This window comes from Cydia pomonella, chromosome 17 (assembly GCF_033807575.1).
Source record: "Cydia pomonella isolate Wapato2018A chromosome 17, ilCydPomo1, whole genome shotgun sequence".
Classification (NCBI taxonomy): domain Eukaryota; kingdom Metazoa; phylum Arthropoda; class Insecta; order Lepidoptera; family Tortricidae; genus Cydia; species Cydia pomonella.
Window position 1 is genome coordinate 20,661,398 of NC_084719.1, and position 116,545 is coordinate 20,777,942.

General features: G+C 37.9%; 4 protein-coding genes across 8 annotated transcripts; 2 read left to right on the forward strand and 2 right to left on the reverse strand.

The window, feature by feature from the left end:
- Positions 1-10,520: 10,520 nt before the first annotated feature.
- LOC133526803 (ribose-phosphate pyrophosphokinase 2) lies at positions 10,521-12,722 on the reverse strand. Its single transcript, XM_061863589.1, has one exon. The coding sequence runs from the start codon at positions 12,676-12,678 to the stop codon at positions 11,650-11,652; it is 1,029 nt and encodes a 342-aa protein (XP_061719573.1). The 5' UTR covers positions 12,679-12,722; the 3' UTR covers positions 10,521-11,649.
- Positions 12,723-13,298: 576 nt separating this feature from the next.
- LOC133526801 (histone H4 transcription factor-like) lies at positions 13,299-28,765 on the forward strand. 2 transcript variants are annotated; one of them, XM_061863587.1, is made up of 9 exons: positions 13,299-13,931; positions 15,037-15,181; positions 17,632-17,873; positions 20,106-20,229; positions 22,023-22,102; positions 23,304-23,521; positions 26,616-26,805; positions 27,074-27,114; positions 28,351-28,765. In XM_061863587.1, the coding sequence occupies exons 1-9, from the start codon at positions 13,680-13,682 to the stop codon at positions 28,676-28,678; spliced, it is 1,620 nt and encodes a 539-aa protein (XP_061719571.1). In that variant the 5' UTR covers positions 13,299-13,679; the 3' UTR covers positions 28,679-28,765. The 2 variants fall into 2 exon arrangements, with proteins under 2 accessions (XP_061719571.1, XP_061719570.1); XM_061863586.1 differs by lacking the exon at positions 27,074-27,114 and having other exon boundaries at positions 13,301-13,931; positions 26,616-26,846.
- Positions 28,766-32,301: 3,536 nt separating this feature from the next.
- LOC133526797 (spermine oxidase-like) lies at positions 32,302-99,551 on the reverse strand. Of its 4 annotated transcripts, XM_061863579.1 has the most exons (8): positions 83,928-83,942; positions 60,266-60,352; positions 40,854-41,024; positions 38,037-38,249; positions 37,142-37,349; positions 36,137-36,327; positions 35,044-35,415; positions 32,302-32,554 (listed from the first exon to the last, which is right to left on the reverse strand). In XM_061863579.1, exons 3-8 carry the CDS (start codon positions 41,015-41,017, stop codon positions 32,317-32,319), a joined length of 1,386 nt encoding a protein of 461 aa, XP_061719563.1. In that variant the 5' UTR covers positions 41,018-41,024; positions 60,266-60,352; positions 83,928-83,942; the 3' UTR covers positions 32,302-32,316. The 4 variants fall into 4 exon arrangements, 3 of the variants coding, with proteins under 3 accessions (XP_061719563.1, XP_061719561.1, XP_061719562.1); XM_061863577.1 differs by lacking the exons at positions 60,266-60,352; positions 83,928-83,942 and adding an exon at positions 43,315-43,377; XM_061863578.1 differs by lacking the exons at positions 60,266-60,352; positions 83,928-83,942 and adding an exon at positions 41,967-42,183.
- On the forward strand, positions 53,480-111,441 carry LOC133526802 (uncharacterized). Its single transcript, XM_061863588.1, has 5 exons — positions 53,480-54,136; positions 105,902-105,987; positions 107,787-107,932; positions 108,926-109,086; positions 109,674-111,441. The coding sequence occupies exons 1-5, from the start codon at positions 53,595-53,597 to the stop codon at positions 109,777-109,779; spliced, it is 1,041 nt and encodes a 346-aa protein (XP_061719572.1). The 5' UTR covers positions 53,480-53,594; the 3' UTR covers positions 109,780-111,441.
- The last annotated feature ends 5,104 nt before the right edge of the window (positions 111,442-116,545 follow it).

Here is a 116,545-nt window from a genome sequence, read left to right on the forward strand (position 1 = left end):
TAATATTCTCATGGCTGATTTTTATGTTTGTTTTAGAAAATATTGTAAAAAAATCAAGAGTGAGAATATAAGTTAAGTTGCAATATCTTTTAGACAAGTTTTAAATCGTCTGGTACACGGTGACACGTAATACATTTGATTATTGACGTAATTATTGATATTAGTGTCAAATTGTATGTTACTTTTTCTTTGTCTCTTGTCAATTTTCTTTTTCTCTTGTTATTTGTTTGTGTCACAAAGCATGTAAGTTGTGGTTGAATAAAGATATTATAAATCTATCTGGTAATAGTTACCGCCAGTGGAAATGGTCAGGCAATGTTGATTATAAATTTTAAGCAATATTTTCTAAAACATACATAAAAATCAGCCACGAAAATTTAAGAAAAGTTAGTAATATTTTTACCTACCTTTAGCACCTTGTACCGGACAAATGGCCATCGGGCCATTATAGCAAGTCTGCAGACATTACCCCCCTTATTCATAAACGTGTACTAAAGTTACGATGCCGCTAATCATCGTTTGTCCCTTTCCATCATACCAATACGTTGGAAAGGGACAAACAATGATTAGCGGCATCGTAACTTTAGTATACGTTTATGAATAAGGGGGTAAAAGTTTATACTAACACTATAAGTGAATTGTATATATAAATGACAATGTATGACTATTACTGAATAAATTATATAATATATATATACCTATTATCCCATACATTTTAGTCATGAGAAAATAAGTAAGGTCTGGCGGCTCTGGGATGTAGCTCTATATAACTGCCTTTCATATTAACTTGTAATATGATGTTTGACGATCCTTTTGTGAAATTCTTATTATTAAGTTTACCATATCTATAATAATTCAATGTTTTTTTTTAGAACAATAATAACTGCATCAATAAATTGCTCTGATATTTAGATTAAGATGATATTTGTAAAATTGGCGATTTAAAAGTGCTTGTTGCTAGGCCTATTTGAATAAAGAATATTTTGACTTTGACTTTGACTTGAATATAATACGAAAAAAATACCCATTGTTTTTTTACTCCAGTAATGATGTATGACTGCTTCTCATCATCATCCTCCTAGCGTATTTCCCGTACTGTGACGGGGTCCGCTTTCCTATACTTTTCTCCTTCCACTTCGCTCTATCCTGGACGTCGTTTTCCGCTAACCTACAGCCGTTTAATCTTTGGCGATGACACTGCGCCACCGCTGCCTTGGTTGGCCTCCTGTTTTTCCTGGTAAGGCAAAGCGAAGGGCTCTTGCCATCGATTTAATATACCATACCAGCAAGCTGAAGCTGCGGAGCCAAGTGTAGTAATCGTGCTTCGTCACGTGAGAGCGGAAGGGCTGCTCTTCCGCAGCGCCGGAGCTAACCAGTTTCAACAGATTTACCCTGCCGCTGTTGCGTCCCGGCCCCCTCACCCCTCATCATACAGTCCATATTGTAAATCGATGGCTCTAGCTGTTGCCTGCGTATTTAGGCGGCCTTCTTTTGACATGCCCAAACCACCTCAGCCGACTTTCTAGAGCTTATCGGCGATGTCTCTCACCTCGAGGCTACCACGATGTGTTCGTTTCGAACCCTATCAATCCTGGAGACGCTAACAACCTCAGCATCTTCATTTCTGCCACATGGACGGCTTCGACATGTCGCTGGGTCAATGGCCATATTTCGCTGCCATAAGTGAGGACCGGCCTTATGATGGTCTTGTACACGAGGCTTTTCATTTCTCAAGTTATCTAAACTATCATTCTAGAAATAGCGCCTCCCTACTTATAATTACAATATATGTAAGATATTTTGAACCTTAACACTATTATTATAAGGTTCTCTAAATTGGGAACTTTATTATATCCGCGTTGTTTATGTAAATTAGCTTGACGTATTGCAGTAGGGGGCTGGTCTGGTTTAAAGGTTATCTATGGACGTCAAGAACCTTGTTTCGCTTACTAAGTTAGTAACAATATTAACTTTTCCATAGTTCATATTAAAGGCCAGACCATACCGAATGCGTTTGCAGCACGTCTTTCTTTCTCTAATCTATTATGCAGGTACTAAAATAGGTACAATTGATACATTATATCAGTCGGTGTATGATATGAGATGAAACCATCTCCGTAGTCAATAATCAATAATATATACCATTCTGTCTGTAACAGCATATACCAAAGGATATACCTACTATATATCTCAATATAGGTTCCACTATATCGTCAAAACTACTGAATCGATTTTGATGTCTTACAAAGTAGGTACAGTCCAGTGTAAAAATATGGGTGTACACATCTTACTCAAAAATATGTCCCACAGCATCTTATTCCAGTGTAATAAGAGCGTAGTACCATATTTATGAGACGATTCTTTCGATACATATTTTTGCACTTGACAGTACCTTAATACGAAAGAAAACCATAAAAAAAAATTACTTTAAAAAAATAATGTGGAGGCCAATTTTCTATTCTACCCCCGTATCCATATCATATCTATTAGCTAGATTAAATTAAGTCATCTAAATCGTTTCATCATTGTTTTTGAGATGTTTATTTACTTAGTTTACATAATAAATACTTAAAAGTATACGTCAGAAATTGTTTTGTTTATTATTATTTACGCAAAAGCCAAGGCACGGTCGCGCGACAAACAATTTACATCATTTGACCCTCGCGGGCCAAGTTTTCATATTGATATCGTTTGAGCGATTGTCGAGGTCATGATGTAACACGTTGCTTTAATAGATCACTGACGGAGGAAAATTTGGGCATTCAAAATTCAAAAATTTATTCTGCAAGTAGGCCTCAAGGGCTTTTTTACAAGTCAATACAACATTTATAGTAACATCATATAGTGACATGAAAAAATACATAACAACATTTATAAATACAACAGCCAATACCTGGGTAAACATTACATTATAATAATCTTAAAATAAATAATTACTACAATACAATAGAGATGTATAAAACATGGTTAAAAACACATTAAATCTGGAGATGTAAAAGGTCCCCAATGTCAGAGTACTAATACTAATAAAATTTGGAGGTGTAAAGTCTCTCCAAGTGTCAAAATAAAATTTATACATTATAGGTATACTAGGTTACAAGACTTACAAGTCAATCAAAAAAAGTAAGGAATGTAATATTTAGTTAAGAGGGGGCGTAAGGCGTAAGCTAGACCAGGAAATTATTAGAAAGGAGTAAGGAGCAAAACGACCTAGGACCCACACGTGGAGAGGATTCGATGGAACCTGGAGACTCAACAGGAACCAGGAGATGGAAGATCTATTGTTCGAGCCGAACATCATTGGAGAAACGAAAGCCGCCAGACTCCGATGACTCGGGCACGTAGTCCGGATGGGTGAGGATCGTGCAGTCTGGAGGGCGTGCTCTGGAGTTCCAAATGGCCGAAGACCGTCCGCCCTAGGTACCGCTGGGGAGATGAAGTGCAAAAAGACCTTAGCGAACTCGGCGCCGTCGACTGGACAGAAACGGCTTTGGACAGAGAAGCATGGCGGTCTTTGGTGTCGGAGGCCAAGATCCACTTCAGGTCGCTGCGCCACAGCAGTAAGTAAGTAAGTAAGGAGCAAATGTATGGCACGCCGCGCGATACTTGAGACGGAAGATTTGGCGATTGCGTGGCTTTTAACGTTTTATCTCAATAAATCTGAAAGCATCTATAGTTCTGATTAAAATTTTCCTATTTTATACTTAAGTACTAAAATGATATCAGCCGAAAAACATCTATTGACTCTATTGTTGTAGGGTTAAGGAGGGAATAGTGGCTCGGTAGAAAATAGCCAAGTACAGTGACTCCGGCCGCGTACAGCGCCTCTCGTTCACAACGACCAGTCGTGCGACATTGTCGGCCGAACATTCATTGCAATTGACCATTAACTGTTACAAATTGAACCGTAACGGACGGTTCAATTTATAATAGTCAATTGCTTTAACGTTTCGGCCGACGGCCAACACTGTCGTGCGCTGCCCTCATCCAATACCAGCGAAATACCCCGAAAAACGAAAATTCGTTATCTGCCTCTAATCTCTAATCGTTCGAATATGCAAGAATGACAGGGAGACGCTTCGGCTGTGGAATGAGCTCCCTGCCGAGGGGTTGCACTATGGGGTTCATCAAAAAAGGAGTGTACAGGTTTTTAAAAAGGGTTGTCAACGCGTATGTAATATCTCTGGTGTTACAGGCGTCCATGGGCTACGGTGATTGCTTAACGAAATTTCGATTTTCGCGGTAGGCCTTCGCGTGCTGCTTTTAGGGAGCTTTCTTAGGTTTTTGCCGTCGCCAATGAAAACTTGTGTACAACTGTTGGAAAGTTAAATAAAAAATAAAATAAATAATCATTTATTCTGGTAAAAAAAACCCTGATTTTACAATTTTGTTTTCTTCTGCCAAACTGCAAGACAGTTTGTTGGCAGAGGGAACTCCCTTAAATACAGATGGGTTAGCTTATTGCCTAGTTAATTAATACGTAAGTACGGTACATCTTATAGCTTATTGTGGTGGTAATTTAATTTTGTTTAATAGAAACGTTTTCAATTTACATTTAAACATTCTAAATGATTTACATTCCCTTATATCATACGGTAAATAAAATTGGACTTTATTGCGCCGGAATACCGTAAGAATGAATGAAATTTCGAATGTCACTTACGGTTGCTATGTGGAAAGCGGGGATGAGGAGCTTCTTGGCAAGCTAGCTAGTAAGGTGCTCGCCCCTTCGAAACAACTCTAACAAGACTGGCGACAAAGAAAATATTTAATCATCGAGTTCGCTACGCAAATGTAGGTCATCAACTGTATCAATATTGCTATCACGATACATTTTCATCTATGATACCGTCTTAGTAACGTTATGTATTATTGCAGCTTCTTTTGATTCAATATCATTGAATAGACCAATAGTGGGACCGGATTTTTGCCCTATAAGTTTCGATAATTCTAAAGATAGAAAAGTGATGTTTATCTGGTATGGGACATATTTTTAAGCATATTTGTAATATATGAAGAAAATTTAGAACGAGCGTTAGATATAAATAAGGTATTTATGTATTTTTATTGATGAATTTTGAATATTGAATTAAAGTACAAAATTTAAGCATCGTCTTTTATAATATGTATGAGGCTTTATGCTATCAAATTTTTAGAAAAAAAATCAACGTGCTACTTTGTCAAACTCAAATTAGCTTATTATTTTGTCAATATTGAATTAAAGTTTGAAAAATCCACAATATCATATCTAAATTGTTAAGTTAATAGGCAAGGCAAAAAATTAGAAGAATAGGATATGTGCTTTACAATTAATATGCGTTTTTTGTCCTGTAAGATCTAATATTGAATTAAAGTCCGTAGAGATAAGTCTATTACTATAAAATAATATATGCAGCCATTTTATGGAAAGGTAGAAATATCTGTGTGTAGCTTGCATTGTAATAGTAAAATCAACTTAAAAAGGCGCGAAATTCATAACCACGCCGCGCTGGTCCGTCAACATGTCGGCTCGGCGCGCGGGAGCCTATCGTAGCCGACCTAGTGAGCGATAGATACCTCGCCCCGCCCGCGCCCCCCGCTCAGCTTCGCAAGCGCTGTTTGTCTTTTCTTTCAAATCATTCATTTGTTTGTTTATCGTGCACATAAATTAGATGCGGACATTACATGAATTTAATTATAGAATAAAAGTTATTATGACTTCAAAATGAGTGAAAAATGTTTGATATGTGTACTGTAATGTACTGACTTAGTAACAGAGAAAAAACGAGGAATTGAGCAGTTAATAACTGCGAGCAAATAATCTTTCTTGGTGATGGGAAAGTTAAATATTTCTACGGGAAGGAGGAACTAGGTTTCCATAAAAAGTGTAGATTATACATTGAGTCGAAGGCTATACCGGCGTACAAAAGACTAATGGAGGTGGCATCAGAGGGCTTACCGCGAACCACGTTCGACGTGTTGCCTCCCTGTCATACTTACGTACGAATTTACAAGTGCGACAGAGAGGTAACACGTCGAACGTGGTTCGCGATAGGCCCTCAAATGTACAGCCAAGTGACGATGATGAAAATTACATTTTCAAAACTTTTGTCTTTTGTTACCATTGTGTTAGCCGCCTGTACTTACTTTCAACATATATTAGTAGTTTATGTTACTGCTACATAATAAAATGCATTAAAATACACGAGTGTGGGCTTAGGAAACGAATGAAGTGAGTTTCTTAAAAAGATCACACGAGTGTTTTAATGCCTAATTATCTTATACCTTTAAACGAGCAATTCTTGTATATATATATTTCCGGGATCTCGGAAACGGCTCTAACGATTTTGCTGAAATTTGGTATATGGGGGTTTTTTGGGGGTAAACAATCGATCTAGATTAGTCTTATGTTTGGGAAAACGCGTGTTTTCGAGTTTTCATGCGTTTTTCTTTCGACGCAGAATATGATCGCTAATTTCGGGTTGCCGGCCACTGTCCGTCTGGTCCAGCGGGTTAAGACGCGGACTGCTAAACGTGTGTTACGGGCTCGAATCTCGCGTGGTGACTAACTTTTGTTTTTTTTTATATGTTCAATTTTATATATAATTTTTTAATTTTTATTGTTTTAGACATGTTTAATTTAGTAAAAGAATGTAGTTAAGATTATCACCTATACACCACCATATTACAATAAATAGTTAGTTATAACCGAGCAAAGCTCGGTCGCCCAGGTACTGTATAGTTATTGCAGGTAGTTCGCAATCACATTTTTAGCACAGGCATTATAAGAGAGGTATGGGCATTGTAAATGTCATCTGGCTCTGTGTGGTAGGGCACAGCACAGCGGATGTCATTCCAGATCTAGAGCAGAACCCAACTGGGGAAGTACCTCCACCTTACAGAAAATCGCAGCCAAATAACACTAGACCCTACTCATAGTGTTGTGTTCCTGCCGGTGAGTAAGGTTGCCAGAGCTCAACGAGGGTGGGAGGGTGTTAGGGTCGGCAACGCGCATGTAACTCCTCTGGAGTTGCAGGCGTACATAGGCTACGGATACTGCTTACCATCAGGCAGGCCGTATGCTTGTTTGCCACCGACGTAGTATAAAAATAAATAAAAAAAAAACACACAATTAAAATATTTCATACGACATGTGCTAATTATTTGTCTCAGTGTAAACAAAAATATATCATAATTATGATATCAATTTTCAAATTCAAAATGGCGGACATGTTTTATAACTTATTTTAAGAAATTATGAGTAGTTTAAGACTTTAAAAAGCAAGAAATTGTTTCTTGCTTCTGTTTGTATATGTATCATGTAGTATTTGATGTTTTCATTATTTTTGAAAGTCCTCAGGGTGCCGATTACGAAAATGACATCCATTATGGAACCCAAGAAGGCGGACATTCATTTTTCTTAAAAATCGGTATGGGTGTCATCTCCGAGGTTCTTCGAGGTTCCGATTACGAAAATGACGTCCATTTTGCAATCCAAGATGACGAACATTATTTTTTCTTAAAAATCGATATGGGTGTCATCTCCGAGGTTCCTCGGGGATCCGATTACGAAAATGACGTTCATTTTTAAATCCAAGATGGCGGAAATTATTTTTTCTTAAGTCGATATGGGTGTCATATCCGAGGTTCCTCGGGATTCCGATTACGAAAATGACGTCTATTTTGAAATCCAAGATGGCGGACATTAATTTTTCTTAAAAATCGATATGGGTGTCATCTCCGAGGTTCCTCGGGGTTCCGATTACGAAAATGACGTTCATTTTGAAATCCAAGATGGCGGACATTAATTTTTCTTAAAAATCGATATGGGTGTCATCTCCGAGGTTCCTCGGGGATCCGATTACGAAAATGACGTTCATTTTGAAATCCAAGATGGCGGAAATTATTTTTTCTTAAAAGTCGATATGGGTGTCATATCCGAGGTTCCTCAGGATTCCGATTACAAAAATGACGTCTATTTTGAAATCCAAGATGGCGGACATTAATTTTTCTTAAAAATGGATATGGGTGTCATCTCCGAGGTTCCTCGGGGTTCCAATTACAAAAATGACGTCAATTTTGGCGGTTCTTGTTGGTGCAGATTTCAAAAATAGAGACCATTTTAGAATTAAAGGTGGTTGATATCACGGCTACACACATCGACACCCATTTCAAAAAGTAGCGTCCGCCATATTTATTTTCAAAATAGATGCCATTTTTGAAATCCACACCCCTAAAAACCCAGAAAACAACACCCATGACGACTTTTTCAAAAAAGTGACGTCCGCCATCTTTATTTCCAAAATGGACGTTATTTGTAAAATTAGTACACATACATCATACAACATGAAAACTAAAAACATTTCCATCCTCTTTTGGGCAGTTGTGTAAGTCTGTGATAACCCTAGGTAGGTACGGAGACCTTGAGCGGTGTCGGCATTTACGCAAACATCAAAGGCGTCGGCCCACTGTTACTTTTTACACTGTGCTTTTAGTGTGTAAACGAAAACGTCACATGATATATCAAAAGAAAAGTTATTTTATCTTATACCTTTAAACGAGCAATTCTTGTATATATATATAATTATATTTCTGTGATCTCGGAAACGGCTCTAACGATTTCGCTGAAATTTGGTATATAGGGGTTTTGGGGGGTATACAATCTATCTAGATTAGTCTTATGTTTGGGAAAACGCGTGTTTTCGAGTTTTCATGCGTTTTTCTTTCGACGCAGAATATGGTCACTAATTTCGTGTTGCCGGCCACTGTCCGTCTGGTCCAGCGGGTTAAGACGCGGACTGCTAAACGAGTGTTACGGGTTCGAATCTCGCCCGGTGACTAACTTTTGTTTTTTTTATATGTTCAAGTTTATATATAATTTTTTAATTTTTATTGTTTTACACAAGTTTAATTTAGTAAAAAAAAAATGACCTATGTAATAAGAGAAATCGACAATAGATGGCGTTACTCTGTGACAAGTGCTGTAAGGTTAAAATCGATTGTAAATAATAATAATTGTCAGTTCACATTTTACTTTTTAAGTTTATATACATTATCACCACCATATTACAATAAATAGTTATAACCGAGCAAAGCTCGGTCGCCCAGGTACTATATTACTAACTGTACTAGGTTGCCTTTTTAACAAGTTGGTCCTGTCCATGGTTGCCTACATTTTATATAAAAATCGGTTAATCTAGGCGACCATTAACTGGACCAACTTTTTTAATACGGCAACTATCAAATAAGCTTTCATTTGATATATCATACGATGAAATAACAAACAAAAAAACTATCCGTACGCAATCTTACAAGGCAACCTACTTGAAATGTATCACTGTGAATTTTGTCTTACATTTATTTCTTATCAGAAATAAATAACATGAGGGTGCACATACCTTATAACGTATCTCTATATAACTATCGGTTATCAATATTAGCATTAGCGGTTAACAACAACATTCCCCTTAAAACAAATAACTATCGCGAGGAAAATACCAAGTCCAAACATCTGAAAAAAATCGGGAAAGAAAAGCTGCAACTGGCTTTTAAAATGGTACAAGGAAGGGTGGTCATCTGTATGAGAATGTGTTTTTTTTGTCTCTATTTGACCCAATGGTTGACTGGTAGAGAATGCCTTTTGGCATTAAGTCCGCCATTTGTGTTTTTTTTTGTTTGTGCAATAAAGTTTAAATAAATAAATAATATTCATGTAACGCGATAACGAATTCTACGTGAACGAAACCGCGGGCAATACCTATTATAGTAACAACAAAATAACAATTTTCTATTGCTATTAATTTAAAACACGCTTTAGGATTTTTTTTGATGGACCGTAGACGCAGTCAAGGGCACCCCGCTCCCCACTACCGTTGTTCGCTGCCTCCTGCCACAGCGCGCGGCGTGCGCAAACTTGCCGCGCGTTTGAAACGTAACGTATTTATATAAGCAAGGAATGCATACATATCAGTAATGAGTGTCGCCGTGATTTTATTTTTCTAAATTTTTGTTTAGTAACTGAGATCATTGTTGATGATCGATTATTATTAACTCTACAAACTTTAATTCAATATTAGCTATACTGCTTAACCTGAAATCAATATCTAGACAAGCACATTGTCTACATGTCTAACTTTTTACTAGAATACTAAGTTGATCGATAATATCGTAATTTTGCAATATCAGCAACTCTAATTCTATATTTACAAAATAACTCGTGTTTTTACGTTTACCAGAAAGCAGCTGTTCCAGATTTCTAAAAACTGAAAATTGTACATAAATTGAAGTGTTATTCGATATGCTAAAGTTTTCTGTAACTTTAATTCTATATTTACTTAGTTATTAGCAAAAATTAAAATCTTTAAATATAACCGAAAGCTCAACCTTAAAATTTCTAACTTTTTACCAAAGTATTATTTAACATACTCCCAATGACATATCAAAAAAGAAAAAACTTTAATATTATCGAAACCCATTTTTGTTCAACCGCTGGTCTAGAAGTTCTAATACCTAGTTCGAATGAATAAAAAAAAATTATGATGTCCAATGCTAGTTACGTATTTATTTATACTGGTTATGATACCATATTCGAAAGTTATAATTTTGTTACATCAATACTTAAACATTGTTTGATAAATCTTCTATCTCCATGACAATAAAACACAGACTTTGATAAAGTATTTTTATTTTATAATATCTTAAAATTACTTAGCGATTTGATGTTATATAGTTCAAATATACATTCATATCCTATAAATTTAGAAAATCTGTCATCACAATTTAATACCCACTACACATTTATTGCCATTTCAAAGCCGATAAAATTAGTTATGCCACTTTATGCTTCGGAACTCTAACAAATAACAAGAATATACATCCAATTTTAAAAATCCCTATGAAGGAAACTAAATCACAATTTTAAGGCCAATTCATATGAATCCATTTTGACTTTGAAATATATTAACAACTTTTTAGACAAAATATAAGATACCAAATGATAAAAGACTGAAAAATTATATGAAACAGCTTATCAAAATGTGTTAAAACTACACTATTATTAACTAAATTGTCTTTAAACATTAACTACCCAATATAAAAACAATGAATTATGTTATGTTGAATACTTTTATGAATGTAAATGCAGGTTTAGGCCTCTCATGTGCGGAAAGCTGAAACCTATGATGACTAAGCCAAATAGATGGTGTTTAAAGTATAATAAAAAAATATTACCATGTTTGATATTTAAGTTTAAGCAAAAATCACAAAGTTCTACTTTGCAGAACGTTTTTAAATGCATAACAAGTTTAATAAAAACACATTTTAAAAGAATATAAACAAATCACTGAGCTAGTTCACAATAAGCAGTATACCACAGTAACAAAACTGGAAGGACCTATTTAAACTTAGTCAGATTACAGCTAAACATTAAATGACCTCAAACATTGACCTTTGATCTCCACAGTTAGCAAGACAACTGCACATCTCCATATTAGAGAAACATTTACTTTGAAAACAAATCTTACATCAGCCGTATCCAAAACATGAACATGTGCCAACTGAGGCTATCAAAGGGTTAACTATCACGAGATAAACAATATGTATGTAAAGCATTACATATATTATTTCAAATCATATCGGAGGTCCTTAAAACTAAAACAAAAGCAAATTAACCTAATATGGAACATTTGAGAATAGGTATGACACTGATTCCCCATTGTGCGTACGCCGAACTGCCTCAGCCAGCATCATGGATACATCAATGCACTGGATCTTGGGACAGTCCTGCATATGCCGGTCCTGGGGGATGGTGTTTGTGACAACCACGGCTTCTAAACAGGCATTGTTGATCCTTGATATAGCAGGGCCTGAGAAGATACCATGTGTAAGTATGGCATAAACTTTGATTGCACCTGCTTCTATCAGCTTCTCAGCAGCATGGCAGACAGTTCCACAAGTGTCAGCCATGTCATCGACCAGGATGGCTGTACGGTCCTTAACATCACCAACAAGCACCATGGAAGCCACTTCATTAGCCTTCTTCCTCTCTTTATGGATCAAAGCGAACTCTACATTCAGGCGATCAGCAATCGAAGTGACCCTCTTGGCACCACCGGCATCAGGTGACACCACAATACTGGTCTTCCAGTCAGGAATGTTTTCTTTTATCCACTTCAACACAGCAGGCTCAGCGAAGAGGTTATCTACGGGTATGTCGAAGAATCCCTGAATTTGAGATGCGTGAAGATCCATGGTAATGATATGGTCGGCGCCGGACACGGACAGGATGTTGGCGACGAGCTTGGCCGTGATCGGCGCTCGGCTTTTGTCTTTCTTGTCCTGCCGCGCGTACGGGAAGCACGGGATAACTGCAGTTACGCGCGACGCCGAAGCTATTTTGCATGCATTGATCATAATTAAGAGTTCCATTAGATTGTCATTGATCTCTCCGCTGCCACTCTGCACGATATAAACATCTTCACCTCGCACTGACTCTCCGATCTCCACACATGTTTCCATGTTGCTAAATTTTTTGGTTACCACTTTTCCCAGGTCGATTCCTAGTCGATCGACGATCTTCTGCGCCAAATCCGGGTGGGAGCTCCCGCTGAACACTTTGATGTTCGGCATTCTTGTGGTTAATGGCAAAACAAGGTTGTCTAACTTGTTAACTAATTGTTCTGGCGATGCAGTTGATGGCATCAGCTCGGGACAGAAATGACCCGTCGACCGTCACCCGCGATATGCGTAATAACTATATATGACCGACTAATTAACGATAAGAGAAGTTTGTGGCAACGTGGGGACTTGCCACTTCGTCCCGTAAATACACCGCACCGCACGCACCCGCGCTAGCCAAGCTCGTTTCTTCACAAGTTTTTTTACTAACTTGACAGACAAAAAGTAGTGTGACCAGAAGTTTTTCCGGAAGTTAGTAATTTTTTAATAAATAGTGTTTTAAGTTACGTAATTTTTTGTATTATTTATTTTTTGTGCACTTTATTTATATATTGATATGTTTCCATGATGCAGCTATTGTCTAAAATTCTCTTGTAACCAATGGTTTCTTGCCTATCGGTTATAACATTGATTTAATGACAGAGCTTTGCACACGGAGCATATCTTTCTTTAGCGCATAAAACCACCGTCGCAGAATATACGTGCTAATGCTAATAAAGAAATGTGCGGGTTCACGCGAAAGCGCTGTGATGGTTTGTCATTGTCACAGTTTATTTTTTTTTATCCCCCACCGTAAATTTTGTATGGCTTATGGTCGGCAACAAATAACCCGACCTAATGACGTAGGTGGTTTTTGGTATTTTGTCTGGAATGGTAAAACGTGTTTTTAAATTGGGGCATTGCGTATGTTCTGTCCCTTACGGGCACATGCGTATAGCACATCTAGTTGATCCTACCATCTATGGTATTTAGGCGCTTGTAAGTGACAGTTGACAGTGACAGTGCAACTGTCAATATGACAGTAGCATAGCATAGTTATTTTATTTACTACGTTCCATGTTTACTTGAGAAAATCTAAAAGATTGTATTTATTGCGTTCTTCTTAGATAATTTCAGTATTTCCCATCACAGATGGAGTACATACTAGTATTCCCAGTTCCGAATACTGGAAAATAAATGAATAAAGCTAAACACGTTCTTTAAGCTTCATTTTTTATGAAGTATCTTATTTTAACAGTACAAAAATGAGCGGGCAGAGCGATCAAGCCAGTAAAGCTACAGACGACTCTATCACAGACGTGCGGTACAATTTCTGCAAGGACTGGCTCGAGAAGCAAAATAGTGGAGGCGCGAAAAAGTCACAACAAAATAAGAATGATATTCAGTTTATTATTCAGAACAATGCCGATAGGAAGAAGTTTCTGCTGTCCGCCGCTGAGGATGAGGCGACTGTGCCAAACGGCGTAGGGGAATCTTCAGTGGAACCAAAGGCTGTGGTATGACCATATTCTTCAGATTTCAAAATATATCTACAAATTTTGTCTCTACTTTTATACCTGCCCCCAGAGGCGGCGTTAGGCGTGGGCGACGTGGGCCACCGCCTACGGCCTCGCGGTCCGAGGGGCCTCGCGCCTCAAATAAGTACATAGATCTCGGACACAACATAAAAATGTTCATTATTTCTTGTGCCACCAGAGGGCCTCGCTAAGAGTACCTTGCCCACATAAAATTTTGGTCTTGCCCCGCCACTGCCTGCCCCAATGTGTGTGTCTCCTTTTTGGGAAATCATTAGGATTAAACCAGTAGTACCTAGGGTTTTTTTTTAATTTAGTATATTAACCAAGAATTCCCAGTACAAACTTTTGTGTTATTTTTGACAATCTATTCTGAACTTTAATTTTTTAACAAAAGGTTCCAAATTCAACAAAAAATTGCGTGTGCGTCTCAGGAGGTTAGGACAGTCTAGATTACTTTATCATCATTTATCTCAGGCTGATTTCTTTTCTTCATACAAAGGCTAAGTTTTTATCTACATTCAGACAGGACAAAAGAAGGTTAAAACTGGACTGGACCTTACTCTATTTTTCAGAGTAAAAATGCCAAAACCTTTTTGTTCATTGTCCTGATTACAACATGATGGTATTTATGGTGGTCACACACTAGCTGTTATAAAATGTTATATAACATATAAAAACCACTACCAATACTATCAAGTTGTCCCTATCATATGATGTTATATAATATTGTATAACAACCAGTATAGTGGTCCAGTACTGGTGCACATGACCTCCAATGAAATTCTAATCATTAATTCAATTCTATTTTCTAAGACCATTGATTCATATTTGACTACAAATGGTGTCACTCATATGGTGGGCGTACTCTGATAAAGTCTTATGCCTTGGAGTAGTATGCCCGACTCCTAGCTGATTATGTCATTTAAATTTCAAATTTGATTAATCGAAATAAAAGTCCACTGAAAAACAACATATGCCACTTGAAGATAAGCATACTAGCACAGTGTTGAATTAACCCCACACTATTGTGGACTTTATAAGTACTAAGTACGTTTAAAGCTTTAATTTTCTCATATTCTTTCAGAAATTACAAAAACTGAGAACCAAAGATGTGCGCATGGAATGTGGATGGTTGTCTTGCAACTATGTGACTGAAGACTACCGGGACTTCCAAGACCATTGCCGCAACCACATCTCAGACTTGCAAGTTACTGAGGAGGATGGTAAAAGTATGTTATTTTAAGGGTGAATATACAATTAGCTTATTTACTTACTTGGTTGGCGTGATGACCCAAAATGAGTCTTGGCCTCCGACACAAGAGTACGCCATTTTACTTGGTCCTGCGCGAATTCATGCTAGCTTTGAATGACGCCCACAGAGAACTTAGGATGACGGAATCCAGTTGGTCAACCCAAATATTATTATATAGCCCTTTGTTCTGAACATGATTGTTCTTTTTGATAGTCTTGAATTATCATATGAAGTCTCTTAGTTCAGTGTGCCTGTCGGCAAAGGTCTCCTACCCAAATATACTCTCTTTGCATTCTTCTCCCATCATTTCGAGGTAGCCAAGCCAGCAGAGATGATGTTTTTTTTTTTTTATACTACGTCGGTGGCAAACAAGCATACGGCCTGCCTGATGGTAAGCAGTATCCGTAGCCTATGTACGCCTGCAACTCCAGAGGAGTTACAAGCACGTTGCCGACCCTAACCCCCTCCCACCCTCGTTGAGCTCTGGCAACCTTACTCACCGGCAGGAACACAACACTATGAGTAGGGTCTAGTGTTATTTGGCTGCGATTTTCTGTAAGGTGGAGGTACTTCCCCAGTTGGGCTCTGCTCTAGATCTGGAATGACATCCGCTGTGCTGTGCCCTACCACACAGAGCGAGATGACATTCACAATGCCCATACCTCTCTTGTGGACGTAGTTTAAGGACATACCCGGGTCCAAGATGTGCTTTGGTCTCACCAATTATATTTGACTCGGCTATGAGTTATTCAATTTCGGCATTTTTCCGAATCCTCCAACTGCTATCGTCACTTTTAACGTGTCCCAGAATCTTTCTTAACACCTTACGCTCAGCTTAAGGGAACAAAATACAGTTAGGTGCAAAACAGGTCCAATAGTAGCATCTTAGTACACATACAAAGTGGTTGTTAGTTCAATGTTACAGTGGACTGTTAGTCTGTACTAATTACAAAACTATATTCCTATATACAGTTAATACCTCATTTTATAGATTGAGGAAACTAATTCATAATCATTAAAATAATTTTTGATCCTAAATTACTAAAGTACATCATTTATCAAACGGAATTTTCCGCAATTATCAAGGTGTATGTTTATTTTATTATTATTATTATTTTTTATTTATTACAGATAAATCACAATTACAGAATATTTGATCAAAAAGTATCGTTAAACCACAATGGTTTGTCTCGATACTCCAACATGCATGCACTTAAGCATGTACTTTTTATCTTTGATTGACATCAAACATCTCCATTTTCTACTAACATGCTACTTAGTATTGGCTATTTGACGGTTTTTTTTTGTAAATAATGTCAATCGATCTTGATTTTCCTGAGGATAGGACTCATGGCATTTAAGCAACACTAAGGTCAGAAATGAGAGTTAAAGTCTGACGCTCGCACTCGACGATTGAAACGCCTCTAACAAAATGATATTGTAATGTGACGTCACATTACATTAGTCTGTCCTAAATGTATGGAAGATCAAGAAAATTGCTATTTTGGCCCTTGAATATTGCGTTTACGTATATCATACAATTTATTTTTCATTAAAATGTAAGGAATCGAATGGTACCATTCTCTTTTCTCTGTTTGAAAGTTAAAAAAATATTTTTTTTGTGACTTTGGAGCCTTGTATTTTTTTATAATCTCAATGTTTTTTTAATTCTACTTTTTTTTATAATGGATGGCTCATTTTCTATTATTTAGCTAAATTTTGTTATAAATTCAACATGTGTCAAGTACAGTCAAGTGCAAAAATATGTATCGAAATAGCTGTCTCATAAATATGGTATATACTACGCTCTTATTACACTGGACTAAGATGCTATGGGACATATTTTTGAGTAAGATGTGTACATCCATATTTTACACTTGACTGTACCCAATTGGGTCAATTTTGCAAATCGGTATTTAACTCTAGTTCTTCTAATTGTGTCTCAGTGTTGTTTTATTTAATTCAATTTTCACGCAAGATGTCTAATTCTATCTTTACTCTGCTGCCGCATTCACGTTAAGAAACCGCACCGCTACCACATTATAATTTGAAATATGTTTTTAATTACCCTACATAAATTGAGAATTTCAGTGATTTGTAAATAATATAAGTTAGGAAGAAGAAAGACCTAAGAAACCTAAATAAGTCAGACCTACCCTGGACCTACCACTTACCAAAATTGACTTATATACTTCATTGGTCACAAATTGTTTTGCAACAAATTTATTCGATAAAAATTAAATAGTTAACACATTATTATTTATGAAAACGGGAGTTAAATTGACCGGGATATAAACCGTGATTACTTTTTACATTGTTTTTTGTTTTTATTATTGTTTGGATGGGTCAATTTAAGTCTAGTGAAACTACCGTGAATAATTTAAAACTGTTATGAAAACGGGGTTTCAATAACCCTTACTATTTCAGTAATCTACACCTGCCTATGGGACTCCTGCAAGCACAGCAACTCCGACTTCGACGAGCTGTGTCGCCACATGAACTACCACGCCTACCACGCCCGCCTGCTCGGCATCGGCTTCAACGCCCAAGCCACGCTGAAGCTGACTTGCTGCAAGAAGGATTCCAGCTTGAGAAATAAGCTGCCGTTGTTGAAGGAGGATTTTTGCTGTCTGTGGGTCGGGTGTGGGGACAAGTTTAAGGCTATGCAGGTGAGGTTTATGATAACATAATAATTCAGCCCATATACGTCTCACTGTTGGTAACAGCCCTCCTCTTAAGGCGTTATCACACCAATCGCTCGTTACTCAATCGATAGCATTGATCGATGGTAGAATGGAACTTCGGTCGATAGTTCCTGCCTAGACCAATCGATCGGTCCCGAATGACTCAAAATGTTCGCATGTTATGCCGAATATTACGCGTTACGGTCGAGAAAAGGACCAAATGATCGTTATGCTGCCAAAACCACTATTCAGGGCATCGCTAATTTTAACCCGGACCTCGGGATTAAAAGTCTGTCATCAGATCCACTCGGTTACCACATCTTTTACTTTTTAATTTCACAGTACCTGGGCGACCGAGCTTTGCTCGGTTATAACTATAAAAATTAAAAAATAAACTTGAACATATAAAAAAAAAAAAACAAAAGTTAGTCACCGGGCGAGATTCGAACCCGTAACACTCGTTTAGCAGTCCGCGTTATAACCCGCTGGACCAGACGGACAGTGGCCGGCAACACGAAATTAGCGACCATATTCTAGGTCGAAACAAAAACGCATGAAAACTCGAAAACACGCGTTTTCCCAAACATAAGACTAATCTAGATAGATTGTATACCCCCAAAAACCCCCGTATACCAAATTTCAGCGAAATCGTTAGAGCCGTTTCCGAGATCACAGAAATATATATATACAAGAATTGCTCGTTTAAAGGTATTTCACATATAAGGTTTAAAGTGCTGAAGACCTTCTATCAGTCATTTATTCAATATTGCATTCTCATGTACATAATAAGGGTTTACATTTCATATATTCAGTTCATGACACCCTGTAAGGGCACACAATAGTTGAGTTCTAGTCTATTGATGCTAGTCTACATATAATTAAGTTAACATAATAAAATTAACCTATTAGCGTATCGGCAGTTTTTTTTTTTCATAAATATTATAGTACATTATTACACAAATTGACTAAGTCCCACATTACTGTAGGACTTAGTCAATTTGTGCTTACGCTCTAGTAGGCTTGTGTTGAGGGTACTTAGATATATATAATATAATATATAATAGTACATTACGATACAAGTGCGAAAAATAGGAAATTCGAAACGAGTGGCGATAAATTAAAACACGACCGAAGGGAGTGTTTTAAATCGACACGAGTTGCGAATTACCTATTCGCACATGTGTCGTACAACGTTTTTATTTTCGGCCCTTTAAATGTTCGACATAGTAACGTAATATGCTAATTTTCGCACTAGTGCGGTAAAGTAGCACCATATGTACTGTAAATATTTATAAATACTTAAATACATAGAAAACACCCATGACTCAGTAACAAATATCTATGTTCATCACACGAATAAATGCCCTTACCAGGATTTGAACCCGGGACCACAGGCTTCATAGGCAGGGCCACTACCTACTAGGCCAGACCGGTAGTCATGTTTTTGACTATGTCTGAGCTGAGTATCCAACATAAACATTGATAGGCCGGTCTACCCCACATTGACGACCGCCTATGAAGCTGATGGTCCCGGGTTCAAATCCTGGTAAGAGCATATATTTGTGTGATGAACACGGATATTTGTTTCTGAGTCATGGGTGTTTATATGTATTTAAGTATTTATTATTATAATATATTATATATATCGTTGTCTAGGTACCTACAACACAAGCCTTATTGAGCTTACTGTGGGGCTTAGTCAATTTGTGTAATAATGTCCTATAATCTTATACCTTTAAACGAGCAATTCTTGTATATATATATATAGGCTCTAACGATTTCGCTGAAATTTGGTATATGGGGGTTTCTGGGGGTATACAATCGATCTAGATTAGTCTTATGTTTGGGAAAACGCGTATTTTTCGAGTTTTCATGCGTTTTTCTTTCGACGCAGAATATGGTTGCTAATTTCGTGTTGCCGGCCACTGTCCGTCTGGTCCAGCGGGTTAAGACGCGGACGGCTAGACACGAGTGATACGGGTTCGAATCTCGCCCGGTGACTAACTTTTGTTTTTTTTTATATGTTCAAGTTTATATATATATTTTTAATTTTTATTGTTTTAGACAAGTTTAATTTAGTAAAAAAATGTAGTTAAGATTATCACCTATACACCACCATATTACAATAAATAGTTATAACCGAGCAAAGCTCGGTCGCCCAGGTACTATTTATTAAAAAAAAAAGTCCTATAATTGATCCGACCCAAACTCCGTCAGGCGTTCCTCGACCACGTGTCGCTGCACGCGCACTACGCGGCCCGCCGCACGTGCTCGTGGGCGGGCTGCGGCGCCGGCTTCCCGCGCGCCGCGCTGCTCGCCACGCACGTCCGCTCCCATACAGGTGAAGCCTCACACTGATTTAAACTGAATCTTCTTCTTCCTCGCGTTGTCCCGGCATTTTGCCACGGCTCATGGGAGCCTGGGGTCCGCTTGACAACTAATCCCAAGATTTGGCGTAGGCACTAGTTTTTACGAAAGCGACTGCCATCTGACCTTCCAACCCGGAGGGTAAACTAGGCCTTGTTGGGATCAGTCCGGTTTCCTCACGATGTTTTCCTTCACCGAAAAGCGACTGGTAAATATCGAATGATATTTCGTACATAAGTTCCGAAAAACTCATTGGTACGAGCCGGGGTTTGAACCCGCGACCTCCGGATTGCAACTCGCACGCTCTTACCGCTAAAACTGAATATTACACTGAAATAAACTGAAATAAATGTCATATACTAAGAAAAAAGCGGCCAAGTGCGAGTCGGACTCGCTCATGAAGGGTTCCGTACCATTTATGACGTATTAACAAAAAGTGGCTGTGACATAATCGGACAGACAGACGGACATGACGAATCTATAAGGGTTCCGTTTTCTGCCATTTGGCTACGGAACCCTAAAAAGTGACCAAGGCCTCCAGTGCCCCAGGCTGGAATCGAACCGGCGTCCTCTGCTATCGCGAGAGGCACCTATATAGTATAGTAGGCATTTATATAGTAGTGTTTCTACTTGAAATAAAAAACAAATTAAAATATTTTCTAAAAATAATTTAATTTGTTCTAATACTTCTAATGAATATTACACATTTTAAAATGACAGAAACGTTTCTATAATTTAAAAATTTACCTTACGTACTTCCTCGCTCTATTTTCTTTGTATAACAATATTAATGATTTATATAAGAATTGAAGTCGCCAAACCTTTTATATCTCTGAAGAATTTTAGTATTTGTTTTTTGAATTTTTATAATAGTTTTTTTTTGTGTAATTCAACATTTAGAATAGTAGTTGTTTCTGTAATAACTCAGTGAAAGAACCGGACAAGTGCGAGTCGGACTCGCCCGCCGAGGGTTCCGTACTTTTTAGTATTTGTTGTTATAGTGGCAACAGAAATACATCATCTGTGAGAATTTCAACTGGCTAGCTATCACGGTTCATGAGATACAGCCTGGTGACAGACGGACGGACGGACAGACGGACGGACGGATGGACAGCGGAGTCTTAGTAATAGGGTCCCGTTTTACCTTTTGGGTACGGAACCCTAAAAACGGTTTTTTGGGTGCGACGCTGCCACTATGTGACATGGTTTAGGCGTTTCTACTGACAGTATTACTGACAGACGTTAAAGTTTTAAAGGAAACTCGCAAAATTTATCTGTTAATAAAAAAACTTTACTTATTCGTTCTTCCAATGTTATTAACAACTACCAGGCCTTATTAGGGCCTCCGCTAGCTGACGCGGACGCCCGCCACGTGCGCACGCTCGCGGGTCCCGGGGGCCTACCGCGAAAAATGAAATTCGCAAATTGCGGGGATCTTTCTCTTTTACTCTCACTAACACGTAATTAGAGTGACAGAGAAAAATGCCCGCAATTGACGAATTTCGATTTTCCCGGTAGCCGCCCTGCTCCCGCCAAATCCGTCGCACGTGCCCGCGCCAGTTAGCGCTGTTCATACAATTTCTTATTAGCCGGGGCGTCCGTACCGGATAATCCGCGTCAGTTAGCGGAGGCCCTTATGCTACCTTGGTACGCGATTTATCTTTTAATTGTAGTAAAAATGCGATTTAAAGTAAAGTAGGCCTTATTAGTAGGCCTTATTTAGGTATAATATAAAATGTATATAAATGAAACAATATCGTTACACAGGCGAGCGCCTGCTGGCCTGCTACCACTGCGGGCGGCACTTCGCGACCAACAGAAAGATCGTGGATCATCGCACGAGGCAGGTCGGTTATCGCTACAGATATCGTGTCATTCACCTTCTGTATTACACGTGCGCCCCAAATCTAATGCTAAAAACACGTATTATAGGTCCATCTTATAAAACCAAATGACTATTGATAAATCAAATCAAAGTGAGGATGAACTTTGTTTCTTTGGTGCACCTCAAGAAACAAAGTTCATCCTCACTTTCTCGACACGTGGCAAACCAAGAACAAGCGGGCATCTCGCTCGTTTTTGCCCAGAACGTGCAAGTTGTGGAATGAGCTACCTTCTGAGGTGTTTCCCTTGCGCTATGGCATGGGGTTCTTCAAGAAGCAGGTATTTAGGGTTCTCAAAGGTTGGCAACGCATAAGTGGCTCCTCCGATGTTGCTTATGTCCATGAGCGGCGATGACTGCTTCCCATCAGGCGGCTCGTCTGCTCGTTTGTGGCCTATTACATTAAAAAAAAAAACATTCCGATTTCCCGATATATTCCTATTAACAAAATAGCTTAATTTCAGCAGCCTCATTGTTGTGTTGTGTAAGTATTACATACATTACATTACATTACATTGTATTACATTACGTAGTAAAACTTCTGTAAGTTTGTCACATCGAGTGAAATTGATTGACTTGAATATTCTTGCCTAATAAAATACCTTATTGTGGTTTGTTTATATTTCATACACTATAGCATGTCACATCGCAGGCGCGCACGCCTACACCTATAGTTTTTTTGTTTGATGTTGATTTTTTTTTTCAAATACTCAATACATTTATTGCACATATAAATGTATTGAGTATTGAAAAAAAAAATTTTTTTTTTGACTAATAAGTGCAATTTATGGTAACTAAAAAAATACCATATGTTTGATTATTGATCTCACCTACGACTCCTATGATTCTGACTTTTAATAAAGCAAAAAAAAAATAACATGGTGTTTTTTGAAAGTCGAGAAATTCTGGTCGAGCATTCCCATGCCTCGAGAAATAAAAAAGGTCGAGAAACCAGAAACCCTAGCCCCTGCTCGAAGAAGAAAAGCAGAAGACGGGGTCTAATATACAGATTAACATAAATATAATAGTAGAGGTACTCTTAAACAATTCTCAGTGTAACAAACTCGAGAATTGGTTAACAATTTTTTTTTATAAAGGTACATTTGCACCGCAATTAACTCATTTTGTGGAGACAAAAAAACATATTTCTATATTGATTGCTTCAGAACGTCCACCCCTCAAGCGAGTACACGTGCAACGTGTGCAGCTTCTCGTACGCCTCGGAGTACCTGCTCCGGCAGCACGCCCGGCAGCACGTGTCGCAGCACGCCTGCACGCTGTGCGACATGTCGGCGCCGACGCTGGCCACGCTCGCGCAGCACGTGCGCTACCGCCACCTGCCCGGCCACTGCCGCGCGCACGCCTGCCCGCACTGCGCACACAAGTACGTAACCTGCCCGCACTGCGCACACAAGTACGTAACCTGCCCGCACTGCGCACACAAGTACGTAACCTGCCCGCACTGCGCACACAAGTACGTAACCTGCCCGCACTGCGCACACAAGTACGTAACCTGCCCGCACTGCGCACACAAGTACGTAACCTGCCCGCACTGCGCACACAAGTACGTAACCTGCCCGCACTGCGCACACAAGTACGTAACCTGCCCGCACTGCGCACACAAGTACGTATCCTTTTAGAAAAACTGTCCGCAGTAGGCTTTGACCCATCACTCCTTCAATTGTTTGCCAGCTACCTGAAGGATCGTAAACAATTCGTTCGGCTCGGTTGCTTTGACTCCGATCTGTACCCAACAAGATCTGGTGTTAGTCAGGGATCCTTGCTAGGGCCCTTTCTCTTCACTATCATGGTGAATGATCTTTCGACCTGTCTGGTTTCCGGTAAACTTCTATTATATGCCGATGACATAAAAGTCATGGTAGATATCAAAACCCCGTCAGATTGCCAGAACATGCAGCATAACCTGGATGCGATATATCGATGGAGCGTTAAAAACCGCCTTTCCCTTAATGTGGCCAAGTGCCATGTCATGAGTTTCACCCGGGCTAGGCTGGGCATACTCTCGAACTACCTCATCGATTGCAAGTCTATATCCCGCACTCATTCTATGAAGGACCTGGGGGTGCTCTTTGATCCTGGTCTTACATTTCATGACCATATACGCTCTCTGGTTGCAGAAGGGTTTAAACGCTTGGGGTTTGTTACACGTAACTGCAAGGACTTTAAGCATGTTGGTGTCTTCAAAGTTTTATACTCTGCTCTGGTACGATCCAAACTGGAAGCAAGCTCGTGCGTATGGAGCCCATACGAGACGACCTACATGCTTATGCTTGAGAAGGTTCAAAAATGTTTTCTGCGTACTCTCTTCAAGAAAATGTGCGGGTACTATCCGTTCATGTATCCGACGGCTTACTTGCAGGGTGCGCTAGGATACAATGCACTAGCGACGCGCAGACTGTTCGACCAGCTGGTAACAGTGCTTCGTATCCTGCGCGGTCGTCTGGACTGTCCTGAGTTAGTTGGCGAGGCATGTCGACTATTTGTCCCAGACGGGCGTGCGCGGTGTCGTGCTGACCGCCTGCGCCTCTTCGCGGTCCCTCCCGCCCGCACGGTCTCGCGGCGCAACTCGCCCGTTTGTCGAGCGTTGCACACGCTCAATAAGCTCGCTGCTGTGCAACACTCCTGCGATTTGTTTGCGGACGGCTGGACGGTTATTGAGAAAGATTGTTTAAAAATATGCGAGTCACTGACCTGATTTAATTATTTAAATGTTTAAATGTATTTTATGACATGACGTGTACCTTATTTTTATTAGTATTTTTTAACATATATAATTATAATGACCTTAGTTATAAGAAATGTAATGTCTTAGGCTAGCCCTGTATTCTTACATTTTGTGGTTACTTGAATAAATTGAAATTGAAAAAAATAAATTGTAACCTGCCCGCACTGCGCACACAAGTACGTAACCTGCCCGCACTGCGCACACAAGTACGTAACCTGCCCGCACTGCGCACACAAGTACGTAACCTGCCCGCACTGCGCACACAAGTACGTAACCTGCCCGCACTGCGCACACAAGTACGTAACCTGCTCGTACGCCACGCAGTATCTACTCCGGCAGCACGCCTGCCCGCACTGCGCACACAAGTACGTAAGCTGCTCGTACCCTATAAATTTTGATTCCCTTGAGAGTCTCAAAATATATGTTTTCGTAGTATAAACGTCCGTATCTTTTTTTTAACTTAGTAGTTTGATTTTTTTTAGAGCTTCAAGGAACTGTAGATCCAAGTACATCGTTTTAATTTTAACTCAATACCTCCACGCGTTCCCGAGATAAAGGGTCTTGACAGACAAACGGACGGACAAATAAAGCTAGCCACATCACGCGTTACTAGCATGTTTTTATATTACTTATCGCAAGTGATTAATTTCTCGAGAACTCTCGAGGCATTGAGTTCTTTTCCCGTCTCGACAGAGGACAAATTTCTCGAGATTTCTCGCCTCGAGAATTCTCGAGCAGAAACCCTACGGCACACACAAGTCATTCACACACACTGATGTCTACATGCACATCACCACCGAACAAATGTCTCGGATTTTTCGTAGACTTAACATGCCTTCTATAATTGTATTGTATTGCATTTATTTCAAGCAACATGGTTCATCATAGCTTTGAAACGTAAAAATTAAAATTAAAATATTAACTAATTTACAGGAAACATGTCAAATATAAAAGAATAAAAATAAATGATTAAGTACTATACAATTTTAAAATTAACTAAATTCAATATCCAATGTCATATTCAGGTAAAAAGTAAGTTCAATGTCCCTCATAAATGAATTAATATATTATACTTCGTCAAGTAAATCTTGTCAGTAGCAAAAGGCGGCAAATTTGAAAAATCGCGGGTTAGCAACACTGTTTTCGAATAATTCCGAAATCGCGTGTCATCTGTGTTTTATCTGTGGAATATGGATAGTGAATGACAGCCATCATGTTTGTTTACATTCTGAATCGTTGCTATTTCAAGAGAAATTTCTGCTGTCACCATTAAATACCAATATATTAAATAAGCTTGTGCATGAACTTAAGCAAAGTCAAGTTGCCTACAATATACAATCACGCTCGTTGATCGTAAATATTTGTAAAATTTGAGGTTATGAAAATTACACTTATTGGTTCGATATACATTGCTGCTTTTCTTAGCGCAATACTGCTTTTTTAGTGTTGCTCTACTTCACTTTGCTGTACATTGCTACTGACATACTTTGCTTGACAGACTATATTATTATTTAACCCATATATTATGATTAAATCTTTAATTAACTATATCCATTCTCCAAAGAACTTGCACTAACCGCTTTCTTCGGCTCCTTATATCTGTTTTTGAGTACCGCTTAGTAATGTGGGGCAACTCTGTTAGATCCAACTCTGTGTAGCGTGTAAATAATTATGATAATTCATAAATAGTTAAAAAACAACATCTAACATTTCATTATTAAATTTATTCCAGGGCAATAACAAAATCCGATCTCCGCAAACACATAGAAACACACACGAAGAAGAAACGCAAGAAAGAAGACAGCGACATTTCCGACGAGGAACGAGGAAAGAAGAAGAGAAAGAAATACGCGTGCCATATGTGCGAGAAGAACGGCAAGGTGTTCTCAAGAGGGAGTCGATTAACGGTTCATCTTGTGAAGGTGCATGGTGTGCAGTGGCCGTTCGGACACAGTAGGTTCAGGTAAGTGTCTGAGTGAGAGGAAAATAGCGTTTACCGCGTGTGCGAGAGGAAGGGAAGATATTGGATAGTGGTCCGTAATGTTGATGATGCATCTGATGAAGGCGCGCAATTCCCGTTCGGACATAGCAGGTTAAGGTGAGTGAGAGGGAATTACCGCGGGTCATATGTGCGATAAGGACGGCAAAGTATTCTCAAGAGGGAGTAGATTGACGACTCATCTTGTGAAGGTGCATGGTGTGCAGTGGCCGTTCGGACATAGCAGGTTCAGGTAAGTGTCTGAGTGAGAGGAAAATAGCTTTTACCGCATGTGCGAGAGGAAGGGAAAATATTGCGTGAAACTTGCGACGAATGATATGTCGCGAGTGTTTTCCCCTTTTATTTCAATTACTCTGAAAGTATAATTATGTTTAAAATTTTACTAATCCCTCGGCAATATTGATTTTAATATGGCCCTAGCTCTTCTTCTTCCTCCTGCCCTTATCCCACGTTATGTGGGGTCGGCACAACATGTTCTTCTCTTCCATTCTCCTCTATCTTTCGTCACCTCAGCACTCACTCCTTTCTTTCTCATATCCTCTTTCACACAATCCATCCATCGTTTTTTGGGTCTACCATCCGCTCTCCGTCCATCAACATTCATTCCTAACATTCTTTTTCCTATATGGCATTCATCCCTCCTCATTAAATGCCCATACCACGCTAACCTACCACTCCTTATCTTCTCTGCTACCGGTGCTACTTTCAAACTTCCCCTTATATACTCATTCTTAATTCGATCCTTTCTCGTCACTCCACACATCCATCTCAACATTCTCATTTCCGCTGCGTGCACTCTTCTTTCATCCGTCACTTTCGTCGCCCAGCATTCTGATCCATACATTACAACAGGTCTCACGATCGTCCTGTAGATTTTCCCCTTAAGTTTAAGGGGCATTCGTGGATCGCAAGTTGTTCGAGAGACCTGTCGCCATTTCATCCATCCCGCATTTATTCTATTTTTCACGTCACGGTCGATGTTGCCGTTACTTTGGATCAATGACCCAAGGTACCGGAATATGGCCCTAGCTATTTTATACTAACATTATACTGCTGTGGAATGCAAGGTAACGATACACAACTGAAAATAAATGAAAATGATATGTTTTCGTGTTTTTTTAAATATCGAGCTTTACTACTACTTTATGACGACCGGTCTGGCCTAGTGGCTAGTGACCCTGCCTACGAAGCTGATGGTCCCGGGTTCAAATCCTGGTAAGGGCATGTATTCGTGTGATGAGCATGGATATTTGTTCCTGAGTCATGGGTGTTTTCTATGTATTTAAGTATTTATAAATATTTATATATTATATATATCGTTGTCTAAGTACCCACAGCACAAGCCTTATTGAGCTTACTGTGGGACTTAGTCAATTTGTGTAATGATGTCCTATAATATTTATTTATATTTACTACTATTGAAATATGCCCTACCTAGCTTTTCTAAAACTGTATGTTTCCTTTACAGATACCAAATAAGCGAAGACGGCATGTACCGCCTAACAACGACCCGCTACGAGATCCTCGAGGTCTCCAGACAGATCGTGGACGGCTACAGCGGCCCCAAAGACTCCCTCTCGAACACCTTCGAATTCAATCTAGAACAAAAGGCTCAACCTACACTAACAACACCAACTTGCTACGAAATTACACTTAAGAATGATGATATGAAAAATGAAGTTAAAAGCGATGAGAATACGGTCGAAATTACAATGTGCGATGTCGATGAGGAGGGTAATATTATTTGCTCTGAGGTTATTAAGTCTGATGTGTTGTTGAGTGATATTAAAATATGATAATCTGATGCTGTGAAATCGATTGAGATCAATGCGAGGCCCCGACGATCAAGCTTGTCTATTAAGTGTTTGATCGTAAAATGTTTCCGCACCTCAATGAAGTGCCGGCACTTCATTGCGTTTAGTACGTCTCCGACTACTGGCGAGATGTCACGTAACGAAAATTTAAAATAAAATTAAAAATGCCTTTGTGTGTTATGAAAATATATTCTAATAATATCAAGAAACGAGAAAAGCAATATAATAACAATCCACTGCGAAAAAACACTTATTTAAAGCTTATTTAGATTATTTTGAAACGTCACTTTAAATACTCGCGGTGGTACGCCATCTTTGGCGCGTAGATTACATTTCGTAGATATAAAACGAGGTACTAATGATAACCTACTTTATTGTTTGCGGAATATACACCGTGTTTTTTTTTTTGATTTGCGTTAATTTCGAGGGTGCATTCCTGAGCTTAATAAATTAAGTAACTTTCTCAAAGACACCGATATTCTAATTAACTCCATTTCGGAGATAATCAATCATACAGTTTTATATTATAAGGCCCTTACGAGCGTGTACACTTGCCTTAGGGCCTGTTTACTTATTGATTAGTGTTTAGTGCGAGTACATACATTTGCTACTAAACGTACGTACTATCTCGGACGATCGATGTTAGAAATGACATTGATATATCACAGTTTTCAATTGTTTGGTTGAGTTAAATGTAATGCCCGTGTTACAACAACGCTATATGCAACATTTAGTTACTTTTTATAAATATAAAAATTGTAAACAAAAAAATGTTTTTTATTGAAAATTAACTATGCCATTAACAATATACATAATGGATACATACAGATGAATACTATAACTATGCCATTTAGTTTCCTTAAACGTACTTACCGAAACCCTGGAGTTAACGCAATTCAATAAAAACACGGTGTATACACAATAATCATATATTACTGTTTATCTCGTAATATTCGAGGAAACGGAAAAAAATTAACCACGTATTCATAAGCAGGAAATGGTTTTATACAAATTTAACTCAATTCCGTCAAAAAAAATATTTTTTTTTTTTTTACATTTTGTATGTATTTATACATAATAAGTATGTTCTTGTAAAATTTATAGATTAATATTAATTGGTACATTTTTTTTGTGTGTGTCTAGCTTTTCGGCGAAGGAAATCATCGAAAGGAAATTCAAAGGTGTATGTGAAGTCCCCAATCCGCATTGGGCTAGCGTGGGGACTATAGCCCGAGCCCTCTCGTGCATGAGAGGAGGCCTGTGCCCAGCAGTGGGACGTATATAGGCTGAATTATTATTATTATTATTTTTGTGTATGAAAAGTGTCCACCAAAAAACTTTAAATAGATGGCGCCACAATACATAGCGAACAATTTTTTTTACTTTGATAAAAAAAAAATCACCGACAGCGCACTTCACCCCGTCAATAACGTCTAAGTTCATGTCATGTCCTTGTGCTACCGTAGCACCTATGGAGTGTGGAATTAAGAGGAGTGACATCTCTTATTTATTTATTTATTATTTATTTATTTTTTTGTCATAGGACATTTTTTTTTCTTATGGTAGAACTGTTGCAAAAGTTTCCAGCTGTCGGCTATAAATAATAGTTCCAAATCTCTCCAGAGTAGCGCTAGATTGGCTAAGAACCTAGGCGCTATTGACGGAGTGGAGTGCGCTGTCTATGATTTGATTTTTTTGTTCAAGTATTCTAGGTATTGTAGCGCCATCTATTTATGGTTTTATGATGACACTTTGTGGTACATGGAGATTTATTTCCTCCACCTTCCGTAGTAGCACCACCGGAGAGAGATTATGTACAGCTGCCAGCCGGACATCTAGAGATTCTCCTTACCTCTACCCTACATAGTCTGCGCCCCACTTCTGTAAGGACCGAACATATTGAAAATGTTGTCTATTACTTGACTAATATCTTAATTGGTAAAGCGATTTCAAGGAATGCAAGGAAAGGAATTGATTATTTTTGCTGTTAGAAAATAAGATTTGTTATAATCAGAGATCGGACAAATTAGCGTCATTGTTCGCAATAATGTGGACATAACTCCAAAATTGATTAAAAAAATAATCTTTTTTTTTTTTCAATTCGAACTGTTTTATGTTTATTTCTGTACAATTAATGGATGTATTTATTAATCAAGTAACATAGTATATAAATAAAAAAACGAACAAAATAAATAAACTAATTATCAATATTAAAACTAAAATATAATAGAACTTAAAATAAACTTATAAATAAAAAATGCTCCCCAGGTCACCTTCATGCATTATGGTACCCAGAAGGCTGGCAGCGTTTATTTAATTTCTTACCTAAGATTTAATTTTGATTCTTTCTTTTCTAGTCAATAAATAATACAAAGATTTCTTATAATGTAGATTTATAAAAGAAAATAATCAGTAATTTTTCTATTTTTTCTGATAATTAAATGATTAATTTTTTAATCACTTTTGAGTCATATCCACATTATTGCGAGCAATGACGCTAATTTGTCCGATCTCTGGTTATAATCGAGATGAGCGAGTGATATTCGTTCTTAGGTATACTAGCTTGTAAGCAATGTGATATTTGTTTTAAATTGTATTTGGTACAGTGAAGGAATTTAATTTATATCACTTATCACTGTCTTAAGGTACGAAATGGCGCTGAAATTAACTTCTTTAACTGAACCTAGCAACATGTTTTTTCCTTATTTCTTTTCTATTCTTTGTCGATGTGGATTTGTTGATATAAAATTGTGGTCACAAAAAGCATGTGTACTTATATTATTTATATGACGTTGTGTATTTAATTTTGTATAAAGAGCGTTGATTTTTAGCTTCAAGAGGGAAGAATAGCTTTGGGATCCTAGCGAAATAACGGTAATCTTTCTATGAAATACCATTTGAATACTCGTTTGCTATGAACGATCACGTGGTTATTATCTTCTAAAGGATTGATGTTTTCAGGGTCACCAAAGTGGTAGATTCTCCAACGGAAGGTTACTGTATGGTTACCGCGGTTATATTAGTTAATTCGCGGTTATTTTCGTTCATGGTTAGTACATAGGTCACTAGATAAGTTTTGCAATAGACAAATATGAAGTAAACAGGTGGCCTATATCATATATTTTTTAAAACTACATTTCCATAGCGAATGATTGGCTGGAAAACATTTACTTTCTATTTAAATTTACTTATTTAAAAAATCTTAACTTTGTATGAAATTAAAATGTTGTATAAAATATATGCGTAAATCAACTTTAGCACACGCCGACGTTTTCAAAGTTTAAATATATTCTTAAATAAGTAAATTTAAAAATAAAGTAAATGTTTTTATAGAAATATAGTTTTTAAAAATATATATGACACCGCCCGTTGTCTGCCTCTAAATTTAATCAATGGTTTATTTTTCTTGTATATTTTTACTGAGGTGTGCCAATAAAGAGTATTCTATCTATCTATCTATATGTGATAGGCCACGTAATTGTTTCATATTTGTCTATTGCAAAACTTATCTAGTAACCTACGTATTACGCACGTAATGCGATGTGTCGATTTGCCAAAATTCAATTGTTAACATGAATATTTCTAAGTTTAAATAAAATAACAAATCATAGACAATATTTTTATTTCTTCAAACTCTGTATCAACCTGTCAGCCTCTCTGAACCCCGCCTCTATGGCGCCATGGACCGCGCTGTGTCTATGGTGCGACGTAGCTTCACCCGCGAAGCATACAATAGGGAAGTTGTTGCTGTGGTAAAGGGGTTCGCTCAACGTTATGGCGCTGCCGCCATTTTGTTCGTTGGCAACACTGCGGTAGGCGTACGCGCCTCTGGCGAGAGGATTTGAAGCCCATTGCGTCCTGAAATAAAAGAAGTGTTCTTAAAAACAGAGTACTTACCTGGGGACTAAGAAGTAAGAGGTAATTAAATAATAAAGAGGTAAAAAATTAAATATTTCTAATAAATAAATGCTATTGAGTTGGTGCATAAATCCTTGGACACTTTTATTTCATAATTTTTTTTCTAAGTTTCTATTCGGTTACACGCTAGAATAATCTATTATTCTACAGAATGTTCTAGGAGCTTTACGCCAAGGGGTATAAAAGGGCGCGCGCGTTCCGAGTTGTTCAGTTTAGTTCAAAATGGAACCGCGTCAAATACAAGCGATCATGCTTTACGAGCATAATCTAGGAACGAGTGCAAGGCAAACGGCCGAGAAAATTAACACTGCGTTCGGACAAGGCACTATTGCTCATTCCACAGTGAGTTATTGGTTTAAGTCTTTTGATAAGGGGGATACGAGTTGTGAAGACAAACCTCACTCCGGTCGGCCAGTTGTCTTCGACAAAGACCTTCTACGCTCACATTTGGAAAGAAATCCGGATGCGACTACCAGGGACTTGGAGAAGGAACTTGGGTACGACCATTCCACCATAATTCGGCACCTGCATGCAATGGGCTACCACAAAATAATGAGTCGGTGGACACCCCACGCTTTGACAGACAGCGAGCGCGCAGTACGCGTGACCATATGCGAAAGTCTCCTCCTGCAACCTCACAGACAAGACTTTCTCAGGTCCATTGTCACTGTCGACGAATCCTGGGGCCTGGGTTCACTACAACAACAAAACGCGGCAGGCCTATTGGGTTCTAAGCGGAGAATGGGCGCCAACGGAACCAAAGCCAGATCGTCATGGACGAAAGATAATGTTATCAGTTTTCTGGGACTGGCAGGGCATTCTCTATTGGGAACTGTTGGACGAGAAGCAGACTATCAACGCTACTATTTATGGAGAGCAACTGGAAAAGTTAGCCTCTGAAATAGCGACTAAGCGTCCAAAAAGGCTGTCTGTATCACTTCTTCAGGACAACGCTCGACCACATACTGCGAAGTCTGTCCGCCACATTCTGGAAAAGCTAAACTGGACAGTGGTACCTCACCCACCATACAGTCCTGATATTGCGCCGTCGGACTATTGTCTCTTTCGGGCTCTAAAGTTACATCTAAGAAAGAAGAAGTTTGAAAACTATGAACAACTCCAAGACGATATTGCCGAGTTTTTTGACCACCAGCCTCCTGTTTTTTGGGAACACGGCATAATGTCTGCCAGAGAGATGGTTACATGTTGTTGAACATGACGGTCATTATATTGTGGATTAATAAAAAATATTTTTAATAAATGTGTTTGAGTGTCCAAGATCTTATGCACCAACCCAATATTATTCCCTAAGTGAATACTTTGAAGAGGATAATAATGATTGATGGTAATACTAATGGTTTATGCAAGAACTCATGTATTTAATTGCAATGTTTAGATTATTGGTTTTGTCATTGTTTAAAATAGATTTAGTCCTCTTAAATTACTGTGCCCTTGCAGGGCGTCACATGTACTTCTACACCTTCTGTTCCATCTTATGTGATTTGTGATATGCAATAAAGATTTGACTTTGAATTAAAGTGATAGAGAAAAATGCCCGCGTTGACGAATTTGGGTTTTCGCGGTTATAGCCCTGGGCATTTTAATTTTAACTTGTACTTTAAAGCGAGACTTAAATCGTGTTTCAGTAACGTCTAACCATCGCGTTCCTGACAAAATGTATGGGATTTACTTTGATCGTTTGTTTTGTGACGATTTTTAACCAGCCGTTAATGGTACACACTATGAATGTAATGTACTGATAATATTTTAATCATTTTATACATTTAAATATTAAATACTAGTAGGATGATTTTTAATAATGCAATGCAATTAACATTTAATTTAAATAATGCTTGGTCTGAAAATGCGAAAGCTAATATGAGAGCTTTTAACTGAATAATATGGCATATACAAGGTGCCCGTGAGCATTGCGAGACATTTTAACTAAGCATTCCTGGTAATATTTAGAAACTAAAATGTCATATAAAAATTTCTGTCGGCGATTACACGGTGAATTGAAATGCCCGCCTATATACGCCCATTTACAGCGACTCATTGATTCAGTGACTGACTGTCAGGGAGTAGTGAACATTTTAAATTTCGTATTTATGCATCAGAATATGGTAAAATCAAAACTTTGAGTTTTCCAATGTTATGCGTGGTAGAGATATCTTGAAGAGCGATTTTCAACCACTAGGATAATCATACATAGTCATAGTAAACAGCTTTCACTTCTACTAAGTATTGAACTAAATACGTGATACACGAAATACGTGTAAAAGGGGTGTTCATGTTGATACATTTCGGCTCAAAATGCTCAAATTATGTACAATATTTTTTTTTGCTAATTTCGCGGTTGGTCAAAGTTTCGCGAAAAATAAATACTTACCTCATTCAAATAAGAGCATTTACTTACGTTTAAATCTTACCTTATAACATTCTTCACCGGTGTTACTTCAAACTGTCTCCTCACGATATCCAGCAACTTCTCTACTCCAACCTTCACCCTTTCCAAGCTGACCTTCTCCATTTCCTCCGCGCCCTCTCCATATATCCACGCCAGCAATACATTAGGCTGTTCCTCCACTGTTATGAGGCCAAAAATCTCCGTGATCCACTGGTCTTCTTTAGAGAATATCTTCTTATCTTCCTCTTGCCAGAGGAGAGTGAAATTGGCAGGTGATTTCGGCCACCAAGGCTTCTCGAACTCGATGTAGATTTTGCCGAGCGCGCAGAATTGTAGGTTGTTTATGGTGTTCACTTTTTCGGCCGGTAGCGCGGGGTTGAAGAGTTGAGAGTGCCTGAAAAACATACCTAAGTAGAGTGACGGCTATAGTTATTTGCTCCTTCGTAGTAAGACTTCTATTGCCTTGTTCCTTTCTGCTTCACTATGGAGGGGCCAACAGCTTAACAGCTATAGCAGTTATATAAAAATCATAGTAGTGTGTTCTGTTAAGTGAGCATACAATCCCATCCCATTGCCCCAATTTGGAGCTTTGACAGCGCTTTCACAGTTTTCTTACTGTATCACGACGACACACGACACGACACTGGACACGAGATTATCGTCACGACACATCTGGGGATCGAAATGTATGGGGTTGTATGCTGACGCTTTTATACTAAACACACAACATAAAAAAATGATGATAACGCTCTTCGCAGCGTACAGGCTTCCACTTCATGTGGACCAGAGAGCTGCCAGGGTTCCCTGGTTTGGCTACTGATCCACATGATGCTCTCCACCGCTTTATTATACATATACTTTTGCCTCTAAGGCGTTGAATAATGATGGTGGAAAGGAAATATTCGCCACAGATGGATATGTCTCAGTTGCTTAGTAGAAGGACGAGCTGGATGGCATTTCTTGAGGGTTGATTATAGCATTCACAGCTTCCAGGCCTTTATATAGATAGCGTCTAGTCTCTGTGGTACCTCGTAATCGCTAGTCGACCCTCGCCCGAAGCAGAGCAGTTTTCCTTGTCGTAAAAGTAAAGACTTTTAAAAATGTATTCTACATACCTTTCTTTCAGCACTCCAATGGAAATAGTGACGATAACACTCTTGGCAGCGTACAAGCTGCCATCTTTACACTTGACGTGCACCAGAGGGCTCCCAGAGTCCCCTTGATTGCTGCTCCACTTGATGCTCTCCACTTCTTTGTTCAGCAGGATGTTGACGGGAATTGCCTTAGATGGGTCTGGGTATTTGCTCTGTAAATATGAATAAGTTGTAGCAATTTTACGAGACAATTTTTTTTCTTGAGTTTCTTTCGATTTGACAAAATATTGTAGGAAAATGACACAAATTCCCTTCGCCTAATTTGCGCAAATACAGCTTTGAACATTGTAGTGGAAATTTTGACAATTGAAGTAGGCGCTGTACGGCCTGGAATACTATACGGTTGCAGTGGCCGTCTCAAGTCTCAACCGCTCTTGACACAGCGTTGCAACAGTCATCCGTCAGGGATGCAGTGGCCATCGATGATGGTGGTATAAAAACTAACCACAAAACGCCATGGCGTCGTGCAGCGCTATCGGCTTCTGTTATAATAACGATCACGGAGCAAAGCCTTGGACGGACATGGCGAAACTATAAGGGTTCCTAGTTGACTACAGAACCCTAATAACTGTGGGTACAATATTTTGCTACACTTTAGCCGAATAAATTTATATCGCTACCGAAAAATAATAGTACCGTTAGTTTTTCGGGTACCTTAACCGCTTTCATAAAGGTACCCTATCAGCTTAGCTGTCGCAACGCAACGAATCGGCGAGTGCGGCGGACGAGGGGCGAGGTCAACCCGCTTGAGAGACAATTTTTCGGTATTGAAAAATACCGGTACCGTTATTTTAAAACGGTAGTGATACCTTTATATTCGAGCCGCGCGGTATCGTAATTTTATACCGCCGCTACCATACCGTTATACCGTAACCGAAATCAGTCCCTGGTTGCAACAGATAGGTACCATCTATATATAATTTGTGATTTGTTGCCCTAGTACATTTTCTCCATGGAAATACTTACCAAAAGCACATCCAATATAGTAGCGTACCCCTTTCCCTTCCAATGGAGCATGAACTCCCCTTCAGAGTTCCAAAACTCCTCCAATCCCTTCAATGACTTCCCTTGCTTGGGGTCCTTCTGTCCTCCGAGGTGACTATTCCTTTCATACCACTCCAGGAACATGTTAGTCAGTTTGGGGTCCTTTTTTAGGGTTGTGTTTGATTTAGCACTGTTAAAGAAACATATAGTTATAAGCGTGTGAAAGATTATAGTAGAATTATCACAGATATATTGTAATTATTTGAGTACAGAGCCTGTAATGTCCATCTCTGTGATAAACTCAGTTCTGATGGTCATGAAAATCTGTCAGTTCTACCTGAAACATGTCATCAGATATCATTTAATAAGATCTAATCTTTTCATAGCTATGATTAGGTTCTAAAATAAGAAGCCACTGTGCGGAGTTGTCTGCAAAAAAAAATCATATTCGCTCCGGCATTTTCGTGGTAGACTGGTACCCCAGAGCAACGAGTTCGCCCGAAGCGGATAATTTTTCCATATTTTGTACAGTCAGCGTCAAATACTCTGTAGCAGTCAAAGTGGCCAAATAGTTCGGTACACCATACTAACTACACCATAAATATATGGTGTACCGAACTATTTGGCTACTTTGGTTGCTACAAAGTATTTGACGCTGACTGTACTATCAAGCTCAATGCCTGATTTAGCTTAGAGGTCTGGAGGCCTCGGGTAATAAAGGAGTGGAGGCCCCCTGGCCCCAAATTTATTCCATATAAAATGGTAAATTTACCAAATTCTCTATTGTGGGGGGCCCCTCTTTTGTGGAGGCCCGGGGCAGTAGCCCCGGTTGCTCTCCCCTAAATCCGGCCCTGATCAAGCTAAAAATTCAACTTACGCATTCCGCACACATTCAGAAATTCCCTTTTTGCTGTTTTTATCCGCCTTCGCCACTTCTTCGTTAAAAGCGTCGACAATATCCTCCGCCTTATCATTTGGCACCAGATCCCCGTTTGACAGTAGGAACCATTTGTTATCTGGCTCCGGCCTGCCCAGTAGACCTAATGGGTTGGCTAGTTCGAACACTAAGTTGTCTTTTTCACCGTGGCACCTGGAATAAAAATTATGGACGATCATTGGTGTTGTAGGATTTCATGTAACAATGTCTTAAGGATGTTTTCTTGGCAGAAAACATGGTAATAGTTATTTTTTTACAAGGTGGTAAAGTTGTTGTTTTACAGCTCGTGCTAATTATCAAAATTAGTCGAGTAAGCGAAATATTCCAAAATTAAACCACCATTGAGCGTAGCGAGTGGTTCGAGATGTGGAATATTGAGCGTTGCGAGGGTTTCAAGCCTCGTGGCTTAAACAAACTTTGCCTCCGAGTGAAACACAATTTTTTTGACTACACAAACGCGAGGAAAATACTAACTATGAAATATCAAAAAATCAAACCAAATCAAATCCAAATGAAGGTAATAAAAAAATCATTCAAAATCATCATGTACAGCCGAGGGGTTTGTGTAGTTCGTAGTTACTTTTTAAAAAAAATTCACTACACCAACTGGTAAGGGCCCTCTTGATTGTTCAAAAACTAATGAAAAAGTTGCATTTTATCCACATGTTTCTTTATGTTAGCTGGTACAGTCAGCTTCAATAGTAGCGGATGAAACAACGCGCCAAAAATATCTGACATCCCAGATAACTTTCCAAATATTGATAAATTTCTAAAAATCACATTCAAAAGTATATCTTTTACGGCCTTAGTTGTTCTATATTTAAGACATGACTTTTTGTTAAGCTGTTACAGAATGACATACTTATGAAGCGTTATTTGATCCGCTACTTTTGATGCTGACTGTACCAGCTAACATAAGGAAACAACTCAAAATTTGCTATCTGATTACTTTGCCCCCCATGTGGATAAAATGCAACTTTTTCATTAGTTTTTGAACAATCAAGAGGGCCCTTACCAGTTGGTGTGGTGAAAATTTTTTTAATCTACGAACTAAACAAACCCCTCGGCTATGAAAAGAACGCTCCGACCGTGCGTGCTCGATGCTGACCGCCATACATTGATGACAGAAATACGTTTCGTGGCGCTCAGGTCAAAGCCAATAGTACATAAATACAAATAAACGAATACGAATAAGAAGCGTCCCATATGATCATTTGGTATTGTGTGTAGAGCTGGCGTAATTACCGCAAGAAGAACGTCTCCAGACCAACATTTAGAGCACAAGACCTGAGCATGCAACGAAACACCACACGGCGCCTAGGTCTACCTTCCCCTCCGAACTGGACAGTTTTTAGGGTTCCGTAGCCAAATGGCATAAAACGGAACCCTTATAGTTTCGCCATGTCCGTCTGTCTGTCTGTCTGTCTGTCTGTCTGTCTGTCTGTCTGTCTGTCTGTCTGTCCGAGGCTTTGCTCCGTGGTCGTTAGTGCTAGAAAGCTGAAATTTGGCATGGATATATAAATCAATAAAGCCGACAAAGTCGTACAATAAAATCTAAAAATTTAATTTTTTTTAGGGTACCTCCCCTACACGTAAAGTGGGGGTGAATTTTTTTTTTCGCTTCAGCCCTAGAGTGTGGGGTATCGTTGGAAAGGTCTTTCAAAACTAATAGGGGTTTTCAAGAAACATTTTTTGATAAAGTGAATATATTCGGAGATAATCGCTCCGGAAGAAAAAAAAAATGTGTCCCCCCCCCTCTAACTTTTGAACCATAGGTCCAAAAAATATGAAAAAAATCGTGGAAGTAGAGCTTAAGAAAGACATTAAATGAAAACTATAGCGGACATGATCAGTTTAGCTGTTTTTGAGTTATCGCAAAAAGTTTTCCCTTCATAGTAAAAAGACTTACTTTAATTAGGTACTGATTATGCAAATTTGCCTATTTGTTTAACTCGGGTGAAAGGTACCGTTTCATCCCTTGGTTAACAATTTACTATACTTTAAGCTCCAGTTTAGCTTATTGTGAAGGAAGAGTAACTACGGAACCCTACACTGAGCGTGGCCCGACATGCTCTTGGCCGGTTATTTATCCTGCCCCCGATTTTATGAGCAGACAACACCTTCAGCCCGGCGTCATGGAGAAGCCGTAATATTAGCGACCACTTTTGTTCCTTCTATAACTACGTATGAGTGGTCTTTGTTTTGACACTTTACACCTCCAAATTTTATTAGTATTAGTACTCTGACATTGGGGACCTTTTACATCTCCAGATTTAATGTGTTTTTAACCATAGAGACTATACATCTCTATTGTATTGTAGTAATTATTTATTTTAAGATTATTATAATGTAATGTTTACCCAGGTATTGGCTGTTGTATTTATAAATGTTGTTATGTATTTTTCATGTCACTATATGATGTTACTATAAATGTTGTATTGACTTGTAAAAGAGCCCTTGAGGCCTACTTGCAGAATAAATTTTTGAATTTTGAATTTTGATTTTTTGACGCCATTGTTTGGGACTGCAACGGCTGATCTCTGAACTGCTAACACTACTCAGATTGCGACAGTATTGCAGAAGGTTCCTTTGTTGCACCAGGGGGCCTACCGCGAAAACCGAAATTCGCAAATTGCGGGGATCTTTCTCTTTTACTCTCACTAAGACGTAATTAGAGTGACAGAGAAAAATACCCGCAATTGGCGAACTTCGATTATCGCGGTTATAGCCCTGTAGCATTCCAAGTCGGACACTTACCAAGCAGCGCCTAGGTCCACTTTCCCCTCTCCGAACTGTACAGAGTTGATCCTGCCCCCGATCCGGTCAGCGGCTTCTAGCCCCAGAACTTTCAGCCCGGCATCGTGGAGACGCCGTACGGCGGCTATCCCTGACGCTCCGCAGCCTATCACTACTACGTCCATGAGTTGTCTGTAAAAACACGTTTTTTCAGAGATGCACCGGATAATCGGTTACTATCCAGTCTTTATTTTTTTATTCGGCCGGATACCGAATAGTCACATATTATCCGGCCGGATACCGGATAGTCACATACTATCCGGCCGGATACCGGATAGTCACCTACTGTCCGGACGGATACCGGACAGTAACTTGGTTTTGGGGTAAACAAATTAAATCCAATAACAGTCACGGTCATAATCACGCCAAGTCAATATGTAGACGTATAGTACTGCCGGCCGATTATTTGGCGGCCGGATACCGAATATTCGGCCGATGATCACGCCGAATATTCGATATCCGGCTACTCAACTATCCGTTGCATCTTTTTTTTTATGCTTAGCTCCGTTCGTAATGCGAGCGGCGGACTGGCATCCTGCGGTTGCGAGTTCTAGTCGGCTGGGAATTTTGTCTCTAGTGCATAGATGCTTTGCATAAGTATGTAATATTATTCCAGTGATTTTACCCTTTGTATGGTGGGACTTCAAATAATTTACTCGTAGGTATAATAGTTAAATTATCCAAGTGCATAATAATTATTATTCTGAGGAAATTGGTTTATCTATTTAATAACGATTGCACCTACAGTATCCGGTTGTACCTACAAAATGTATTTGATCCCCGCCGGCTTGCTTGATTTTGGAGCGATTATTTCACTAAATATTTCTAAATTACACACAATAGCAGAATTTATTTTCTCCGGGTTGCCTACAAGTCTGATTGCCTACAAGTTGCATACTGACTAAATTTGGAAAAAATCATTTAATAGGATCTTAACTAATTACGCCAATACCGCTTACTATATCAAGCAACTGATTGTTATAATATAAGATAAATATTTACCAACACTATTTAAACTATCTTATCGTATACCTACTTAGTACCTAAAAATAAAATATCTATGTATTTACTCACAGTTAACTAATGTAGTATAGCCAAGTATAACTAACAAAAAAACAGTAACCTAGAAAGTTTAAACACTGAATGAAAACAGTTGACGTACGGATACAAAAATACGACTTCATTTCCAAATAACAAAACCAACCTAAAAATATATCGCGAACATACGATTAGTAGATTTACGAGAACGAATTGGAACGCAAAGTCAAGGCTATACCACAGATAAGTGCTAATTAGCCACCTAAATATCTATACCAGAGACAAAAATACCTACGGGTATATTTTTTTTCATACTAATTAAACGGTATTCAATTTGGGTATCTCGGTTGTTTATGAATGAATGGATGAATGAATTATTGTTTATTTGCGGTATATGGGTTACAATAAGTTGTTACAATTTTAATTATCAAGTCCACTACTCTACTTAATTAAGCATACAAATATAAATCTAGATTATGTGGCTGAAAGTCACACAAAATAAAGATGGCTATTATGCCTATTAAAGGTATTTATATTTTTGCATTTAATTTAGCTAATCTGATGAATCATGAACATTATCCGCACCTAAATTTTCTTGAATATCAAAGAAATATTTTAATATCCTATATTGCACAACAAAGATAAACAAATTAAAAAACAGATTTACAATGTAAATAAAGGTAGCAACAGGTAGACTTATCGTTGTAAGCGATCTCTTCCAGACAACAGGAGAAAGCAGGATATAAAGAACAGTAAGTTTTTATAACAGGTAGTGCACGAATTAATCGGTAATAATGCAAATGCTATGTGATATTTTTATTTTTAGGTATACCGGTAACGGTCCCTGATTACTAGTGGCTCCGTGACCTAGCTAAAACCCCCGGGTCTGCCATTTTAGAAAAAAAAAATATTGAATTAAAAAAAATCGAACCTGCTCACAAAGTTTCACGAAAATCGAGTAATAAGAGCTGTGAGAAGAAATCATTTTTACTCAACATAAAGCGGAGACCGCGACCAGCTGCGCTAGGGTCAATAAGAAAAATATAAGTAAGGAATAATTATGCACCTACTAAACTCCCCTTTATTTCATTTTTTCTCTTACGTTAGGATTTTTACAATATGTATATAAAAGTAAAATATAAAAACACTTACAAAACAATACAAAAGATATAAACACATTATAAAAAACCTAACCTAGGGTGCCGCCAGCAGCGGGGCAAGGCCCAAGCTGCCGGTGGTCAGGGCCGCAGAGAGAGTAACCGCCGGACTATCCGCGTCGTGTCCAAGATCACCGCCTTCTGCATCTGACCCTTGATCCAACTCCTAGCGAGAGTCTCTCAAGGTGTTGGTCGAGACTACTAAACTTATTATTAAAAAAACTTACGACATAATTCTCGAACCGTGCACTTATAGCGACGACACAACACAACTGACTCAAGGTTTATCTCGATTGACCCGGGGTCAATACCTAAAGTGATCGAAAGTTATCACAATTGGAGAATAATGTGATATCGTGTAGATATGAATTCTTATGTAGTACGGTCACGTCTGAAAATATCGATAGGTACGAAAAACGTGCTGAAATATGTATACACGACTTTATTGCCCATATATTAAGGTAGTTTGGACCGGGTACGTCCTTAAATTACGTCCAAAAGAGAGGTATGGGCATTGTGAATAACATCTCGCTTTGTGTGGTAGGGCACAGCACAGTGGATGTCATTCCAGATCTAGAGCGGAGCCCAACTGGGGAAGTACCTCCACCTTACAGAAAACCGCAGCCAAATAACACTAGACCCTACTCATAGTATTGTGTTCCTGTCGGTGATTAAGGTTGCCAGAGCTCAACGAGGGGGAGGGGATTTGGGTCGGCAACGCGCATGTAACTCCTCTGGAGTTGCAGGTGTACATAGGCTACGGAGACTGCTTACCATCAGGCGGGCCGTATGCTAGTTTGCCACCGACGTGGTATAAAAAAAAAGTAGTGTATACATATTTTTGACACATTTTTCAGACGTGACTGTACGCTGTAGATTCATGCGTGTCAGCATATAGGTACATTTATTGAATACAACAAACAATAATTATCAATTTATTTAAAACTTAATCCTAGGTACACTCAAGGTATTAAATATATACACGTACAAAGTGTCAAAAATATGTATACACTACCTTAAAGTATAGGCAGTAAGGTCGTGTATACATATTTTTGGCACTTCGTCCGTGTCGATATTTAATACCTTGACTGTACCATATAGTAGCATATATACATACTATAATTTAACATCTTTCATGATAAAAATGGCCGTACACAGGCCGACCTAGCCCCAAACTAAGCAAAGATACTATACTATACGACGATATACATACGAGTACGTATATAGATAAATAGTTAAATACATACTCATATACATGAAAACACTCATGACTCAGGAACATTATATCTGTGTTCATCACAAAAATAAATGCCCTAGTCAAGTCAATATATTCTTTATTCAAATAGGCCTAGCAACAAGCACTTTTAAATCGTCAAATTTTACAAATATCATCTTATTAATCTAAATATCAGAGCAATTTATTGATGCAGTTATTATTGTTCTAAAAAAACATTGAATTATTATAGACATGGTAAACTTAATAATAAGAATTTCACAAAAGGATCTTCAAACACCAAATTTGTATAAAAATAGTAGTCTAGAAACTTTCTAGAATAAAATCTAAATGTCAAAAAATACGGTATATATACATTGAATTATCAATTTCATCGTTATTAACATAACAATAAATAATTCATTATTTACAATCACACTTAATCCCACGGTGTTTCATCATTCATGTAGTAAATAGGATTCGAATTTCGAACCCGGGACCATATCGGATTCATTGGGATCGTGCACGACGACAGCACCACACAGCGGTTGCAACTTGCAACTATAGGCCGTATTTTGTCACAACTATTAAGCGAGAAGTAAATCGTAATAATTTCAGTGAAAACTACTGAAAGGATTTTAATGCGGTTTATACCTATGAATATAGTGATTCTTGAGGAAGGTTAAAGCTTATAATTTGTTAAGGTTTTTGTGTAAACTGGTTGAAATATGACGATATCTGCTGATGAAATCAGAAAAATGGGGTATATGGTGGAATTGTCTCTCTTTTATTGGTCTACAAAAAAGTCCGCGATGGTGTACGAGTATAAACCTTTAATGAAAACTTACTATATCCATTCTTATCTTCTACAAAAAGATTTCATAATATTTGGTAGGTCAAACAAAAAACAAACACATACATACATACAGTAGGTATTAATAATGATCAAATTACTTAAATACGTTAATTACATTAAGCATTTCATACAGATTACAAAAACCTCCTGGTTTTATTAATTTTCTTGATCTATCAAGACCGGTGCGGGTCTGAACTCTGGTCTAGTTCCCAATATAGACCTCTACTTTTATCTCCCTCTCAGACATAACCACTTGTCTTCTATAAGAAAGACAAAAGTGGTCGCTGAAACCTTAAACTTGCCCTCAAAAGGTTATGTTACGCGATATTTAAAATAAAAGTAAGTATCCTCTACTAAGAACGTGCGGTTAACCTCTACTACGAAATGACTGCGAAAACTGCGGACTTGAGCTTTAAAATATTATAGTATTTATTTTTCATATACTTAGTTGTTAACTCCACACAAGTTATAATTATAACCTTAATAATAATAATTCAGCCTATATACGTCCCACTGCTGGGCACAGGCCTCCTCTCATGTGCAAGAGGGCTCGGGCTATAGTCCCCACGCTAGCCCAATGCGGATTGGGGACTTCACATACACCTTTGAATTTCTTCGCAGATGTGTGCAGGTTTCCTCACGATGTTTTCCTTCACCTTTCGAAAAGCTAGTGGTAAATATCAAATGACATTTCGTACATAAGTTCCGAAAAACTCATTGGTATGAGCCAGGATTTGAACCCACGACCTCCGGATTGAAAGTCGGACGTCATATCCACTCGGCTACCACCGCTTATATTTAACCTTAATTTTAATTTCAATCTTAAAACGCAAACAAACGCTATTGAGGTGACTATATCCAAGCTATGTGAAAAACACTCTTTCTTCTTCCTCGCGTTGTCCCGGCATTTTGCCACGGCTCATGGGAGCCTGGGGTCCGCTTGACAACAAATCCCAAGATTTGACGTAGGCACTAGTTTTTACGAAAGCGACTGCCATCTGATCTTCCAACACAGAGGGTAAACTAGACCTGTTTGGGATTAGTCCGGTTTCCTCACGATGTTTTCCTTCACCGAAAAGTGACTGGTGATGGCGCTTCCGCCGTTATTAACGGTGCTCCAATATAAATACAACGCTGCGCGACGCAGTGCGGCGTAAGCGCCATCGACAATAAGGGCCCTTTTCATAAATAATGCCACATTTAACATGGGTAGGCTATATTGGACGTATTATTTGTTGTGATACTGACTATAAGAAGCAAATCCTTTTGTATATATTATACACAATCATACTACAGGGTACTTAGCTTTCAGAAAACTTTCTTTCTTTTCACTGTTCTGCGTGATGATGAACCAAAAAAGCATCCCAAGTCTATACTTTGTGTAGCCGCCGACTAGATTCGCAACATTCTTGCGCACAACGGGCCGCCTGCGGGGTGACCACAAACAAGACCCATTAAAGAAAATTCCGGATATTACTGGATTTCAAACATATTCGTAATTTGAATACGGAAACTAACAATATATTTTTTATGCCACAGATCTTAAAATGATACGCTTCTATTCGAGGCCCCAACGAGCCGTAGCCATTTTGATGGTTGTCAATCTGTGTAACATGTGTGCGTATAAAAAAAATGTGTGTGTGTAGGTTTTTAGCACGTTTTTAGGGATGTGGACTTGTCGGTTTTAATTTTATCATGTTATATATCGATATTCTCTACACAGCGGGCGGAATAGCTATTAATTGAAACTTCGATATCTTCTCTAACAATCAACATAACAGAAATGCTAATGAATACTTTATAATATAGGTAATAAAATAACTCTATTATTGCGGAAAACATATTTTTGGTTTTGACCGGTGCACCATGGATTTCCGCCGTTGATTATTGTAATAACGAACTCACATAAACATAACTGGTTGATAAGGATATTTGAAGTTGTGTTATAATGGTTATCTGTTCATTATAGGTAGTTTAATTCCTTTCAAGTAAAATTAAAATCGTAAAATTTTAATTGTATGACTACGGGCGGTTAAACGCAGCTCGCCATCGTAACTCAGATCTTAGGGGGCGGGCAAGAGGACCGGGGGGGGGGGGAATATAGTTGTTATTATTATTATCCATTAACATTTCCATGATGTTAATTTTTAATGAAGATATCGAAGCTTCAATTAATTACTATTCCGTTCCGCTTTCGCAGATTATCGATATATAACATGATTAAAATCGACAAGTCCACATCCCTAAAACGCACACATACACAGCTTGCCCATCTAAGTGGCTACGGCTTGAGTATCAAATTTTGTACTGAGAACAGACAAGGAGGGCCTTGGTTTAAACAGTGGCAATGAAATTAAACATTAGTTGTTTATGTTTACTATTGTAATATATTCAATCGGATATTGGTCACGGACGTTACGTACCACACAAAGAAACCTTGATGACAATCATTATTATATTTGTAAATAAAACAGCAGATCCGTTTGTTTTTTAGGGTTCCGTAGTCAACTATAAGACTAGTTTCGCCATGGCCGTCTGTCTGTGTGTCAATCCGTGATGGTTAGTGCTATAGAAAGCTGAAATTCGGTATGTCTATTTTGACGGACGGGTAACTACGGAACCCTACACTGAGCAGGTCGTTTTTGTTCGTTATTTTCGCCTTTCTGAGTGATAAAAGTATTAAGAATCCATCTAAATTCTAAGGTAACTCTGAACCGACTTGAATAGAACAAAGACTTTATTCTGATATCATTATAAAAAGAAAAAAAAAATATTTATTCAGGTATCAACCCATTAAATTACAATAACGCAAATATACAATTAAATTAAATATACAATTAAATTTCTCTAGACTAATATTAAAGCTAATTATATAGGTGCAGCGGGGAAACCTTGCTCATACAGTAGCAGGTTGTATACACTACTTTAACAATACTGTTCGCCGTTTCGCTCACTCTCCCGACAAACGACCAGTGCCTTTTACGCATTATAGCGTAAAAGTCATCTACTCTGTTCTCGGCGAACATACCAGACGCACTACACCGCCACGGTAGCCGTAACATTGCACGAAACGCGTTGTTGTTATAAACGTCATTTTCATAGAAATTTAACATTTAGAGTTAGCTTGGGCCCACTGTAGAAATTATACCTGACGCGGCGAATGATGATCCGTATGACAGTCGCTCTAAAAACCTTTTGGATAGACCTAATTTTAAAAATAATTGAAGAAAATTGTTTTCGAATAAATTGAAACCGTGCCCAGATTGAAGAAATAGGTTTTATCGTATTTTTATTACTTAATTGATATATTTCAAAATAAAATAAAATGAGTTAAAGTACCAAAAAGTCTAAATATATTTGACATTGTCAGTTACTTCATACAAAAATTAACTGTCATAGATAGGTATCATCATTCGGCGCGTCAAGTATAACAATTGAAGTTTCAACGTTGGCATAAATTTATTTAGCTAATAATCTTGAAGTTGGTTTCTTAGGTTGAGCTGGAGCGAGGCCAGAAGACGAGCTGAAGATAGGAAGGCGTGGCGCGAGCTTGTGAAGGCCCTTTGCACCTCTGGGGTGCTTTAGGACAACAACAACAAACAATAATCTTGAAACTATCGCTTTTAGATATATTATATAAATCGCTTTTTAATTAGATCGCCTGTGTCTGCATTCATTTAGGCCTAGTCTTTTGTACTTATGGTATATTATTAATTTGTTCAAAAAAGAGTATTTCTATTTGTATGAAATCATGGTCACACTACAAAAGATGCAAGTTTTTCAATCACGTCGGACAACGTCCTTACCTCAGAAGGTCTGTCATGTCGCTAACATTTTCATACAAACATTGTTGTTGTAGTCGGTTTACGATTAACGACTGTTGTTCATCCGGTGTGATAGAGCAGGTACAGCCCAGTTTTGAATTTTGGTACCTATATATCAGGAGTTGCCAGAATACAAAGTCGAATTTAGCTTCTAAATGCCTTCTCAAGTTATGCGGTAACGAACGTGGCCGGATATCCTTGTAACGGGGCTTCCTTCCGTTGCTGAAAGACAACCAACAACCTCTGGTCGATTATCCAGACCACAAAAACTTTATACTATTCCTTGAAATTATCAAACATATAGTGCGTTATGAGCGCCAAGCGTCAAGGGGAAATGTTATGTTTAATTTGAAAATTGGCAGTTTCTTATCTAGATTCTATTATAAAATAGCGTTACCTAGTTTGCGTCTGGAACAGCGCCATCTATCAGGAAATTAGAACAACAAACTGAACTAACGCCTTGTCTAATTTTCTGTACAAAACAGCCTACCGATTTTTGCGGGGGAGGGGCACGTCCAATGTATGACCAATATTGAAACTTAAACCCTGTTAAACAAGTATTTGACATCAGGTTTCTAACACTGGCAACATTTTACTGTAATCAAGAGTCATTCATAGAGCTGCTTACGTCTGATTGACGTTTGAAATATCAAAACGATTCTAAATTTTCTTATGTCTCTAGTAAATGTCTCATGATTGGTGCCGTTACCATATTCAGGCAGTTCACACAGTTTCGTTAAAATTACGATATAGGGGTCTCTATATTTAAGGCCGGCTGAAATGACTGAGGCTTGCGCTTTGCGAAGGCCGAAGGCCGAGCTCCGCGTAGGGCCGAAGGCCCGAAGTGTCACCTTAGGGGTTTGGCTGGTTGGCGACCGACCCAATACACGACATGGTCTGAATTCGGAACGAAAACTGTAATATGAACCAACCTTAATTGATCGTCTCTCATGAAATTGTTTTTAACGATTAATTGCTAATAGGTTCGATTGTCCGATGTTAAAGCACTGGACCGAGCTAATTAAAAGTGTTGCGCAATTTATAATATAGACATATTTTATGATGTATCAATGTAGGTATATATATATTATAAATTAGCTCATCTTGTTTAAATTATATTTATAAATACTAATACTAGGTTAAGATATTTTCTTGTTGTACTAACACTCTATGGATACATTGTTTGTCCGAAATAAAGAAATTTATTAATACAAAAAATTTATTACAAAAACTGAACGGTACTTAACAAATAGTAAAAAAATTGTATACTCATCAATAATCATTTCAGATTGGTGAATGCATTATATCTTCAAATGAGATGTCTCATATTAATATCGATCGAAGAAATTATTTTGATCACCTAAAAGGACATTCCTCTGTTTAAAAGTCTTATTCGCGCTAATCAAATTTATCTTCCAATTAATTCCTAAAGTAAACATGCGGTCATAAGCACCAGGCAAAAAAGAAGCATACAAATTGTGCATTGTCCATGTGTTACATTTTGGATAGAACACCTGTAGCAGGTGGCACGGGCCGAGGCAGCCGGTGTCAAGCAACCTGTCTAATGGTGCTATAGCCTGGTTTCTATTAATACCTACAGGTTTTTTGAAATACCAGATGGCAACCAAGTATACCGCCTTATGGTAAGCGGTCAGCGTAGCCTTTGGATATCTATAACTCCAGGTAACACATTACATATTATAACTATTAAAAAATACAATTTAAATTTATATGGAATTTAAATTGTATTTTTTTATTTAATGCATGTTAGTTATAAGATGTAATGTTTTGAAAAGATGTGTCCCGCCGAGTTTCTTGCCGGTCCATATTGGGATACCCTCCTAAAATTAAGGAGGGATTTAGATCTTGGGGCAGAGGTGAAGGGTTAGAGCCGGCGTAGCGTTATTTGACGTTCATATCATAAGCGCATTGTAATACGCCTACTTGGAAAATAAACAAAAAATCTTTATCTTTGATACATTACATGCGCGTTCCCGACCATTTGAAAACCTTTACTTTCCTTTTTTGAAGAACCCCATACTGTAACCCATCGAGAGAACCTCGGCAGCTCATTCCATAGCCGGAGCGTTCGGCTAAAAAAATGCTATTTCATACATTTTGGCTCATCGACGAAAATGGGTGGAGGTGGTTTTGGTGTCTATGGAGTAACATATTTTTATCGCGCGTTGTCCTTGTTAAAACATTTCGATGTCGATGTTAAAACTTTCGTATGACTTACCTATATGGTTGAATATGGTTAAAATTATTTTTTTCTTCTAATTTTGCGTCCTAACATCTATCAATTTGACATAATTTTCAAAATGATATGGCCTTATATAACAATAAGATTGTTTAGAAAAAAATCCCTTCAAGCATGATATTATAATAATAAATTATTATAAATTATAATAATAGTTATAAGTGAGTTAAAACTTAGTATTTAAGAATTTTGCACTGCCCTGATAGGGTATCTTGTACCTCCTACTTTACAAATAACACCTGTGTATTGTAATGTACCTGATTATGCAAATAAATAAAATACAAAAATTAAAAAAAGGTTTTGGCAAATATTTCATTTTTGGTACAAGCTTTTATCGCTGACTGTACGTAACTAGTTTGTTTTATCACAGAGTTCCCATTGCCATGCCACCTCCTGTCTCCATCATCAGATCAAGCTTCATGTTATCATAATATTGCATTGTCTTCCGATTTATATATGTAAGTATTTAAATTTCAGTTCCATCAGGAAGTGGGTCAAATTTAACTTCCAATATTTGACCCACAGTAACTAACATACATGCTAACAGGAAACAGGGCAATTTTTTAAGTTATTTACGACGCTATGATTTATGTTTTTAAATTGTTAATTTTAATTTTTTTTTTCATCTTCAAAAATGATATTGAGGTTTCTAATATAATTTTTTTCTAAACTGAATAGTTTGCGCGAGAGACATTTCCAAAGTGGTAAATTGTGTCCCCCCCGCCCTGTAACTTCTAAAATAACAGAATGATAAAACTAAAAAAAATATATAATGGGCATTACCATTGCAAACTTCCACCCAAAATTGGTTTGAACGAGATCTAGTAAGTATTAGTTTTTTTTAATACGTCATAAATGGTACGGAACCCTTCGTGAGCGAGTCCAACTCGCACTTGGCCACTTTTAATTCTTTTAGGAGATATAGTGTCCCAAAATGTCCATACATAATTCAAAGTTTCCTTTTTGTTACCGCCATACAAAGTATATGGGGAAATGGTAACACAATAGGAAAAAAAATGTGGGACATTTTTTTACACCATTAGGATCGAAAGAGCTCGTGATTATGAGCAAAAGAAACACAAATTTAAATAAAATAAAAAACAAAATTAATGAAAGAAGCATTTTTTTAAAGAAACGCTTTACTAAAAGGTGCAGGTGCAAAATGAAAATCGTTTATAGAAAATGCCAATTGAAACTGAAACAATTCATTATGGTCTCGTGACTTTTCGTGGCATCTGTATCTCGTTACATTTTCTATTTGTTTGTCGTTGTACGATTGTTATTTTCTTCAGGGGGCCTAGTTGTAGGTACCTATAATCATAAAACATTGATATTGTTTTGTTTGTTTATAATGTTACCTATCTTTGACTCTATTATGTTATTTATGATTTAAAGCTTATATTAATAGGTATATTTTTTGGTTAGCTTCCCGATCTTTCGAGCAGTACCTATGAAAAAAACACATTAAAGAAACATGTAATATTATCGGATCCCTTTGTTTGACATAATTATTGAAAGTCATAATGTAATGATAGTCATATTATCATTAGTCATAACTCTGAAACCGTTAACTTTTCAGGAATTTCCTTAGATTATCCTATAGATAGGTTAGGTTAGGTTAGGTTTGTTTTATGGCAATCCTGAAAGGTTACGCGTTTCTGAGAAAAACCAAATTATGACTAACGAAAATGCGGACAAACAATACATTATGACTTAAAACTTTATGGGAAACAATAGAGACCCGTAATATTATATATTGTAAAAATTGGTAACTTAGCAACGAATTTCCAACAATGAGGTCCTGCGAACCGTATTGGTTGATAGTGTCGACACATGTATGAAACCTTGTAAATGAAAGTTGCTTTAAGTCATGAAAATAATAAGTTTACTGAATTCCAATTACATATTTCAGACACAAGTATCGAACAGGCTAATATACCTACTCGTACGCTATCAAGGCAAGGAATAAGTAGAGTGCTAATACTCATTAAGACTAAAGACATTGGCATGTAAAAAAATATAAACACCATTCATATTCAACCGTCTTTTTACAATATTTACGAATTCCATTATTATAAACATCTCGAAACAATCCTCAAATTGAAAACAATTAACAGTTACTTGTTGTAAACAATTTGAATAGTTATTTGTTTTGGCCATTGTAACCGCGCCTGAGGAACCGAATGCACCCTGCGCCTGCACTATAACTGACATAATTACGCGCAGGTAAGAGGGGCTCCGCGCTCCGCTCAGTAAGCTCGCGACTGCCGGCGAGACGCACGCCCGCCGCCATTTAAAGCCGGTCGCTATGCCCGCGAACAGGTCCGCGGTATGGCCAGCGGCCTAACCGCGACATGTTGAAGCATGCTCAGCGGCCGCCGGCGGCGAACGATGCCGACCAACGCTATCAGAACATGCCTCGGCGGCCGCACCATCATTTACCCCTCAACGTCTCCACCTTGGATTCCTCCAAGCATTCCGTCGGAGGCACCTCGGCGAGCGTCAGCCCGGGCGGGCAGCCGAATCCGAGCGTGCCCGTCCTGTCTCCCGTTCCCGTCGCGTCTCCACCAAAGATAGCCAATGGAAACGTGAATGGAGCAAGGACTACAACAATTGGGAAATCGAGGAGCATCAGAGCGGCGACCGAGGAAGCGCTCACTTCCTTGGCACTTCTCTGCCTCGTCAGTCTCCTGCTAGCTCTACTGGCGCTGCTGTTCCTTCTGAAGATATCTGCGCCGGCCACAAGTGCTCCTGAAGAGTTCGCCGTAGTGTACGAAGTGACGTTAGCTCTGTGTGCGTTGACACTCTCTCTGAACCTGTGCTGTCTTCTCGTGTGTGCTATACAGTTCCTGTTCGCAGTGAAGCTGGTGCACTCCCCATCGGCCCCCAACGGAAGGTGAGTTCACAAAATTCAATCATCCGTCAAGCGGCGGCGCCTTAACCGTTAAGAACGCTTCGAAACTGGTTATATTCACGTTCAGCACTTTAACGCGTATAAAGATTACGTTCAGACTTGCCACGGGACGTCCAAAAGCAAACAGTCTTATCTCGATTCTGGTTATCTTGCACAACGGCTAACTGTACGAAATAAACGTGGTTTCGGCTTTATGGATTTTGTATAATTAATTTAAAGTTCGTTAAACGTAACTGTAGTCGGATTCTTACACAGTTTTTTTGGCATATTATGTTATAATTTTATCTGTACGCTTGGGGTTATCGGTGTTTCCCTCCGCTGGTCGCGGGCAGGTGTTTAACGGTTGCTCATGACGGTTATTGAATGGATACGCAAAAAACTGCGGGATCAAACGGTCGTGTACGCGGTAAATCGCACGAGAGAACAAGCTTCAAATACTTTATTATGTATCATAATGTTTACATCGCAGTCAGCTCATAGTTTTACATAAACAATAAGTACTTACTACAAAAATTGCGGAGATTCTAGTGATAACAGTCGAAGCTAATGAAAATATAAATACTTTTTCTAAGTCTGCTTATAAGGTATCTTAAACAATTACAACTCTTAATTTGTAAATCAGTCATAGCTTGGTATGCTTTATATAATTTGGTTTGTCCTTATCATTACATAGTATTTAAGAATCATCACACTCACAGACTTATCTGATTATCTTTATCTGTGTGTTTTGGTTATTTTCTATTATCACTAATTTGGCATGTCGGACCAAGCCTTCTGTATGGCATTTGCAGTGACAAAGTGGGGCCGTGTCATTATTAATGTCAAATTTCTATGTAAAGATGACGTTTATAATGAACCTCCCTCACTTTGTTATATTTAAATTGGTGCAAAGTTGGCTTAAGGCCAGTCCAGACGGGATGATCAAACCGACCGACCGAAAGAAATTAGCGTCAATCTCCAAGTTAATCACCAATTTTAGATTTATGGTGATATTTGAGTGCTCTAAATTAAAATAATCCCCCCAAACGCGAATACTAGCGTCACAAATTGGTATTCTTGCGACCGCACCTCCATCTAATCGGTAATAATCGGCGGTCGAAATCGGCGAGCCAAATTGTTTGCGTCCACACCACCTGAGTTGGTCAGACAATTGAATCAGATTGGCGTAAATACTAATCAGATAAGCCAACTAGACTATCAAGAACCCACAAACAAAACAAACCAAACGTCTTACTAGGTAGAATCCGTCTAAACTAACTCTGCATCTTTGGAGCGACAAAGTGTAAGTGGTGCTAATATAAACGTCATATTTTCATACAGATTCGCTGTTTATGTTGGGACTTCCACACTTTGTTATTGCAAAGTCTGCGTAGAGTGAGGATGGTCCCACGCTATGAACCTGTTGAAACATCTTCCTATTTGAAGCCAACAACCGCTCGTTTAAGCGCCATTGCTAAGGAATGTAATAATTGAAAGCTTTCCCATTACTGAACTCATTTGTAACTAACTAATCTAGTAGGTAGGTATGTGATAATTACGCCGTAAGCAGGAGTTTAATGGTCTGTTTTAATATGTCACTCAATAGGTTAGTGAAGTGCGTTAACAAATGTATCATTGGGTCAAACACGTTTTAGAAAAAGGTCACTTTTTTGGCCAATATAATCAAAGTTAACGACTCTGGTTGTACATAAATATACCTTTTTCTTATTTGAGTATCAAGTACTGAAAAAAATTATCCCGTCTGTAAAGGTGCCGCGTAAAAATTAGCTTTAGATTCCCGTAAATTTGTGATATCTACAGGAAAGACGCCAACGACTCCGAACACCTTGTAAAAAAGGTCACTCCTCTGGACAACACAATAAAGTTAACAACTCTGGTATGTACATAGATATCCCGTTTTTCTTGTTTGAGTCTCAAGTACTGATAAAAAATTTATCCGCCTATAAAGTTGCCGCGTAAAAATTTGCTTTAGATTCCCGTAAATTTGCGATGTCTACAAGAAAGACGCGAACGAATTTGCTAAAAAATGTGTATGACCCCATTTCGAAAAACTATGTTTATGGTGAGGGCATGGAAGATATAAGGATTTGATTACAAAATCTAATGAATATTTGTTTACAGTACAGTCAGCATCAAAAGTAGCGGATCAAATAACGCTTCATAAATATCTACCATTCTGTAACGGCTTAACAAAAAGTGATGTCTTTAATATAGAACAACTAAGACCGTAAAAGATATAGGTAGGTACTTTTGAACGTGAATTTTAGAAATGTATCTATATTTGGATAAGTTATCCGGGATGTCACTGTCTGATACTTTTGGCGCGTTGTTTCGTCCGCTACTATTGATGCTGACTGTACATATGGTGCACTTTCCGTGCACAGGTCGAAACTTTAAAGAGCCATATGAACTGTAAAACGTTGTATCGATTTATCACCACTCGTTGCGAATTTCCTATTTCTCTGCACTTGTATGTATCGTAAATAACTATTTTGCATTTAAGTGGTTTCATAGAAGCTTTTGTCGCTGACTATTTTTTTTTCAACAGTCAACTAATACCTCATCGAGACAATTCTAATAAACTCGAATGCAATTTATAGGTTGTGTTATTTTATTTCATAATAGTTCCTATGGCCACTTCCAATTTTTTTTAATATTACGTCGGTGGCAAACAAGCATACGGCCCGCCTGATGGTAAGCAGTCTCCATAGCCTATGGATGCCTGCAACTCCAGAGGTGTTACATCGATCGATGGTACCATAATTATTACATTGTCACCGATTTTACATTATTTATGTGAAGTTTCAACTCGACCGAATAATGGGAGAGGGTCTAATTTAGCTGTCAAGATATAATCATACATACATACATACATACACGTGTATGGCAAGTTGCAAATGACATGAAAAGTGTGGCCGTTAGAGCTTTGCCACCACCTTTCTCGAACCTTGCCATAACATTGCATCTACATTCTGCTTTGGACATGTCTTTAAGGGCTTTTATACGTTTTATCTATTAGTAATAAGTATGTTAAAAATATGGCGGTCGTTTTTATCAATTACTTTGCATTTTTAGGGTTCCGTCCCAAAGGGTCAAACGGGACCCTATTACTGAGACTTCGCTGTCCGTCCGTCCGTCTGTCACCAGGCTGTATCTCATGAACCGTGATAGTTAGACAGCTGAAATTTTCACAGATGATGTATTTCTGTTGCCGCTATAACAACAAATACTAAAAACAGAATAAAATAAATAATTAAGGGGGGCTCCCATACATAAAACATATTTTTATTGCCGTTTTTATAAATAATGGTACGGAACCTTTCGTGCGCGAGTCCGACTCGCAGTTGCCCGGTTTTTCTTTTTTATTTGTATGAGGATATTGCAAATCACAAAATCACAGCACATAGATTACTATCCGTTCTATTCCGTTTTTTTCTCCATACAAAGTTAGATCACCATAAAAATACACACATTGCATGTTAAATAAAAGATTGTAAAATGTCTTCAAAATCGCAAAATTCTCCGCGGAATTTAATCTACTCGTTATAGTAAGAACAATTCTCTTGTAAAGGGAGTAAAACGACAGACTTCCGCTTTGCTGTGATGTACATTGTGTATGTATGTTTGTCTGTGACCGCATACTCTAAAGATCACTGGAACGCGTTGAGCACTAGGTATAATAGATATACCTATTGAAATGGCTGGATATATTTAGATTTACACTCTATTGTAGCGACTGATGACAACATGTGTTAGTTTGTATTCAAACTTGGGACATTAAGAGTTATATAGACGTACTTTTATTGCTCCTGTTAATCGAACTCTCGGTATATTTTTAAGAATATTGCGACTAAGGCAAGGATATGGGGATGCATCCCATGTTTAAATTATTGAGTTACAATTAAATATTTTAATATGCAACTGAGTCTTTTACATTTATATCTATCAGTTTTTTTTAACAATAGCTTTTATTATTTCAATTACATCGATGGGAAAGCTGTTTAGAGCTATTACAATATTTATTATTATTATTTTTATTACCTAGTTATGAAATTAGGTTCATTGGGTATAGTGCGAAGGTTATTTGGTCTAATATCTATCCAGCGGTGGCAGCATGGGTCCATTTTTGTCACTTGTCAATATGCCCGTCACTTTCGCGCTTACATACTTGTTAGAACGTGACAAGCATGGTGACAAATGATAAAGAGCTGACCATCTTAGCCCTACTGCTCTCCCAAACGATTCATATTCATATCATTAATGAGTCAAATCAAAACGGTTACTTGGCAACTAGCAATTTCGACTAAACAACATGACTATGTTAACGTCCCTTTGCATATAAAGGGGTTGCGATGTATGAACCGGATATGATGCATTATTTGCATATAGATATATTCTTGGGGTGTGCAGTGCATTAAAGAAAACGACAAAGAAAAATATAGTTTACAGTACATATGGGGCTACTTTATAGCACTAGTGCGAAAAGTAGCATATTACGTTACTGTGTCGAACATTTAAAGGGCCATATATACTGTAAAACGTTGTACGATACATGTGCGAATAGGTAATTCGCAACTCGTGTCGATTTAAAACACTCCCTTCGGTCTTGTTTTAATTTATCGCCACTCGTTTCGAATTTCCTATTTTTCGCACTTGTATCGTAATGTACTATTATTTTTCAAGTAAGCAGATTACAATGCGCTTATGAACGTCAAATAAAGTTTTATTTAAACACTTAAACTATATTTATCTTACGCCGGCTCTAACCCGAGAAGATGTAAATCCCTCCTAAATTGTAGGAGGGTATCCCAATATGGGACCGGCATGAAACTCGGCGAGACACACCTTTTCAAAACATTACACCTTATAACCAACATGCATAAAAAAAAAATTTTGTAAAAAAAGTACAAAATTAATGAATATAGATGAAATGGTGGATGGTGTAGCTTTATTTGACGTAGCATTATAATATGCCTACTTTAATAATAAAATAACCGTTTGTCCCTTTCCGACGTTTTGGTACTTATGTGTGCACAAAACTTTATAACTGTCTCCCTTAGGAACTGAAGGCTGAAGGAATTGGTCTTACCCCAATTTAAAGCAAAACTATTTAGGTGGTGTTTAGAAAAAATGTATTACAATAACTTGGAAGACTGCCATTTCGTAACGAAGCAATGTAAATAATATAGATAAGTAAGTTCTGTAAATATAGTTGTAAGGTTATTTAATTTGTATGTCTGTAATAGGCTGAAAATGGCGAAACTGTCTACAGAATAAGATCCTTTATTTATACCCATTTTTTTACATATAAATAAATAAATATATAATATATGATGGAAAGGGACAAACGATTATTAGCGGCTTGTGAACTTTAGTAGACGTTTATGAATAAGGGGATAAGTTCAAATTTCTTTTATGTGATCATGATAATAAAATCCTTGAATCTGAACATAATCTGAGTGATTTTCATTTCAAAACAAAGGATATAGCCGGGTAAGCATGGCCCAATGGCCTTAGCGAAAAAATTAACACTTTTGATAGTTTTAATCCCGATTTTAATTTTTGAAAAAAAAAATGCTTAACATTATTAAATTCTACATGAAATATGTAAATTTGATGAATGAATTTCTGAACATTTTCAACTCAATTTTTACTATTTTTTCAAGAGATGATTCAATTTTCTTCAGAAAACGACCTTAATTTATATACAACATATCCAAATTACAAAGACGTCGGATTAGCACTTTGGCTGTAATAAAATAAAAATATTTTTTCTTTGTTCGCATTTTTTTAAACCTGAAGTATTTGAGGCTTAATTTTTGGTGAAAGCACTACATATATTATAGGTTAATAATCCAGGATAGTACATTCGGTCTATCTCATACATTTTTCCCGCACTTAGCGCATTATTTTATGATAGGTACGGTAATCTTCTTAAGATTTTCTCATTAAGTACGGATTTCAGAATACACGACAAACCCAAAATCCGACAGAATCAACACTGGATTCATCAATTTTAGTCTTAAGTGGATCTTCAGATTTTTTAATGTATATTCTTGACTTTTTAGCATAGCATAGAAAAACTTGTAACGTAATAATTATAAAACTTACCTTTTTCAAGTCTTTGTTGATGTCTGTGTCGTCCGCCTTTCTCTTTTCGCACAACAATATGGAGTTTTTGCCGCTGTCCTTTTCTCCCTGTAATAATGAAAATAAACAAATTAAACATTTATCGCTATTATATATAGAAATAGTAATGTTTAGTAGTATACAACTTGTAGATAACTTGTATACAAAAGGAAATTATTTTTTTCGCTAAGGACAGTTTGGCCATGTTTACTCGGCCATACCCTTAGTATAAGGAGAATGAACGTATCGTCAAGATACGTAATAAGTTATATTTAATGATTCATTAAATGATTTAATTTCTTCCGCGTACAAGTGAGTAATAGACCTTGAAATAAAGAGCTTATGCAAATTTCAAACCAGATAATTTGAAAGGGTATGTCAGTGTCGTTTTTAACACGCCGTTTGCTATTATTTTGTAAGTCGTAACTTGTTATTTTAATGAGCGTATCTAATACGATTTGTATGCTAGAAACAGGTAAAAAGCAAGCAAACACAGGAAATAAAAGATAAAGAAAGCTTATTTTCAAGTAGGTATATTACAATGCGCTTATGAACGCCAAATAAAGCTACGCCGGCTCTAACCCTACGTCTGACCCGAGATTTAAAACCCTCCTAAATTGTAGGAGGGTATCCCAATATGGGACCGGCAAGAAATTCGGATATACTGATGATAGCCACGATAAATACAAGTAAAATATCTAAAATAAACAGTTCCCTATATTGTTAATGTGTTAACATCCCTAGGGAGAAAAAAAAGGCTTACGCTTGTATAAATAAATAGCCGTAAACAGACGTCAAATTCATTTAATGTCTCAACCATTCAATTTGTCAACTAAGGGCGGTTTTAGACTAGCTTATTTTTACGCGCGTATACGGTCGATTCGGCGGTACGAGCTTATACGCGCGTCATATTTCCCTACATTGGGTTTTTACAAGCTTATAGCCTTATACGCGCGGAGTACTTTTCATTACATTTGGTGTGATTTAGTATATACGAGCTTACAAAATGCTCATATGCGCTAGTCTGAACTGAAACCGCTCTAAATAAATAACAGTGTTCAAACAAGACGCTTCTGTGTAAAACTGTTTTTCTAATGGTGCACATAGAAGAATACTCATTACAGTGTTTTTTTTATGTATAAGAGGAAAATAGAAACGGCGAACATTTTATAAATAAGGTTATTTTGCTGTCATAGAAAAAGAATTGTATACAACGTCACATAATAATCCTTATGTGACTGTTGTATAATAGTATTTTATGCAACAGTTGTATAAGAAGGGTCAAAAAAGGCGAGTGGCGTGAGTTACAATGTTACAATGTGAGCCGGAGTCGAAGGCGTAGGCGAACATTGTAAAAGAATACGCCACGAGCATTTTTTTGTCCTACTTATACAACGTTGCATACAATACTTTTCTTACGAGTCAACAAAAATATATCTTAATTTAGATAAACAAAGCGAAAGTCTATAGCTAAGATAACCGAGCATACCGAGCCCGGCCGGACACTTTCTCGTAACTCATGAGGCCCTGGTACTTGCTCTTGGCTAAATTAATTTTTTTGACAGTTTTCTTCTTGATTTTGGCCACAGTAGCCTATGGAGACTAACAAGCAACGCTAAGCAGTCTTCGTAGTCTATGGGTGTTGCTATATTACGGATGTCACATGCGTGTTTCTGACTTATGAAGCAATTGTTTCTCCTATGCAACCAAATGAATATTTTGTAAGTTGGCAGCAATGCACTTAGTTTGAAACTGCATTAGTTTTGATTTTGTTAGGATGTTAGCCATTAATCGCAGTAACGTTATAGCGATTTTAAAGCACAAGTGCTGTTATGAGGAATAGACTATAAAGATGTTCTTATATTCGTGTTAATGAATGTATAAATGGCAGATAACAGTAGAGGAGTAGGAAAATACTATACTAGTACTTTATCAAGGTACTAAAATGCGTCTCTGTTTTCAATACTCCGACACTCCCCAATGCATTAATTTCTTGGAAACAATTTGAGCACTATTCAATGCATATCACGTACTTGTATGTGAAGTAAAGTATTTGATGCTTTGCCCGGACGGGTGTCAGTAACCTTGCCTTATGCAACTGTTCTGCAGAGCCAGTTTTTTCCCACAGATGACCGGCTCTTAGGGTTCTGTGTCTAAATGGAAATATTAAAAAAATTCACACGTATAAAAATATATATTGTACCTATTCGCTATTTTATGAGGAAGTTTCCAGTTACCTAATAATATAAGGCTGTAAAATAATTCCAATATAATTTGTACAAGGGGCCTAGACAATTCCAATCGTTTCAGACAACCCGAGAAGATTTAAATCCCCCGTAAATTGGAGGAGGGTTTCCCAATATGGGACCGGGAAGGAACTCGTAATAAAACATGCCTGATTACTTAACAACTTTAATATAAATATAGTTTTACTCTTAAATAAATCAACAAAACAAATTACAATTGCTTATCTAAAAATAAATAAAACTAAACTTAAAATAAATAATTAAAAACTATCCCCCTGCGGCATGGTACCGTAGGCGTAGATGCTGGCAGCATTTCCTCGTTGTATCGCAATACATAACTTTGTGCAAAAAAATCTGGCTGTTTCATACATTTTAGCTTTTCGTATTTCGTAGTTGGTCGCATAGTAAAAGTTGCTCAGTATAATCCCAAAACCTCCCTGGCAACGGGAATGCACATATTTTTTGGCCACCTTGCATATAATATTAATATTGTTTCATAGAACTCAACGCATAGATACCTAAAGTAAATAAAAGATACTTTGCATCTTACTCTTACATAAAAATGTGTCTACACATCTGCTAATGCTATCCAGACTAAATCTAGACTTTAACGAACCAGTCTCCAAGTCGACTAGTTTTTCTGGGCACCTGGCGTTGCCTTCCATAACTTGTATGGACTAGCGAACAGGTTTCCAGGCATTTCATCTAAGCCTAGCGAGATAATGTTCAATTATAGCACAAGAATACAAAGTCTGGATCGAAGGACCATATTTATACGATGAGATAAAAAGATCGCGTTTTAGATATTTAGATCTTAATTATATAAAACCTCACAGGCTCGCTAAAAATTTTACAGTCACATATCATTTTTATAATAAATATTAAACATAATAGGGTCATTCTTCCACAATTTGACTAATTCCCACGGTAAGTCAAGAAGGCTTGTGTTGTGGGTACTAAGACAACGATATATACAGGGTGATCAATTCAAAACGGTCAGTATGGAGAAGTCAGAAACTATGAGAGATAGCCACATCTGTTCTTAGCAAACATGGCTTCGATTTTAATGTAATAATAATGACATTCAATCTTTTTTTTAATCTCTCGTACATAACCGGGAATCGAATGGTACCATTTTCTTTTTACATTTTGATAGTGATTAATTAAAAAAAATTTTTTTAGGCTTGTTGAAGCCTTGTATTTTTTTATTATCGTGATTTCGGGGTTGGTCCCATAGTAAAAGTTGCTCAGTATAATCCCAAAACCTCCCTGGCAACGGGAATGCACATATTTTTTGGCCACCTTGTAGAATAATTAATTAGATATCACTCCTTTCCCATTTCTCATTAAATTTGCTATTTTATTTGTCTAGATTATCTAGTGCTTACACAAGCTTTGAATGCGAAAACTATCTTTTAAATTCACTGTTTTAACAAGCTTTTGCCCTGTTAGTATGTTTGTTAGGTAGTGTGGGTCAAATAATTGAAGCTAAATTTGACCCACTTCCCGATTTTCGATTGAGCTGAAAATTTGCATACAAAATAAATAACTCGGGTGACAATGCAATATTATGGTACCATCGAGCTGATCTGATGATGGAGACGGGAGGTAGCTATAGGAACTTTGTAATGATGACACACGCAAACTAATGGTGTTTGGGGATTTTAGAATTATCTGGATGAGTATTAGTTGCCTGTAGTAAGAAAAGTAGCAGGTGATAAAATTACAATGAAATTCTTGTCAAAAACTTTTATATTACAATGGAATCTTCATATCTTAGTATTTATTGCCTATGTTGTTGAATTAAGTGATTTCTTTCTTTTTATTAACGTCTTGTTGAGATCAAATCCAACAGTTTTTAAATGTGTAATTTTTTCTTTTTTTTGCTATTTAGCCGTAGGGTAATGCCGCTAGTATTTTTGGCACATTTGGTGTGGGTGATTATCAGAGTATGGGGGGGGGGCTGTATTTGATATTAAGATTGGTGTAGGTAATTAGGTAGGCAGTTGACGAAACCTGTTGTGGTATTGTGGATGTATGTTTTGGCGTAAAGCACAGTAGTCCTTTTGACAAAGCGTGTTGCATATGTTTCTTTTGGGTCCATATTGAGTTGCATAAAAGTTTAAATCATATCTTTGATACACATAACAACTTGCGTAATCATTACTGCGCATACAAATAAAAAGTCATATATTGTGTCATACATTTTTAACCATAATATTTGATGACATACATAGCAGTTGTCATATATTTTTTGTGCATACCTAACGAACCTAACCTAAAATTTTATGCGAATTGAATTTATGACTATAAAAATTATGACAACTCATTTATGACAAAAACCCAGTTATGCTCAGGAATGATTCTGAATAAAGATTATTATTACTTACAATTTTATGCATAAAATGTTATGACAATTAAAAATATGACAAAAGTTTTTATGCGACCAGAGGGAGTCCCGTTTTTTTTGCTGGATTACATTGACGAAGTCTTGGGAATAATGAATAAGGAATTATGCATTAATAAATATGTGTAATTTTTATGTTAATCTGTTCAAAAATTACTGTAATTAAGAAATAGATATCTCAGATTTAATTGTAGTGTGCAGTCGATCTCAAATGTAACGAAATTGAGCAATTTCTCGCCGCATGCGCGTGGGAACTTCAGTCTGTTATTTGATCGGTATTTAATTATACGTGTGTAAATGTAAATCATTATAGTAAGTTGCCGATTTTGCATAAAAAAGAGTCATGTTCAATTATAGAAACTAGGTACGAGTAGGTACAAGCGCCATTAGATATATCGAATCGGTGGTCAAATATATTCTATAGGTGTATTTATACCGGGTGTGGCCTGTAACACGAGCAAAAAATTAAACTGTAGACTGTACTTCTCAAACTGACCAACATTTACATGACGTCTTTTAATAACTATGAAAATTTTAGACTTCCTATTTTTCATACAAATTAAATATTATCTGCAATGTACAGTCAGCATCAATAGTAGCAGATGAAACAACGCGCCAAAAGTATCTGATATTCCGATTAACTTTTCCAAATATAGATAAATCTCTAAAATTTACATTCAAAAGTATATCTTTTACCGTCTTACTTGTTCTACATTATAGAACCACCACATTTTCTTAAGTTGTAACAGAATGAAATATAAATGAATACTTTTGAAACCTTGTTTGATCCGCTACTTTTGATGCTGACTGTACGCTGTCATCTGTGTAATTAATGTTGCTTGTCACGCTATAAACTTAATAAAATTCGCAATATATTGCGTCTTAGCTTAGAATAAACTTTAAAGTATGCTAAAAATCAAAATACAAGTTATTTTTAAATGTCGCTGATCAAATGTTATTCAATTTGAGGAGTACAGCCTTCAGTTTAATTTTTCTCGGGTTACAGGCCACACCCGGTATAATTAGATTAGAATACTATATTTTTAATTAGTTTAGTTACCTCCAATTATAATTTTTAGTAAGTTAGTCTCAATTATACAGCAGTAGTAGGTAGTACATATGGTGCTATACTTTACCACCCTTAAGGGCCGTATGTACTGTAAAACGTACAATACACGTGCGAAAACACGTTCTTATTTTTCACACATGTATCATAATGTAATAATACGTCACGTGTTTAACAAAATACAACTTACTTTGTAACCAACTTCAATAATAGGGTCAGTTTTGAATTTCAAATGTTAACATTCTAGTTTTTCTTCAATCAATTATATTCCTCGTAATAAAGACGTGCACTTATTTTATCGTCACCCTTAATCTAAATAAAATCGGTAAATACTTCCCGCCAGCTTCTTTGATAACTCATCTTTTGTCCCTCTCTTCATTCTCTGACCGTGAGAAAGTCTTTCTTAGGCGTTTTTACTTGTATTATTTATAAAAAGTATTAAAAAAACGGTGCCTTAGGATTGCCTTCTGTAATTGAAGATTCGTGTTTTATGGTCTCGATTAAATAAATAAAAAATAATAATAATAATAAATAAATATTATAGGACATTATTACACAAATTGACTAAGTCCCACAGTAAGCTCAATAAGGCTTGTGTTGAGGGTACTTAGACAACGATATATATAATATATAAATATTTATAAATACTTAAATACATAGAAAACACCCATGACTCAGGAACAAATATCCATGCTCATCATCATCACACGAATAAATGCCCTTACCAGGATTTGAACCCGGGACCATCGGCTTCGTAGGCAGGGTCACTACCCACTCGGCCAAACTGGTCGTCAAAACCACGACAACGACGATTAAAGATGCAACGAATAGTGGCTTGGCCGAATAAAGAATACCAAATATTCGGACGAGCCATCGGCCGAATAGCCGAATATTCGGGTAGAAGTTTTACCTAAAATGAAGTAAATTCGAATGCGCGCGTGCATAAGTATAGTAAGTTGCAACTTGTTTCTCGCTGTAGGCAGTCTTTGATAGAAATTGCGCTTATTCTGCACGCAGTGCGTATTGAATTGCGGACATTGCGGATTAGTTTTCGTCGTGTGTGTAAAAAAAATTTTTTGTATTATTTTTCGATACTATTCGGTATTCGGCCGAATACTATGCCACTATCCGGTATTCGTCCGAATAGTGAAAAATTGTGGCCGAATAGGCCGAATACCGAATAATGGCCGAATATTCGTTGCATCTCTAGTCTCGATCTTATTGGTGACATACAGGATGAGTTTTTAGCGGTTACAAAAGATGTCTCATCGAAGCGATGATTACGCATTCAAATATTTATTACTAATTTTCGAAACGAACCTCCTATTTTTTGAGGATTGGTCTGGCCTAGTGGTTAGTGCTATGAAGCCGAATGATTCCGGGTTCGAACCACGGTAAGGTCATTTATTTGTGTGATGAACACAGATATTATTTTGTTCCTCAGTCATGGGTGTTTTCTATCTAAACCGTTGCCTAGTACCCATAGTACAAGAAGATTAAGATTGTCCCCAAATATTAATATTAATTAATTAATTAACAATTTTATTCATCTGTATATATCCATAATGTATATTGTTATTGTAAATAAATTAATATTAACTTATTATTTATTTAAAAAAAATTCGTCCTTTTATATCTTCTGGTCCACCGCAAAATGCACGTTCAAATTTCTACAGAGCTGATATCGCATTTTGTTCCGATTTTACGATGTTTTTTATGTTGAAAAAATGTATTTAACGTGTATGGCCCAATTCACCTACTTATTTCTTCAAAGAATGCGGTTACGTTAAAGCTTTTTAGGGTTCCGTAGCCAAATGGCAAAAAACGGAACCCTTATAGATTCGTCATGTCCGTCTGTCTGTCCGATTTTTGTTTTGAAAGTTGTTTCCAATTTTGACTACGAAAAACTGTTGTACATGGTTAACTTTTTTTTTGGCATACAAACATGCGTTGTATTGTAAACTGCCTGTTTTTCATAAATATGAAGACAAAGACATATATAATAGATAGGTACAGTACGTAAGTACCTGACCTAGTGACATATGGATCAGAGTAAATGTGTAATTTTATAGTTTTAGTAATTACAAAATGTAAAAGACTGGAACCGATTGCCAAAGAGGGCTCAAATCGCGTACAAAATGTATGAATGTAAGATGGCTCTACGAATTTTATATGGTAGTAGTGAGTTCCATTTTGTTTATTCGTGCTATATCTTTAGTCTAGTATGGGCAGCCAGATAATTAATCTGTACCCCTAGTGTAAATTTGATCGACATCATAACGTGACGAACGCGTTTGCGTTAAGTCTCATTTTGTATCGGATTTTGAGTTTCCAAAACGTCCCGCTTGGCGCGCTCTTTCTAAATCCAATACAAAATGAGACTAAACGCAAACGCGTACGTCACGTTTCGAAATCGAATTTATTTACACTAGGGGTACTGAATACAACTGTGAGGAAGTTAACGTTACGAATGTTATGTTAAGAATAACGGTTAAGTAATAGAGCTTACAGAATTAGATATGCTGCGAACTCGTACACAAAGTAATGTAGGTTAGTTAAACACGATAAGATTTTTGTAGCTACTTCCATTTAAGACGGTAAACAAGCTTCATTCGTTCACTTACACACAACAGTTTTTTTTTGTTCGAAAAATAACACAGCGTTATAGTAAATCCTTATGCAATGTAAAATTTATAAAAAGTACGAGTATACAGACCAAAAATAACAACAAAGTATCATAATACAAAATACTAAAATATAACAAACTTATTTATTTAACAAAAGACACCCGTTTATCCATATAAGGTATATAACGTCAAATATGACGCCAACTGTCACTTAAGAGAACTATCATGTTCTCAATAAAGGTATTTAAACAAAATCCTTGGCCAGACTTATATTTCTTAATATGAAATATTTTGTTATGTTATTTGACGTTAAGCTGAATAGGTAATTTATTACGAGTACTGGGGGCCTACCGGGAAAATCGAAATTCGCAAATTGCGGGGATCTTTCTCTTTTACTCTCACTAAGACGTAATTAGAGTGACTGAGAAAAATGCCCGCAATTGACGAACTTCGATTTTCGCGGTAGGCCTCCTGGTATCAAAGCAGTATGAGAGCCTTACCAAATCAATTATTGTTCAGAGTTTTAATCGTTTCCAACTTCATTTGCTCAGTTATTCTATTTTCTAGACTACCTGTTAAATCAAATATGATCAGTACCCCTAGTGTAACTTTGATCGACATCATAACGTGACGAACGCGTTTGCGTTAAGTCTCATTTTGTATAGGATTTTGAGGTTCCAAAACGTCCCGCTTGGCGCGCTCTTTCGAAATCCAATACAAAATGAGACTAAACGCAAACGCGTACGTAACGTTTGGAAATCGAATTTATTTACACTAGGGGTACTGATCAAAACAAAAAGTATTCAGATAACAAACACTAACTTGTAGTCATCCAACAAATTCGATTATTTTTCAGTTTTTTTCATGTTTGTTTATTGTTAATAAATACTACAAAATCTATTATTAGACTCAGATGGAGACCAAAGGTTAGTCTCTAAACCTGTAAAATGTGCTGTCAAAAAATAAAAGCTATTCCGAAACACAAATACTACTTATAGTCATCCAATAGTCGATTATTTTTCAGTTATTTCGATGTTTGTTTGATTGATAGGTAATAAATACTACATAATCTCGTATTAGACTCAGATAGAGACCAAAGGTTGATCCCTAAAGTAACTGTTTGTTGCCAAATGTGCTGTCATCATCGAAACAAAAGGAATTCTTATAACAACTACTAACTTGTACTCGTAGCCATCCGTCAGATTGTCAATAAGTATCGATAATTTTTCATTGTTTTCGATGTTGTTTGATTCACATAAAGACTACAAACTCTAGTATTAGACTGGAGTATTACGAGTACCAACGGTGAGTATTTAAACTACCTGTCATCAAAACAAAAGGTATTCAGAAATACTAACTCGTAGTCGGGTGTGTCTGACTGAATGGGCCGCACGAGGTCGCCGCAAATATTTCAGACCGGTTCTCTAGTGTACGGCACAGTAAACATACGTATACTATCGAGATTCGAGATTGTCGGGAGATGCTTGTGGCGGTCAAAAAACTCATTAATTATTAAAATTATTTTTATATAATTTTAATTCTTAAATTTTTAGCCGACAAGTTATGATTTTAGCATTTAAAGCAGTTAAATACTGTTGTAAGTGTGCATTTATTTATGTATGTGGTTGTGGTATGTTTGTTTCGTATTAACCGCAGGTAAGTGTCAAAACAACTAAACCGATTTTGATGAATGAGGTGTCATAGTCATAGATTTTTCTTTATGATTCAGATGGCGTAGTCATTTAAAAAAATATATATATTAGGAGATTCTGTAAGAAATGGGTCCGATTTCATTTTACTACCTAAATGGTTCTACTTTAGTAAGTAATTTATTAATTAGATGTCACTTTCAAGTGAGTTTTTTCTTTTTTCTAGCATTTGTCCTGGCTTATTGCCACGACTCATACCTGGGGTCCGCTGGGCAACTTATCCCAAGAATTTGTTAGTTTGAAGTGAGTGCAATCGAAAATTCATTTTCGTTATAATTTCTTTGGCTATATTCGATTGGGTACTTAAATTACTGCGCCTCGCGACACTGTGTCCATCTGCCTCTCTGCGCAAAGGAGCTGCATTAAACCCTTTAGAATCGGGCCTTGTTTTGATATTTATCTGACATTACTATTTCTCTGATTGTAATATTACTCTATCTCACCATAATAAAACGAATAGCACTGTGTTTGTAAAATTCGAATAGCCCTTCTGTTCTCATATTCTCACGCTAATAAGACACGAGACGAGATTTAGCGTACAAGCAAAAATCACTTTAATGGTTAATAAAATAACACCTATTATTGGCTGATCGTCCATGTTATAGTTTGTTAGTGTATGTAGTTCATGCCGTGCTATTGCTATAGTTTGCGGTTTTATTGGAATTAAATATTCTAATAAAGTTACAAAAAAGTTAAATTTTCTTAGTCTCCCATTGAAAAAGCTCACTGTAAAGTATTCGAAATGACGGAATGTATTTAAATTCATTATACGCAATATAATTCGTTGATATACTAATATGTATATATTACATATTATTCCAAAAAAAGTCCAATACTGTATGTGGGAAAACATTGTTTTGGAAATAAATTAAAACTCATTAAGTACGATTTTTTGGGTCACGACTTACATTTCACCCTGTATAAATAAATAGACCACCCACAGAGCCGCTGAAAATGTTAAAACGCCGTTATAAATAGGTACATTTCTGATTCATCCAGTCAAATCCAGTACTATTATATGAACCACTGCTTTCTGCATCACATGACTAGACTAAAATAATTTTGAACACTATTTTAGGGCGTTAAAGTTCAAATTAGAATGACAAATTGAGAGGACTCTGACAAAGGCGAAGATCCTTGAACAAGGCCGCTTTGAATGAATCTCGATTATTTCCGGTAGATACTTTCCTATAAAAATGTGTTAATGGGATAATGTGTCTTATTGTGGAGGTGTAGAGTCTAATTTTGAATGGGATAGGTGTGAATGACGCCTGGAGCGAACACGACTTGAGGCGTTCGTCAGTTTAAAATATTTTCTACTAAATATTTAAAAAATGGTAACATAAAATCGGAGGTCACGTCTGAAAATATCGATACGGACAAAGTGCCATAAATCTGTATACACTACCCTATTATATGCCATAAAGTCGTGTATACATATTTTTGGCACTTTGATCGTGTCGATGTTTTCAGACGTGACTGTATTTTTTTTACAGTAGAATGGAGAACGTTTTATAAATCTGATGTTTCTAAATTAATCAAATAGTGTTTTAACATGTACCTATAATAATCAAACTTAAATTATTTTATGAAATATTATTTGTTTTTTTTTATAGTACGTCGGTGGCAAACAAGCATACGGCCCGCCTGATAGTAAGCAGTCTCCGTAGCCTATGTACGCCTGCAACTCCAGAGGAGTTACATGCGCGTTGCCGACCCTAAACCCGCCCCCCCCCACCCTCGTTGAGTTCTGCCAACCTTACTCACTAATTACACACTTATTTGTTTTTTAAGTAGACACTACTACGTAGATACAAATTATAAACTGAAATAAATATCATATACATAATAATTCGACCCGCAATGTAAAGCATCACACAAGTTACAAGATTTAGAAGAAGTTACAAGTTACGAGCTTTTTAAAGTAGGTATAGGTAACTGTCAACGCTTATTGCTAAAAGCTTGTATCTCGTAATGTCATGTTATGTTGTCTCGTAATGTTTGCAGTAGGTACAGTCACGTCTAATAAAATCGATACGAACACAGTGCCAAAAATATGTATACACGACCTTATTGCCAATATATTAAGGTAGTGTTTACATAATTTTGCTACTTTGATCGTATCGATATTTTCAGACGTGACGGTACATTGCTGCTCGGTAAATTTTCGAAAATTCTTTATGGGGCATAATTAAGTGTACTAACTTAAACAATACGAATAAATTTTATATCGGGTTTAATTAATTGCCCGTATTGGATTCACTGTAGAGTTAGCATGGTCCGAATCTAAATCAAAATGCATCAATTTAAATTCCATAAAAAAAAACGAATTCTTCACAAACACAATCGACCTTGACGGGTCAAGAATTCGAAAAACTTCGAACGTAACCGTTATAATAACAAGTGAAATTCGTTCTCCGCACAAAAAGGTCTTATATCCTCCTGTTTTCTAATAAACTTAGGCTATTTATGCATTGGTTGTAAATTGCAAACAAAACTCGAGTCGTATACGAAATACCCGTTTGACGTTTAGGGCCGTGATTTCTCTGCATTCAAGCCAAAAATACCTGATATTTAATGTCTGTAGAAGACGAAAAGGTTCATATTAGCTTAGCATGTTGTGGGTTTACGGTCTGATTACCTACAGAGGGACATAAGATATTCAGGTGAGGTGACCTGTTAGTTCATTCCCTGTGACTTCTGTAAACTAATATGGGTAATGGATATACACCGTGTTATTGAATTTCGTTAACTTCGGGGTATCGGTAAGTACGTTTACAGAAACTAAATGGCATAGTTAATTTAAAAAAAAAAAAATTTTTATTTGCTTTTTTTTACTATTTTTATTTTTATAAAAAGTAACTAAATGTTGCATATAGCGTTGTTGTAACACGGGCATTACATTTAACTCAACCAAACAATTGAAAACTGTGACATATCAATGTCATTTCGAACGTCGATCGTCCGAGATAGTACTTACGTTAAGTAGCAAATGTATGAACTCGCACTAAACACTAATCAATAAGTAAACAGGCCCTAAGGCAAGTGTAGGGACACGGTCGTAAGGGCCTTATAAGATAAAAATTAATGATTGATTATCTCCGAAATGGAGTTAATTAGAATATCGGTGTCTTTGAGAAAGTTACTTAATTTAAGCTCAGGAATGCACCCTCGAAATTAACGCAAATCAAAAAAAACACGGTGTATACAGAGGATTACAATAACTTGCTTAAATCTAAAATAGGCCCTTGAGGCATTGTACGGTCGAGGAAATTGATTCTTTAGCAATTTGCGGTTCAAGTAAATTTGGTTGTACGTACTTATGCTGAGAACTGTCCAATGTAAAGTGAACCGTAAACTGCTAAAGAATCAATTTCCTCGACCGTACCATGGATGCTGGCGGCATTCCTCGTCGTATCGTATACTGGCCGCGTAGCCAACGTTAACGCTCCGTAGCGTAGCGTAGTCATCTCTCTCTATCACTTATCCAAATTAGTGCGACTGTGACTGCGTTTCGTTCGCCACGGAGCGTGAACGATAGGCACGTTGGCTACGCGGGCGGATACGTTGTGCGAGGAGGCCGCCAGATCTTCGGTCACCAGTTAGATTTCGCAATTTCTGAAAACAACTTGTGCACGCTGGGACCCCATGGACCTAGAGTTTCAACGCCAAACGGTACAAAATAGCTCTTCCGAGGCTCTTATATTTATAACATATATAGGTAACATCTAGTTTTAGTTCAGGTAGGTAGGTAAGTACCTCCCACCCAGCTGAGCCCCTTCTTAGATTTGAGAATTTTTGTAACTATCTCCGTCGCACTGACGGCTTCTAAAATTAGTGCGATAAGGACAACTGCTAGAAAAATCCTGCTTAAAAATCTCAGATATGTTCTGATCTGACCTGCAGCGCGTGAGCGCACATTCGCTGCGAACATTGGCTATATCAGGGGGCTTACCGCGAAAATCGAAGTTCGTCAATTGCGGGCATTTTTCTCTGTCACGTCTTAGTGAGAGTAAAAGAGAAAGATCCCCGCAATTGGCGAATTTTCGCGGTAGGCCCCCAGTCATCTCGCTCTGTGTGGTAGGGCACATTACAGCGGATGTCATTCCAGATCTAGAGCAGAGCCCAACTGGGGAAGTATCTTCACCTTACAGAAAATCGCAGCCAAATAACACTAGACCCTACTCATAGTGTTGTGTTCCTGCCGGTGAGTAAGGTTGCCAGAGCTCAACGAGGGGCGGAAGGGGATATGGTCGGCAACGCGCATGTAACTCCTCTGGAGTTGCAGGCGTACATAGGCTACGGATACTGCTTACCATCAGGCGGACCGTATGCTTGTTTGCCACCGACGTAGTATAAAAAAAAAGTCATAGAGCACACTACCGACGCTCTCGGCGGTAGAACGCAGTCGCTGTGGCCGAAAACGGCTATACGAGATGATGATGGTGTATAATCACTTTGTCACTGCTGCGGTGTCATCATGGTTCCATTTTTGTCACCTGTCACTATGCCCGTCACTTTCGCACTTACATACTTGTTAGAACGTGACAGGTATGGTGACAAATGACAAAGAGCCGACCATCTTAGCCCTACTGGTTATCACCCAATAAGCTTTAGCGTTTAACCATGTATGGTAAATGGCTCGCGTGGGCTCGGTTGACCCCGCCGCCCACGCAAACCTGTATGTCACTGCGGCGACGTGACGGCTGTGTTCATTGACCATAGATGATGAAATCATATTTTACTAATAAAGTTTTTTTGAAGCATTTTCATTGTACAATAGTTGCTTGGTTAAAATAACTTCAAAATATATAGGACATTATTACACAAATTGACTAAGTCCCACAGTAAGCTCAATAAGGCTTGTGTTGAGGGTACTTAGACAACGATATATACAATATATAAATAACTAAATACATAGAAAACACCCATGACTCAGGAACAAATATCCATGCTAATCACACGAATAAATGCCCTTACCAGGATTTGAACCTGGGGCCATCAGCTTCGTAGGCAGGGTCACTATACCCACTAGGCCAAACCGGTCGTCAACTTGATATAACCTATACCATAATAATATAATAGCATAATACATACGCCTAGTTTCAAAGCGCAAAAATAGGTAAATGTTACTGTTTACACTACGTTTTTTAGGATTAGAAAGAACTTCACATAAGTTAGCATGAGGTTCCAAATCGGGTACTTTTGGCGGTAAATTTTTCAAGTAAATTATGAATATTTACCATACTACATTAAGTAGATAATTCCATTAACAATTGAAAAGCTAGATAAAAACTTACCCCCTTATTCATAAACGCTTACTAAAGTTACAATGCCTTTAATCATCGTTTGTCCCTTTCCATCATACCGATACGTCGGAAAGGGACAAACGATGATCTGCGGCATCGTAACTTTAGTACGCGTTTATGAATAAGGGGGTTAATGGTTACGTACTTCTTTAGAGTTATTTTTATTCCAGCGTTCTTGCGTTACATTCTCAGAGCTGACAGATAATATTTATAACCGTTTGATAACAAGAAATTACTATCAGAATACACCTCGGTTTCAAATTAACTTACAAGTAACAGATTTGAACTATAACACACGCCTAACCTTTAAACAAATATTTAACTGAACATCGCATTTCATACTTTATGAAATGCGATGCAATATTATTTCATATTTTTCGAACGGTATTAGACTATAGAATAATATTAGTCCCCGAACTGTCAAGTCGTATGAGTTACCATAACAACACACTAATAATGTTAGACTAAAACCGTTCGAGAAATGGGCCCCTGAATGGTTCACACCTGGGGCCCATTTCTCTAACGGTATTAGACTAATATTATTAGTCCACGGACTGTCAAGTTACCATGGCAACATCCTAATAATATAAGACTACTGTACTATATAACTAAGGGTCCCATTATACTATATAACTACATATAACGTCAGAATCGGATATAATATGAAGTTAACTGCTCGATTATATCCCGTCCTTTACCCTTACATTATACCAGAGCAGGATGGAGGATATGCGTGTGAATATACATTTTTTCCAATACCTGACTAGCGAATGCTCGATCAGAAAGAGGGCAAAAAACGCCCCATGGAATGTTATTGTAAAAAGGCAAATCGGAATTTGCTAGCCTTTCGGTTTGCGGTTTATAGTTATACAGTCGTCATGAGATATATCGGAGCGGCCGAAGTGCTCAAAAATATCTGAACACTCCTCTATTGTCAAGGCGCTAGAGTGCGTGTTCAGATATTTGTGAGCACCTTGGCCGCTCCGATATATCTGATGGTCATTGTACCACTTGACGAAAAAATAAACTATGCCTCAAGTATTAGGTTTAATCGGTATTTGACATCACTATTTCTAAATCGGGTTTAGAACGTAGCTTTATTTCGATAAGATTTACGAGCCTCTATTGCTTGACGAGACTAAAAAACGTTTAGTTAGGAATTTAAGCTCTGGATTTTTCTATCACCAAGATACTTAACTGGATCACTGGATCATCACTGGATTGGCTAAGATGGTCGGGTCTTTATCATTTGTCACCATGCCTGTCACGTTCTAACAATTATGTAAGCGCGAAAGTGATGGGCATAGTGACAAGTGATAAAAATGAACCATGCTGCCACCGCATATTTGTGCCTGCGTCTAAACTCCGTCAAACAATACTGAATGTATGAAAAGTTTGACGGAGTCGCGTCTGACCGCAGTCATATAATTTGAGAATGACCCATCTACATTTAGACTTTTAGACTATTACTACATTTACTAACACAGTCAGACTATTTGAAAGAAAATCTCTCTTGAAAATTACAATATACATAACTAGCACCTTAACGTAGTCACGTCTGAAAATATCGATACGAACAAAGTCCCAAAAATATGTATACACGACCTTATTGCCCATATATTAAGGTGTACACATATTTTTGGTAATTTATCGTCCGTAGGTATGTATATTTAAAGACGTGAGCGTAAGGGCTCCTCTACACGATGGCCCAGCGTAGGCCAGTCTACTGGACGCAGCTATGCGGTGGAATGAGATAGCAAAATCACTTACTCCCTCTAACGCATAAATGCGTCCCTTCGACTGGCCTGCGCTGGGCCATCGAGTAGACGAGCCATAAAATGTACTAGGTATTTTATTTTAACGCATACATGTCGTCATATTTAAGCACGCTTATTAATTTTCAAAGACAAAACTCATTTATACGATTTCTTACTTGACTTGCTTTAGCTATTTAGCTGAATAAGACTGATTCAGAGAAATATGAGTCTTATTTCCTTAACAAAGTGTTGATGATACTTTAAGGAACTTATAGAGTATCGGTTACCTTAACTAATGAACTAAGTCAGCTATCTTTATGGAGATTAATTTATTATGACACTTTTGAGGTTGCTTTGTAGAAATAGCCATCTTCCTTAAACTACGTCCAAAAGAGAGGTATGGGCATGGTGATTGTCATCTCGCTTAGTGTGGTAGGGCACAGCACAGCGGATGTCATTCCAAACCCAAGCTTATTCTAAACTATTACGAATTACTTACATAAGTACTTTATAGCTACGGGCAATTTCATTTATGTTCAAGAATTCGTTAACAGAGTAAAAACATTCACATAATTTTCACCGGAACTTAGTATCTACTACTAACTACTAACTTAGTAGGTTCAGTGTCAAAAGTGACGTTTCTCAAAAACCTATGTAGACCTAATATTTGACGTATCTTGAAGTTCGAATGGGGCCGTTTTTGAGTCGTTGTCAATTTATGTCTATACTTATAGACATAAATTGACAACACCTTAAGGTGTTCCACTGCACTCTCTCTGGCATACTCAATTTTTTTTGTATTATTGATATCAAAACCTTTCAGTCCGTTCTTTTCTCCGTTGGTTGGGCCATCTTGAGAGAATGGATGAAGAGTTAAAGGTCCCTTTTTTAGTTTTTCTTCAATAACTCGTAAACAATGGCCCATAGCAAAAAATCTTCTGTCACACAAATAATCTACATAAAATTGCTTACAAGAAATATACAGTACACTTTCTCGCTAGGATCAATATTTAAAAATATAATTATTAAATAGGGAAAGTTAATTAAAATCAATTCAAAGGCTCCTCTTCTTTGTTTTTCGTAAATAATTAGTAAAGTATGACCCATAGCAAAAAAATGTCAGGTACATAAATAATAACCATAAAATTTTCTATAAAAAACATATAGAACACTTTTAGCTATGATCAATGTTTAAAAAGATACTAAAGCGGGAAGGTTAATAATAATCAATTTTAAAGTCCCTTTTTAGTTTTTCGAAAGTAACTCGTAAACGGTAACCCATGGTAAAACACGTTCTGATACATAAATAATGCACATAATATTTTCTACACAAAACATTCTGAACATTTTTCTCTACGATCAATATTTAAGAAGGTATTATAGTGGGTAAGTTAATTACAATCAATTCATAGGTACTTTTTTTAGTTGCTCGCAAATAACTCATAAACGGTGCTCCAGTGAAAAAAAAATGTTAAACATAAATACTTAACATAAAATTTTCTCCAAAAAGTATTTCTTACACTTTTTCGTTAGGATCAATATTATTGAGATATTAAACAGCGAAAGTGAATTTTAATCAATTCTACACGTTATTTGTGTTTCTCGCTTTAAAAGCTAATAAATATTTATCCTAGTGAAAAGTGTTCCGCATGTCTTTTGTAGAAAATTTCATTTTTATTGTTTATATAGGTATACATTTTTTTGCTATAGCTCATACTTTACAAATTATTTACGAAACACTAAAAAAAGGGCCTGGGAATTGATTATAATTAGCTTTCCCCCGTTAATATCTTTTTTGTAGAAAATTTAATTTTTATTATTTATGTATAACATTATTTTTACAATGAGCCACCATTTAAGAGTTATTTACGAAAAACTAAAAAATAGGGACTTTTAAATTTCCCCCTTTAATATAGTTTGAAATATTGATCTTAGAGAAAAGTGCTTGAAATGTTTTTTATAGACAAAAGAATATTTTCTGTTAATTATTTATGTCAAAAAAAATAATGTAAAAGAACCTGTTTTTGTTATGAGCTGCCATTTACGGGTTATTTACAAAAAACTAGGAAGCGACTTTCAAATTGATTAATATTCCCGTTTTAGTATCTTTTTAAATGTTGATCCTAGTGAAAAGTGTTCTGTGTTTTTCTTGTAGAAAATATTATTGTAATAATTTATGTATAAGACATTTTTTTGCTACGGGTCATATTTTACCAATTATTTACGAAAAATAAAAGCAAAGAAACCTTAGAATTCCCTTCCCTCTTAAATATTTTTATAAATATTGATCCTTTCAAAAAGTGTACTGAATCTTTCTTATTGACAATTTTATATAGATTATTTGCGTTACAGAATTTTTTTTGCTATTGTCGTTTACGAGTTATTTATGAAAAACTAAAAAAAGGGACCTTTTATTGAGAAGTAGACCTAATGTATCTTGCAAGATTTAACTTGAACATACGTACAAACATTGCAATTTAAATAAAAGCTTCTAAAAGAACACATGAGCCGTTTGTAAGTAAATCTAATTTCAAAGAAGCATTGAGCTCGACACATTTCTCCATTCACCTTGTCTGAAGTCAGAATAAATCGCGCCTTGGAAGCCTTACGCTTAAGCTTGTTACGGAGACGTACTCCGTACTCGTGACCAGTAGGGCTAAGATGGTCGGCTCTTTATCATTTGTCACCATGCCTGTCACATTCTAACGAGTATCTAAGTGCGAAAGTGACGGGCATAGTGACAAGTGATAAAAATAGAACCATGCTTAGGCTACTAGTACCAGTTAGTACTCGTACAATGAATAAGGAATTATTCGGATTAATCTCTAACACCACTTTCTGCCAACGCTCTACGCGACAATATTTCAATTTTCATGGTTGGCATTCCTCGACTTTGCGTTTCTCAAACTCAAAGCTAAACACAAGGACAGTTCATTCCACAACTGTCCCTTCGGACCGACACGACCTTCAAACCTTCAAGAAAAGAGCGTTATACTCTCATCTGAAATTCCGGTAACGCAGTTCCAACCCGTCTGGTGTTGCGGGTGTCCATGGGCCAATGGGCATCAGTAATCGCTTACCATCAGGCGATTCGACGGCTCATTAGCCTCCTATACCATAAAAAATACTTAGAAATTGCCCGATCGTCCTGTTTTTGTAGATTTTTTTCACTAAAATTGCATATATCAGTTGGTCAAAATGGGGTAAATGCTAATCGAATTGTCCTTTCAGTGTCTCGGATGATATTATTATGAAAACAAGTTAAACGGCCCGATTCGAAGATTGAGATACGATAACGATAACTTCTGGTTTAGATAAGTTCTCATTTAGATATCATTTGTATGTCGTATAATTGACAGAAGCAGCTCGATTCGGGCAACCAATGTCACTTTGACGTTAGAAATATCGTAGATAAATTTTGTTGGGATCACAGCGGAATCGATATAAACGTCAATTTTGACATGTCGTTTAGTTATCGATTTTTTAAAGATCTTAAACGTGTCTTAATCATTCTTCGAATCGGGCCGTAAGTTGGGCCAAAGGTTTTTAAATAATTTTGTTGCGCTCCAATGTGTCACCCTTGCCTCGCCTCAGAGCCATAACAGCCGTAACAGTTTTTGTAAAATCAGTTTGAATTTGGAATGCATTAATAATTATAGAATAAAGAGATTTATATTTGAGTACTGCATGATCCCTTTCGTCCTACTCCAAAAAATGTAAGTATGACCTATGTCACAAGCTATTTTAAAACAAGTCGAAATCACCTCCTGCCGCGTTGATAACAAAATTCTTGAGTGGCTTAACAATCACTTTCGTTTGAGCCTCCGAAACTACTACTGTCATTCATTATTATATATTATTCATACCTAGTTATCAGCATTCTTCTTCATATACATATAGAGTCTAATTTCCCTTAGCCGACTAAACAACGGATGGTTGCACCTTGCGACCTTGACTCACGCAGGTATAAGAAACTGTGTAAAAGAAAAAGGCATTAAGTACCCAATAACGTGTACCTAACTTGGCATTTTGTAAGTTTTTTGTGAAACATGGTAACCTACTGACTGCAGTTTTACAAACTATGTGCATTGCTGAAGCTACACAATAATAATAATAATAAAATCTTTCTTGTGCACTACTAGAGAAAAGTTCATTTTATAAACAACATCATCATGTTCATCTTACATTTTTTTTTAATACAGGTATAGGTACGGTAGAAGCGCTGGTGGCCTAGCGGTAAGAGCGTGCGACTTGCAATCCGGAGGTCGCGGGTTCAAACCCCGGCTCGTACCAATGAGTTTTTCGGAACTTATGTACGAAATATCATTTGATATTTACCAGTCGCTTTTCGGTGAAGGAAAACATCGTGAGGAAACCGGACTAATCCCAACAAGGCCTAGTTTATCCTCTGGGTTGGAAGGTCTGATGGCAGTCGCTTTCGTAAAAACTAGTGCCTACGCCAAATCTTGGGATTAGTTGTCAAGCGGACCCCAGGCTCCCATGAGCCGTGGCAAATGCCGGGACAACGCGAGGAAGAAGAAGACAGGTATTAGGTACCTATACATATAGGAATTAGGTGGGTACTGAGAACGATCGATCCATATGTCATGATACAAGATATATTGTGTAAAATTATAATGTTACCAATGTAGACTGCCGTACAGGCTTCGCACATAATGCGATAACTCTGAGGGCCTACCGCGAAAACCGAAATTACGTTTATCTTAGAGCGTTTTTTTTCGACTACCTCTCGATCTTGTTCTTGTATATTCGAGTGATAGAGGTACCTAACCCGGGTTTCGTACTAGGAAAAAATCGTGTTCCACGGTAATCACGCTCAATTTATGAAAAATTGGGGTGTATGTCGCTTACAATCTTATTGGTAAGATGCTTTACCTAATCAAAGTTTGATAGAAAGCCGTTATTTTGTCATTTAAACCTGCTGTCTTCTGTTAGCTATAGGCCCGGTACTCGTACTGAGATAGTGTACGATTTTCATTTCGCTGCGCTTGGCTGCATAATGCCATTCAGTATTTGTTTATATGCGGTGCTTATCGTATCGAATCGTTGATATTAGGTCACAGATAACGTTCGTAGCGATTTGAATAGGTTATCATAGTAATACGATTTTGCTATATCGTTCAACAGGGGCCCATTTCTCGAACGGTATTAGTCTAATATTATAAGTGTGTTGCCATGGTAACCCATACGATTTGACAGTCAGTTTTAGTTCGTAGACTGCTGTGGATATTAGCCTAAATACCGTTCAAGAAATGGGCCCCTGGCCGTTATACAACATGCATTGATGGTAGGATTAAATAGAATGTGCTATACGCGTGCGTCCGTGAGGGACAGAACATACGCAATGCGCCAAATTAAAAACACGTTTTAACATTCCTGACAACATAACAAAAATAACCTACGTAATTTGGTCGGGTTATTTGTTGCCAACCATAACTACCATAAGCCATACCTACTAAAATTTACGATGGGGAATAAAGAAAATGAGACTGTGACAAGGACAAACAGTCATAGCGCTTTCTCTGCTACTCCTACTGAAATTTCCAAAAGAACATGTCGTTCGGTATACTTATTGTACCTCTATGCCAACATGCAAATCGCATACGCTCCGTAGTGATCGAAACGCACCTGTCACTGTCGCGCTAATATGAAAGAGCGATAGAGAGACACAAGGCCTTGGCTAGGCCGGCAGGAGGCCCGGCCAAAAGGACAATCGTTGACAGAAAACGCCAATGAAGACTTAAAAATTAAATAATGTATAGAAACAGTCACATAATTTCTTTGTTGCACCAGTCAGTCATATCGATATTTTTTTCTTTTCGTTGTTTGCTTAGCTAAAACACGATTGTTTAAAATAAAATAAATTAATAGGTATAGACCTGAATTCGCGACACCGGGGTACCAGCCTACCTATCAGCTGAGCTGACTTCAGACGCGAATGTTTCCACCATTTTTTGAAGTGAAAACTTCTTTAGCGGCGCTGTGCACTTTTTGTGATGGGGAAAAAATGTTAAACTCGCGACAGGTCACGTGACCGACAGATTCGTCAGATTGAAAATTCGTAAGACGGACACGTGACCTGATCGAAAAACTGTTATAATGTAATTGAAGAATATTAACGTTGTGCATTTTTTAAATAATTGTAATAGTTCTGAAGTGTTAAATTTTTAATGTAATATAAATTGTCATGTTTGTGTACGATAGCGCAATAGATGAATATTTTATGTTACCACATAAATGATAGTACTTTAATACTGATAATTAAAGCAATTCGTGCAAAATTATTCCCTAACCATTCCAAAATATCAAAAATGCACAATGTTAATATTCAAGTTTTCACTTCTGCCGGCACTCCCGGAGTTGGTTTTTATTTGTTATTCAGACTTGTCTATATTACTTAAGTGTTTCGTAACTTATTAACGGCCACAAATATTCCATTTTAATGTGAAATTCTACAATGGCCAGTTTCACTTTAGGTTATTACTAAGTATTACGAACGTACCTGTTGTCTAGAACCGGTTAACACTACAGCTGGGGACAGTTGATACTGATAACGTAATCTTATCAGACACTATTTAATATTTACTTTGATATTTATAACGGTAAAATGTTGCTATTTAGCAACATAATTATCAGAGGAACATTAATTGGAACTTGGGTTTGGATTAAACAAAATTATAGACAGTTAGTTATTTTACATTAAGGTGGTTCGATTTCCATAGAAAAAACGATTGCGTTTTATGAAGTCATTACACACTATTACTACATAAATATGTGCGCATCTATCTACTTTCGACTATTAGTTTGCGCTAAATTGATAGAAAAACTATGTTTCATACAGAAATCACGCAAAAAACGTTAAATTTTTCCATCAAAGTAACACCAAAATAACGTTTTTTGCGTGGTTTCTGTACACATAAATACAACTAATAGAAAATAATACTTGTTAATTAATATAATCACCAAGTAGGTAGATAGATATATAAAATCTTTATTAAACCACAACTTACATGCTTGGTGACACAAACAAATAACAAGAGAAAAAGAAAATTGACAAGAAACAAAGAAAAAGTAACATACAATTTGACACTAATATCAATAACAATGTATTACGTGTCTTATTTTTAGATTAGTGGAGATATTAGTAGAGGGTCATGTGTTGTGGTAGAGAATAGGCGCTGACTCAGCATAAATGCTGCGGAGACCACAGCGCTGATCTTCCGTCAGAACCTTAAAACCTACACTAATAAACGACCAGTGCAGCGCTAGTCAATATACTTATATGTATAAATATATACTTATGCATATTACATATATTTTTACTAGGTACCTATGTTGTTTTCAAGTGAGCCTTTAATATGTTTTATGTTTTGTAAAGAGTAAAATCAACTACTCTTTATAATATCAACGAATATAAAAATAAAAAACCGGCCAAGAGCATGTCGGGCCAAGCTCAGAGTAGGGTTCCGTAGTTACTCTTCCGTCACAATAAGCTAAACTGGAGCTTAAAGTATGGTAGATTGTTAACCAAGGGATGAACTGTGGGTGTACGTCTTTTTACTATGAAGGGGAAACTTTTTGCGATAACTCAAAAACAGATAAACTGATCATATCCGCTATAGTTTTCATTTAATGTCTTTCTTAAGCTCTACTTCTAAGATTTTTTTTCATATTTTTTGGACCTATGATTCAGAAGTTAGAGGGGGGGGACACATTTTTTTTTCTTTCGGAGCAATTATCTCCGAATATATTCACTTTATCAAGAAATGATTGTTGAAGACCCCTATTAGTTTTGAAAGACCTTTCCAACGATATCCCATACTGTAGGGTTAAAGCAAAAAAAAATGTTCACCCCCACTTTACGTGTAGGGGAGGTACCCTAAAAAAAATTAAATTTTTAGATTTTATTGTACGACTTTGTCGGCTTTATTGATTTATATATCCATGCCAAATTTCAGCTTTCTAGCACTAACGACCACGGAGCAAAGCCTCAGACAGACAGACAGAGACAGACAGACAGACAGACAGACGGACATGGCGAAACTATAAGGGTTCCTAGTTGACTACGGAACCCTAAAAAATGTGTAGTTGCAAATAATGTAACAGAAATATGAATGAATAATGTAAATGAATGTTACTTAAGAGCTCTTCCTTATATTCCGGACATCTTAAAAATACATCCGCATGTTTTTTGATGATTAAAAAATAGTTGTCAAGATAGAGCTGTGATTAATTTTTTTCTGTAATGGTATTTATGATCATGTTAATGTAAAAATTCCATACTTTGGAATGTGAATGGTATTTATTTCACATTTTCCCTCATAAGTAAAATTTTATTTGCTATGAAAAAAAAGTTTTGTAATGTTCAATTTAAGCTCTTTCAAATGATATCTGACTGACCTAGTAATTAGACTTTAAAATTTTGCCCCCTCTTTATATTGGGCATTTTCCATAATTAATAAAAAATACACTTCCAACGTGTCTGGATTAACGTTGTTCATATTATAACTATTCCAAATTTCAAATCGATAGCTCAAGTAGTTCTCGAGATATTGAGCAATGTAAGAGACAGACGGACGGACAGAGTCGCACCATAAGGGTTCCTTTTGTACCTTTTTGGCAAGGCTTGGAAACCGGTTAAATTTCCAAACCGTTATCATGTACCTTTTACCTTTTAATTTCGGTTTCGCTCGAATAACCGTTATTTTTAAATCGGTTTTTATGATAACAGTTCTCGTCAAATTAACCGGTTTGAGCAATAAAAACCGGTTTCTTCCTTTGTCGGTGTCAATGTTTACATGTCACATCACCAGGCCGGCCGACCGTTTCGTCACTCGTTGAATAAACCGTTTTTTTAAAGTTTCAATAAAGTTCTTAAAATGTTCGTGTTCATTATAAAAGTTTGAAAAAAAAAACCGATATAAACCGGTATTTTATAAACCGGTTCCAAGCCTTGCTTTTTGGTATGGAACCCTAAAAAATCTAATTAGGTAGGTATCTATATGTTTTATGTAAGTTTGGCTTCTAAATTCGGTGGTGACCTAGAGAACTACTAGATTAGCATATTCTCATGGCAAATGTCGCAATGTGTTAGATAAATAAAAGCAATCGTATCGTTTTATAATGAATAGGTATCTGTTTCCTGATATATGTTAAATAGGCAATAGGGGGACTACTACTTTTAAACTTTATCATTTTTAGTGAAGTGCGATAATTAGCACATTACGTAACTATGTCGACAATTTAAAGGCCCGTTTTACAGTACACATGTACTGTAAAACGTTGTATGATACATGTCGATTTAAAACACTCCCTTCAGTCGTGTTTTAATTTATCTCTCACTAATTTTTTGCACTTGTATCGTAATGTACTATTAAATCACTATTATCGAAAAAATGCTACACAGCCTATTGGTAAGCGCTCTATAAAGAGGCTAATGTAAAAGTAACTCTTTTCACGCTTCACAACTGATGAACCGATTTAGATGAAATGCGGTTGGTATGGAGGTAGTTTGAGTCCCAGGAAAGGATCTAGGATAGTACTTATAATGGTAAGTAATATTTATTATCCAATACGACGCGCACATACAAGAAATCCTTTACTGTCCATGCCGTTAAGTTATGGAACGAGATTCCGGTGTCCGTGAGGCAATCCCAATCTGTAGCATCACTCAAGGAGAGGCTTAAAAAATTGTGGCTTTCCGATACTTTGGTTACGACTTCCTATTTCCATTGAGTACTTCTACTTTTTTAATTTCCTTTACTTTTCTGGTTCGAATTCATATCTATTTATATTATATATTGAATATTTATTTATTTTTATTTATGTTATATATATATGTATGCATTATTTTATGGTTATTTTTCTATCTATGTATATTTGTATCAATGTGTATTCAAAACGTGCATTTCATTAATTTCAGTGATTGTACACTTTTGTTTGTGTTTGTCATTCATTCACCGTTACTTCTGTTTTACTAATTTCCTCAAAGGTTAACTGCAAGAGATCCCATACAGGGATAAGTTCGCCTTTGTAGTATTTAAGTTACTCTGTAACTGTGTTTTTCGTGTTTTTATTTCTATGTACACTAAAGTATATACATACATACAACATACATATATTGTGTATAGAAAGTAGATAGTAAATTAGTTATAAGACATATAGCCAAATATTGTACGCCTTTGTAAGGCAGAATATGGCGATCATGAACCTGTCATTACCTAAGACCTTTGTAAACTCATAACCAACTAATACCTCATACCATTTTGATTTTTTGAAATGATCCCTTAAGGGGTTGAAAATGTATGTTCACATTTTCGTCATATACTAAGGTAGTTAGTTTACAAATCATGAAGTGCAAAAGTGATATCTTTGAAGTCGTTGACACCCGGACGAAGTATAATAAGAAATTACGTAAATAATAAAGTGCAGTTTGAGTCACACCAGCTGCGACCCAACGGTCCTGCAACCTGCAACGGCCCGTTTCGCATCGCTGCCTACGGCATGTGCTACTGAACCTTGCTATTTGACATACAAACACAATGAGACGATATTCTTGGAAATGGTTATCATATCTAGGTTTTTGAACGTGTTATGGTTTATTTATGTTTACATTAAATATAGCAGTTGAAATAGTACATTAGTACAGAGGCCGGGACGAAAGGGATTAGGGCAAAGGGAAAGGGAACCCCATATTTCCCGCCGAGGTATCTATAGTGCTCAGTGCCGGATTAACCATTAAGCAAAATAAGCACTTGCTTAGGGCACCACGTGTAGGGGGGCACCAAAATCGTAGGAAAAAAAACGCGCAGGCTGCATAAGCATCGCAGTCGTAGTGTAGTACTTATGCTTTTTTATACGTGTGCAAGTACCCATCTAATAACTAAGGGTCGTAAGAGAGTGAGAACACGTAAGCACATCTACAACCTTACGCGGAGGCCATCAAAGTTCATGGCCAAAAAATTTTACCGTCGGGCTTGTGGCCAACCGATTTTCTCGACGTAGATTACCGATTTTGTAGCGTATTTTGCTCTCTTGCACACCAGATGTATCGGCCAGGCCGAGTGCTGCAGAGCCGCGATCCTGCGACCTAATTGTCAAAGTGTAATAAAGGACCCTGCGAAGGCCGAAAAACAAAAGCATCTTATCAAGTTGCGCTTTCGAGTTAAGCCAGAGCAGTAGGAGGACCGTGATTACATAGGTTCGATTTCAAGCCACTCTTTTGCAGTTCGGCGTTAGGTCTTATGCGACGCCAGGCCTTCTACTTAATGCAAACTGCCTCACTTTTGCTTGGCCATGGATCCAAATCCATGCTGTCCTCTTTCGCAGCTGGGCTGCCTTGTTGACACCTCGCCATTGGTTGTATTAAGTATACGATAACGCGCCGCGATCGGACGCTCCGGACGTCCAGCTATTCATTCCTCGCCATTGGTCAAATTCAAGCTTTGTTTTCTTCCAGCTCGACCTTTGGCCTCATCCGTAAGCGCCGATCGAACGCTCCGCGCATTCAGCCTTAGACGTTGCCTCTAAAAACACTGATGGCCTAAATGGCCAATTAAATTAGGTAGATCCTAAAATAGCGTTTTGAGGAATTAATTTCCAGCAAGCTGGAAATTGTTTTAATACATTTATTTGGTCCTAAATGCGTGTAATCCGAGTTTGCTATCCCAGGAGGTGTGCAAACATTTTGGGATCCTTAGGAGATAATTTTTTCCTTTGGATTGCCAAACCACTCGATGTAGAAGGAACCCACTATCAATTACAATAGCACTTGGTGGATCAGACACTGTTAAGAAAGCGTTTTCGGATCATTAACATGATTTTATCAAAAATAAAAAATATCGACCTTTTTTTACAATTTACTACGAAGGTACTTACCTTAAATCAATCAATCAATATATTTTATTGCAAGAACATAGTTAAATTACATTTCGGATCCTCAGATATCAATTTTAATAATACTCGTAATTAGAACAGGTTTTCCGTCGGCCGTACCGTTTTCGATTTAGGTACAAGCAAAAAAACTGAAAATAAGGAAACATTTATGCACACCTCCTGGAATGGAGCAAACTTGGATTACACGTATTTTTAAGTCGAAAAAATCCAATTGTATTGGCCTAATTGTGACACACAACACACATTACATTGTGACATTATTATTAAAAAAACGGGACTTAATCGCGTTTGATTAAGTTCTAAAATTACCTCCAACGTCAAAATAATGATGTCGACTTTACAGTCTTCTCCGAGACCATGGGGACAGCGCCGTCCTTGAAACGTCTGGTCCGAGGTTATTTTTTAACCGTACCCTATTAAGTCCCGTTTTCGTAAACAATAATTTGCTATTTAAGACATTTGTTGCCATTGGTACTGGTTCTGGCCAGTTCTTGAAAAGGTTATAAATAAACGTCTTAAACATTTTCTGCAAAATTTTAACCTACTGTCCAGTAATCAATATGGCTTTCGAAATAATATCTCAACTACAGATGCAATTAATCACGTTGTCGGACATATTGTCAATAAACTCGATTCCAAATCCAAATGCATAGGAGTATTTCTCGATCTAGCCAAGGCCTTTGACACTGTCTCTATCCCAATCCTTCTTGATAAACTACAGAAGCTAGGTATAAGAGGAACTCCTCACCAACTTTTCACTGACTATCTTACTGATAGAACTCAAATTGTTAAAATAGGTGAACATAATAGTCATGAGACGCTAGTAAAATTCGGGGTACCGCAGGGTAGCGTACTTGGCCCTACTTTATTTTTAATATATATAGATGGTCTATGTCGCCTTAAACTCCAAAATGCTGCTATTGTGACCTTTGCTGATGATACTGTGCTTATGTTTGACGGACCATCATGGCATGATGTTAAATTCACTGCAGAAAAAGGCCTATGTCATGTTATGAATTGGCTCAATAATAATTCTTTATCGCTCAATCTAAGCAAAACAAAATATGTTACGTTTAGCATAAAGAACTCCATGCAACCTTCTAATTTTTGTATTCAAGCACACACTTGTCCGGACACTTACACAGCTCCCTGCAACTGCTACACACTTGAATCAACTAATGTCGTAAAATATCTTGGTGTAAATATAGATCAAAATTTAAAATGGAACTACCACATTAATTCCTTATGCTCTCGAGTTAGGAAACTAATGTATATATTTAAAAACATTAGACATTTAAGAGATCCTGGTATTGTCAAGAATGTATATTTTGCACTCTGCCAGTCCATCATATCATACGGCATTGAAGTTTGGGGAGGTGCCAAAAAGTCTCACATGATTGCAATAGAACGAGCTCAAAGAGCAGTTATTAAGGTAGCTACATTCAAAAACTTCAGATACTCAACAACCGCTTTATATAAAGAATTTAACGTTCTATCAGTAAGACAGTTATTTATAAAAGCAACCATCTTAAAACAACACAAGAAAGCGCCATATTCAAGAGTTTCTGAGAGAAGAAGAAACCGAATTTTTATCAATCCACCCAGTAGAACTAGTTTTGCCCATGACTTTGCTTTTTTCCTTGGTCCATTTCTGTACAACAAGATCTCCACAAGTATTAATTTAACCCAGCTTACAGTGAATCGGTGTAAAGCGGAAGTTACATCTTTTTTGAAATTATATGATTATGATGAGACCGAAAAACTTTTAAAAACTACTGTCTAAAAATGTTAACCTAACCCAAAAAATTATTGCATAATTTTCTTATATACGTTGGCCTTTCATATATACAAATCCATCCATACATGCTTCTCGTGGTATTTAGAATCTCACATGATATGATGACAACTACATACAAGCACACACACACACACACACACACACACACACACGCACACGCACACGCGCGCGCGCATATATAAACACTTATTTGAATTTCCCATACCATTTGTTGAATTTGCAACCTGTATATGTATATATACTATATTCTCTTTATCTTTATATAAATATATATAACTAGTGCTGCGGAGATACTGACTGTGTATATTGTGTCGTCTAGACTTAGATAGATTAAGTGTGTTCTGGGAGAGGTGGTGCATCCTGCCGTCATACAGTTCTTACTAGTACGGAGGAATCATTTCCTACTCTTATGAATTATATACTGTAAAGTTAAAAATGTACTAAAAGGAAATAAATAAATTGAAATTGAAATTGAAATACTGTCAATTTCTGTGATAAAATGATGTGACGCATTGAAAATTCTATTCTCAGCAGTAATGCGGCAATAAACGTCACTCAATTTACCAATAAAATTCAATATAATCTTGATGAGGGGGCACCATGGTCTAGAAATGCTTAGGGCACCAAAATGTCTTAATCCGGCACTGATAGTGCTTTTCTCAAACATGCAATGAAATAATAATAAAAATAGGATGATGCTGATAATTGTTTCATGTCCTAAAGGGATACGTTGTTCAGTGCGTGGGGTCTTGAAGGGGAACAATAAATTTGATTATTTTGGCGCTACGACGCAAGCCATTACGCTTTTTCTTATTTTTTTTTCTTTTGAGTTTTTTTATTATTACTTCGGGGTTTCCTACAGGGGAACAAAACCCTGAAATAACAATAATTAAACACAAAATATATATATATAAGAGGACTTTTCCGGCCTCGGCCTGCAAGATTTTTATGATATTCCATTAACGACCTCTTGCCCTAGCCGCACCTGAAACGTCATACTTCGCGGCGTATTATAAGGAACATAACATCAATATTTCATTGGATGTTTGTGAAAAATAATTTTAATGTGGCAACATCATTGCGTTACCCCGATTAATACAGGGGTAGTTGGGAAAATAACATTATACCTACTACTTGCAACACGGTAGGTAGTGAGGACACTGAGCAAGTTGGACATACTCGTTCACTTGAGTCGAGGTAGTCAAAGAACGAAAGTCACATCGTGAAGGATCGGTCAGATCAGGGTACCTGCAAGTACCTCCATTGTTGTATTAGTAATAGTTAGGGTAACCAAGCGAGAAGTAGCATCACAAACGTAGCCTATCTACGCTACATCTGTCGGCGCTGAAGAATAGTTACAAGTTACAATACTGGTCATACCCCCCCCAAGCAAGTAATGGACAGCTTTCTTTCTTCTCAAACCGCATCAGAGTTGGTATTCGGCTCGACTGTGTGTTGATGCTTTTAAGATTTGGCTTGGCACCGACTGCAAGCATATCATGATATCAAAATGTCAGTTGCTAGCGCATATAAAAGGGTTAATTTTTGTATTTATTCTTTTTGAAGTCGGTTATTTTTTTAAGCTTATTTTTTCTAGTCATATAGCTGAGTTATGTGCGCTCTTCTAAGCTTCCCTAATAGGCAAACATACCAACGTATAATAACACCCGTGCACCGTTACTTCTCCGGGCGGACTTCCCGTCGTAATTCTAACTGGATTACGTATACATACTTTATAATCTATACTTTATCAATAAAGCCGTATCTTGTTGGATGGTCGCGTCCGTTTCGTCTTTAAGATCTGCGGTATCTACTTTTATACGAATATAAATGGTACCATATCTTCCGCGATTATTGCAAAAAATATGTTACGAGTTTATATCACAGATCAGAAATCAGAAATCATTTATTGCGAGCCATGGTACATAGTTTAGTACATTACGATACAAGTGCGTAAAATAGGAAATTCGAAACGAGTGGCGATATATTAAAACACGACCGAAGGGAGTGTTTTAAATCTACACGAGTTACGAATTACCTATTCGCACATGTATCGTACAACGTTTTACAGTACATATGGCCCTTTAAATGTTTGACACAGTAACGTAATATGCTAATTTTCGCACTAGTGCGTTAAAGTAGCACCATATGTACTGTAAATTACATTTAAATTATAGAAACACATGGCACCCTGAAAAGGGCATTTATGAACATTATGTTTAAATACATATAAGTATAATATATTATAATTATTATTTTACTTAACCTATGGATTAGATCCAGAACGCTGACGTATTTGCCGACAACATGACACTTTTGGAAGTTGTTGAAGAACTTGGAAGAGATCCCTTGAAGAGATAAGTTCGCCTTTGTACTTAGCTTTTCCTAATTGTAAGTTCCTTTTATTATGTGTTTTTGTACAATAAAAAGTTTGCTACTACTACTACATTTTTTACTTTGTAAACTATCTAGTCCGCACATACATAATTATAAAGTAACATTTATTTTAACTTAATTGTAATTTAATGTTATTTACCTGTAACTTGACTTAATTTAATTTCATTGTAATCTAATTGTCGAATAAATGACTAGCATAAACCGTGGGGACTCACCTGTGACGTGGTCTGCAACTTTCTCAGGGGCCCCTGGCTGGTTTGGTTCCTTCGATGGTGAAATGTCGTAATCTCACAGGCTGGCGTCGGGAGACGATTTCTATTTATGCTGTACACTGTGTCAATTTGATTTTGGGTTTTTCGACTCAAGCTTCGACGGAGCGAGCAGATATCGCGCGTTTCGATTTGGAGATCGTTGGCAAGAGAGGATGGCAACACTCGAGCTTCGGTGTTGCGCGCTTTGAGAAAAGCGTTCCGTTTCAGGCTTATCCCGTTTGGAATATGCTAGTCCATGAATATTAATTGATTTTAAAATAATAAACGAAAATACGTAGTATTTGTGCGTACATATACAAAAGTACCGAACATGCCGCCGACCATAAAATAATACTTATTTTATTTAAGAACTACTATGCTAACTTAGGACTAAAACATGTAATGCTAACCTAAGTGATGCCTATTCAACAGGCAGGGGGCAGACCTTAACTACAGGTCGCTTGGTAAGAGTATTACCGATGCGTACAGTTACGACTCTGGTAATACCGTCGGCGCCGGGATGCAGTTGATGCACGCGCGCGAGACGCCATTGCAGTGGTGGCAGTGTGTTGTCTATCAACACTACTACAGAACCCTCCCGAAGGGGTGTGTTAGTATTGTCGTGGAACCATTTACCTCTTGGTTGTAGCTGGTGTAAATATTCTACGCTCCAGCGTTTCCAAAAATGTTGAACAGCTTGTTGAATAACCTGCCATCTAGCGAGGCGGTTTGGGTTGTCGTTAGACAAGTCAAATTCAGGTAAAGACGTTAATGGTTCCCCGATGAGGAAATGTCCAGGAGTCAGGGGTAATGGATCAGTAGGATCATTACTAAGTAGACACAGAGGTCTTGAATTACATACCGCTTCAATTTGACAAATCAAAGTGTTAAATTCGTCCTGAGTTAGTTTTAGTGTACCTATGACACGATGTAAGTGTCGTTTCAGACTACCTACGGCTCGTTCGACGAGACCGGCAAAATGCGAAGCATATGGAGGATTAAACTGCCAGGTGATTTGCATGTTTGTCAGCTGGTTGTTTATAGCAGTCTGATTTGACTCGTTTCGCAGAAACGTGTAAAGTTCGGAAAGATACCTGTCACAACCTACGAAATTCCGTCCGCAGTCAGAACGGATTGTTTTGCAATACCCGCGTCGGGATATGAACCTACGCAATGCGTTTAGAAAAGACTCGGTTGAAAGATCGGGAACTAATTCCAAATGGATTGCTTTCGTTGATTGGCAAACGAACACGCATACGTATGATTTATAAACTTTCGTGTTACGAAGTTTACTTGATTTAAGGAAGAAGTGTCCTGCAAAGTCAACGGAAGTATTTAAGAAGGGACGAAGTGATCGAACCCTAGTAGTAGGTAACTGAGCCATGGATGGCTGTGGTGCAACAGGTCGTGCACGAACACAAGATACGCAGCGTCGTGTACGCATACGTACAGCATCGCGAGCACACAGGATCCAGTAGGTCTGTGCGAGGGCAAACTGCAAAGTTTGAGGTCCCACATGTAAATGTGTTTTATGATAGTAATCAATGAGAAGATTCGTGAAGTGATGTTTCTTGGGTAACAAAATCTGATGCTTGGCATCATACGGAACATTGGCCCGATTTATTCTGCCGCCGACCCTGAGAAGTCCGGCATCGTCCAAGAAAGGTTTCAGTTTCTGAAGACGTTTTGTACATCTATCATCGTCCTTGAGACGCGAGATGTCTTCGGAGAAATAGTCACTTTGAACAAGTGATATAATTCGACTGAGAGCTTGTTTTGTCTCAGGAACCGTGATATATTTAGTCGTCGGACTGTTCGCCTTACGACATTTATTTATAAATCGTAACATATACGAAATGACGCGTAGCATCCTTGGAAGCGATGAAAATCTTTCAATGAACTCTAAATTATTAGGTTCTTTGGTTTGTGTGACAAGAACATGCTTACGACGTTCTTCGTCGGTGTGACATACGACGTTAGTCTTAGGCCACTCAGACTCATTTTTACTGAGCCAAGCTGGTCCCGTGAACCATAGTTGATGGTTCAACTGAGATGGGAGGACACCACGAGACGCAGGGTCTGCGGGGTTGTCTGCGGATTGAACGTGGTGCCACTGTGAGGCAGGCACGTTGCTTGTTGTCTCCGCTATGCGGTTAGACACGTATGTCCGCCACTTGTCTGGAGATGAACGTAACCAGGCAAGAGTTATAGTGGAATCGGACCAAGCGTAAACTTGGTCGAAAGACAATCTACTGCTGTAAGCAGTGAGGACCTTTTTTATCAATTTTGACAGTAGATGAGCAGCGCATAGTTCCAATCTCGGGATAGTAAGCCGTTTCAAAGGCGCAATTTTTGTTTTGCCCATGAGAAGGTGGGTGCTGATAGCACCATTCGAGTCAACGACACGAATATAGACGCAGGCGGCGTACGCCTTTTCAGAGGCGTCTGAAAAGCCATGAAGTGACACTTGATGTGTACTCGGAAGCACGTGACGAGGTAACGCGATGTCTTGCAATAACGGCAATTCGTCGATGAACCGAAACCACAAGTCACAGATACCCTGTGGAGAGGCAGAATCCCAACCTGAGCCTGATACCCATAAAAGTTGGATTAAATGCTTTACAAATACCGTCACTGGACTTAGGAATCCGAGGGGATCGTAAATTTTAGCGATTTCTGCTAGCATTATACGTTTCGTACATTTGCGCGAGTTAGCCACTCCATCCGTTTGGTAGGTGAAAATATCAGATTTAGGGTTCCACTTGAGCCCTAAGACCTTGACAGAAGTGTCAGTGTCAAGTGCTGACAGAATAAGAGCGTCATCATGATTGGAAGCCTCATCATTTAAATGCGATAAGAACTCAGCACTATTACTGGTCCATTTGCGGAGTTCGAACGTTCCTGCTTTACAAATGGAAAGTAGCTGATGTTGAAGAGTGACAGCATCTTCAACCGTATCAACTCCAGTAACGACATCATCAACGAATACTTCGTTAAGAAGTACTTGCGAGGCAAGTGGAAAGTTAGCAGCTTCATCAATTGCTAATTGACGAAGTGTGCGCAAGGCTAGAAAAGGCGCGGAAGCGACGCCGAATGTGACAGAGCACATACGATATTCCTTGACGGGATCATGGGGAGAGAATCTCCAAAGAATCCGATGAAAGTCACGGTGTTCCTTACAAAGACCAATGTAGCGATACATCATTTTGAGATCAGCCGTAAAGACGATTTTATGAAGTCTATACTTCAGTAAAATTTCAGAAATGTCCTGATGCAATTTCTGACCAGTGAGAAGATTATCGTTAAGAGAACGACCTGATGTAGTTTTACATGAAGCGTCGTACACAATGCGATACTTCGTAGTGGATGCGGAACCCTTCACCACAATGTGGTGGGGTAGGTAGTAGGGGGGAGTGCCAGGACTCGCTGAGTCAATGACTGGCTCCATATGTCCCAAGTCTAAATATTCTTGGATACATTTATTATAGTTCTCACTTAAGGCAGGGTCGCGAGACAGGCGTGCCTCTAGTTTAGTTAAGCGTGAGAGAGCTATAGCACGAGAATCGCCCAATGGCGGAGCATTCTCCTTGAAGGGTAGGGAAACTGTATATTTCCCATTTGCATCTCGTCTGTGAGTATCAACGAAGATAGACTCACAGCGCAGTTCTTCTTTTGTAAGATGTGGATGTTCTGGTATGGATTCCAATTCCCAGAACTTTTGAAGTTTCATGTCAAGTTGGCAAGTACTCAAGTTGACACTAAGTCGTTTCATACTGTCATATGAAATTCTACCACCTAACATATAACCAAAAATGCTGTTGATGGCCACGGGTGTGCCCGGTGAACCCTTGATATTGTCCAGTAGTAGTATGCTATCCAGATAGTCAGATCCCAGTAGCAGTTCAACGGGCCGCGTCGAGCGCAGTTCTGGGTCCGCTAAATCAAGATTTTGTAGGTGTGGGAACTTCTGAATATCCCCAATTGATCTAGGAATATTAGCAGTGTAGCTTGTAAGGTTAGGTAAGATAAGAGCTTCGATGTGAAGCTTCGGCTCGGGTTTGTTGTGAGGCGTGACCTCGCACAACACGTAACCACGTGGTTGGACTTCGCCACCAATGCCGGTGAGAGTGGTACTCGTCTGCGCGGAGTACCGCGGCAGGCCGAGACGTTGGACGCACGACTCAGAAATGAGCGTGGTCTGCGCTCCTTGGTCCACAAGGGCGCGAACGGACCGCGGCGTGTAAGGCCCCTGGTTTAGGGGTCGTAAATGTACAAGCGCAGTCGTGAGTAAGACCGTACAGTTCTTACTGGAAGGGTGCTCCATAGCTCCATGTAATGGAGTGGGCATATAGGTTTCCGCTACTGAGCGCAACTCAGGGGAAGACGAAGACTCCGTAGTCAGTAAGACGTTTGGAGTGGGCGCATCTTCATGTAATGAAGAGTGATGCCTTTGAGTGCAGACGCGGCAAGTATGGCGCGACTTGCAGTCTTTAGCATCATGGCCAATAAATAAACAATTGGTACAAAGTTTATTTTGTTCCACGAAATGTTTTCGTTCCTTTAAAGTGAGCGTATTAAACTTCTCGCATTTATATAAAGGATGTGAATTGTCCTTACAATACGCGCATTTAATTTTAGTTAAATAATCCACCGCAGTTGTAGCATGTACACTCATAGTACGCGAGTTACGCGCAAACGAAGAGTTATTATTGCGCGGTGCATTATATTGCACGTCGGAGTGCGCGCGAGTAAGAGACATCGCACGCTTTCCCGCCAAAGCATGGCGCGATGACGTCACCGCAGCTGACCGGGCCGAGCCGGCCGCTCCGCCAGCAGCAGCGAGCGCGGGCGCCGCGCGCTGCGCAGGCCCCGCGGATGTACTTGAAGTACACGCGTACGCGGTCATCACTTCAGATGCCGCTAGTTCCTTATCGAGGAAATCGAGTAGTTCGGTAACGTCAGGAATTTCACATGAAGTTTTTAATGATAATTCAAAACGTCTACGAATATGAGGTGTGATTTTGCGTAGCAAAATATTTAAAAGTACGAAACTCCAGTCGTCAACTGGTAAACCTAATGATTTCAAAGCTGTAATATTCTCGTGATAACAATTCATCAAGTTACGTAAACTTGATTCAACATTTTTCTCGTTAACTGACTCACAGTCAAAAATGTTGTCAAAGTGTTTTTTTGAAATAATTCGTTTGTTTTCATAACGCGAAATTAATACCTGTAAGGCATTTTCGTAATTAGAATCCGTAACAGGAATCGATTTGATAAGATTATACGGTTCATCTTTTAAAAACAATAACAAATACCGGAAGCGTTCGACATTTGTTAAAGTGACGTTGTCATGTACAAGTGATTTAAATAAATCATAGAAAGCATTCCATTCAGTTAGAACACCTGTGAACGTTTGAAGCGATAATCGCGGTAAACGAATATGCGATTGATTTGATTGCTGAGCGCAGCAACTCGCATGTGACACCCCATTAAATCCGCCGCAGACGGACGTAATGCTTTGTTTACGCTCCTCCTTAAGCGTATCTAAGGCAACTTGGACCTTAAAGTACAAAGAATCGAATTTATTTCTCACAGATAAATTATCATCGCGGTTGAATGACTCATTCTTAGCCGATAATTTTTCAATTTTCGCTTGAACTTGGAAAAATGATTTTTTAATTGAGGCTAACTCTTTAACTCGAACTCGAAATTCGGCTGCATTATTCGAACAGTCTACAATTTTTTGAATATTATTAATAGCTAAATCACGTTCGAATGTCAATTGTTCCATCTCCATAGTAGTCATTTTGTAAGAAATTGAGTTATTATACTGTGGAAAATAATAACGTTATCACGAGATAAGAGATGATTAAACTTGTGAATCTGTATAGTAGGTATATACGTTATGTTAAGCTATAAGATTTATAAAATGGCTAGGTACTAGAAAAAATGTTAGTTTGTTTGTAAAATAGTTATATAATTTGTCGCAAATTAAAAGTAAGTTGTAATTAACATTCAATGTTAAATACAAAGATAATATTTCCCGTCGGTAGAACCCGAGCTAAAGAAATTTGAACTCTGTGCCGTACGCAATACGAGCAACAGTTTACTCGATACTGTTATCGCGACAGTAAACGATATTGTGGTTTTCGGTACGTTATACCAGAACCTTAAAAAATACACTTAAGTACGTAAATACTAAATGTAATGTAATGTACGTTGTACAAAATAAATAAATAATTTGCGACAAAATATATTTAGACCTAGGTATTAATTAGTACTAGGCAAATGACTCCACGCGCGCCGCTGTAATATCTACCGCCCGGTTCTCGGAAATTATAGACGAATGTAATTTCGCAAAAAGTGCTCAAAACCATATAAAACTATATATAATTAGAATGATCTCGTTGAGATCTAACTGTACGTATCAGTATTTTTGAGAAATATTGCACGACGTTGTCGGAAACTCGATATTTTTAATTGTAAGCGGAGGTAGGTTTAGGTTCTCGCTAACTTACGAACAAAGGGAAAGGAATTTACTTGAAATTACTTTTGTACAGCACAAATAATACGCATAAACCGATACCAGATAGTAATATCCGGTTCGAACACAATTATGTCGAATAAATGACTAGCATAAACCGTGGGGACTCACCTGTGACGTGGTCTGCAACTTCCTCAGGGGCCCCTGGTTTGGTTCCTTCGATGGTGAAATGTCGTAATCTCACAGGCTGGCGTCGGGAGACGATTTCTATTTATGCTGTACACTGTGTCAATTTGATTTTGGGTTTTTCGACTCAAGCTTCGACGGAGCGAGCAGATATCGCGCGTTTCGATTTGGAGATCGTTGGCAAGAGAGGATGGCAACACTCGAGCTTCGGTGTTGCGCGCTTTGAGAAAAGCGTTCCGTTTCAGGCTTATCCCGTTTGGAATATGCTAGTCCATGAATATTAATTGATTTTAAAATAATAAACGAAAATACGTAGTATTTGTGCGTACATATACAAAAGTACCGAACACTAATATTTATTTAGGTATTTGTATAATTTATAATTCATTTATTTATTAAGTTGACATTGTATGGGTACTATCTTGTGAGCGTTTTGGGGTCAACTTTAAGCCCGCAAGAGTTTGTTACAAAAAAAATCCTACTCTGCATTAATTTTTAGATAGACTACATTTAGTAAGTCTATAAGTTCATTAATTGACTACTTATATGTGACATTATCTATGAAAAGGGCTTACGCCATTATCAACGATGCTCCCATATTATAAACAACGCCGCGCTACGCAGTGCGGCGTAAGCGCCTATCGACAATAAGGTCCCTTTTCATAGATATGTCACATATGTAATTCAATAAATTAAAAGATATTTATCTACACACGTATCATAAACCCTCTATGATATGTTCAAAAACCGAAAATTACGGCCACACGTAAAACTCGCTTTCAGTTTGTTCCATAAACTCACACTCGTATTTTAATGCCTTTCATTATGTACCAGTAACAAACATATCATAATTAGAGGCAGGTAAAGAAAACAAATACCTAAAAAAATAGAAGCGAACGAGTTCGGTTTAATTTTCCCTTAATTCTAACAGATGCGTGTAGAAAATTGAGATAAAATTGTAAGAAACGCTTATTTTAGTCTGAGATTAGATTTCTCACGCTAAACGTAGGGTATATTGGGCTGATGACCGGCTGAAATTGCCGACTTATTAAATTATGTGCATGGTGCAATTTTGAGAGCGAATGGAACGAATGATGAATGAATAATTGACCTCACACGGATAGGTAAACATTTGGATTTAACAACTGGGGTCGCCTTTAAGAGCTTAACCCTGTCGAAAACCTCGGCCAATGGTCATATGTATTATATGGATGTACGTTACTTACAAATAGCCATATATTTGGCGTGCCCCTCCCCTGCAAAATTCGGCAGACTGTTTTGTACAGAACATTACAGACAAGACGTCTTCAATACTATTAGAAGTATTAGAACAAATTAAATTATTTTTAGAAAATATTTTAATTTGTTTTTATTTCAAGTAGAAACACTACTATATAAATTATAAATGGAAATAAATGTCATATACTAAGAAAAACCCCCCGTGACTCCGGTGGCCGAGTGGCTCAGGCACCTGCCGCGATAGCAGAGGACGCTGGTTCGATTCCAGCCTGGGTCACTGGAGGCCTTGGTCACTTTTTCTTAGTATATGACATTTATTTCAGTTTAAGACGTCTTCAGTTGTTAAATCCTCCAAGGGTAAAAATAAAGATGTATTAATTTAATTTCGCATGCACTAATCAGCGTGAGTGATCTTCAAGGTCGTATAAAATAAGATCAAAACCGTAACAAACAAGTCGCTATATTTGGAATTGGGCTCGTCTACTTTTTTGTCAAAATATTTTTTTCCCAACATAAGGTAAAAGTACTAGCGCTGGACTAGTACTCGACATGGGCACTTTATGTCAAAGTGACAAGGATGAAGTTCGAATACAGAAAAATCTTCGTTGTTCAAATTTAACCTATATTTCCATGAAACAAAGCTCAGATCATAGAAAGTACTAGATGGCTGACGGAGGCGTGGCGCGTGTCGCCGCGACATGGCCACATCGTGGCCATACCGGCCCGCCGTAAGACAGTAGCAACTTAGCTGTCATTGAACAATGTGCGCGTCAATTTTATTGAAATGCCGAATTATAGCGCTATTTTGTGTCGAAATAGGAGTGCATCCAAAAACTATAAGGATCATGGAGTTACATAGTACATTTTTTTTCACGTATTAGTCAATAAAACCACACATTTTAACAAATAAATCCAGTGACATATGATTTTTCTGAGTCAGACCATGTTGTCATACAAACGCGTGGCAATTTGTCTATGCATTCTACATTGACGCTTTGGCATGGAAAACTATTTGTAGTGTCCTTAGCAACGGCGCAATGCATTAAACCGCTAACGATATTCACAGGGACATTGTGTTGAGTTTCTTGGTACGACCGCCAACCGCTCCCTTCATTGACGCCGCGAAGTAGAGTGGTGCTCATGCATATAATTGATCTTTGAGCGTTATCGATAAAAATGTTTGGATATAGTGTATACACACATTAAAAATAATTACTTTCATACGATAGTAATTATTTTTCAAGTAAAATTTTACAATTATTTTATATGCACCTAATGTTTAATTTAATACTTTTTAATTTGGATTAAAAATCGAAAAGGTAAGCCAAAAAATAAACTGATTTAATTAAGTACAATTGTACAAATGTTTTATTTCAGAAATAAAATAATAACAGTATTACATTTATGCTGGCCCCCACACTAGGCATAGCCTGTCCTGTGGTGGATAATAAGGTTTACAAGTAAAAAAAAAACAATACTACAATTGAAAATAATAATATACAATTATTTAGAGTAAACAATTGAAAAAGAAACGGTGGTGAATGGAATTTACAGAGGTACAGTTTACAGTGAGTCAAAAAAGAAATATGTTCATGATTGCAATTTTTTCAGTTTTCCTAAAAATCCCAGTATTAACGAAAAATGGATAGATGCTACAGAAAGAGGGCCCTAACTGGTTTATGAGCGAGAAAAGTGTTATTTGTTCGGATCATTTTCAAGAAACATGTTTCCAGTTACAGTTACAGATGGAATATAAATATGTTTAAAATAATAGTATATTGTATACTTAGTCGATCCAAAAGTTCTATCAGAAAGATTTTTACTGATAATTATGATTACTGTTTCCTTATTATTCGTACATATGATATAAAAGCTTATTTAATGGTGCATTATACTTACTATATAACATGCTGGAATTGCTTTCAATTGGTGACGAAATATGCTATAATAAACTGTAACTTTTTTTTAATGAAGCGCTCGCGTCTTACGACAATCCCAAAGTAAACAATTTAAACAAACATTACATCAAATAATTACTGAAATTTAAACCAATTTGATTAGTTAAGCATAAACAAGCTTTCGCATCATGGTACATGTTTTTTTTTTTTTAATTAAAAGCTTTGTATTACATTTTATCAGTAAAAACCTTTGTGAGAGAACTTATGGCTCAACTAATATACCTTACACGTACCTTAAAATTCTTAGCTCGTAAATAAGGTCAAAAATTTAAAGGAATATAAATTAAGTCTATGGCAATTATTACTTAAAACAAATATGTCAAAACTCTAAGGTCATTTTTAGAACATGTAAAATATCGATAGCTCTATCGAATTGTCCTCACTATAGTGCCGCCGCTCTAGGCTGCTACACCGCGCGGTTTGGCCAATCACAGCGCGTGAGTTGGCTGTCTGGCCACGCCTTCAATGATGTGGTGGGGGACAGTTGGAGACAGCGAGACTCGTTGAAATTATGCTTCGTTATAAATCTCCTTACTTCTTATATCTATGAAACAAAGTGCCCATGTCGGTGACTAGTGCAGCGTCGAGCACTAGTTCTTCTACCTTACGTATCGCACTTAGCTCTAAATTTAAACAAGATAACATTATTAGCAACACTAATATTTATTACGAAGACATGTTTGTAAGAAATCTGTATTTGCTTATGCTATTTGCCAATCGCAGACTTACTAATTTGAGAGGAGATTTCACTTATGTATGTAGGTAAACAACCTGTCGTTGCCAAACTTCGACGACATTGTGTTTGTATTGGACCTTATTGTGTAAACTAAATATTTACTAAACCACGTAGGTAAACATTAAGTAACAACATAACAATTAGTTTTTGTTTTCATTTCACAACACATACACACTCGCATGTTAAATTGAATATTGTCAAATTGCATGGTAATACCTATTGCAGTAAAACGAGATATTTTGCAGACACCGTATAATTTATCCCTATTTATCAAAAAAAAAAAACTATTTAGTGTCACATCCTGTATAAAATTTAATTTTTACAAAGTTCATCAAAATCACTATTTTGATCGTTTAAACTATATGTCTGCCTTCCGCATAGGGAGGGGGTAAAAATGAAAGGTAAAAAAAAGGAATACGGCTGAAAATTTAGCTGGAAGGAAAAAATGTATTAATGTGGCGAATATTATGGTCGATGATGGTTGACACGTTGGCGAATGATACCTAAATTTTGAACCGTTTCCTTATACAAGTAAACGGCGGTATAAGTAAACTTTTGCTGCACTATGTATTCATTTTGTTTAAAATGTAATGTACCTATCTTACCTTATATTAAGTATAAGCTTAAAATTTAAGATAATTATGGTATACCTTGTCATCAATGGAAGAGCGGAGCCTTCTGGCACAATATTTTTTTTTTTTAAATAATTCAATAATATATATATAATATATAGATACTGGCAGCATTTCCTCGCTGTATTGCAAGACTAATTCTTTGAGCGAGTATTTGTTTTACTTAAAAGAAGGCTCTTGTTTTGGTTCTAGTTAAAACCTGTTGTGTACCAATAAATCATTTTTCATTTTTTAATTTTCATTTTTTCAATAAGTAATATACCTACATTAGAAAATCCGGCTCGAAGGACCATTTTCATTGTAATGGCTTAATGGTGCACCACAATTTGGTCCCCGCCGAACAGGGCCGGATTTAGGGGAGGGCAGCCGGGGCTACAGCCCCGGGGCCTCCACAAAAGAGGGGCCCCCACAATAGAGACTTCGGAAAATTTACCATTTTATTTGGAAAATAAATTGGGGCCAGGGGGCCTCCACGTCTTTATTGCCCGAGGCCTCAAGACCTCTAAATCCCGGCATTGCCGCCGAATGCTAAAGGTACAAGTTGGAACCCGACCGCAGACAGCAGCAGCTGACGACATGTTGCTGCGACATCTCTGCTTTCTAGAGTTAGACCAAAATAATTCTGCAACGATTTTGATAGCACCCGTAAACTTCTATGAAATTTACACATTAAAATAACACTTGCACTGCGTATGCTACCGAATCGTTGCAGACTTATCTTGGTCTATATATTTCTATGAAATAACATTCTTAGTTAGCAACATGAAGCTACTAAGTATAGACTGTATGCTACACGCTATCTACATTATTTGCAAATGGCGGACGACCTATTGATATTGCAATATGTAAGAGGCTCTTTATCAGATTTTATTAATATTTCGTTTTCTTCTTTTTCAGGTCGAACAAATATCTGCAGAAGTCGGCGATAACTAGAGTATGCGCTGTAGGGGGATTCTTCATATCAATACCTGTGTTTTTAACAGGTTAGTATAATTTTATTTTACTTTTGTTTACTAAGTAGTTTACTTAAGCTGGCCACACTAGGGTATGCCTGCGCAGTTTTGCCAACTGCACCTGCAGGTAAAACGGAGCGTGTGTGGCATTCGACAGTGCAGTTTCCTATACAGCTTTACCTGTGCCGTTGAACTGTACAGGCAACACTGCGCAGGCATACTCTAGTGTGTATGGCCACCTTTACTTACGAAGGGAGGCGCATAGCGGCATCTGTCATAGACTATGGGGACCATGTGCGTTGGAGGGCCTGGCATCTTGCGGCCTGAATCGGAAATGTACACTGTACATTGACACTTCACGCCAAAGCAAATGCTGCCATCTACAGTTCACGTGCGTTTTCATGTGCATTGTAGGTTCTGCCATCTTGTGGGCTATAATGGAAACTTAAACGGGGGACTCCTGTGCTGACCCCCAAAGTTCATACACGTTCCTTATCATCATCTCGCCATAGACTAGACTTTTTAGTTACAGGCCGTTTATACAAATAATGCGATAAAGTATTGTGGCCCTAGTGAAAAAGGGTACAAGTCTCTGGCAGTTTAGGTGTATAAGGGCATAAGTATTACGTGGAACTTACACCCCTTTACACCTGCGCTGCCAGAGACTTGTACCCTTTTTCACTAGGGCCACAGGTATATACCATCAAAAAGAATTTGAAATATAGGTGTATTGTCAAAGAAAACTTTGTAATTGATCTTTATCTATATTAATTGGCCTATAATCTAATAGATCATATGCCAAAGGTATGGCGGCATCGTTTCGAGCGCACCTTTGGCCTATGCTATATTAAATGGCGCCACTTTTTGATATTTAACAAATTTAACACATATCAGTGAAAGAAGAGGGATCAAAGTCAAATGGCATTCTAAAAGTTTTAATTATGTGTCGAAAGATGGCAGTAAATTTACTGTGGCTACAAAGTTTTCTTTGACAATCCACCTCTATTTCAAATTAGAGTCTGTTAGGAAAGAGAAGAGTCGTGGAATGTATTGGGCCCCACATTCCACGATTCTTCTCTTTCCGCACAGACTCTATCTTTAATACCACTATATGGATATCCCAAGATCAGAATTAAATAAATAATTGAATTAAAAGTCCCCAAATGAATGAAGAATGAAAATGAATGAATGATGAAGTGTTAATGAGTCGAAAATGTTCGTTCACAGTCTAATACGGACGTCAATAGGGATCGTGCGCGTTGGAGGGTCTGCCATCTTGTGGTCTGAATCGGAACCAAAAACGGGCACATTTACACGTCAAGTGTTTTCTTGTGCATAGTAGGTTCTGCCATCTTGTGGGCTACATCGGAACAAAAAACATCACATTTACGCCTCGCGTCAAAAATCTGACGGCTCCTGTGCTGCCTCCTATAGTTCATGCACGCTCCCTATGGGGCATTATCGTTGACATTGGTATAAGTAAGACTGTCAAACAGTCCACCAGGATCCCTTAGCTTTATCCCCCAGTTCCTATTTCACCAAAATCTTCCAAGGCATCAGGATAGGGGATCCTGGTGAACAAAACGGACTCTGTAGTACGGAACAGGGTTATAGTTTTCAAAACCATGGGTGTTTTTCCGAGCCTTGCTGTTTAAACATTGATTAGTGTATTGCAAGTTCATACGATTCATACGCAAAACGTAGCAAATGAAACACGCATTAAAAACTAATCAATGTATAAACACACCCCATTTTCTATTCTGTGTTTGTGCTAAATGATTTCTATTTATATTTCTACCTCATATTGACCTTACCTAATTTTCCTCCAGGGATTATCCTGTACACATTCATCCAGTTCCACTCCACGCCTGCAATAGTAACGTCAGTGTTCATCGGAGTCGGCATCATATTTTGCGGCTGCGCGATGGTACACAACGTCTTCGTGTGGCAGAAGGAGAAGACTAACCTAGTCAAGGTATGAACTGTCTCTGTCTCTCCGGGATTTGCTGCCTCATACCAGGCGTGGGGATCACCCATCAGGGGCAAATGGGGCTATACTATACCTTCGTAGTAAGTAGTAGTAAGTCTCAAAGTAGTGTAGTTCTTCAACTACATTAGCAATAGTTGCTCCAAGAGCCTTCAGGGTTAGCCGTACACAATGAAACAGCATTCTGGGTAGCATTTTAGACGCTATAGGGAATATTAGGCGAAACTCTACCCTCTACTCTACACTACCACAATCCATCACAATCTGAGGGTCTACCGCGAAACTAGAAAATGGAAATTACGTTATTTAACCTCTCCTATCACTCTTGCATATTCGAGCGATGAAGAGGCAGATAACTAATTTTCGCGTTTCCCGGTAGGCCCTTTTTAAACAAACCGCCTTCATGCATCAATGTCATATTTTATTATCTGTGAAAACTTGTCAAAAACAGTTTAAGGCAGTATGTATAAGATAGTTTATGGTTTACGAAAGGTGCTATTGCTGCACCCTGGCGGCAAAACATTGCAGTAATACTCCCTAAGACTTAACATTGGTTGGATATCCTTCCTAAGTAATTTTGTTGATGCACAAAATATGACCCTGACTGATGTCATTGCCACTTTTCTGCAGAATGATTCTCATGAAATTAACACTTAAACGTTGTATTTTTTAGCAGCTATGTTGCTACTAATAAGGTTTACTGCTGAACAAGTTACTTAGGTATAAGGACATCCAGCCTAAGTTAAGTCTTCGGGAGTTTACCTGCGATTCCTTTCAAATTCTTGTTCAAACTGTAAATATCTTAATTTTACTAGTAACGGGAGTACCAATGTGTAGTGAGCGCGACTAGGCTTATACGCTCCACTAACCTCTCGTACCGTGATTCTTTTTTCAAATACTTTCCGCGTACTCAGATCCGGTATACGAGCGCTTAAGTGTTTAATTGATCAGTTTTTAATTAAAGTACAACATTGTTTTCAGGCGTTTCGTTCAGACATAAACACGTCTCAGAATCAGACGTCCAATGGTATCGTGATGAACGGGCACCTCAACAACAGCGGCGCTGGCAACCTTAGCTTCCACCGGCAGGCGCCTTATTCGCACCCCATCACCCTGCTGCAGCAGGGACCTTATATTATTAGGTGAGTTATTACAGGAACACACCTTAACAGACGTCCAACGGGATCGTGATGAGGCACCTGAACAACAGCGGCGCTGGCAACCTTAGCTTCCACCGGCAGGCGCCTTATTCGCACCCCCTCACGCTGGTGCAGCAGGGACCTTAGGTATATCATAAGGTAAGTTATCACAAATAATTGGGCCAAGACAAGAGCTTTTTGCCTCCTTTTTATACGCATTCCCCATACAGTCTCAAGCACTGCATTTAGTAAATCATCATCATCGCGACATCACCTCGCGTTGTCCCGGCATTTTGCCACGGCCCATGGGAGCCTGGGGTCCGCTTGACAACTAATCCCAAAAATTGGCGTAGGCACTACTTTTACGAAAGCTATTGCCATCTGACCTTCATCTATATCGGTTTACAGGCAGAGCCACCATTTTATTGGTTAATGTGATATACCCATAGATATTTTCATTCACTCATTCAACTTCAGTCGTGCCAGCTTTCGTGAATCGACCTGTAAGACCTGCGCCATTGGGGTTGACAGGACGCACACAGAGATGGTTTAAAATCACAAAGTTTGACAACCTATTCATCTTTTTACAGACCACCGACGAGCACGCCGCCGGGCGAAGGCGCGGCGACGCCCGGCGTGCCGACCGCCACCATCGACCTCAGCCATGACGCACACGAACTCAGCACTCTTGTCTGAAGCCTTCTGGATAACGCTTACAAGTACTGACCGGCATAAGACGAAGGCAGAGCGTTCAGAGTTAGGATTTAGAAACGTTAATGTTTTCCTACCAGCTAATACGATTCACACGAACTTAGCACTATCATCTGAGCCTTATGAGAGTATATAGGCTGAAGCTAACATCAGTGACATTTACCGACGACATACGAAAACCTCGTGCGATCTAACCCCTGATACGACAGAAATGAACAGTAGTGGAGACTCGACTGAGAGACTTTTGGACTCAGCGCTTGAGCTTAACTACCGACGACGTAAGACGAAGGCACAGCGTCAAGATCGAACAATCCTTGCCCCGACACGACAGAAACGAACAGTCTAGTGACTCATCTAGACTGAGAACCTTCTGGACGCAGCGTTTGGACTTCACTATCGACGACGTAGGCGAAGGCACAGCGTCAAGACTTCGTGCGTTTGCCCCGACAAGACAGGAACTAGTGAAGTCTCAAGTAGTTTGAGATCATAAGGCAATACGCAGCGATACCCTACGTCTAAGCCGTAATGATCGACCTCTACCACATAAGAGAAGAACTAACCAAATCTCATTTGACAGAAGCAGCGGATAGTGTCAAGCGCATGAGCAAGTTAATACTATGTCCCTTGTTCAATGTCCCTCAACGGCAAATTGTAAACTAGGTAAAAGGACTCAATAAGATCTGTCTTACCCTATTTAGTCTAGTAGACAGTCAGCGTCAAAAGTGAAGAACGTATCACATATCGGATCTGCGGTGGCAGCATGATTCCATTTTTATCACTTGTCACTATACCCGTCACTTTCGCGCTTACATACTTGTTAGAACGTGACAGCCATGGTGACAAATGATAAAAAGCCGACCATCTTAGCCCTACTGAACACGCTTAAGTGTTATAATCTTATACTAACTGTACAGACTACTTCGAAATATGTTTATACTTTTCACCTTATTATAATGGAATAAGTTGCAAAAGTGTAACCGTATCACCTGTTTGAGAAAGTGCAATGTATACTCTGATTAAATTAGAACCAAGGCCATGCGAATTTTTTACGCAATAACAAATATTAATACCTACGAATTGCGTATAATACCTTCCTTAAGCGTATACACTTGCCAAATAGAAATCCAGGAAAGGAGCCTCTTTGACAATTAAGTAACTAATTATTTCGGTAGCTCCTATGTAGTATTTACTACCTTTACATATATTTACACTCTAAAGTGTAAGGCCTGAGTGGACGCTCGAGTTGGGCGTGCAGCGGGGTGGGGCGTGCAGCGTGCATGTTAAACAAATGCAGACGTATAGGAGCGGCCGCAGTGCACGCTGCTCACGTCGCTTGTGAGCCCGACGCCACGCTGCACGCCCCGCCGAACGCTCCGCTTCGAGCGTCTACACAGGCCACACCAAGACATGAACCTCACTCATAGGCCCCTACTTAGCTACTCGACCAAGGTTCTATTTGGACGAGAAAACATAATAATAATCTGTATATTTTATGGTAGTTGTAAATATATTTCATCACAATATTATGTGATTTGCCATGTTTTGAGCTTTCAACTATTGTTTGCTTTGAATGACTGAGATGATAATTGAAATTTTGTGTGTTAGGATTGAGATTATTAATAATATATTAAATTAATGTTAAGATAATTTCTGTGTATTATTTCAATCCATCATATTTTTAACACGTTCACAGTCCAGTGCCCCATATATGTGTCACGATGAACTATCTTCACACGTCCGTGCTCCACATATGGGTCACAAAGATACGACCAGGTACGCACTTAGATCAGTATAACTTCGTACTGCATGATAATATAGGGATAATTCTTTTTTTTATGTAATAGGCAGCAAACGAGCAGACGAGCCGCCTGATGGGAAGCAGTCATCGCCGCCCATGGACATAAGCAACATCGGAGGAGCCACTTATGCGTTGCCAACCTTGCTTCTGGAAGAACCCCATGTCATAGCGCAAGGGAAACACCTCAGAAGGTAGCTCATTCCACAACTTGCACGTTCTGGGCAAAAACGAGCGAGATGCCCGCTTGGTCTTGGTTTTCCACGTGTCGAGAAAGTGAGGATGAACTTTTGGCGCGAGGTGCTGTGATAAAAACGCGATGGTGGCACCAATTCAAGAAGTTCTTCAGAACATTCCCCATTGTACAGACGGTAGAACAGGCACAGAGGGCCAACGTCTCTTCGAAGACTGAGAGGTTCCAAAACCGACTGTGAGATCGGGGTCACCAACAATACGAACTGCCCGACGTTGGATGGAGTCAAGTGGAAGTTGGTATTTCGGTGCTCTTGACCATAGGTGAGAACAGTACTCCATATGTGATCGAACTTGCGCTTTGTATAACGAAAGCCGGTGATCTGGTGTAAAGTAAATTTTTGGTCTATTGAGCACCCCGAGCTTCTTAGAGGCCAGTTTGGCTTTGAGTTCCAAATGATCCCGAAACTGGACTTCGTTCGTAATGTCGACACCGAGTATCCCGATAGTCTTATATAATAATATTTTTGGCTAGTTTTACAGCAGCATACAGAAAGTGAGTTATAATTCAAGTTCGTGCTTGTTATTTCCTTAGTGACCCATATGTGGAGCATATATGTGGACGTACGAGGAAACCTGCATACATGTAGTATGGGGACTGTTAACGTGTTAATCGTGGGTTAATTATATTCTTCCAAACTATTAAAGAAGACATTCTTGAAAAAAAGCTACTGGTACATCCTTTCTACATTTCCTATTTAAATGCCTGTACACACTGGATGCGTGTGCATAGACGTGCAGGTGCGCGTTGTAAGATACAGATCCAACATTTTAGCACACGCACACGTCGTAGCCGGTGTGCTCTGGCCTTAAATTGCATGAGATGTGAGAAGTATGTCTCAGTGGGTTTCTGCCTACGATAACGTGGCCAAGGACAGTAATTCAAATACAACAATTAATTTTACTTTTATTAAATATCTATTAAAAAGCTGAATCGTTATAAAACAAAGATAATGTGGCAGGTACACAAAACAATCCAACATAAAATAAATTAATGACCCTTTAGTTAAGTGTTGGTTAAGCCTCGGCTCCTGAGTCCTCTGCATTTAGAACTCCACTCACTTTTACAGATTCTTATAGGTAATGAAGTCGAAGCTCGAGTGACGAGTCCTTTTTAACTTGTTAGAGACCCGTGTCTTTTTAGAGACTTGAGCCCTTTTGAAATCTTAATATTTAGGTACAAAAAATGCAATTGACTTCGTGTAAAATTGTTGCGTAAGATATCAACGTCGTGACAGCCAGTGGCGGGGCAAGACCAACATTTTATGTGGGCAAGGTACGCTTAGCGAGGCCCTCTGGTGGCGCAAGAAATAACGAACATTTTTACGGTGTGTCCGAAATATAGGTCCTTATTTGAGGCGCGAGGCCCCTCGGACCGCGAGGCCGTAGGCTGTGGCCCACGTCGCCTACGCCTAATGCCGCCTCTGGTGACAGCGTACACGGGAGAGAACAATCTTACACCTGAGGATGCCGAAGACCGGGCAAAGTGGAGAAGATTAAGTAGGAAAGCGGACCCTGGTGCTAGTCCGGGAAAACGCTAGGTTGAAGACGAAGTATTATTGACTATTGAGATAAAACCTATAAAATTGTTAGACTCCGTTCTCCGTCCGAAGGATTCGGTTGCTTAACTCAATAAAGGACTTCGAATTCTTCAAATTTAGACTGAAAAGACTTAGTTTTCTACCAACACTACTTTTAGTTCAATTTGTCAGTAGATTTATTGATAAATACTATGTGCGCCTGCCATATTGTTATTAAGATTCCCTTTGAGAACTCATTCGCAAAAAAATCACGAAGAATGACTTCCACAGCTACACGAACAACTGGAACCATCCAAACTCCTTGGTAATCTTGCTCTAACTTTACTCCTCCGTCCAACATTGGTCCTTTTCGACCTTTTTGCCTTCTCAATCTTCCTACCTTTAGGACGTATATATAGTATCTTCACTACCTTCGTATCACAAATCATGGCTATTACTCGCTTCGCGTGATTTTTAGCTTTCCTCGTAAGATAAGTACGCTTAGGTAAATCGAGGTATTTACGTGATCTAGTTTTACTAATTGTATTTTTTGGTACACTGGATCCCGCATTGCTATCTCGTTGGCTATCCTCGCGCTGGTCTGCACTGTCTGCTGTAGAAATCTGGTCGAAATTCGATTGACTGTATGTCACGTTTATTTCTTGGTTCTCGATTTCAGCTTCCATTGCGCGTAAAAAATGTTAGTTATCGAAATTCTGTATGATTCTCAAAAACGCTAGATTGATAATGGCATTTTTATTTCGTTGTCATTATTTGTAGTGTATGTTTCGGCCAGTATTTTTTCGTCGATAAAAAGGATTTAAAACCTTTCTTATGGGTGTAGTGGTCAAAAATTATTTGCCTGAACCTGGTTTGTGCTAGAGCAGAAAATAATGTAAAAAAATCGGTCAGAATCCTTTTTACTACATCTACATTCAGCCCTTGCCGCTGTCCCTCGCCCTGCCGGTAATAATTCCTTAAATACTGCTGCAGGCAATGATATTATGTAACTATAGATAGGTTATACCAAAGAGAATTTGAAATAGAGGTGGATTCTCAAAGCAAAACTTTGTAGTCACGGTAACAACACGGTAGCCACAGTAAATTTACTGCCATCTTTCGACACATGATTAAAACTTTTAGAACGCCATTTGACTTTGATCCTTATTCTTTCACTTATACCTATGTGTTAAATATTAAACAGTAGCTCACTCCACCTCTATTTCAAATTCTCTTTGGTTATACTCATACATACGGAACAAAATACTTCCATTACATATTTATTTCTATACCTACGAAGAAATCTGCTATTTTTGATAAATTTTCGCTTTCCATCCATCTTTGTCATACTCGTTGTTAAACAGGCTGGTCTCTTTCTCTTTCGGTGTGCGGGAGCTCGTTAGCACGTGCACATCTGTCGCTTGCCCAGATGCGACTAAAAGAAACTTATAGGCTTTGAAGCGCTTACTTTGTGACAAATTGTACAATCTATCTTGAGTTATAATAAATCATTGGCTGCAGCATGATCGAGCTCGAGTGTAGGTTTACATACTGCTCCACCACTCATTTCGCTGTCGAGTTTAGTGGTGGGTCGTTGACGGTTTTGGCTTCAACGAAACGAAACGTTAACTTAGAAAACGTCAACTAGTTGAAAAACTAGTTGATTTCGTCAACTAGGTTTTTGCTTTAACTGAAGAGAAAAGGCATTCGCGTCAACGGAATGAAGTCAGTTGAATTGTCGATCAACGAAAGTATCTTTCAATGAACGTTGACTAACTCCATCTCGTTTTCGAGCCTTTGCTGTTGCGTCGTTCCTTCGCGCTCGCACTGGCGTCAAAGGAATCGGGTTGAGTTGAATCAATGAATGAAAGAAATGTTGATCTCAACTATACTGCCATGCCATTAGCTTAGCGTTCCATTTCGATTACGTCTGTACGTTAAAGTCGTCAACTAGTTGAGTCTGTTACACAGAAAGTTTCGTTCGTTGACGAACGAAGAACGTTTTATCAACTAGTTCGTTGAATCAACGACCACCACTAGTCGAGTTTCGGCAATGGCAGACGTCTTTCTCCTCCAGACGCTCGGCGAGTGCTGAGCCACGGAGAAGAATGTAAACACACTCTGCTCGCGCTACCGGTCCTTCGCATTCCGCACAAAAATCCGCTCTTTTGGGGAGCGCTGGGCAGCGCGAGTGGCAATGAGAACTATCGTATTTTCGTTTTCGTGTTTACACACTCGTTCTGCCGATTTTCCTGCTCACTTCGTCTGAATGTAAATGCGACATATCAAACACAGACAAAAGGGGGAAAACGTGCATGATCTGGTGACTGCTCAAGAGCTATTTTAGACAATGTCGGGTTAAAGTTTTCGATTCGGGTCACAAGATGACAGATTCTATACTACGCACAAGGGCGCGCGAGTGGATTGTAGAGGGCAGCACCTTGTTATTGACGTAAAGTATCAATGTCAAGTGTAGGTTTTCGATTTAGGCCACAAGGCGGCAGACCCTCAGGTAATAGCACAGATCTACACTACAATGTTAAACACCGTTCTTTGAAATGTATTTGATAACATCCACTTGACTGTATTCTAACAAATAAATGATTTGTTCGACTGATTAATGTACAGATTGTCTGTCAAATATCGAAAGTGCGACGAAAATCGGAATGATATTAAGTATCACTGCAATCCTTGATTCAGTATATAATAGTTATTTAGATAGCCAGGAGTGTCCGAGGTTCTGTGAGATGATGGATGATAGGCTTTCCAGCACTTGCACTCAATGAGGGGGGGCGGGTTTAGGGTCGGCAACGCGCATGTAACTCCTCTGGAGTTGCAGGCGTACATAGGCTACGGAGGCAGCTTACCATCAGGCGGGCCGTATGCTTGTTTGCCACCGACGTAGTATAAAAAAAAAAAAAATTTTTTTTCACCATACCAACCCGAAGAAAACATTGACAACCCGAACGAACACAATCAATTCATATCAAATCCAAATGAATTAAATATTAACCATCCAAAGTCATTATTTAAAAGTTCTACCAGCCAACATAAGGATTGACAACTCAAAATTTGTATTAGTTTACTTTGCCCCACGTGTGGATAAAATGCAACTTTTTCATCAGTTTTTGACCAGTCAAGAGAGCCTTTACCAGTTGGTGTGGTGAAAAATAATGTGTGATTG

What these genes read in the sequence shown, in the direction of transcription:
- LOC133526803 (XM_061863589.1), bottom strand. Translation starts at nt 12,678, where the DNA reads ATGCCATCAACTGCATCGCCAGAACAATTAGTTAACAAGTTAGACAAC.
- LOC133526801 (XM_061863587.1), top strand. Translation starts at nt 13,680, where the DNA reads ATGAGCGGGCAGAGCGATCAAGCCAGTAAAGCTACAGACGACTCTATC. An exon ending in CAGTGGAACCAAAGGCTGTG is followed by an intron (nt 13,932 to 15,036) that starts GTATGACCATAT and finishes ATATTCTTTCAG; the next exon opens with AAATTACAAAAACTGAGAAC. An exon ending in ACAAGTTTAAGGCTATGCAG is followed by an intron (nt 17,874 to 20,105) that starts GTGAGGTTTATG and finishes AAACTCCGTCAG; the next exon opens with GCGTTCCTCGACCACGTGTC.
- LOC133526797 (XM_061863577.1), bottom strand. An exon ending in CTATATTGGATGTGCTTTTG is followed by an intron (nt 36,328 to 37,141) that starts GTAAGTATTTCC and finishes TCATATTTACAG; the next exon opens with AGCAAATACCCAGACCCATC. An exon ending in ATTGGAGTGCTGAAAGAAAG is followed by an intron (nt 35,416 to 36,136) that starts GTATGTAGAATA and finishes TATGTTTTTCAG; the next exon opens with GCACTCTCAACTCTTCAACC.
- LOC133526802 (XM_061863588.1), top strand. Translation starts at nt 53,595, where the DNA reads ATGTTGAAGCATGCTCAGCGGCCGCCGGCGGCGAACGATGCCGACCAA. An exon ending in CCATCGGCCCCCAACGGAAG is followed by an intron (nt 54,137 to 105,901) that starts GTGAGTTCACAA and finishes CTTCTTTTTCAG; the next exon opens with GTCGAACAAATATCTGCAGA. An exon ending in AGAAGACTAACCTAGTCAAG is followed by an intron (nt 107,933 to 108,925) that starts GTATGAACTGTC and finishes CATTGTTTTCAG; the next exon opens with GCGTTTCGTTCAGACATAAA.